The 122,718-nt window shown below is 51.8% G+C and overlaps 1 protein-coding gene across 1 annotated transcript; it reads right to left on the reverse strand.

Annotated features, from left to right (window-relative positions):
* Window positions 1–8,097: 8,097 nt before the first annotated feature.
* LOC133351806 (plexin-A1-like) lies at window positions 8,098–60,946 on the reverse strand. Its single transcript, XM_061567340.1, has 7 exons — window positions 60,707–60,946; window positions 38,500–38,777; window positions 34,632–35,028; window positions 33,989–34,373; window positions 30,124–30,404; window positions 26,944–27,129; window positions 8,098–8,199 (listed from the first exon to the last, which is right to left on the reverse strand). The coding sequence occupies exons 2-7, from the start codon at window positions 38,643–38,645 to the stop codon at window positions 8,098–8,100; spliced, it is 1,497 nt and encodes a 498-aa protein (XP_061423324.1). The 5' UTR covers window positions 38,646–38,777; window positions 60,707–60,946.
* Between the last annotated feature and the right edge of the window lie 61,772 nt (window positions 60,947–122,718).

A 122,718-nucleotide genomic window follows, 5' to 3' on the forward strand; every position in this document is an offset into this window, starting at 1 on the left:
GTGCGCTCACCTCGTGGGCTGTGGACTTTCTCACAACGTCTCGACCCACCGCCCATCGTCTTCACGAGCGACGCGTCCAGCCCAAGACGGCCAAGCGCCGTGCTGGGATCTCACTGCGGCCGCTGGGAACTCGTCCTTAGCATCAATCGTTTCACTCTCACGTAGTCCGCGGGCATTTCAATGAACTGTTGTGATTCATAAGTCGCGAATACATTTACGTGATGTCGTGTTTTTGTTTCGTATTCGTGTACCACCTCACCACCCCACCACCTCACCACTTCTCAAACCCACATCACCACCCTACCACCTGACTACCTCACCACATGACCACCCCGGGGGAAAGACAACAAACTAAACACGAAAAAATGAGTTCACAATCTTGATCAAACCCACATCACTACCCTAGCACCTTACCACCTGACTACCTAAATACCTTAACACCCCACCACCCCACCACCTCACCAATTCAATAACCCACCACCCCATCACCTCACTGCCTCACTACCTTGTAAGCTCACCACTTCACTCACCACTTCCCAAACCCAAACCACCACCCTACGACCACCTCACCAATCAATAACCCACCACCCCATCACCTCACTGCCTCACCATCTCGTAAGCTCACCACTTCACTCGCCACTCCTCAAACCCACCCGCTACTCGACCACACAACACCACCACCACCACCTCCATGTGAAATCCACCCCAGAAGAGTCACCCCAACGACACCACCACACGCTGTGGTGAGATGAGGGACCCCCACCCCTCCAAGTGCCTACGTGTTCCCTCTGACACCTATCGTCACCCACAGCCCCACAACGCAGCCGCGAACACGATGCACGATAGACACCGGCAAATAGCACACGTGCTCCACTTTGCTCTTCGTTTAACGTTTAAACTAAAACTAAACAAATATTTTTTAGATATTACCAGGTAAAGCCCACTGAGCTCTATAGCTATTTTTGTTCAGAAGCCACCTGGCACCAAATGGTAGCTGAATCGAGTGTCCTTATCGTGGGGAAATGTACAGCAGCCACACGCTCTAACACATCATGTTTCTAAATGTGGAGGGGAAAACCGGAGGACCTGGAGAAATAAACCCACTCGCCACACTGGGAGAAAGACAAAAAACTCCAAATACACGAGCGTCACGAGCGGGATCGAACCCACGACCTCCTGTATACAAAGCGAGGTAGTGAACGTCTCGCCACTGCGGCGAGACGTTCAAATGTGTTTATCATTGACCACGGGATCTTTATCTATCTCTGTTTGTGTGCCACTCTGAGTGGTGGTGGTGGCGGTGGTGGTGTTCGTGGTGATGGTGGTGGTGTTCGTGGTGGTGGTGGTGGGTGGTGTGTTTCGTGGTGGTGGTGTCGTGGTGGTGGTGTTCGTGGTGTGGTGGTGTTCGTGGCGGTAACGGCAGAGTCAAATAAAACGTGAGTGGGGACCCGAGTTACATTCCTGGCTGTGGCGAATAGCATTGCTGACAGCATCAGTGGCATCAACGTTTGTTGAACATCGATGGTGTCATGCCCCCATGAATACGCTGTTGTATGTTCCACCCCCCCCCCACTCCAGAATATCCGAGGCTTCTAACACCCCCACTCCCCTCCCACGCACACAAAAACCCGAGCAATCCTCGACAACTCACCCGCGCTCAGCTATACTTCAGCTCGCTAAAGCCACATGAAGCGCCGCCCGATCCAATGAAGGGGGTCATCGCTTTGTAAAGAGCAACGCGAACGATCCATCATCTCAAGCCACTTGCTGGCCCGGTGAGGGCTCGCTCCACACGTGCACGGGTCATGGGGGGCTGTGGTGTGATCGCGGCTCTACCTCTGCCGACGAGACGCTGAATGGAAGAAGAAAAAAAAACGTTCCGGAGTTTTCATCCGCTTGTGTTGAACCAACACTGCTGAAAATCGGTTTAACACGTAGGCTGTCGCGACGAATATTATTCATAATTATGGTTTTAAATATATATGCGTGTCGTGAACCACCACCACCCAATTAGTTACGAGTTTAGCACAATGTTGTGTGTTAGCGGGAATACCCACGACATTCACAAATGTAAATTGCAATTGTGTGCTCTCCAACACACCGGTGTGCTAAAGTAATAACGAATCGGCACGTTTTGTTGACGTGACAAATATACAGTTGTGTTGCCACCAAGGACCTACCCTTACTAATTGGCCGTGTCTGATGGTGTTGGGTTAACGACGCATTTATGTTTACGCGATCTAACCCATGCAACCTTTTATTATGAACTGCTGAAAACCACTGTTCTCCCCGAAGCCCGTGTGAATCTTGAGATGTGTGCCAAAATGACTCAAATTATTACATTTTTTTTGTTCGTTTACGTGGAGACACAATTTCGCGTCGGGAGGTGTATTGTCTTCTCATGATCGTGCAATTCGTATTCTCCAACACGACGATGCTACTGATAATGTCACGCCGCTAACTGCGGGATGGTAAATGTACCCATTCATTCTGGAGGGTCATAGTACATTGGGGTTTCATTTTAAGATGTTTTCAGGCAATCGATGAGTTGTTCATACAAGTGGGGAGGAAACCAGAGCACCCGGGAAGAGACCGACACGCGCGAGGGCGCAACACGCGAACCCGTACGGATAAAAACAGATGGCGATAAATTTAGATTTAAAGCTTTCGTGACTGCAGGGATTCATCTTCTTGGTTCTTTCGGTAAAGTCACATAGAACGGAAATAATAAAAATAAAACATAATAAAATAATTCTCACGACGTTTCGGCCACAACGCAAGTAGCCGTCCTCAGGTGGAGAACAGGTCTGTCGAGGAGACAGAGTCTGAATGTCTCCTCGACAGACCTGTTCTCCACCTAAGGACGGCTACTTGCGTTGTGGTCGTAACGTGGTGAGAATTATTTTATTATGTTTTATTATTATTATTTTATCATTTCCATTCTACGTGACTTTTCAGAAAGAACCAAGAAGAGATGGCGATTAGTCCGCTTGCTGTACTGCCTTCCCCTGGTGAGCCAGTGCATGGCACCACCACGGCGCCCACGGGAAGGAAGTTTTACGACATCTGTGCGGTGATCCACCAACTGTCACCTCCATCGTGATGGACTCGAGGCCACGTGCACCGCCACCGCCACCAACACAACCCGAATGGTGAAGGTAGAAGTGGGGTGCATGGAAAGACCAGTACCGCTCTTGATCTCCCTGCATTGCACTCTGCTGACAACACAGAGCCTGTAGCTGCCTATAAGCAGGCGTCCATGCGCGTACCTGCTGAGCTTCCGAGATCCGACGAGATCGGACGCATTACTGGTGCTTTGGTAATATAACTGCGTGATACTATACTCGTGCACAACGGAAATCCTATTAAATCCGATATGATGTAAGGGGTCTCTCTGAGTGGCATCCTATTCTCCGCGTCCATCCGCGGATTTCACTCATCCTCAAATGAGTACCCAGTGCGGTGTGTAAACATCGCCACTGGGGAGACGAAGGCGGCCGGGCGTGGCGTTGGCCACCTTTCCCATAGTATGCTGTGCTGGCCTTCATAGGTGCTGGCTAACAGCACTTGCCCCTACAGTCTGTTAAGGCTACAGCAAGGCGTGGTGTTGGCCACCCACCACCTTCAGAGAGGTGCCCGCTAACACACAATTCATAATTCCGCAAAAATTATAAATTATTGATTCGCCTTCACTTCCTCTTATCCGCACCAGTGCTGCGAGGGACGATGGCAAGAATGTGTTGACTCATGGCTCGGACCCGAGAAAGAAAGTCATCATCACCAGTCACGATCTGTCCACTGCTGGGCGAAGGCCTCCCCCACGCCGTCGACATCCGGCACGGTGGCACGACGCAGCGTTCCCGTGATTTCATCGTTCCATCTCCCCTCGGTTAAGACGCCCTCTCTCAGCCGTGTGCCCGTCGTTTGGCTGCCAATCCCCCGTTAGTCTCGGCCATCACGATCATTTCTACGAGGCCCGAAAGTGTCCTGCCCAACCATGCCCGTCTCGTAGATCGCCTCCAATGCGACGTAGCTAACCCGCGTTTGCTCCCGAATTGCTTTCCGTTTGTTGTTGTTGTTGTTGCGTAATTCCGAGCGTGCGGCTCTTGGCGCATTTTCATGTTTTATATTTGTTCCAATGTGAATCCGTCAGCCGTGGGAGGACGTCGCGCGAGGATTAGGCGCTGCAGTTGCGCCGTGGCTTGCTTTGGGGTGCGTGTATAATTAATCGGCTTAGCAGTTAAGTCGATTTTGCCTGCAGATATTGTTTGTTTTACTTCATTTACCCAGGAACATCCCCACTGCTTCTCCAGGACTCAGGCGCGTACCTGACGGACCCACACACGCTCACACATACAAAGACAAAGATCCCCCATATAGCTTTAATATACTGTAAGGGGCAAGTGCTGTCAGCGAGCACCTATGAAGGCCGGAACGGTACACGAGGGGGTGGGTGGCCAGCACCACGCCCGACCGCCTTTGTCTCCCTAGTGGCAATGTTTATACACCGCACCACATACGCACCCCCACACGCACACACACGTGCGTGCGAGCGTTTGGAAGGAATTACTTTGAGACACGCCCGTGCGTTTGCCGTCGAGCTGATATTCGTCTAATTTTATTACTTTACCTTTGTTTGTATAATCATTGTATGTATAAAAAAATGTCTCGATGAAGGAACTCATCCCTTTTGAAACAAAATCCCGTGGGAGAGGTGCGGGGCGGAGCGGAGCGGGAGCGGTGGCGCAGCGGTTAGTGCACTGCGCGATGATCAACCTCGGGGGGTCCGGGTTTGCCACTTCACCAACCCGCAATGATCCAGCGGTGGTGAAGTATGGTCAAACAACTGCCCACAACCGATCCAGGGTGGGCAGGTCTTCATCCAGCAGTGGATGCGCTTAATATATATAGTACTTTAAATATGTTGATGCTGTACAGGTAAATGCGCAGCCCCTGCAAGTGCTCGCTCACAACAACTGCTGGCCAAAAGGGCCTCCGCTGGAGGGAGCTCTAGAGCGCGCCACCTTTTTGGCCTACTCTTCCATCGCTGGCCAGATTTCTTGGAGGAGGTTTAAAGTTATTGTTCTCTCCCCCAACCCCACCGCACCTCCGATTCGCACGGTCGGCTACGTACGGTGCAAAGAAGAAGTTTCGACATACGTACGTACGAAAAAACGAACGTTGCGATCCCCACCGCACACGCGCGACCCTACCGATCGACGTTTCAGAAACGTGCCTCGCTGTTGTCGGCCGCCGCGCCGTGAGATCGAATCGAACCGGCGAACCGGCGGCCTCGTGGATCGCAGGTTCCATTGTCACGAATCGGTCGTGAAAAGTCTTCAGCCAAAAGCAGGCGAACGCGATGAGCGGCGGTGCAGCAGTTAGCGCGCTGCGCTACGAAACCCGGTGACCCGAGTTCCATTCCCAATTCACGGTCAACACCGGTGACGATTATGTGAACCGGTCGTGTGCCTCCCCTGTAGGTCGACTCAGCCTAAAATGAGTACCTCTTGCGATGTGTTAACATCGACACTAGGGAGACAAAGGCGGCCTGGCGTGGTGCTGGCCACCCACCCCCTCGTGTGCCGTGCCAGTCTTCATAGGTGCTCGCTAACCGCACTTGCCCTGAAAGTCTGTTCAAGGATCTTTGTCTTGTTTGTCTGTGCGCAGTTGTGGCGCTGCGGTTAGCACACAGCGAACCCGGCCGGCAAACCCGAGTTCGATTTTTGCTCACGGTCACCAACACCCGGTGACGATTCTCTGAACCGGTCCCGGGACTCCCCTCGGTCGACCCAGCCTCAAATGAGCACCTGGTGCGGTGCGTGAACGTCGCCACTAGGGAGACGGGCTGGTGCTAGCCACCCACGCCCTCTTTGTGCCGTGCCAGCGTGTGGGTGGTTCATGCCCACGTGCGTGTCTCTGTGTGTGTGTTCGTGGCGTATAGGTGCTCGCTAACAGCACTTGCCCCAGAAGTCTGTTAAGGCTATACAGGGGGATTTGTCTTTGCACAGCGGATCTCGCCATGAGGCGCCACGTGCCGAGCCCGAGGTTCACAGCCGCGAGGCACGAGCCACGCGGAGACAGCTGGGGGATTGTTGTCCCCCGTGTGTGTGTCAGCGTGTGGATGTGTGTGCGTGTCTTTGTGTGCACGTGTGTGTCAGCGTGTGGATGTGTATGTGTCATTGTGTATATGTGTGTGTGTCATTGTGTGCACGTGTGTGTCAGCGTGTGGATGTGTGTGTGTGGATGTGTGTGTCATTGTGTGCACGTGTGTGTCAGCGTGTGGATGTGTGTGTTAGCGTGTGGATGTGTGTGTGTGTGGATGTGTGTCAGTGTGTGGATGTGTGTGTGTGTGTGGATGTGTGTGTCATTGTGTGCACGTGTGTGTCAGCGTGTGGATGTGTGTGTTAGCGTGTGGATGTGTGTGTGTGTGGATGTGTGTCAGTGTGTGGATGTGTGTCAGCGTGTGGATGTGCGTGTCAGTGTGTGGATGTGCGTGTCAGCGTGTGGATGCGCGTGTCAGTGTGTGCACGTGTGTGTAAGTGTGTGCACGTGTGTGTCAGTGTGTGGATGTGGGTGTCAGTGTGTGGATCTCTTTTGTCAGTTGGAGCTGCAGTGTAATGGTAAGCGCGCGGCGCTAAGAAGCCGGCAACCAAAGTTGGGTGGGAATGCAGTGAGAATAGAGAGAGGGGAACAATGAGTGTGGTGGTGGTGGTGTAGTGAGGAGGGAGAGGAGAACAGTTCGTGTGGTGATGGTTGGTGCTGGTGGTGAAAGACGAGGCTGAGCACGTTGCCCCACATTGTGCAGATGTCTTGTGAATTTGTCCACTCGCAGCTGGCTTTGGCTGCGAGTCAAGTCTACCGGGCCCGGAGTAAGAGGAGTTGATGACTCAAGTCTGATTTAAGATGCTGCCTCAGATTCACCACGATGCCAATGCTTTGGGTGATGATTATGATGATGTTGATGATGTTGATGTTATCTTCGTCATTGTCACGGTGGCTTTTTTGCTTAGTGTACTGCAGCTTTGAACCCGGCTACCTGAGTTCGAATCCCGGTCTAACAGCCACCACGAACATCGGGTGCGCTTATTGGAGGCCTTCATCCATCAGTTGATTAGCCCATGCCTGATAAGGATTAATTTATCACCATAACTGCTGTTGACCGCTGATCGTTGTAGTTACGATTACGTATCATCGCGCTGATCAACTGTACTGTGAGCCGTCGTTAATCGACTGAATTTATAACTAATAACACTCATCGTTGAGCGTGCATTCGTCATCCTCATCACAATCAACCTCGAAGTCAGTGGTTCTTAATCTGGGAGCACGCACCTGCTGGGCGCGCGAGATGCCCCTTCTTGAGGTGCCAGACGTGGCCAGATCTTTCTTTAGAAGGAAACACAAATTAAGCACTGCACGTGAGTACGATTACTTTGTTTAAATCACACACAATGCATTTATTAACATTGTTAAAATTTGTAACGATTGAGAATCAAAGGGGTGCAAGGTTGCAGTGAAGGTTAAGAAGCACTGTTCTCGAGTCTTCATAAAAATATCACAATCGCATTGCCAGCACTCTCCTCGCAGTTCACAGCGACATCTTAACGTTGTGCGAAATATTCCCCACCAATACTCTTAGTTCTTTCGGTAAAGTCACGTAGGTAAAAAATGAAATAAAAATTTATAAAAATAAAACAATAAAATCACGACGTTTCGGAGGCAACACAAGTCTCCGTCCTACGTGACTTTACCGAAAGAACTAAGAGTATGAATCCTTGCAGTCACGAAAGCTTCAAATCTAGAATTCCCCATCAATGTTCACGGTGTTCGCTCGCAGCGACGCAACTTGGCACGAAAAAGTTTCGCTCGTCTGGGCATCGTTACATGCACGCTGTTGGCCCTGAGGTGGAGCGCGTTAAACACACGGGGCCTAAACAGGGGCGGATTAAGATTTCGTAGGTCCCCTGGGTTACAGGTACAGCGAGGCACCCCCAGTAATCTTCTCAAAAGGAAAAAACAAAGTTGAAGAAAAATTAAATGTAGTTTTTGCAAGGCTAACGACAAATGAAATTCAGCATTCGCAAGTTAAATAACTTTTCACTTAAATCTCTGGAAGTCATCCAGCTGGCGGAGGCCCGTGAGCTGCAGCCCCAAAAGCCCCCGTGCCTTAATCCGGCCCTGGGCCTGAAATCCAAAAGCCTCTACCCAGTCGGCACATCGACACCCAGTGTGCACGCATGCACGCATGCACGTATACACACAGACAACAACAACAACAGCAATCCCCCGTACAGCCTTTAACAGACTTTTGGGGCGAGTGCTGTTCGCGAGTAGCAACCTATCAAGATCGGCACCGTGGCACACGAGACGAGGGCAGCCTCACGCCCGGCCGCCTTTGTCTCCCCCGAGTAGCGACGTTTTACTATCAACCGCACCAGGCACCCCCAGTTGAGGCTGAGTCGACCCACAAACCCGGTTCAGAATCACTCGTCTCCGATGTTTGGGGCCGTGAGCGAAAATCTCACGCCACCGCTGCCCCATACGCGCGCGGAGAGAGACACGCGAACGGACGAACTGACGGACAGACGTGGGACACCATCTCAACGGAAATCAATCGGGACCTGGCTTCGAGACAAGGCGAGGTGGGGGGGGAAGAGAAGCTGACCTATCTGAGCTGTCTCCAAAAGTTTAGGGCGAGACTTCAAAACGCCGGCGCTTTGTTGATGCGAGCGAGGGTGGTCGCGACAGCGTGCGTTGTACAGAGGGGAGCGGCGGTGGGGCGCGGGGCGATCGTTTAGGTGGGATAGAATCAGCGGTCCCCAACCTTTTTGGCACCAGGGACTGCTTTCGTGGAAGACAATTGTTTCACGGATGGGGGGGAAGGGGGGGTTTCATCATTGGGTCTTTCCCCCTTTTCACAGACGCTCTCCAGCGGCGTTTGTTTTTTTACTCATGTTGGCTACTAGGGGTAAGCAGCTTGTGGGCTTACCAACACTGTGACTGATACAAGTGCACAGTGCGGGAAAGAGGCGCGGACGGAAGTGGTAAATAAAATAACGGGCTGGCCACGCTCGGTCTCACTGCTCACCTCCTGTTGTGCGGCCCGGTTCCTAACAGGCCACGGACCGGTACCGGTCCGCGACCCGGGGGTTGGCGACCCCTGGATAGATGATCTGGGGAGGGGAGCGGTGGTGTAGCGGTTAGCGCGCTGTCCTATGAACTCAACGGACCGGGTTCGAAACCGGTGACGATTGTCTGATCCGGTTCTAGGCCTACCCTAGGTCGACTCAGCGTTAAATGTGTACTTGGTGCGGTGTGCAAACGTCGCCACTAGGGGAGACAAAAGCGGCCGTGCGTGTTGCTCGCCACACACCCCCACGTGTGCCGTGCAGGCCTTCATAGGTGCTCGCTGACAGCACTTGCCCCAACAGTCTGTTGAGTCTACAAGGGGGAGCTTGGTCCGTGTGGGTGGGGAAGAGCGGGGAGTGTGCGCAGGCTGTTCCCCTCGCCAAAGTGAAACGCGTGCGCTCGCAGTTGATGCCCCTGCGTCTCAAGCGGCTTCCCAACGCAGTCTCCCCTGCGTCTGGTTCTCTTCCCGTGTATCTCCCCCTTTGGGTGTCTCCGCGTGTCTCCCTCTGCCGCGTGCCTCTTCATTAATAAGTATCTCTCTCTCTCTGCGCGCGCGTTCCTCTCTCTCCACGTGCACCTTCACTACGCCGGTCTCTGGCTTGCGCTCCCAAATATCTGTCTCCTACACTACTGTATCCCTAGCCTGCCCCCCCCCCCCCTGCTTACCCCACCTCTCCACCTCCCCCGCAGTTCGCGCGTTAAACCACGCTGCAGGAACACGCGACAATCGATGTGCGTCCCGCCGTCGCACGATCGCGATTTGCATGCAAAGTGCAGCGAGCGGCGGGAGAATTGGATCGTTGGTCTCATTGAAGGCGGGGGCTGATGGCCGGGGGCGATCGGGAGGGGGCAGGAGGTGGGGGAGATACAATTGACTGATCCATCGGGTGCTGAAGATTAGGGTGCGTTGGGTTTGGTGGGCATAGGGGGAGCGGGGGGGGGGGGTCTGGGATTTGGGTGCAAGGTGGATTACGGATTGTGCCTCCCCCCCCTAAATCCCACTGATAACTACGACGCAGCGAGGTGGTGCGCCCCAGAACCTCCCGGCCGTGACTTGCACGGTGCGCGCGCACACGCACGGGCAACGGCAAAGATCCAACGTCGCGAGCCTGAGCAGAATGGTGGGGGTGAGCGCTGTTAGCCCACGAGGTGATTGCAATGCCTCACCTACGCGGCGGACGTCCTCTTGAATGCATCTTACTCCGTTGGCTGCCACTCCGCCCTTAGTCTCAACCACTGGACAATATCATCATCAGAGGGCGACACGGTGGCCAGATGTTATCTCCCTCGCCTGGTACGCAGGAGGTCGTGGGTTCGATACTGACCTTGACGCCTGCTGCTGTATATTTGTAGTTTGCGGTGTTTTATCTCCCCCTGGTCGCATGGATTTTTTCTCCGGGTCCTCTTGGGTTTTCCCTCCACATTTAAAATCAACATCATGCGTTTAAAGTATTTGGCTGCTATAGATTTCCACAGTATACGCCACTTTGTTGTGCTATCATTTGTGGCCGGGTTGCTTCTGAAAATAACTATATAGCTTAGCGGGCCTTACCTGGTAAAATAAAAAGATAGTTAATTTGAGGTATTTAACCCGCGTCTGTCCTCTAATCCACGTGTTCATCTCTCCGTCTCTCAAACGTAATACAGTGCACGCATCAAATCCGCGCGTGCGTAAGAATGGATGATGTGAAAAAGAGAATGTACGAATTCGTTTTTTTGTTGTTGTCGTGGATGTCCTCGAATGGCTTCCCCGTGACCTGTCTTCCAGCCACGAGCGGCCGCTATATCCCACGCAGTGTAGTGAGAGAAAACAAACTAAAACGTTTTACCGATGGAATCGATTCATTTAAATCGAATCACGACACGGCAATCTAACGGAGTCACACAGAGGACGTCAGTCACTCGAGATCGGGCATCGTGATGGGCTCCCCGTCGTGATTTTAAGTAACGGACAAATCAATGGTTGTGGGTTGTTTTTTTTTATCAGCCGAGCCAGAGACACGGCCGATCAAGGTGACTAAAGGTTGAACAAAGACACTGACCACATCACCTGCCCTCCAACAACAACAGCAACAACAACCGACATTCGCCACTAAGTGGCGGTGACGTCACCACGACGCTTGTGCCAGGCTATGTCCACCTTGAGGTCACCATCATGAAGGTCCTTCATGATCATGAGCAAAGGGCCATGGACTCCGAAAGCACCTGCCCTCCACGTCATACACCACGAACACTTTTCCTTCCGATGTTAGGAAGCCACTGGAAGCTACACAACTTTGACATCATCTCGATTGAAAACTAATTTTTTGAGAACTGCTTTTTGCGCGTTTGTTTGCGGTCCTTCCTCCCGCACACGTCCGATTAGCACGGCTGGCTACGTACGATGCGAAAGAGGTTCAACAGCCATACATACAGGACTAGCGGAGTGGTGCAGCATCGCTGTGACAGTGGTGACGGTGGTGGTGGTGGTGGTGATGCCTCCTCCCTTCGTATTTGTGAATCGAGGCACCGAGTCTGCGTTACGCGCCCCGTGGTTCACTTCGCGGTGTTGATCACAGTCACCGCACACTGCCGGAGAGAGTTTTTAATTTTCCAATTTGCGCATCATCACCATCATCACCACCACCACCAAGCAAATTTTGTTCACGTTTAAAACAAAGGTGAATAGTAAACAATACATAAATACGCAATGCCATTTCAGAATAATTTACAGCCCTTTGTCAATCCACTGCTGGATGATGGTGTTCTGACACCGTGCGGGAAGTTGGGGAATTATATGACCATACTTCACCATTCTTGTCAGTGCAGGATGGGGAAAGGGTGAGAAGCACCAGGACCGGTTCAGATAGCACTCGCCACTTAATTCCGATGTAACATTCTGTATATATTTTTATATATATATATAATAATTCCTTGCAACCACCACAACAACAAAACATCCTCAACGCATTCGTCAATAACACTGTGGCCGTGAGAGGGAAAATATCTAATTGGCAACGTTTTAGGCAACGGCCCTTCTTCAGAGCACTTACATAGAGATGCCAGTGAGACAGAGTGGGCGATGAGAGTTGCATTGCACTTTTCGATTTAAAGCTTTCGTGACTGCAGGGATTCATTTTCTTGGTTCTTTCGGTAAAGTCACGTAGAAGGGAAATAATAAAGTAATAAAAATAAAACATTATAAAATAATATAAAAAAATAATATAATAATATATTTTTTTATGTTTGTATTATTATTTTATTATTTTCCTTCTACGTGACTTTACCGAAAGAACCAAGAAGATGCATTGCACTTGTTTGCAGCATGTGGGCCTGACGAGTATTAAAGATATTATTTTTTCTAAACGTCTGCTGATGAACACTTTGTTTTATAGCCAGTGAGTAGCTGACAAACATTTCAAGAATCCCAAACATGTGTTACTTCAAAATAAACAACATTTTTAAATAAATATTTTTTAAATAATGCCGGCGCGTTTTTTTTTTGGGTTTGACTAAATTTTCCAGTGAGATGCATTCCATCCGCAATGCATCACGCGTCGTCTGGGGGAAGAAGTGGACTCCACACTCAGCTACCACTCCAGGATGCTTCTTTTGACCACCATACCAAAAGGAAACTCCGAAAAAAAAGTCCTCGCTTAATGCGCACTGTTCACACTGGAGCGCGCGTTTTCGCTACGACTTGGCTGCTTCCATTCGGAAAGATTGTTCACGCAACGTGGAACGCGCACCCCGCTATAGCTTGGAACGTGCCTGTTACAACGCGCTTTCTGAACGGTCGGCGACGAACTACTTTCTTGAGCTGCGCGGCTGAGCAGTGCATGGATACAGAACGCGGAATGATACAGCAACGCGCCGGAGTACCCAAATAAAATCTGTCCCGCCATCTCACTGCGCGGTGTGTGTAGTACATCGTATCTTGCCAGGCTTTATCGTTACGTTATTTATGGGGACATCTACCGCGTTAAACGAGGACTTACTTTGCAGATGAATGGCGAGCTCAATTAAGATGAATGAGGCCCAAAGACCGAAGCTATTTTTTTTTTAAATTACAACTTACCAACCTGCCAAGCAACCGAAAAGCGATAATGGTTTTAGAATTTTCAGCTCAAAAAAGATCATCATTGTATTTCCACGCTCTAACTGCATTGAAGTCACATCTTTTATAGGGCGGGGTTGGGGGTTGGGGGGTGTGGGGGTAAAGATTGTGAGTCGTTAAGGCAGCGGTGGTGAGAATTTTGCACCTTCAGACGGCTAGAAACCAGCGCCAGGCAGGCGAAACGTTATTTTCGTTTCTACTTAGCGGTCGTGGCCGCATTTTGCTTCTGCAGTTTAACGCGAATTGGCGGCACGTGCAATTAGGCAGCGCTGTGTTCTTGAAAATACGACGCAAGCCCTAGTGTGGAAATTGTTATCGCGGGTTTTAAAACATATATTTATGTATTTATTTTCGCAGCCACATTTTGCAATAAATGTCCTGTCAACCATGTCAATGGTCTATGGCTAGCAAAAAAAAATGCTGTATTTTTAATGGGTTTTTTTGGGGGCCAGTGGGATTTCTTATAGACCCCAATACCATTCCCTGCAGACTTGAGATGACAGCTCGCCTTCACGCAGTCAGAGATGGATTAAATTATTTTGAAAAATGGAAAATATTTGTCCCATCATCATTCGAAATGTTTTTAGCCTTCTGCATTGTAAAGTACGATGAATCGTGAACAAAGAACAACACCGTACTATGTTCAAAATTACAATCTCTGATATTTTTTCGGGGAGTATTTTAGTTTATAGCCGATGTTCGTATTTGTCATCCACTTTGGCATCGGCCTGCACGTAAATTCAAAATTGTTACCGTGTGGTCGGTGTAGGCCGCGATCTGACTACCGCTGGATGGAGGCCTCCCCACGCGACCTCTCGTGCTGCCGCAATGTAACATTCCACCCGGGGCCTACGCGCGAGCCGATTTCCCCCTCTCCACATCCGCGACGGATGTCCCCTCGGGCGCATTTTACTCAATCGCCTGCCGGTCCGGCGTTTGGTCTCAAACCACGGGGTCATCATCCCTCCTCTGCGATGTCACAATTTAGTTCGGTAAATTAACGCGTATCTGTATTTAATATTCCATTTACAGGAATGCTTATTTTGTTTTTCTGGTCAATGAGAATGACGGCTGTTTTAAACACGCTCGTCACTTCTGTAATAGCCGTGAAAATCATACTGCGTAAGAAAAAAGTTTTGCTGGCTGGCTGGCAGAACGTCCGTCCGGTGGGAGGGTGGGACGGACGGTTACACCAGAAGGACGTGTGGGCCGTTGGCTTTAACGTGAAAGCAAAATTTTGTCAAAATAAAAATTATCAACAAATTTCTCTCCCGATTGCTGGCATCAGCGTCGTGTCACGAGATAAAGAATCCGTTCTGATGTCTCGCAGAGCGGTGCGAGATCCGATCACAGCAATTTAAATATTCGTTAGGAATATTACTTTTTTAAAATTATGATTATTAATTCTCGAGCGAAGCGTCAACACAGGTCTGCAAACAAGAACGGCAAATGAATATCGACCGTGGCATTTCTAGAGAAAAAAACAATAATGCCTCCAAACTTGACAGAGGGAAATGACGGCAATTCAAATTGCCCACCAATTTATGAGCTAAATGAGACACAGCGGTGACAGCTGCTGCTACGAACACCCCGGCCACAAGAAGACAGCCCAATGTACTCTCGCAAAGATCCCCATGTAGCCTTTAACAGGCTGTTGGGGCACGTGCTAACTAGTTAACTATTAACTATTTTTTTTTATTTTAGCAGGTAAGGCGCACTGAGCTATGTATCTATTTTTCAGAAGCGACCTGGCCACAACTGATCGCTCAACCAAGTGGCTTTTAATCACGTGGAAATGTATAGCAGCCAAATACTCTCAACACATGATTCTAAATGCGGAATGAAAAACCGGAGGAGCCGGAGAAAAATCCATTCGACCAGGGTTAGGGTCGAACCCACGATCTCCTGTATACCAGGCGATGAAGATAACATCTCGCCACCGTGACGCCCCAGTGCTGTTAGCGAGCACCTATTAAGGCCGGAACAGCACACGAAGGACGCGGCGGGTAGCCAAGCACCACGCCCGGCCGCCTTTGTCTCACCAGTGGTGATGTTGATACACACCGCACCTTGTACTAATTTGAGGCTGAGCCGATCGAGGGTAGACCCGGAACCGGCTCAGATGTTTGCCACCGATACTGGCCGGTCATGGGCTGGCTTCATAGTACAAGCAGTCTGCTAACCACACGCTCACCAATATGCAAAGACAGAGACAACATTCCCCCGCCGTAGCCTTTCCCAGGCTGTTTTAAGTGCCGTTAGCGAGCACCTATTAAGACCTATACACACACACACACCAACACATGAACACCGATGCAGACACACACACGAGTGCACCCGAATTAGATATAACATTTCTCCCCCCCCCCCAACGCCCCCGGCCCCCCCCCCCCCCGCTCCTCACCCCCCGCCCCCACCCCTGAACCAGCCTTTATCTGTCAGCCGGGGTGGCCGAGGCAATGAAGAATTTTGCCGCGCGGCCAATTCATGACGGCGAATGACTTGCGGGCAAATTCTATTCGGCGCCTATTGATGGAGCGGCGATCCTCCCGATGTGACGGGGGTGACGCGGGTGATTGAGACTGATTCAGGCACCCTGATGACGACCCGCGGCCTCGTTTGTCAATCTATTCACAACTCGGCCGCGCGGCTGCTGCTGCTGCTGTTGTTGGTGTTGCTGCGGTCGTTGTTGATGATGCGGTTGATGATGCTGTTGCCTCCGTGCTTCTGTGCTCTGTTCAAACCGTTGCGTCTCTCACCATCGTTGCAAGTCTAGGGTGGGAGCGCGATGGGTGTGGGTGATGGGTGTGGGTGATGGGTGTGGGTGATGGGTGTGGGTGTGGGTGATGGGTGTGGGGATGGGTGTGGGTGATGGGTGATGGGTGTGGGTGATGGGTGTGGGTGATGGGTGTGGGTGTGGGTGATGGGTGTGGGTGATGGGTGTGGGTGATGGGTGTGGGTGATGGGTGTGGGTGATGGGTGTGGGTGATGGGTGATGGGTGTGGGTGATGGGTGATGGGTGAGGGGTGTGGGTGTGGGTGATGGGTGTGGGTGATGGGTGTGGGTGATGGGTGATGGGTGTGGGTGATGGGTGATGGGTGTGGGTGTGGGTGATGGGTGTGGGTGATGGGTGTGGGTGATGGGTGTGGGTGATGGGTGTGGGTGTGGGTGATGGGTGATGGGTGATGGGTGATGGGTGTGGGTGATGGGTGATGGGTGATGGGTGTGGGTGATGGGTGATGGGTGTGGGTGTGGGTGATGGGTGTGGGTGATGGGTGTGGGTGATGGGTGATGGGTGTGGGTGATGGATGTGGGTGATGGGTGTTGGTGATGGGTGTGGGTGTGGTGATGGGTGATGGGTTGGGTGATGGGTGTGGGTGATGGGTGTGGGTGATGGGTGTGGGTGATGGGTGTGGGTGATGGGTGTGGGTGTGGGTGATGGGGGTGATGGGTGTGGGTGATGGGTGTGGGTGTGGGTGATGGAGGTGGGTGATGGGTGATGGGTGTGGGTGATGGTGTGGGTGATGGGTGAGGGTGTGGGTGATGGGTGTGGGTGATGGGTGTGGGTAATGGGTGTGGGTGATGGGTGTGGGTGATGGGTGTGGGTGATGGGTGTGGGTGATGGGTGATGGGTGATGGGTGTGGGTGATGGGTGGTGGGTGATGGGTGATGGGTGATGGGTGGTGGGTGATGGGTGTGGGTGATGGGTGTGGGTGATGGGTGTGGGTGATGGGTGTGGGTGATGGGTGATGGGTGTGGGTGATGGGTGATGGGTGATGGGTGTGGGTGATGGGTGTGGGTGATGGGTGATGGGTGTGGGTGATGGGTGATGGGTGATGGGTGTGGTGATGGGTGTGGGTGAGGGTGATGGGTGTGGGTGATGGGTGATGGAGGGGTGTGGGTGATGGGTGATGGGTGTGGGTGATGGATGTGGGTGATGGGTGATGGGTGTGGGTGATGGGTGTGGGTGCTGGCTGTGGGGTGATGGGTGTGGTGATGGGTGTGGGTGATGGGTGATGGGTGTGGGTGATGGGTGATGGGTGATGGGTGGGGTGATGGGTGATGGGTGATGGGTGTGGGTGATGGGTGATGGGTGATGGGTGTGGGTGATGGGTGATGGGTGTGGGTGATGGTGTGGGTGATGGGGTGATGGGTGATGGGTGTGGGTGATGGGTGATGGGTGTGGGTGTGGGTGATGGGTGATGGGTGATGGGTGTGGGTGATGGGTGTGGGTGATGAGTGATGGGTGTGGGTGATGGGTGATGGGTGATGGATGATGGGTGGTGATGGGTGATGGGTGTGGGTGATGGGTGTGGGTGATGGGTGTGGGTGATGGGTGATGGGTGTGGGTGATGGGTGATGGGTGATGGATGATGGGTGTGGGTGATGGGTGTGGGTGATGGGTGATGGGTGATGGGTGTGGGTGATGGATGATGGGTGTGGGTGATGGGTGTGGGTGATGGGTGTGGGTGATGGGTGATGGGTGATGGATGATGGGTGTGGGTGATGGGTGTGGGTGATGGGTGTGGGTGATGGGTGATGGATGATGGGTGTGGGTGATGGGTGTGGGTGATGGGTGTGGGTGATGGGTGTGGGTGATGGGTGATGGGTGTGGGTGATGGGTGATGGATGATGGGTGTGGGTGATGGGTGTGGGTGATGGGTGTGGGTGATGGGTGTGGGTGATGGGTGTGGGTGATGGGTGTTGGTGATGGGTGTTGGTGATGGGTGATGGGTGTGGGTGATGGGTGTGGGTGATGGGTGTGGGTGATGGGTGATGGGTGATGGGTGTGGGTGATGGGTGTGGGTGTGGGTGATGGGTGATGGGTGTAAGTGATGGGTGTGGGTGATGGGTGATGGGTGATGGGTGTGGGTGATGGGTGTGGGTGATGGGTGATGGGTGTGGGTCATGGGTGATGGGTGATGAGTGTGGGTGTAGGGTGATGGGTGTGGGTGATGGGTGTGGGTGATGGGTGATGGGTGTGGGTGATGGGTGATGGGTGTGGGTGATGGATGTGGGTGATGGGTGATTGGTGATGGGTGTGGGTGATGGGTGATGGGTGTGGGTGATGGGTGTGGGTGATGGGTGATGGGTGATGGGTGTGGGTGTGGGTGATGGGTGATGGGTGTGGGTGATGGATGTGGGTGATGGGTGATGGGTGTGGGTGATGGGTGTGGGTGATGGGTGATGGGTGATGGGTGTGGGTGATGGGTGTGGGTGATGGGTGATGGGTGATGGGTGTGGGTGATGGGTGATGGGTGTGGGTGATGGATGTGGGTGATGGGTGATGGGTGTGGGTGATGGGTGTGGGTGATGGGTGTGGGTGATAGGTGATGGGTGTGGGTGATGGGTGTGGGTGATGGGTGTGGGTGGTGGGTGCGGGTGATGGGTGTGGGTGATGGGTGTGGGTGATGGGTGTGGGTGATGGGTGATGGGTGATGGTGATGGGTGTGGGTGATGGGTGTGGGTGTGGGTGATGGGTGTGGGTGATGGGTGATGGGTGATGGGTGTGGGTGATGGGGGTGGGTGATGGGTGTGGGTGATGGGTGTGGGTGATGGGTGTGGGTGATGGATGTGGGTGATGGGTGTGGGTGATGGGTGTGGGTGATGGGTGTGGGTGATGGGTGATGGGTGTGGGTGATGGGTGATGGGTGATGGGTGTGGGTGATGGGTGATGGGTGTGGGTGATGGGTGTGGGTGATGGGTGTGGCTGATGGGTGTGGGTGATGGGTGTGGGTGATGGGTGTGGGTGATTGGTGTGGGTGATAGGTGTGGGTGATGGGTGTGGGTGATGGGTGATGGGTGTGGGTGATGGGTGATGGGTGATGGGTGATGGGTGTGGGTGATGGGGGTGGGTGATGGGTGTGGGTGATGGGTGATGGGTGATGGGTGTGGGTGATGGGGGTGGGTGATGGGTGTGGGTGATGGGTGTGGGTGATGGGTGATGGGTGTGGGTGATGGGTGATGGGTGTGGGTGATGGGTGTGGGTGATTGGTGTGGGTGATGGGTGTGGGTGATGGGTGTGGGTGATGGGTGATGGGTGATGGGTGTGGGTGATGGGGGTGGGTGATGGGTGTGGGTGATGGGTGATGGGTGATGGGTGTGGGTGATGGGGGTGGGTGATGGGTGTGGGTGATGGGTGTGGGTGATGGGTGTGGGTGATGGGTGATGGGTGTGGGTGATGGGTGTGGGTGATTGGTGTGGGTGATGGATGTGGGTGATGGGTGTGGGTGATGGGTGTGGGTGATGGGTGATGGGTGTGGCTGATGGGTGTGGGTGATGGGTGTGGGTGATGGGTGTGGGTGATGGGTGTGGGTGATGGGGGTGGGTGATGGGTGTGGGTGATGGGTGTGGGTGATGGGTGTGGGTGATGGGTGTGGTGATGGGTGTGGGTGATGGGTGTGGGTGATGGGTGTGGGTGATGGGTGTGGGTGATGGGTGTGGGTGATGGGTGATGGGTGTGGGTGATGGGTGTGGGTGTGGGTGATGGGTGTGGGTGTGGGTGATGGGTGTGGGTGATGGGTGATGGGTGTGGGTGATGGGTGTGGGTGATGGGTGATGGGTGTGGGTGATGGGTGTGGGTGTGGGTGATGGATGTGGGTGATGGGTGTGGGTGATGGGTGATGGGTGTGGGTGATGGGTGATGGGTGATGGGTGTGGGTGATGGGTGTGGGTGATTGGGGTGGGCGATTAGGAGTGTAGGATTGCCACTTCTGTTCTCGGGGAGAAGAAGCAACGGATGGAAATCTCAGCGGTATTTTTCTATAAATATGTTTATTCTTTGGGTCTTTCGGTAAAGCCACGTAGATAGAAAAAGAATAACAATATCACGACGTTTCGATCGCAACACAAGCAATCGTCATCACGTAAAATATAAAGGTATATTTTTTAACTACCGTATAAACTATGTAATTTATTCTACCAAGTAAGGCCCACTGAGCTATATAGCTCTTTTTCAGAAACGACCTGGCTATCACAAATGATAGCCCAACGGTAGTGGCTTATCATGTGGAAATATGCAGCGGCCAAATACTCTAAACGCACGTTGATTCTAAAGGTGGAGGGAAAACCGTAGGGTCCTATTAGAAAAATACACGCGACCACGGAAAGAACACGCGAACTCCAAATATACAGGTGTCAGGGTCGGGATCAAACCCGACGAAATCCTGTATATCAAGCAAAGGTAGTGAACATCTTCCCGGGAAGAGCGAAAGATTATCCCCAAAGCAGCAGCTGCATCCTCAAAAAAAGCGGAGAAGCTCCCGGAAAAACCAGGAGAGGTGGCATCCCCAGTTCCGAGCAGGTGACGAGTCCATCTGACGCACACCAGCCACAACTCTCAAACATGTGGTGGCGGATCGTCACACGATTCCATGTACGTATGTGTATTGAACGTCTTTCACACCGTACGTAGCCAACCGTGCACATCGGAGGTGCGTGCGGAAGGACGACACGGACACCTTTGTCTCCCCCATTGCTGCTGTTTACACAGCGCATACGGTACTCGTTTAAGGCTGAGTCGACTTAGAGTAGGCCCAGAACCGGTTAATGAATTCACCTCTGCGTACTGGCCGTGAAAGCGAATCGATCTCGGGTCAACAATGAGTTGGTAGGGCGGTGCACTAACCACTGCGCCACCGCTCCCCACACCGCCACCAAAAACAAAATCCCCCCGTAAAGCCTGAACAGACTTTTGGGGCAAGTGCTGTGAGCGAGCACGTATGAAGGCCGGCACAGCACAGGAAAGGGGCTGGGGTGGCCAACACCATGCCCAGGCCGCCTTTGTCTCCCCGGTGGCGATATTTCCACACCGCACACAACAAAGAACCCCCCCGTCTCTAACCCGACACCGTGGCCTTGTTTAAAGGGGGAGGGAGGGGGAGGGGCCACACATCAACTCTGGTGGTGGGGTGGGTGGAGGATGACAATTGAGTCAATGTAACCACGCCAATCCGCCGTCGTCTGTCGCGCATTCATTTCGGGCCGGCTATGAACGTTTGGAGCAAAGTCGCCACCGAACACTGGACCGACACTTGTTCAGACTCGACTTTGAGAAGCCAACCGGCCACGTGACCGCGCGGGGTAGAGTGAGCGGCTCGCAAATCCGAAGGTTGCGAGTTCGCATCCCGATTGGTGAGTCGTTGACTCCCTTCCTCCAGGGGTCGATAACAAAAGAATAAGCACCGTTGACACCATTGGAACCTCATTTGCCAGAAGAAAAAATATGATAATTGTTTTTTTACCCTTTTACCTGGCAATAAAACTGACACCTTTTTTTGCGAGGAGTCATGTTTGCATAGACCACAATACCTGCAGTCATAATGCAAACAAAAAACATAACCCCGAGCTCTCATACTCTGATGGTGCATTGTCTTTGAGTTGTGCGCCTTTTGGCGTCATCTGGTCCAACACCATGTGAGACTAGGCTCTAAGGAAAGCTGTCTCGGGTGTGGACCAATCAACTTCAAGGACAGTGCATACATTATCAGAGTTATGTTATTTGTTTGCATTACGACTGCAGGTATTGTGGTCTATGCAAACATGACTCCTTGTAAAAAAGGTGTCAGTTTTGTTGCCAGATAAAAGGGTAAAAAAACAATTATAATAAGCACCGTTGTGTGAGAAAACCAACAGCGGTTGTATTATTGGGGGGGGGGGGGGCGGGGGGGTAGGAGACCCATCCCTGCCACGGGGACGCGTAATTCCCCACACTGGCTCAGGCCTGCAAACAGGAGATGACCACCAATGCTCCAACACCCATCTGGGAGCAGGACATCATTATCTGGGTTTTTTTTCTTTTCGCACGATGTGTGCCGGTGTTGGTATCTCTGGTTCGCACACCACTCGCGCCACGCATGACCGTCCACCCGACACTTGAAATGTTGAGATGCGTGCAGCTTTTCTTTTACCAACAACAACAACATAAACAAAGACAAAGCGCATAGCAACTGTCTAAACTGCAGCAAAGTTTGAGAATATATTGAGCAAAAAAACTCTTCTATTATAATGTATAAAGGGAGGGACGGGCACGGGTGGGGGGACGGGCACGGGGGCGGGGGGCGGGGGGTTTACAGAGCCACGAGAAGGAAGCGAGGTTCCGTGCCTTCCAGCACCATCCAGACGCTCCGGGGGCTGCCCGTCTGACCACACACCCTCCCATCCACCCACTCGCCTGCCCACCCATCCACACGCACATCCACCTACCCATCCACCCGCCCATCCACACATCTATCCACACGCCTGCCCACACACCCACCCATCCACCCGCCTGCCCACCCACAAACCCATCCACCCGCCTACCCACACACCCACCCATCCACCCGCCTACCCACACACCCACCCATCCACACGCCTGCCCACACACCCACCCATCCACCCGCCTGCCCACCCACATACCCATCCACCCGCCTGCCCACCCACACACCCATCCACCCGCCTGCCCACCCACACACCCATCCACCCGCCTGCCCACCCACACACCCATCCACCGGCCTGCCCACACACCCACCCATCCACACACCCATCCACCCGCCTGCCCATCCACCCACCCATCCACACACCCATCCACCCGCCTGCCCATCCACACATCCATCCACCCGCCTGCCCACCCACACACCCATCCACCCGCCTGCCCATCCACACACCCATCCACCCGCCTGCCCATCCACCCGCCTGCCCACACACCCATCTGCCCTCCTACGCGGTCGGAACCGCCTCGTTCGAGCCCAGTAGCCCGTGGCTAAAGGCGGCGCACTCAATGCCACAGCAATTTAGCGCGGAGGAGCTGAGACAAGACGCTCCAGCGGTCCGGCTGGAAGGGTACTATCGACTTGTTCGCTCCTCGCGAGCGACAGGGAACAACGTGTAAATCAAGAAATAAACTGACACAGCGGAAAGGCCAGCGCCGTGCCAGCCTCGTGGTGATTTCAAAGCTCCCCGCGGCTGATTGCCTCGGGAAGTTTTCGTTTACGTCGTGAGCTCCGATGGGGGTTTTGTGGGGGGGATAGCACCATCAAAATAACGGCAACAACGACGATGGTGATGGACGAATGAGTGAACATGAAATGTAACGGGGCAGCCCTGTAATCGTTTACTCGCGGCACTGCCGGCGCAAGTGGAGTATTTGGCCTACTCTTCCACGCGCGGACGGACGTCTTGGAAGACGTGGAAGTTACCCACTCTTTACCCCACCGCACGCGACCCGCCGGGCCGGGAGAGGGCATCGAACCGGTAACCCTCTGGATTGCAAGCCCGCGCTGTGTGCTGCTCACCATTAGACCGCAGCAAAATCGCAATGAACAAGCAGATAATTTTAGATCGCTTCTCACATCCACGTCCCTTCGACAGCACCCATCGCAGATAACAATTCACAGCCCTTAATCAATCCGCCGCCGCTGTGAGTGCCTCTGCCGCTCCACGTCAATCGTGGGGGGCTTTATTGACCATACTTCACCGCGCTAGTCGATGGGGCTTTGGCGACGAGGGGCACCCGAACATAAACCGCCACTGGCGTTAGCCGTGGCAGGGAGACGAACCTCTGTGTTCGTAGGTAGCAGCGCAGCGCTAACCACCGCGCCACCACTCCACGGTCAAGCAGCCGTTGCGTGTTGGAGACGCGGCGGAAATGTGGACGCCTTCGCGAATCCAAGCCTCGCTGTCCGTCGCGGCTCGAGGAGGGAGGACAAACCGCGCGGTGTAACGAGCGAATCGGCGATGAACCCGGAGCGTGTAATTTCCCATTAGAGGTGGCACGTGTCTTGCGAGCTCATCCGAACGCCAAGCCCAGCAGATGCCGCGTGCCGTTCACATTTTACGAATTATGATGACGGGGAAACAGTGGCATGGATCGAGCAAAAAGCGCTTAACCAAAAGAATACAGCTGATGATGACGACGATGACAATGATGATGACGACGATGATGATGATGACGACGACGATGACGATGATGATGATGTTGATGACAATGACGATGGTGATGACGACGACGATAATGATGTTCAATCTTGATTTGAAGCTTTCGTGCCTGCAGGAATCCGTTCTCTTTGGTTCTTTCGGTAAAGTCACGTAGGTATAAAATAATATAAATCACGACGTTTCGGGCGCAACACCAGGTGGTCACCATGCTTTCCCACCTGATGACGGACGCTTGTGTTGCGCCCGAAACGTCGTGATTTATTTTATTTTATGCCTACGTAACTTTACCAAAAGATAATGATGTTGACAATGATGACGATGATAATGGTGATGACGACGACGACGACGATGATGATGATAGCCAATGCGTGCACACGGAACTGCGACGCGAAAGTTCCGAATTTGTATGTAGCCAGCTTAGAAAAGATAAAGGTTAAATATCTCATACTGCGGGGGGGTTGGGAGGGTTGTTTTCGTTATATGCTCGTTGAGAGCGTCAGCGGTCACCACGAGTCGTCGCGTTTCCCACGCACCTCTTACCCGCGCTCGAGTGGTTGACGGTGGCTACAAAGATTTCCTATCGATTTCCATTTTGCTTTTACATTTTTCGTAAATAATTGCAGCCAGCGCGGCAGATCAAAGGCTGCTCATAGCGATTCGCCACTTCGTACCTATTATACTATTTTTTTATTTTACTAATTAAGGCCCACAGAGCTAGTATAACTATTTTTTTCAGACGCGACCTGGTCACAAATAATAGCGCAAAGAAGTGGCTTATGTGGGAACATATCGCAGCCAAATGCATACTGATTCTAAATGTGAAATGAGAAAAACCCACGTGACCACGGGCAGAGAGACACGCAAACTCCAAATATCGAGGCGTCAGGGTCGGGATCGAACCCACGACCTCCTGTATACCGGGCGAGGTAGTTAACATCTCCTAGCCACCGTGTCGCCCCAGTGCAGTGGCAGGACCCTCTTGGAAAGAGTCTCATGACTCAGTGCCGCTCTCCTGGAGAAATAAAGAATTCACTTCTGGCGTAGGACAGATTTCAAGCCGGTCCGCCATCTCCTAGTCATCACTTTTACAGCCACGTCTGCAATAAGAATGTGTGTATGTTGAACTTCTTTCACACCGTACGTAGCCAACCGCGCTAATCGGGGGTGCAGGAGAAAGGACAAATAACTAAACACAAAAAGCCGCCCTAAAGAAATTCGTTTTCAATGGAGATGATTTAAAAATGCACAGTTCCAGTGGCTTCCTAATATCGGAAGGAAGAGAGCATTCCAGACGGCCGCAGAAGCGCATCTGAAAGCGCCGCGCGACGCTGCGCCCGTCTTTGTCCGATGGCTTGCCAAAGGCTGCTGCTGCTGCCTGCGAGGATGGTTCATGCTGCGTGACGAGATCAGCAAGATATTGTGGTTCATTTGTGGCAAGCACTTTGTGTGTCGTGAGTGTGACCTTATACCGTATTCGTTCAGCAACCGGAAGCCAATGCAGCTCAGCAAGCACTGGACCGACATGGTCGGATTTTGCAATGTCCATAACGACGCATAGTAATAATATTAGTGATTTAAAACGATGTAAAAAAAAGTTATCAGAGTCGCCTTTCATCCTTGAGGTTCTTTTTGAAGGCGCAAGGCAAAGAGTTAACCAGCGGCGCGAGGCCGTGTAAGAAATGAAGGCTGTGGCCTCGGCCACGTGGTTCGAACAAAACAACAGCAAAAAAAATCCCTTTCACGCATGCTTGGGATTTGAATTTGCTGTCTGCAGCCTCACTCCGACACAAATTGGCAGGTTTTAAGGGCAAGTCGGCGCAAATAGGTCACCCGCGAGCCTCAAAGCTGGTACGATGGTGTGAGAGCGAGAGTGTGCGTGCGCTCGTTTATTTTTGTTTTGCGGTTTTATTGCTTATTTTATTTCTTTATTATTTTCTCTCTCTCTCTCTCTCTTGCCCCTGTCTTGGCGGAACTTCGCCCATCGCTCCGAGCTGCTAATTCCGCCCGGTCGCTCCGCAGCACCAGCGACAGGGGAGGAGAGGCCGGCCGCCCGCCCGCGAGTGGCGGCGATTCGCGATGAAGAAGTTGCGCTCGCTTTTGCGGGACGCGCGGCGCTCGGTGATTTCGCCTTCGCGTTGAATACGGGAGGAGGAGCATTTGTGGTCAACCGTCTGTCGCTCGCTCGCTGGTTGGCTCGCAGCTGGTGGTGGTGTTTTGGTTTTGTGCTTTTTTTGATGGAACGGCTGCAATTGATTTGCCATCATTTGATTGTTTCTCACGGCCTATGGCGAAGTGGTAAAGTGGTGACGTGGCGATGCGGTGGCGCGGTGAAACAGTGGCACGGTGACGTGGTGAAGCGGTGACGTGGTGCCATGGTTACGTGGTGATCCAGTGATGTTGTGATCCAGTGACGTGGTGATCCAGTGACGTGGTAATGTGGTGAAACAGTGGCACGGTGACGTGGTGAAGCGGTGACGTGGTGCCATGGTTACGTGGTGATCCAGTGATGTTGTGATCCAGTGACGTGGTGATCCAGTGACGTGGTGATCCAGTGACGTGGTAATGTGGTGACGCAGTGGCACGGTGACGCGTGTGCCATGGTAACGTGATGACATGGTGCCGTGGTGCCACGGTAACGTGCTAACGTGGTCACGCGACGACGCGTCAACATGGTGACCGAGATATCGAGACGTGGTGACATCGTGCCACGGTTCCGGTGGCGACGTTGCCAACGAGGCCACGTTGCCAAGATGGCGACACAATGACGCGGTGTGTTCGGGTCGACGCGGGCACGAGTCGCTCACCTTCTTGAGGCTGCCCCCGGCCGTACCGGCGAACACCACCGTGTGGTTGCCGTGCACGTAGGAGATGACCGACGTCATGCCGTCGCCGGGCTCGGCCGCGAGGAGCGGGACCCCCTCGATGCGCGAGAGACCCCCAAGGGGCTGGTTCGTGTCCAGGCCACAGAAGTCCTCCTCGATCTTCACCGGCTGTGGATGAGCGTGGTTGGTGGTGGTGGTGGTGGTGGAGGTGTCAGAGATAGTGGTGGTGATGGTGGTTATGGTACAAATGGTGGTGATAGTTTTTGGGGTGAAGATGGTGCAAGTGGTGGTGGTGGTGGTTGTGGATGTACAGGTTGTGGAGATGTTGGTGGTGTTAGAGGTTACGATGTTGATGGTGAAATGGGTGGTGGAGGTGATGGGAAATTTTGTGGTGGTGGTGGTGGTGGTGGTGGTGGTGGAAATGATGTTGGCCATGTTGGTGGTAATGGTGGTGGTGGTCGTGGTAGTGGTCGCAGTGGTGGTTGTGATGATCACGGTGGAGATGTTAGTGTTAGTGGTGGTATTTGTGGCAGTGGTAGCAGTGGTAGGTAGTGGTGGTGGTATTGTGTTGGCAGTGGTGATGTTGGTCGTGGTGGTTGTCGTTGAGCGGACAAGGAACCAGGGAGCAGATTGGACAAGGGACACGGAGGATAAAACTTACAGAAATGTTTCAGCACGTGATAATCTACACTGTGAGTGGTCAACATTAATCACCAGCCAAGCTGCCTTTTGGCTCGTAATAGCAGCGAAGTAATTAATTCATAAAATTTGTATTTTTTTTATTTCGTTAAATTACACGTAAAGATAAATGAGTGCAGCATGCTAGATGGCGATTAATGTCCACGCATTTTTAATTAACATCCGTTAATTTATTCTTCCAGCTTTGAACAATTCTTCATTTCATTGCCTCGGAAATGGTAAACATTCTGCTGGCAGCGTACACAGTTTATTCATTTACACAGGGAAGCCTCACTGAGTTTCAGGATGACTTTTTGTCATAAGGGTCCCGCTACATTGGGATGCTCGCCTGGAGAAAATCCACCACACACACACAGGGAGATACACACGCCACTCGACAAACCCACTTGCTGTTAAGCCAAAACCTCGCGGCCCTGTGAAGATTAAAACATCTGCTCGTGACCCACCAACTCCCCACCGCTACCACCACCAGCACCACTGGAGCGCGTGCCTGAGTGGACCTCTCAGCTCGATTGTGCAACACACGGAGACCTCGCCCGGATCAGCTGCACCATTTCCTTGGACTCATCCCTCCCTCCACCCCTCCCCGTGTCATCAATTGATTGACTGAATTTAAATTAACAAAAACCGTCTCTTTACTTTTTAATTTGTATTTGTATTTACTACTTACCTTTTCTTACGCTGGAATGTGCACCGATGCACTATTTTATTGAGGGCGATATTGGAACCTAAAATAAAGATCGATCGATTGATTGATGCTTCCACCTGCCAACCTCTTACGACCAACGCTCAAGTCAGGGGAAATATTGATGGCAGCAGCTCGTGGCCTCGTTTTTCCTTTTTAAATCACGTTTGCTCGGCACAGTAGGCCCATTGGCTCAAAACGCAAAGCGGCCAGCAACAATCGCAACTCTTGATAGGAGTTTAATGTGTTTCTTGAATTGAGCAAGTCTGTAAGAGATGGAAAGGTAGCCACCCCTACTGCTCAGGTAACCCCTCCACTGCGAAGATAGCCCCGCCCACTAACCAGGTAGCCCCGCCCACTAACCAGGTAGCCCCGCCCACTGTCCAGGTACTAACCCCACCCACTATCCAGGTAGCCCCGCCCACTATTCAGGAACTAGCCCCGCCCACTGTCCAGGTAGCCCAGCCCACTACCCAGGTACTAGCCCAGCCCACTACCCAGGTAGCCCCGCCCACTACCCAGGTAGCCCCGCCCACTACCCAGGTACTAGCCCCGCCCACTACCCAGGTAGCCCCGCCCACTACCCAGGTAGCCCCGCCCACTACCCAGGTAGCCCCGCCCACTACCCAAGTAGCCCCGCCCACTATTCAGGTACTAGCTCCGCCCACTACCCAGGTACTAGCCCCGCCCTTCTATTCAGGTACTAGCCCCGCCCACTACCCAGGTAGCCCCGCCCACTACCCAGGAAGCTTCGCCGTTTGCCCGAGTTGATCTTGAAGCCAAATGGGCAATAATAATTCAAGTCTGTAAATGTCGAGGGTTCACAACAGAAATATTCCTAAACATTCGTACAGAATGTAAAACAAATACATTTAAATGTTTTGCATATACAATTAGCATATTTTCGCGTTGTTAAATCTCGCCAGATGGGCATTAGACTGCTAGTACGGGTAAGATGATACTCGAGCATGTGTTTCCCCCACATAATTAAGTAATTTGCGAGTCATTTTCATGAATAGGCAAATTGGGACCGTGTCCTTTACACTTTGCCTAATAACACCACCGGGTGCTTTAACATCCAGGAGAGTAAACGAGAGAAGTAGAAGCAGTAAAACATCACGCGATCTCTGCTCATCCTCGCAGCGGCTGTTTGGCTACCCATCGGACACTGCATCGTGCTTTCAAATGCGCTTCTGCGGCCGTCTGGAACGCTCTTCCTTCCAATATTAGGAAGCCACTGGAGCTAGGCACTTTTAAAATATCATCCAGATTGAAACTTATTTCTTTAGAACTGATTTGTGTGTTTAGTTTGTTGCCCTTCCCCCGCACAACTGATAAGCGCGGTTGGCCACATGGTGCGAAAGAAGTTCAACATATATTCGTACAGCGGTAACACCGCTAAAACTATAAACTATTTAAATATAGATTTTTTTTTATTTTACCAGGTAATTCCCACTGAGTTTTATAGTTCTATTTCAGAAGCGACCTGGTCACAAATGATGGTCGAAAGAAGTGGCTCATCACGTGGAAATGTATTGCAGCCAAATACTCTAAACGTGTGTTTCTAAATGTGGAGGGAAAAAACCGCAGGACCCGGAGAAAAATCTACGCGACCACGGGGAGAAAAACACTCCAAATATACAGCAGCAGGCGTCAAGGTCCGGATCGAACCCACGACCTCCTGCATACCAGTCGAGGCAGTTAATATCTCGCCACCGTGGCCAACAAAACACCACCACGGCAACCACCACCAGCGCGTGCCACGCGGCAAGACTTACCGCGTACCAGCAAGGTATGTCCTTCTTGATGTGCCAGCCCAGCTCGAGGCGACCCTGCCCCAGGTAGCAGTCCCGGATGCGCTCGCGGATCCTGCGGTTGACGTCGCGCAGCGGGAAGGCGCACAGCGCCGTGTCGCCCGGCGGACTCGAACGGTCTCGCCGGTCACGCGAGAACACGGCGAGCGTCACGTCCTCGGTCACGTCGAGGCCCAGCGACGCCGCCAGGCCGGCCCCCTGCGGTGCGGTGAAGGCCGCCTCCAGCAAGGTGTACTCCACACCGTCTGTGCAAGGGGGGAGGGGGGGGTATGCAGGGGAGGGGAATTGTGGAAGGGCAGCACGTGGTTGAGTGAGGGTGGCAGCGGCGGTAAGTAGGAAGCAGCAGCAGCGGTAGTGGCAGCGAGAAGACGTGGCATGAGTAGTAGCAGCAGTAGTAGCACGAGCAGTAGCAGGCTCAGTATTAGCCGTAGTAGGAAAAGTAGCAGTCGTGGCAGCAAGAAGTCGTGGCATGAGTAGTTGCAGTAGTAGTAGCACGAGCAGTAGCAGGGTCAGTAGTAGCAGTAGTAGGAGCAGTAGCAGCAGTGGCAGCGAGGAGTCGTGACATGAGTAGTTGCAGCAGTAGTAGCACGAGCAGTAGCAGGCTCAGTAGTAGGAGCAGTAGCAGTCGTGGCAGCGAGAACTCGTGGCATGAGTAGTTGCAGCAGCAGTAGCACGAGCAGTAGCAGGGTCAGTAGTAGCCGTAGTAGGAGCAGTAGCAGTCGTGGCAGCAAGAAGTCGTGGCATGAGTAGTTGCAGTAGTAGTAGCACGAGCAGTTGCAGGGTCAGTAGTAGCAGTAGTAGGAGCAGTAGCAGTCGTGGCAGCAAGAAGTCGTGGCATGAGTAGTTGCAGTAGTAGTAGCACGAGCAGTTGCAGGGTCAGTAGTAGCAGTAGTAGGAGCTGTAGCAGTCGTGGCAGCAAGAAGTCGTGGCATGAGTAGCAGTAGTAGTAGCACGAGCAGTTGCAGGGTCAGTAGTAGCAGTAGTAGGAGCAGTAGTGGCAGCAATAGTAGCAGCAGTAGTAGCACGAGCAGTAGCAGGCTCAGTAGTAGCAGTAGTAGGAGCAGTAGCAGCAGTGGCATTAAGGAGTTGTGGCAGCAGAAGTAGTAGCAGTAGTAGCAGGGTCAGTAGTAGCAGTTGTAGGAACAGTAGCAGTAGTAGCAGCAAGAATTCGAGGCGGCAGGAGTAACAGCAGCAGTAGCAGCAGCAATGGTAGCAGGAGCAGCAGTAGTGGCAGCAAGAAGTCGTGGCAGAAGCAGTAGCAGCAGTAGTAGGAGCAGTAGTGACAGCAGCAATAGTAGCAGCAGTATCAGGAGCCGTTGCAACAGTAGCTTAACACGTAGCAGCAAGTGATAGCAGCAGTAATAGTAGCAGCAGTAGTCGTAAGAGCAGCAGCAGTGACAGCAGCAGTGACAGCAGCAGTGACAGCAGGAGTATCTGCAGTAGTAGCACCAGTAGTAGCAGCAGCCATCGTATCACACATCGCACAGATGCTCAGCTCAGGAAAAAAAGAAACATCCCAGGGGGTCCCTAGATGTCAGGAAGTCCAGCCCGCGTCTGCTTCTAATTTAAATAACAAGTGGCCGTTGCTTTAAAAAAAAAACGAATGTCTGTCTCCGACAAGAGATTGCATGGCCTTGTTACTACAGGATTTGCCGTTCCGTTAAATCGTGAAATCTTAATTGCAAGGCACAGTGAAAGCCTCGGAAAACTGATGAGATCTGCGCATTCCGAGCGAGACTCCAGCATTTAGTATTTTTGAACAACAGATGAAGGCGCAGCCCTGCAATTGCTCGCTCTCGTCACTGTGCTTCCACTACAGAGGTCGGGGTGGGCAGAGGTCGGAGTGGGCAGAGACCTCGGGTGGGTGGAGGGGTGGATTCAAGAAAGTGGAGCCATTTCTTTAACTGCACATTGGTATGCCGATGCTAAATTATATATCTGACATGGGAGCATGTAATCGGGTAAAGCTGCCAGTCAGCTTGAGAACCAAAAGCAAGAATAAGAAAAAACGAATTCCCATCAAACTCAGGACACGGTGCAAAATCGCGATGCTGTGCCATCGAGTTCCATCTCTCTCTCAGGGTCCCCCGCCCAAAGCTCCCCTTCCCTTCTCGCTCCACCGACCACGGCACACCGCCACCGCGTCCTAAGGAGCTTCGTCTAACAACCTGCCCACCGCCCCACGAAGCGACACCGTGCTGGCCGAGCAGGCGTTTTTTCTCTGCAGCTGCACCGGCAGCAGCGCGTCTGGAACCCTCTAGCCCAGTGCACGCACACGCAGCGGTAGCAGTAGCAGCAGTAGCAGCAGCAGCAGTAGTAGCAGCAGCAGCAGCAGTAGTAGCAACAGCGGTAGCAGCAGCAGCAGTAGCAATAGCAGCAGCGGTAGCAGTAGCAGCAGCAGTAGCAGCAGCAGTAGCAGCAGCAGTTGCAGCAGCAGTTGCAATAGCAGCTGCCACCGAGAAAATTAATCTTCAAGTAGTAGTTCAATGCTGTCACCCGCCAAGGCTCTCGCCCGTTCAGGCCCTCATCTCTCCAGGCTGGGGAGGGGGACTTCAAAATCTGGCTCCGTGCGTCCGAGTCGTCGATGGAACATTGCGTCCGATTCGCGAAATATGCACGCATGCAGTGTAAATCGCGCTTCAAACGATGGAGCATATTGTAGACGACTGTGGTCCGCGCTCCTACGACGGAGGAGGAGAAGGAGGAATAGCAAGAAGACGTGAACTCTCTCTCTGCTGAAGCCCTCTCGTCGTTGCCAACAGCAGCAGTGGCAGCGGGGGCCTCGACATCGGCATCAACCTCCGGGTGCGTAAACTGAACTCGAACTAAACTGTTTTGCTTTATTTTACCAGCTATATATATATAGTTATTTTCAGAAGTGACCCGGCCAACAAATTATAGCTCAGCGAAGTGGCTTATCACGTGGAAATTTATAGCAGCCAAAGATTTTTTTAAAAAACGCACGTTGAAGAAATATCCACGCGACCATGGGGAGAGAACACGGAAACTACAAATATTTAGCAGGCGTCAGGGTCGGGATCAAACTCACGACCTCCTGCATACCAGGCCGAGGGAGAAAACCATCTCGCCATGGCGGCGCTCCTTGTAGTCATGTATTGCTGCCTTCGTTCGCAATGAGCAGGGGATGGGAATTGCGAACGCAGCGGTGGTGGGGTCTTGTCTCCCTCGCCTGTTCTGCGGGAGGTCGTGGGCTCGACCCCGACCCTGACGCCTGTATATGTGGAGTTTGCGTGTATCTCTCCCCAAGATCGCGTGGATTTTTCTCCGGGTCCTCCGGTTTTCCCCTCGACATTTAGAATCAACATCACGCGTTTGGAGTATTTGGCTGCTATACATTTTCACGTGATAAGGCACTTCGCTGAGCTATCATTTGGTGGCAGGTCGCTTCTGATAAAGACCTATATAGCCCAGTGGGCCTCACCTGGTAACATAAAAACAACGTTTTTTTTACGCAGAGTTACCCATCCACATGCGATCCCAAAGACGCCTTCTTTGGCGTCTGATTGTTCGACTTCGTCTGCGAGCGGTCTCCCAGCGAGCGGGAGCTCAGCTCTACGGAGACGGCCGTGTCACTCTTTTGGACGCGTCGCCCCCGTCTTTGATGCGCAAACTCCAGCAAGAAACCCGGCCACTTCAGTCGGCGTTCGACGTTCGAAGCAGACCGCGACCCTCAAACGGATCGACACTGCAGCATGACAGCAAGAGCAGTTTACGCGAACGCTGTCGCCGCGACGTTACACGTTTGTTCCACGGACTCACGCGTGGCGGACAAAATGAATGAATGAACGAACGAAGGAGGGAACGTTACCCTTGACGCAGGCGATGGGCAGCTCCACGTAGGAGTAGAAGTGAGTGTCGCCCTCGCACAGACGCACGATCTTGGAGGCGAAGTGCGACCTCCGCTCGGCGTCGCTCGACAGCTTCCTCGTGTCGGGCTGCACCGTGAGGAAGTAGACGAAGCCGCCGCTCTGGAAGCCGTAGACGTAGTAGATATCGAAGCCCGGGAACGACGACAACGTGTCCGACGGGATCTTGAGCTGCGACGACACGAACTCGTCGTGGTAGACGTAGCCGAACATGTCCGCGTCCTCCGCGTCCCTCTTCAGCGTGCGGCTCGACAGCGTCGGGAAGTAGTCCACCTTGCCGCCCACGGGGGTGCCCACGAACAGCACGCTCTCGCCGCTCGACTCGTCCTGCCGCGGCCGCCGCTCCGACCCCTCCTGCTGCTGCTGCTGCTGCTGGGTGATCGTCGTCGATCCGACGTTCGACGCGTCCGACGGAAACGGCGGCCGCGGCGTCGCGCGCGTCGAATCGTCCTCCGATGCCGCCGCCGCTGCCGCAGCCGCCGCGCGATCATCCGGCACCGCGCCACCACCGTCCTCGCCCACCGTCCGCCCCCCTCCTCCGCCTCCTCCTCCAGCACCGCCGCCACCGCCGCCGCGCCGCGGCACGACGAAGCCAAACATCGTGGCGCTGTCGTTGACGCTCGAGAGGTAGTGCTCGGAGCGGTGCATGGGCTCGCCGAGCTTGAAGAGGTCGTCGGGCTTGAGCAGCTGGCACACGCCCTGGTAGACGCTGCCGCACGCCAGCAGTCGGTCGCCCGCGTAGTCGAGGAGCAGCAGCTTGTTGACGTTGTCGGTGGGCGCCGGCTCGCGCCTGCACGCCTCCACCATCGGCGGCGGGTAGCAGTCGCGGTTGTCGCGCGCGGGGCCCGTCTCGTGCGCGCGTCCCAGCCGCAGGTCGCCCGCCAGGCGGTACACGCGGTTCACGCCGCCCACGTACACGGCGCCCGTGCGCTCGTGCACCGCGAGGTGGTTGAGAGGCCACGCGGGGTTTTCCGACGGGAATCTGTCGGGCGCGAGGCGAGAGAGTGAGTCAGCGTGGCAAGTGTGCGGATCGGTCATGGGCCCTACCTCCCCTAGGTCGACTCAGCTTCAAATGAATGGCTGGTGCTGCTGTGTGTGTGTGTAAACATCGCCACTGGGGGAGACAAAGGCGGCCGGGCGTGAGTGTTTGCCACCCACCCACCCCCTCGTTGTGCCGCGCCGACCTTCATAGGTTCTCGCAAACAGCACTTGCCCCAACGGTATGTTGAGGCTATACGGGGGATCTTTGTCTTTGGTTTGCGTGATTTGATCTTGGGGAGCCCCAGGACGAGTTCAGATAATCGTCACTGGTGTTGGTGGCTGTGAGTGGGGGTCGAAATCGGGTCACAGCGCGCTCAGCGCGACTCAACTGTTGCCGCTGGGGGCTGCTGCTAAAATGAGTACTCACTGCAGAGTGTTAACATCATCGCCACTGGGGTGACAAAGGCGTTCGGGCGTGGTGTTGGCCACACCACCCCACTCAGCCACCTTGTCGCCGTTCATAGCTGCTCGCTAAACAGAACTTGGCCCCAACAGCCTGTGTAGGCTCCACGGGGAATCTTTGTCTTTGGGTGGACGCAAAAACCAGGAACTCGGATCCTGGATCTCTGCTCCGCTGTGACCTCTGAGGCCCGCGGCCACTCTCCACTCACATTACGCGCTTGGAGAGAATAGTTTGCAATGTATGTTAATCGCATGCACAAGTTATGCAAATGTCACCTACCGGTTCACGTAGCACGAGAGACAGAACGAGATGGGGCACGTGAGGGGTTTACGCAGACGAACGGGTGCAACGACACGATAGACAAGACGACGTGATTTGAAGCTTACGTGACTGCAGGGATTACTCTTTGGTTCTTTCGGTAAAGTCACGTAGATAAAATAATAATAGAGTACGACGTTTCGATGGCAACACAAGCAACCGTCATCAGGTAGAACTAACTTTGAGAGAGAGAAAACCGAAGAGTAAGACGAAGTGATCATCGTATAGAACGGTGAGCGTTACTCAGCATCACGGAGCGGACTGCCACGCGACCACCCCCTTAATTCGATCCCCCTTAATTCGGTTAAAATGCCGCGGTGGGGGTTGGAGCGGTGGCGCAGCGGTTAGCGCGCTGCGCTTTGAACCCGGTGATGTCAATGAGCCGCCCGTGAACGACGCAGCGCAAGCCCTGACTCCGCCGACGCGCGCTGGACCCACGTGGTGAAGTATGGCCAGACAAAGCCCCGTGACCAACGCTGCGCGGTTGGACGGGGGCCTTCGTCCATTTCAGCGGATGAAACCGACGGTTGTACATTTCTCCGTCATTGTTTGCATCGTCATCCATGTCAGCAGCCATGGTCCATCTACTGCCGGACCGAGACCGCCCCCCCCCCGCCATGACCGCGTGCCACAGCGACGCTTGAAAACCAACAAAACAAATTTCGATCGTTGATCCGACACCGCAAAAACCGCGGGTCACGATCACATCGTTGAATCGGCCGACCGAGAGGAGTCGCAAGATCGCTCCGCGTCTCCGGCACACAATCACGCGCTCGAACGTTTACACATTCCAGGGGGGGGGGGGTGGGGGTGTGTAGACGACTCGTCACTGATCTACGCGACTCCGCTGTGTTCGCGACGCACGTTTGCGCGGTGTCGGATGTGTCGGCGACGTTTCAAAGCCCGGCGTTACTCGCGAGCTTCCGCGCGCACTTAACAGCGAGCAAAGCTGACGGTCTCCGCAGCGCGAGCGAGCAAGCTAGATTGGCAGATTTGTAAAAAAGAAAAGCTTTTGGGAAGTTGTGGAGTTTCGATTTAAAGCTTTCGTGACGGCAGGGATTCATCTTCTTGGTTCTTTCGGTAAAGTCACGTAGAAGGGAAGTAATAAAATAATAAAAATAAAACATAATAAAATAATTCTCACGACGTTTGAGGACGGCTGCTTGCGTTGTGGCGAGGACGGCTGCTTGCGTTGTGGCCGAAACGTCGTGAGAATTATTTTATTATGTTTAATTTTTATTATTTTATTACTTCCCTTCTACGTGACTTTACCGAAAGAACCAAGAAGATGAAGTTGTGGAGTTTTAACAGCGGTTGCTCCGACGTCAAGGGTCCATCTCTCGTCGCTCTCCCCTCGCTCCCTTCTCCAAGCGTCGCAATGTCTCTCGCCAATTCTCGCCGCACGGAGAGGCCGTGACAAAAATTCCCATCTCGGTTTAGCGTTCGTCCGTAATGACGCGGTTCTTTTTTTTCCCTCTTCGAGTTGACGCACGTGCAGTTATTTCTGCACTGGTGGAGCTGTGATGTGTGTGGGCGATTTGAGAGATTCGCTTTGAAACACGCGATAACAAAAAAAGCCGATGATTGATGATGATGATGATTGTGGTGGTGGTGGGAGTGGTAGTGTAGCGCTTAGTGCACTGCACTGCGAACTCGGCCACCCGAGTTCGATTTCCCGCTCATGGTCAACACGAGAAGCGATAATTTGAACCGGTTCTGGGCCTCCCCTAGGTCAACTCAGACTCAAATGAGTGCCTGGTGCAGTGTGTAAACAACGCCTCTGGGGAGACAAAGGCGGCCGGGCGTGGTGATGGCCATCCACCCCCACGTGTGCTGTGCCGGCCCTCATAGGCGCACGCTAACCGCACATGCCCCAACAGCCTGTGAAGGCTACACGGGGGGGGGATCTTTGTCTTTGGTGGTGGTGACACGAACGCACGGTGCACGACCGTCCACGCAATGCGGCGTTGCAATTTCGTGGCCAACGTCGCGGGGAGAGAGAGTACATTCGGTGCGGCGGTGACGCTGCGCCAGGACCGATCATCGCTTGTCCTGCAAAGGTCTGCGGTTCGAATTCCACTCACTCGGTTGGGTGGGTGGGTGGCTGGTTTGGTGGGTGGGTGGGTGGCTGGTTGGGTTGCTGGCTAGGTGGGTGGGTGGCTAGTTGGGTGGGTGGGTGGGTGGATGGATGGATGGTTGGGTGGGTGGGTGGGTGGATGATTGGGTGGGTGAGTGGGTGGCTGGGTGGCTGGTTAGGTGGGTGGTTGGGTGAGTGAGTGACTGGCTGGCTGGGTGGCTGGGTGGGTGAGTGGCTGGTTGGTTTGGTGGGTGGGTGGCTGGGTGGGTGGTTGGGTGGTTGGGTGGGTGGCTGATTGGGTGGGTGAGTGGCTGGGTGGGTGGGTGGCTGGGTGGCTGGTTGGGTGGCTGAGTGGGTGACTGGGTAGCTGGGTGGATGAGTGGTTGGCTGGGTGGCTGGGTGAGTGGCTGGGTGGTTTGGTGGGTGGCTGGGTGGGTGAGTGGCTAGTTGGGTGGGTGGCTGGGTGAGTGGGTGGCTGGGTGGGTGGGTGGCTAGTTGGGTGGGTGGCTGGGTGGCTGGGTGGCTGGGTGGCTGGGTGGCTGGGTGGCTGGGTGGCTGGGTGGCTGGGTGACTGGGTGGGTGGGTGGCTGGGTGGCTGGGTGAGGATCTCTCACCTGTGGATGTGTCGCTCGGCGTGCACGCTCACGAGACAAGCGAGCACGGCGAGGGCCGCTCCGGTGAGGCGACCTCCGCTCACTGCCGCCTTCGTTGTCCATCGGTGACGCTGCTGCTGCTGCTGTTGTCGCGTTCTCCACCGCATCCTGGAGCAGCTGATGCTCCACCTTGCTCCAGCTCTACCTTTGACCTTGCCCTGCCGCGTCCGCCTTGCCCCAGCCACAGCGCTGGGCTTGAGGTCAGTTGAGGTGTCCCTGTGGTTCAACTCTGATGGTGTCTGGGGAGATGGGAGAGAGAGAGAGGAGAGAGGGGCAGAGAGGGAAGGAAGCAGAATTAAGTGTTGGGCGGGGTTTCGGTTAGGGGATCGGTGGCACTGTGTCAATCCACTGCTGGATGAAAGGCTACCCTATGCCGTGTCGGTCATCGGTGTTGTTTAACCACACCTCGCCGCACTGATGAGTGCGGGTTGCTGAAGGGTGGGGAATACGCGGGGTCGGTTCGGACATCGCTCACCGCTGGTGTTACCCACGTCCCAAAATCTAACTCGGTCATAGGGCAGTGCTCTAACTACTGTACCACCGCTCCGCCCCCCCCCCCCCCCACGCGAATTTAAGTGAAAGCAAAACCGAAGCATGATGATAAAACTGTAGCACAAATCATCCGTAATGCACCCGGTCTCAGAAGCTAAGCAGCTCTTACACTTTAAAGGGGGTTTTTTTTGGGGTTAGATCGCGTCAATAGAAATGTGTCGTTAACCCACCACCACCCGACACAGCCAGCTAGTAAGGTTAGGTCCTTGGTGGCAACACAACTGTATATTAAAGTTTCAGTTATCTACAAGGACTATTGTGACCCCCTCCCACGTTACAGACACACGGACAAACGGACAGACAGATGAACAGAGGTAACAGTAAAGTGACATGGAATAAAAATGTGGTTTACGGAGTGGTTTTCACACGGCCATGCCACCCTCGAGTCCGGCTTTAACATCTTTTGTGGGCGACAGAAGAGAACCCCTGGCATCCGAGCTCTGCCTTATTCTGGTTGGGTGAGCCTCAGGCACTGACCAATACTGAATCCTGCAAATCCTATAAAGGAACCGTAAAATTTCGATCCATTTGTCAATCCACTGGCCCATTCACTCACTAGAGAGTAGAGATCAGCGGAGACGTAGAGCCAGTGGTAATAGGTGTGTAGGTGTGTGTACGTGTGTGTGTGTATGTAGGTGCGTGTGTGTGTATGTGTGTGGGGAGCGGTAGCGTAGTGGGGAGCGGTAGCGTAGTGGTTAGCGCGGCGATCCGAGTTCGATTCCAGCTCACGGCCACTAACACCGGTGATGATTATCTCAACCGGTCCTGGGCCTCCCCTAGGTCGACTCAGCCTCAAATGAACTCCTGGTGCGTTGCGTAAGCATCGCCACTGGGGAGACAAAGGCGGACCTTCATGAGTGCTCGCTGGCAGCACTTGTCGGCAAAAACCTACACAGGGGATCATTGGGGGATCTTTGGGAGATCTTTGGGGGAACGGTGGCACAACGGTCAGCGCACTGCTCTGCGAAGCCAGTGGGCGGGGCTCGATACGCGCTCACGCATATCGGATCGTGGGAATTGTTTTGACCATACTTCACCACGCCGGTCAGTGCAAGGTTCATAATAAAAGGCTAACCACTCCACTACCGATTTTTAATGTAGAAGATGCAGCTACAAGCCCCGTGCATATGACACGCGCGGATTATAGGTAGGGGGCGGGAGGAGGGGGGAGGGGTAAATAAATAATTATTATAAGAATATAAGAATAGTAGTTGTATTATAAATAAATACAAGGGATCGAATAAAGCTGCTGCGAACGAGAAAACGCGGTGGCGAGGATGCAAAAAAAAACCCCGAGCTCAGCTGATTAGGATTCAAGGAAGCACGGAGCGGCGGGGAAGAGAGCGCCGAACAATCCATCAGTGACACACGCACACACGCACACACGTTTAGACACACGCACAAGTGAACACACACACGTGAACACACACACGCACACACGTGTAGACACACGCACACGTGAACACACACACGTGAACACACACACGCACACACGTGTAGACACACGCACACGTGAACACACACACGTGAATACACACACGCTGGGCATGCGGGCTACATGACCCAGCCAACGCAGCCTTGCCTGCCGGAGGAGCTCACCGATGGGACTTTGCCCAGATCTTTCAAAGATTTGTGAGCTCCTAACACAATCCAGCCTGGTTAAACCCAGGATGGATCGTAGGCAGGCCAGCCTAAATGTTTCCAACCGGCGAAGATGCTCCATTAGGGGGGTCCACGTTTCCAAGCGTAGAGAAGGGATGGAATGACAGTAGCCGAGAAGACCTGAAGCTTCGTGCGGAGCGACAGACCAGGTAGCTTCCACACAACGTTACGCAACCGATGAAAAGATATTGCCGCTCGACTGATTCGGAGTGAGACCTCTGCTGTTAAACTGGAGCCGGTCATAAGCACACTGCCAAGGTATGGGAAACTCTCCACTCTCTCCACTACTGCCCCATCACCGATTGGGAGTTGTGGGGGTGGAGTGTCCGATGGGAGAAAATACCCAGGCAGGTGCTTAGTTTTGGTGGGGCTGATGGTAAGGCCCCACCTCTTAGTGGCACGCTCCAGTCTCAGCAGCAGCATCTCCAACTCCTCCTCTGAATGAGCAGCTATTACCAAATCATCAGCATACATAACGTGGTTGACCAATAGGGAGCCATCCCTTGATCGCACCCGGGCATCGATCAGCCTCCCATTATATCTGGACCAAATGGAAATTCCCCCGGTACAGCAATTGAAGGCTTCACGAACTACGCGGTCAAAATAGATGTTAAATAATGTGGGAGGTGGAGGACATCCCTGCCGCACCCCAAGGTGTACAGGGAAAGGCTCCGACTCCCGGCCACGTAGTTTTACCCGGGCCCGCTCACCATCATGAAGGTCCTTAATGATCGTGAGCAGAGGGTCAGGGACTCCAAAAGCACGAAGAACAACCCAGAGCCCAGGCTTACTGATGGTATCATAGGCCTTGACCAGGTCAATAAAGCAGAGACGTAGGTCTTGTTGGAATTCCCTACATCTCAGCTGTAGCAGACGGACAAAAAATATGGCATCTGTGCAGGACCGTCCTTTCCTGAAACCGCATTGGGGCTCCACAAGCCCCTCCTCAGCGTGCCTAGCAAGGCGATGTTGAATAATCCTTGCCAGGACCTTTCCCGGCACACTGAGGAGTGAGATGCCCCTGTAGTTGTTACAGTCTATGCGGTCCCCCTTCTTAAAGAGGGGGACCACCAGGGCATCCTTCCAATCCTGCGGAACCTGACCAGTGGTCCAGACTGTTGTTATGATGTCATGTAGGACAGTCTGTGCACAAACGCCACCCTCCCTGAGCATTTCGCTTGGGAGATCATCTCTGCCCGGTGCCTTTCCTAGTCTCAGACTCCGGATCGCCTTCAGTACTTCCTCAACAGATGGCACCTCAGCCAGCCACTCATAGGGGGTGACCTCCTCCAAAATTTGAGGAACCGCAGCCTCAGCAGGGTTATCCCCACTTTGTGCCATTATGTTTTCCTGGCTGAGGGATTTCCCCTCCCCCAGGACCTCACAGAAATGCTCAGCAAATCTGCAAACCTGTTCCTGGGGGTCTGAGATTGGATCACTGTTTTTTCCCCTAATGATGGTAATAGGTGTGGCGCTGCAGGTTACTTTTTTGATGGAATTAAATAGTGATTTGTGATCGCGGGCCACTGAGGCAGACTCCATCTCCTCAGCAACCCGCGACCACCACCCATCCTTGCAGCGCTCTCCGAACCTCCGAGCGAAGGCTGCGGTAAACCTCCTCATTCTCTGACGTGGGATGCTGTAGCCGATGAGAGTGGGCCTGTCGCTTTTTCTCAACTAACCTGAACACCTCCTCTGTCAGCCAGGGTTTCTGGGGAGGTCTGGACCGCGTACCAAAAGCAGCCATTGCAGCTGCATGAGTCACAGTCCTAAACCTCGCCCATTTACCCTCGACATCAGGAGGAGTGGGGTACGATGCCAACCCCAGCTGCAAGCTAACTGAGACCAGGCCACTTTTGGTTTGAATGGGGTCCTGGGTGTACACCCACCACCGAAGTGGAAGAATGGCAGGCGCATCTTACAGATGACTAGTAGATGGTCAGAGGGCAGATCAGCTCCACGGTAGGTCCTGGTGTCAAGGACATGGGCTCGCATCCGCTGGTCCGTCATTATGTAGTCCAGCAGATGTTCTTGCTTGGACCCGGCATGCATCCATGATGTTGTGTGGATGCGCCGATGCCGGAAGAGCGTGTTGGTAATTACAAGCCCATGGGGTGCACAAAAATCTAGCAGCCTCCTACCGTTGTTATTGAGCTGATCTGTCTCATGCCTTCCAATCACTCCAGACCAGGTGCCAGCATCATGACCAACTCGGGCATTGAAGTCACCCAACAAGATGACTCTGTCCCGAGTGGCCACTTTAGCCAGCACCTGTGACAGGAGGTCATAGAAGGCATCTGACTCATCGGCTTTGCCTGCATCCCTCCATGGATGTTCGTCTTCGGTGGGGGCATAAGTAACCACGACCACCACTCCTCGCCTCCGGTTGATGGGAAGGCGAGCCCAAAGAATCCTGGGGCTTTCAGCTTCCCACACCTCACCGCCACGTTCCCACGCCCCCTTCATTCTTTTGTTCAAAAGAAGAGCCACACCCTGTTGTTTGGCAGTCTCCTGCCCCGAGTAGAGGACTGTCCACCACTCATGGTGGCAGGAGCCAGAACCAGTCCACCGGACCTCCTGAATGCCACAGAGATCCAGGCGGTACCGGTCCAGCTCCCGACAAAGGAGTGGCAGCCTCTCCTCCGCAGTGAGCGTTCGAACATTCCACGTGGCTATCCGTAATGGCTTTTCGTTGTTTCTGGAGGAGCCCCGAGGGTGACGATTCAATCTCCTGGCTCCGCCAATTGGGATTTGGCCAGGAGACGTCATAGACGCCTGTCCCCCCGGGGCCTCCGGCACAAGCTTATTTGTTAAAGGTTTATGTTTAATTCGTAGTTTCGTGGTAATTAATTGAAGGTGGAGGGGTTACCAGCCCCTCGCACCCGTCCAGAGCCCCCGTTTAGCCACTGTGGTGGTCACAGATGCCATGAGGGGAGAGGCCAATGAGGCATTGCCCCCCCCCCCCGCCCCACAGCACTGTCCACGACAGTGTTGCCCGTCCGGCACCGCGAGGAGATAAGAGGTTGTTTTGCCACACACACACACGTATACACACACACACGTGAACACACACACACGTGAGCTCACACACACGCGTGCACAGGCACACACGTGCACACACACACACGCGTGCACACAAATACAGGCACGCATGTGTACTGTATGTATACACACAAGACAAACATCCGCCGTGTAGCCTTAACAGACTGCTGGGGCAAGTGCTGTTAGCGAGCACCTATGAAGGCCGGCACGGCACACGAGGCATTGCGTGGCCAGCACCACGCACGGCCGCCTTTGTCTCCCTAGTGGCGATGTTTCCACACCACCATCAGCACTGGGGACTCATTTGAGAACACGTCGAGCTAGGGGAAAGCCCAGGACCGCTTAAGATAATCGTCACCGGTGGCAGTGAGCGTGAATCTAATTCGGGTCACATGGTTCGTAGCGCAGGGTGCTAACCGATGTGTCCATGTTGAACTTATTTCGCACCGCACGTAGCCAAACATACTAACCACTACAATAAACGGGGTGTGCGCAGAAATGGACATGCACATTTTACCCTATGTGTGCACACACACGTATGAATCGTATTCATCCTAAAAGTGCCTTATTCTGGCTGGATGAGCCTCGGGCACTGACCAATATGAATCCTGCAAATCCTAAAAAGGAACCGTAAAATGTAGATCACGTTGAGAATATAGATCAATGGAGAACCATTGGGCAGAGGTGTGTGTGTGTGTGTGTACACGTGCATTTGTATACGGGGAGCGGTGGTGCAGATGTTAGTTGCACTACGCTACGAACACCACCAGCCGAGTTCAATTCCCGCTCACGACCAACACCAGTTGCGATTATCTGAACTAGTCCTGGTTCTCCCCTGGGTCGACTCAGCCTCAAATGAATAGCTTGTGCGATGTGTGAACATCGCCACTGGGGAGAGCAAGGCGGTCGGGCGTGGTGTTGGCCACCCATCACCTCGTGTGTCCTGTCGGCCTTCACAGATGCTCGCTAACAGCACTTGCCCCTACAGATTATTAAAGGCTACACGGGTAATCTTTGTTTTGTGTGTGGGGGGAGGGCTGTGATTCTGCGCGACAAAACCGGTCATCTGAGTTCAATTCCTGGCCACGGCTAACAATTAGCGTCGAGTGCTCTCTGAGCAGGCTGGAGTGTGTGTCATATGGTGAGTGTGGTGTGTGTGTTATGGTGAGTGTGGTGTGTTATGGTGAGTGTGGTGTGGGTATTATGGTGAGTGTGGTGTGTATGTTTTGGTGAGTGTGGTGTGTGTGTTATGGTGAGTTTGGTGTGTGTGTTATGGTGAGTGTGGTGTGTGTTATGGTGAGTGTGGTGTGTGTGTTATGGTGAGTGTGGTGTAGGTGTTATGGTGAGTTTGGTGTGTGTGTTATGGTGAGTGTGGTGTGTGTTATGGTGAGTGTGGTGTGTGTTATGGTGAGTGTGCTGTCTTAAATTTGAGCGTCCTGGCCCTGTCGCTACACTGGACAAGGTGTTTATTTGAGGCTGGGTCGACCTAGAGGAGACACAGGCTGTCGCTCTTAGGATCTACATCATGCACATGCAGCCCGTGGATAAAGTGTGAAGGTGCTAATGACATTCACACCGGGAGTTCGTGATGATGATGATGGTTAAAGATGGTTATGATGATGATATTGATGATCGCGACATCATTGATTTCGGTTCAGATGATAAGGATGATGATGAATTTAATCTTAATTGAATTGATGATAATAATGTTTACGTACGTGAAGTCTTATAATGAAAATGACATTGATAATTATTACATCGACGGTGGGTTTAGTGATTGATTCATTGATGATGATAAAAGTAATGATGATAATATTGATGGGATAATGATCCCGACAGTAACAACAATGGTGCTGCTGCTGATGATAATGACATCACCGATGGGGTTGCAGATTACAATACCGAGGACGATAATTTGGAACTGCGCCGAGTTAATTCATCATCATCATCTCACCCTTCCCAACGAGCGGAGGGCAGTAACCCACAGAGACGGTTACACAGCGCACAGCGAGACACACACACACAGAGAGAGAGAGGCCAAGAGCGAGAAGACTAGGACAAGAAGAACAGGCGACAGCTAGACGGAGAGAGCTAATAGAGAGAGTGGGACAGAATACCAGACGAGAGAGAGAAAGAGAACGGGGAGAGCCAGGGAGAGCAAGAAGAAGAGGCGAGAGAGACGGAGGGGAGGACGAAGAGAGGGATCGAATGAGGACAAACAGCAGCACACACCGTTCTTTTCACAGTCGGCGGGGTGGCTTGGGGCGGTGAGAAAATGGGAGGAGCATTGAATCCCATCTTCAAGACGTCCAACTTTTCACGTGAGATGTGCGATGTTGCACGCATACGCGAAGACAAAGATCCCCCGTGTAGCCTTAACAGGCTTTTGGGGCAAGTGCTGTGAGCGAACGCCTATGAAGGCCGGCACAGTACGCGAGAGGCTGGGTGACAGGCACCACGCACGACCACCTTTGTCTCCCTACTGGCGATGTTTATAGAACGCACCAGGTATTCATTTGAGGCTGAGTCGACCTAAGTGTGGGCCAACATCCGATTCGGATAATCGTGACTGGTGTTGGCCCTGAGCGGGAATCGAACTCGGGACTCCCGGTTCGTAGCGCAACTCGATAAAACGCTACGCCACCGCTCCCCCCGCACAGACACAAAGACAAAGATCCCCCGTATAGCCTTAACAGACTGTAGGGGCAAGTGCTGTTAGCGAGCACCTATGAAGGCCGGCACGGTACACGAGGGGGTGGGTGGCCAACACCACGCCCGATCGTCTTTGTCTCCCCAGTGGCGATGTTTTTACACACCGCACCAGGTACTCATTTGAGGCTGAGTCGACCTAGGGGAGGCCCAGGACCGGTTCAAATAATCGTCACTGGTGTTGGCCGTGAGCGGGAATCGAACCCGGGTCGCCGGGTTCGTAGCGCAGCGCGCTAACTGCTACACTACCGCTCCCCACACACACATACATACACACACACATGCACACATACGTACACACATGCATACGTGTGCAGCCCTCCTGTCAATCCACTGCTGGATGAACGCCATTCCTACGCCGTGCGAGTCGTGCGAGGTTTATTTGACCATACTTCACCGCGCCGGTCACCCACCTTTGCGAGCACTCCATCACTCGTTCGTCGCGCTGCGCACCGTGCCTCTCTCGCCGCGACGCCGCGCCGACGTTTCACCCAAGTTCATTCATTTAGTTCAAGTTCAAGTTCATTGAATCGGGTGCAACCGCAACATACAAAAAAACTAAAACATAAACAAGAAAACATCTTAAAGTGAATATGTACAAACAGAACCCCCCCCCCCTATCCCGCCCCCCCCCTCCTCTCCCGGGGCACATTCTGAACTTCTCTTGCACGGTGTCCATGCCGCAGCCTGCGCGCGAGCCACGGGGCTCTCGGCTGTGTGATCCGCGCGCGTTGCCCGTCGCGGTGTCTCGCGCGGCCGCAAGTCCCTTGCGGGACAAATCTCCGACTCGCCCGGACGAGGATTAATCCAATTAAGGGCTAACAGAGTGTTGTCGAGGCCTCCGTAGTTTTTTGACCTAGTTATCAACTTGTCAAGACTCATTCATAGCGGCGGGTTTGAGGGAAATTACTTTCTAATTGATTAAACGCGGACGGGAAAAACATGCGTGGGTGGGTGCGTGCGTGCGTGCGTCCGTGTGTGTAGTGTAGTGGGGAACGGTAGTGTAGCGGTTAGCGCGCTGCGCTATGAACCTGGCGACCCGGGTTCGATTCCCGCTCACGGCCAACACCAGTGACGATTATCTGAACCGGTCCTGGGCCTTTCCTAGGTCGACTCAGCCTTAAATGAGTACCTGGTGCGGTGTGTAAACATCGCCACTAGGGAGACAAAGGCGGTCGGGCGTGGTGCTGGCCACCGACCCCCTCGTGTACCGTTCCGGCCTTCATAGGTGCTCGCTAACAGCACTTGCCCCTACAGTCTGTTCAGGCTATACGGGGGATCTTTGTCTTTGTAGTGTAGTGTGTAGTGTAGTGTCGCGGTTAACGCTACGAAACCCGGCCACCCGATTTCGATTCCCGCTCACGGCCAACACCGGTGACGATTATCTGAACCGGTCCTAGGTCGACTCAGCCTCAAAATGAGTACCTGGTGCGGTGTGTAAACGTTGCCACTAGGGAGACAAAGGCGGCCGGGCGTGGTGTTGGCCACCCATCCCCTCGTGTGCCGTGCCCGTGCCGGCCTTCACAGGTGCTCGCTAACAGCACTTGCCCCAACAGTCTGCTAAGGCTATGCGGGGGATCTTTGTTTTATTTTTTCGGGTGGGGAGCGGTAGCGTCGTGGTTAGAACTGCGCTCTAACCAAAAGCGTTTGACTCCCACTCAGGGATAACAGCCGTCGTGGATATCCGAACCTGTTCCTGGACAACCCCCTAGGAGGTTGACGCAACCTCAAGTGACTTCCTGGCGCAGTGTGTAAACATCGCATCAACGCCGGGGAGACAAAGGCGGCCGGGTTTGACAGAGCACTTGCCCCCAATCAGTGGCACCCTCAACAGGCTAGACGGGGAATCTCCGCGCGCCCTTCACAGCACGCGCAGAGAGATGGGATATTGCCCGAAGAGTCGTCCGTTATTATGGAAATAAAACAATTCAGGCCAAAGTCTTCTTGATCATTGCGTTGAGTGCTGTTCTTGTTATTAGTTGTGCGTGTGCACCACTGCCAACGCAGCAAGTGCAGCGGCATTGCCTGTACATAATTTGCCTACTATGGTCATCTTCGTTTGCTCGCGTGGCTTTGCGTTTTTTGTTTTCTTTAAATCTGTGGGTTCAATTTCGTGGTGTAAGCATTGCATTACTTTTTAATGAGCAGTAAGTGTTGGGAAAAACGCTGAGGGACTGTCAGCGTGAAAGCGCGCGTGTGTGTGTGTGTGTGCCTACAGCCCATGCTCACGGCCAACACCAGTGACGATTATCTGATTCAGTACTGAGCCTCCCCTAGGTTGACTCAGCCTCAAATAAGTACCCGTGTAAACATCGCCACTGGGGAGACAAAGGCGATCGGGTGTGGTGCTGGCCACCCACCCGCTCATTTACCGTGTCGGTCTTCATAGGTGCTGCTCGCTAACAGCACTTGCCCGAACAGTCTGTTAAGGCTATACGGGGGGTCTTTGTCTTTGTCTGCCAACAGCCCAAATGATTTTCGCGCGCGCATTCAATCCATGGGGACAAAGGGGAGGTGAATTCACACGGCACGTGGGTGGAGTGATGATGGAGTGATGGTGGAGTGATGGTGGAGTGGTGGTGGAGTGGTGGAGTGATGGTGGAGTGGTGGTGGAGTGGTGGAGTGATGGTGGAGTGATGGTGGAGTGGTGGTGGAGTGGTGATGGAGTGGTGATGGAGTGGTGGTGGAGTGATGGTGGAGTGGTGGTGGAGTGGTGATGGAGTGGTGATGGAGTGGTTATGGAGTGGTGGTGGAGTAGTGGTGGAGTGGTGATGGAGTGGTGATGGAGTGATGTGGAGTGGTGATGGAGTGGTGGTGGAGTGGTGATGGAGTGGTGATGGAGTGGTTATGGAGTGGTGGTGGAGTGGTGGTGGAGTGGTGATGGAGTGATGTGGAGTGGTGGTGGAGTGGTGGTGGAGTGGTGATGGAGTGGTGATGGAGTGGTGGTGGAGTGGTGATGGAGTGATGGTGGAGTGGTGGTGGAGTGATGATGGAGTGATGGTGGAGTGATGGTGGAGTGGTGGTGGAGTGATGATGGAGTGGTGGTGGAGTGGTGGTGGAGTGATGGTGGAATGATGATGGAGTGGTGGTGGGGTGGTGATGGAGTGATGGTGGAGTGATGGTGGTGTGATAGTGGAGAGATGATGGAGTGATGGTAGAGTGATGATGGAGTGATGGTGGAGTGGTGGTGGAGTGATGGTGGAGTGGTGGTGGAGTGATGGTGGAGTGGTGGTGGAGTGATGGTGGAGTGATGGTGGAGTGGTGGTGGAGTGATAGTGGAGTGATGGTGGAGTGGTGGTGGAGTGGTGATGGAGTTATGGTGGAGTGATGGTGGTGTGATAGTGGAGTGATGATGGAGTGATGGTAGAGTGATGATGGAGTGATGGTGGAGTGGTGATGGAGTGGTGATGGAGTGATGGTGGAGTGATGGTGGAGTGGTGATGGAGTGGTGATGGAGTGATGGTGGAGTGATGGTGGAGTGGTGATGGAGTGGTGATGGAGTGATGGTGGAGTGATGGTGGAGTGGTGGTGGAGTGATGGTGGAGTGATGGTGGAGTGGTGGTGGAGTGATGGTGGAGTGGTGGTGGAGTGGTGGTGGAGTGATGGTGGAGTGATTGTTGAGTGGTGGTGGAGTGGTGATGGAGTGATGATTGAATGATGATGTAACGATGACGGAGCGATGCAACTTCATTGTGGATTTATAAAGCGCATGAGCCAACTTTACGTTACAGGACATGTAATGATTCAACGTTGATTCATGCTTTGTGCAATATTTCCTTTTTTCTCGCGCGATGCGGTTGTTTTTGCACAGATTTCTCTTCGCCTCCTTGCTGTGACTTTATTATTTCTTCGTCTGCGCTCTCATTGTTTCGGTCACCCAGGTCACACTCCTGAAAAAGCGACCCATCCAGTACAGAAGAGTTTTCTCTGATTCTCACGTGGATAAACTAGGTACGTAGATTGCTTGGGAAGGCATTTATCAAGCAGCCGATCGACCACAGCTGATGACGATGATGATGACCGATGCTACAGGCAAGAGCTGACTACAAAGGTGGCTCGGATTGCAAGTGCCGCTTATTGGACTGAAACTTTGTGATGTCGCAAGCATTGATGATGATTGCGAACGGATACATTTTTTAGTTATTAAAGATTGTGCACGTGTAACGAATTAAAACAAATCAAAGCCAATGATTCTATCGGTTCAAAGACTGCTCAGGAGACGGTGGGAAACGACTATTAACTCGATTAGCCACAAAAAACCTGGTAGCGGTAATTCCACATCACCATGGCAGGGACCAGTCTATCCTTGGGGGGCACGCTTTGGAAGCAATGGGTTGGTACAGTGGTTTGGTGACGATATTATCACCTAATTGTGGGGGGGGAGAGGGGGGGGTCGGCAATCGGCCAGGTCGGGCACCCCTAATATTTGATTTGCGCGATTTGCAGAAGCCGGAAGTTACCGCTCTAATTAAATCCAAACTGGGACGTGGTGCGTAAGTGAAAGCACTTTCGCAAAATTAAATGTTAACCGCGTTTTAAAGAAGCTTTTATTCTTTTTACACTGCCGCTGTTGAAAACATCTCATCGTGGTGACTGCTAAGAGGGGGGGGGGGTGGGCAACTCGTCGCTTTGGCCACCAGGGCAGAGAGGGGGGGGCAAGGCACCCCCTGCCCCCCCCCCTTTCCCTCCCAACCCCCGCGCTAGTTACGCGACTGGGTTGGTGGAACAGTGGAGATTTGTGAAACGATCCAAAACTCGGCTGGGTGACAAGGCAGTGGTCAGGAGATGGCAGTACAAGTCGGTGGGTTCGTGAACCCATCTGTGTGGATCTTTGGGCACTATCCCATTTGCTGTGCGTGGTGGGTGTTCTCAGGCTAGGGCGACCCCCCCCCCCCCCCAACACTAAACAACACCACTCTCTTAATTTTGGAGCTTTCGTGACTGCAGGAATTATTCTTTGGTTTTTTCAGTAAAGTCACGTATTATTTTATCTTTATAGTATGCTATTATTTAATTTATTATTTTATCTTTATGTATGCTATTATTTCATTTATTATTTTATCTTTATAGTATGCTATTATTTAATTTATTATTTTATCTTTATAGTATGCTATTATTTAATTTATTATTTTATCTTTATAGTATGCTATTATTTAATTTATTATTTTATCTTTATACGTGACTTTACCGAAAAAAACAAAGAATAACACCACTCTCATCTTCTTGGTTCTTTCGGTAAAGTCACGTAGAATGGAAATAATAAAATAATAAAAATAAAACATAATAAAATAATTCTCACGACGTTTCGGCCACAACGCAAGCAGCCGTCCTCAGGTGGAGAACAGGTCTGTCGAGAAGACAGAGTCTGACAGACCTGTTCTCCACCTGAGGACGGCTGCGTGCGTTGTGGCCGAAACGTCGTGAGAATTATTTTATTATGTTTTATTTTTATTATTTTATTATTTCCATTCTACGTGACTTTACCGAAATAACCAAGAAGATGAATCCCTGCAGTCACAAAAGCTTTAAATCGAAACCACTCTGATCATTATCTTAATTGAGAAATGTGCCGAACATCTCGATGCAAAACTCGCTTGAGTCAAATTCCAGTCATTCTACCTCCCTGATCACTCGCCTGCTCTGGCCTCTCTATGTGCTACGAAAAAGAGCCATTGCTCGAGCCGTCCAGCTATCATGTAACTTTCGGTGTCATTAACGAATGCGTTGATGTTCGTTCATATGTATGTTGAACTTCTTTCGCACCGTACGTAGCCAACCGCGGATAATCGGCGGTGCGTTGGGGAAGGACAACAAACTAAAGACAAAAGGCAGTTTGCAATCTGGATTTAAAAGTTCCATAGCTCCCAGTGGCTGCCTAACATCGGGAGGAAGAACGTTCCAGACGGCCGCAGAAGCGCATCTGAAAGCGCTGCGCGATGCGGTGACCACCGCCATCTTTGTTCGATGGCTAGCAGCCAAAAGCGGCCGCTGCTGTGAGGATAACCGCAGTTCGCGTGGCCGTTTACGCTCCTTGACGAGATCGGCGAGGTAAATTACGTGTAAAATGTATTCGAATATACTCTCTCGTATATAAATATAGCTGTTACAGAGCTGCGAATTACGTGACGAGACAGGAACACGCGCAAGGGGAGAACAAACGCACATAAGGGAACGTTACGGATGACTTAAATCACACACACACACGTGTTCTTGGGGAAGACACATCCATGAAGCCAGAAGGTTCCGTGAAGATGGCTCACTTCCCGAAACGTCGCCTATTGTGCAATCGTTCTATTGAAGGCCGCAGTGTTGTGATGAGAAGGAAACTGGCACTGTTTGGCCACATATGTAGGGTGGACAACAACAGGGACGTTAAAAGTGTGCTGGTAGAAACATAGACGGCTTCGGAAAGAGCGGACGACCTAACAGAGTTTGGCTTGGCGACGTCATCAGAGAGTGGTGCCAGAGAGAGATGTGGCACACGACTTGAGCGTATTGGCACAAGGCAGAGAGGGAAAGTGAAACACAAATGACGAAATGTGCAGTGGACACTTACGGGGGCTATCTGCTCGTGGATCGTGACGATGATGATCATTTCGATGTAAAGCTTTCGTGACTGCAGGGATTCATATTCTTGGTTCTTTCGGTAAAGTCACGTAGAAGGGAAAAAATAAAATAATAAAAATATTGTTTAATATTTTTATTATTTTATTTTATATATGATAATGATATTGTTGGCGGATGTGTTGAGTGTTGCTGCTATTGTTGTTGTTGTTATAGCTAGACGCAATGATGGCCGATGGTCGAGACTAAGCACGGAGTGGCAGGCAGGCAGCCAAAGGAGGGGAGAACACGGCCTGGAGAACGTCACACCGCGGAGATTGAGCTATAGAAATCGACTCCTGTACGAATAGGCCAGATTCCAAAGGCGCATTGCACGAGCGTGGGCGGTGGGTGAGGGTTTATGCGGAGAGCTTTGTCATCCAGCAAGTAGATAAATGGTGGATGCGATATATTCATAATCAACGTGTTTGGGTTAGATCGCGTTATTTATAAATGTGTCGTAACCCTCCACCACCCGACACGGCCAATCAGCAAAAAAGTGTCACGTTGACAAAAGACAAATAGTTCGCTGCTTTAGCCCACCGGTGTGTTGAAGCATGAAACCACAACATTTACAAAAAAAAATGTGTCAATGTAAATGTTGTGGTTTCACGCTTCAACACACCGGTGGGCTAAAGCAGTGAACTATTTGTCTTTTTTCAACGTGACACTGTTTTGCTGATTGGCCGTGTCGGGTGGTGGAGGATTACGACACATTTATAAACAACGCGATCTAAACCCAAAAACGTTGATTATGAATAACATTGGTCGCGAAAGCCTACTACGTGTTAAACAGATGCTATATATATTTACCTAAGTGTTTATCAAAGACCAGCCAGTTCGCTGCCCGAAGCAAGAGGACGCGTCTCATCGCGTCGATGCGTGACTGTCATTTACAGACTCAGCGAGTATTGATCCGCACCGGAGGAATCAGATGAGCTATTAAGCTCTTTCTACTTTATTTTTCCGCAGACGTTCCAGTAGTCGGGTTGGGCGCTGGCCGATGCCCAACACTGCATAGAAAGGCGTCCCGTGGCGCCAGATCCTCGCAAGCTAAGCGAGCGTTGAGCCTGCACGTGAGAGAGTGCTGGACCATGAGCGAGCGCCGTGCATAGCAAAGAGCTGACACGCGCAGCTGCGAAGGTTTTAGGTTGTGCAGAGTTTGGGGGCAGGGGCAAAGCAGCGTTAAACCTCGTCACTATGCCCCTACCTCGACACTTTCATCGCCTTCTTGGTTCTTTCGGTAAAGTCACGTAGAATGGAAATAATAAAATAATTAAAATAAAACACAATAAAATAATTCTCACGACGTTTCGGCCACAACGCAAGCAGCCGTCCTCAGGTGAAAAACAGGTGTGTCGAGAACAGGTCTGTCGAGAAGACAGGCTTGTTCTTCACCTGAGGACGGCTGCTTGCGTTGTGGCCGAAACGTCGTGAGAATTATTTTATAATGTTTAATTTGTATTATTTTATTACTTCCATTCTACGTGACTTTACCGAAAGAACCAAGAAGATGAATCCCTGCAGTCACGAAAGCTTTAAATCGAAACATAAAAATGTTTTATTTTTATTATTTTATTACTTCCATTCTACGTGACTTTACCGAAAGAACCAAGAAGATGAATCCCTGCAGTCACGAAAGCTTTAAATCGAAACATAAAAATGTTTAATTTTTATTATTTTATTACTTCCATTCTACGTGACTTTACCGAAAGAATCAAGAAGATGAATCCCTGCAGTCACGAAAGCTTTAAATCGAAACTTTCGTCGACGTCTATGTCTTCTCTCGTCCCCGTCGCCAACCGCAGTCCGTGCTGCCACCGAAAAGCATCGTTGTGGGGAAGTATGGTCGTCAAGACGCTGTGAAGGAGGTGAGAGCCACGCGCCGCCTGCCGATCATCTCCACCCACGGTGGACCGCCACTTGTGTTGGGTGGACAGAGGCGGAGGGGGGGGTATTTGAACCCCCCCCCCCCGGCACGCGACCCCTTAGGGGCGCCGCAGTGGCGAGATGTTAACTACCTCGCCCGGTATACAGGAGGTCGTGAGTTCGATCCAGACCCCGACGCCTGCTGCTGAATATTTGGAGTTTGCGTGTCTCTGTCATCATCATCACGGTGGCTAGGAGATGTTAACTACCTCGCCTGGTGTACGGGAGGTCGTGGGTTCGATCCCGACGCCTGCTGCTGTATATTTGGAGTTTGTGGTGTGTGTCTGTCATCATCATCACGGTGGCTAGGAGATGTTAACTACCTCGCCTGGTGTACAGGAGGTCGTGGGTTCGATCCAGACCCCGACGCCTGCTGCTGAATATTTGGAGTTTGCGGTGTCTCTCTGTCATCATCATCACGGTGGCTAGGAGATGTTAACTACCTCGCCTGGTGTACGGGAGGTCGTGGGTTCGATCCCGACCCCGACGCCTGCTGCTGTATATTTGGAGTTTGCGGTGTCTCTCTGTCATCATCATCACGGTGGCTAGGAGATGTTAACTAGCTCGCCTGGTATACGGTAGGTCGTGGGTTCGATCCCGACCCCGACGCCCGTGTAGTTGGAGTCTGCGTGTGTCTCCCCGTGGTCGCGTGGATATTTCTCCGGGGTCCTCCGTGTTTTTCCCCTCCACATTTCGAATCGACATCAAGCGATGAGAGCATTTGGCTGCTGCAAATTTCCACGCGATGATAATGTTGATGATCAGCCGCTTCGTTGAGCTATCATTTGTGGCCAGGTCGCTCCTGAAAAAGAGCTACACAGCTCATTGGGCCTTACCTGGTAAAATATAAAACGTATACAGTTTCAACTGCCGCGCCAGGAGATCGATCATGTTGGGCAGCGCTCGCAAGTGACATCGACGCAGTGAATGTCGAAATCGTCTCTGTGGTGAGCTGTGCCCGCGGGCCTTGAGTGAATGTGCTCGTGTCTTAAACATGCTTTATGACTGCTGCGCTTTTAATTAAATGCGTTACGACTGAGAGAGAAGAGAGAGGCGCGGGTGGGGGTGAAGAGAGAGAGAGAGACAGAGAATAGAGAGAGAGAAGAGACTATCTGAAGAGAAGAGAGGAACAAATAACTCTTTCACGCCTTTTACACAAATGAATAAGGCGACTGAGATTGTAGAAGAGCGACCACACACACAACAAAAGACAAAGATCCCCCGAATAGCCTCTCGCGGACTGATGGGGCAAGTGCTGTTCGCGAGCTCCTACGAATGCCTGCACTGCACATGATAGAAGGTGGTGTGGTCAACATCACGCCCGACCGACCGCCTTTGTCTCCCCGGCGCTGGATGTTTACTGCACGCACTGGGTATGCGTTTGAGGCTGAGTCGACCGAGGTTCAGGCCCCGGGACCGGTTCAAATATTAGTCACCGATGTTGGCCTTGAGCTGGAAATTGAACTCGGGGTCGCCGCGGTCGCACCCCCAGCGCGCTCACCACTACACCATCGCTCCCCACTACACCATCGCTCCCCGCTATCGGTATACGACAAGGTATCACACGCGCACCAAACCAAAGACAAAGATCCCCCGTGTAACCTTGAACAGACTGTCGGGTCAAGTTCCCTTAGCGAGCACTTATGAAGGCCAAAGCGGCAAACGAGGGGATGGGTGGCCAGCTCCGAGCGCCGGCAGCCTTTGTCTCCCCAGTGACGATGTTTACACACCACCATCAGCACCACATACACATTTGAGGTTGAGTCGACCTAGGAGAGGCCCAGGACCGGTTTTGGCCGTGAGCCGGTATCGAACTCGGATCGCCGGGTGCGCAGCGCGCTAACCGCTGCACCACCGCTCCTCACAACGCACACACGCACTAATCTCGTACCACACACACACACTGATCTCTCTCTCCCGTACACTAATCTCTCACACATACGCACGTGGGAAAGCTGACTTGGCAGAAAACTAACCCCCGTTGACTTTCCACTGATGTAACACCCTCCCCTCCCCACGCGCGTTATACTTCACGATCTGTCTCCAACAGACGTATGCCCCGCAAGTTTCTCGCAAGCGTGCCAATGCGATCCATGAGCTCGCTCGCAATGCTAAGCGATGGTCAGGAATATCATCCCACGACCGCCGTCCTGGCATGCTGTTCTGGCCTCAATAGGTGCTCGACTCACAACACTTGGCCGCCCACATCCTACCCGCGTTCGCACGCGTGTTGAACTTTTTTCGCACCCTACGTAGGCAAACCCGCGCTAATCGGGGGTGCCGGGGAAGGACAGCAAGCGTGTGGTACAGGAGTAGTTTTGGTACGCTGCTCATAAGAGGGAGTTATGGACAATCAAATATGAATTTATTTTAAAAAAGCATCGTTCAATCGGGGTGATAAACGTGAACAAATATTGCAATGATGTACGCACGCTTGCCATTGTCATCGAGAGAGATGTATAAAGAGGAACACGTGGAATTGCGAGTTAAGAATAACATCATCACCATCATCATTCAAATTGTTAAGAAGAGTCATTGGGGGATGGGGGAGGTGCATGGGCAAAAGAACTCGTCACGGCTAAGAGGAGTCGGGAACGAGAGCCGACGGTCGAGGCGCATAACAGAGTGGCAGCCAAAGGGAATGGGTGATACGTCCACCGAGGAGATGGAGCGATGGAACGAGTTCGCGTGCCTGTAACTGGGTGAAGCGTCAGAGGCTGGCGCAGCGGGGGCAGCTTTTGGAGAACGCTTCGGCGTTATCATCCAGCCGTGAAGAATTACACACTGCCCGCTCGCTATGAAGGCGCAGTTAACGGCGATTGATCTCGTGCGAGTCGTCGTCGCAATATCCGCTCGGCGTTGTCTCTCATCAATTCATAGCACGCATCATTGCTATTCACGCTCATCACGAAGAGCACACGCGCACGCAACGAAGGCAAATATTCCCCGTGTAGATGCGGGTTTTTTTTTTAAACGCGCTCTCTGGGCAAAGCGGTGTTAGCCAGCACCTATTAAAAGCCGGCACAGCGCACGAAGGCGATGGTGTAGTCAAGCAGCACCAAGACCGGCTACCCTTGTCTCTCCCCCCCTCCCCTCCCACCACCGAGGCCAGTAATCGAACTCGGGTCGCCGGGTTCGTAACGCAGCGCGCTAACCACTACACTACTGCTCTCCACATACGCTTCCATGTACACACGAACACGCGCGTATCACAGTCGAATGTGTTGTGTGGTGTGTAGGTGCTCGCTTATGAACTGTTTGTTCATGAGATAAAGAACATTATTGCGTGTCTTTGTCTTCGTCTGTGTTACTGGCGTGTAACAGATTAGCTGTATGTACCATACCGATGTGTGTGTGTGTGGACTGTTCTAAGTGTATTCGTGTGTGTACTAGTGTGTACTGATGTTCACACGGCGAATGATAGCTTCGTAAAAATACAAAGATCCCCCCCCCGTATAGCCTGAACAAACTGTTGGGGGAAATGCCTTGAGCGAGCACCTATGAAGGCCGGCACGGCACAAAAGGGGGGGGGGTGGATAACCAGCACTACGCCCGGCCGCCTTTGTCTCCCCAGTGGCGATGCTTTACACATCAAACCGAAAAAACTAATTTGAGGCTGGGTCGACCTAGGCGAGGCTCAGGATCGGTTCACGCGATCGGCACTGGCGTTGGTTGACCGTGAGCGGGAATCGAACTCGGGGTTTTCGTAGCCGAGCGCTCTCACCACTGCGCTACCGCTCCCCCAGGTATCCGCGTATGCGCTGCGCGGTCTGTGATTGGCGGCAGCGGTGCGTGCATGGGGGAGCGGTGGCGCGCTGGTTAGCGCGCTACGCTTCGAACCGGGCGACTCGAGTTCGATTCCCGCTCACGACCAATAAAAGTGACGATTATTTTAACTTTTGCCGGACCTCCCCTCGGTCGAGTCAGCTTTGAACGAGTGCCTGGTGCGATGCGTAAAGCATCGCCACTTGGGGGGGGGGGGGGGGGAGACAAAGGCGGCCGGGCGTGGTGTTAGCCACCCAACTCCTCGTGTGCCGTGCCAGGCATTCAGAGGTGATCGCTAACAGCGCTTGCCCCCAATAGTCTGGTAACAGTACCGCCCCAACAGTGCACACAGATGCTCCTCCACACGGACGACGATCTTTGTGCACGAGCCTGCCTGTTCTAGCGTGTGTGCACTCACGTGTACTCGTTTGTGTGTGTGTGCTAACGTATGTGTGTTTGCTACTTTGTGAATGTGCTAAATGTATGTGTCAGTGTGTGCATTCGTACGTGTATATGAGTATGTGCATGTGCTAGCGTATGCACTGGTTATCTGTGTATGGTACTACTACGTGCATGTGCGAGTGTATGTACTGGCGTATACACCAGTATGTGTGTGCACTAACGTATGCTGGCGTGTCTGCTAGTGTGGTTATACCAACCAGCATGTGTCGGTACTAATAGCACATGTACGAATACGCACACACAAGTCCGTCTGGGTATGCGTACGCGTGTGTGGAAGCACCCAGTGACCCAAGACAGCTGCCGCTACTAGCGACACGTACTTGCGAGAGAGACGCGACGGGAGGAGGAGGATGAGATGGAGATGACCGAGAAACCTTGGCAGCGAATAGCAGCGGCGGCGGCAGCAGCAGCAGCTCGTTGTGAGCTCGCACTTAGGGAGCGAAGCGTACAATGCCCGTGTCTGGCCCGCGTTATCACTTTCGTTCAGCCGCTTAGAATTTGACTCCAGAATTCACTCAACGGGAGCCATTCATCGCCCCCGGGATCAGATAATGTGTGAAAACGACAACCTACAAATTGCCCGGTGCAATTTCTCTCTTGGTGTCTGTCTCCCTGTCTCGCTTACTCTCTCTACATATATATTGTAACGCACACACACTCATAATACACACGTGTGTGTGTGCGTGTGCTGTTTTAGTGGGGAGCGGTAGTGTAGCAGTTAGCGCGCTGCGCTATGAACCCGGCGACCCGGGTTCTATTCCCGCTCACGGCCAACATCAGTGACGATTATCAGAACCGGTCCTGGGCCAGGTGCCTGGTGCGATGTGTAAACATCGCCACTGGGGAGACAAAGGCGGTCGGGCGTGGTGCTGGCCACCCACCCCCTCGTGTACCGTTCCGGCTTCCATAAGTGCTCGCTAACAACACTTGCCCCGACAGTCTGTAAAGGTTATACGGGGGATCTTTGTCTTTGTGCTGCTGTACGTGTATGTATATAACCGCGTGTGAGTATGTGTGTATGTTATGCGTGTCAAGCTGCTATACTTTCCCCTCTCGCTGTCAGCTATAGCCCCTACTCAATCACGCACCTATAAGGACGTAGGTGTGTGTGTGTGGGAATGAAAATGACTCAATTGAGATTATAACGCGCCAATCATCGCCCCTTACCGGCAGACTAATGCCTCGTGTCACCCGTGCAAATGAGACTCATCCTGATCCCTTGAGTTCTTACTTGGCTAAACAAACGAATACCCGCGCGTGCGTGTCAGTGTGTGTGCGTGCGTGCATGCGTCCATATGCACGCGTGCCAACATCCCATTCATACTGCCCCCTCTAAAATCACACGCAGTACAAATGAATGAATGGATATTCACCACGTGTGTGCGTGTACAGCGTGTGTATATGTCCGTATGTACGTGCGTACATACATACCCCGTGTACCCACCTCCTACGATATCCACAGCGCCGTCCCGCTCAGACACGCACACACGTGTGCCGCAAGAGAGAATGAATGAAGGCACCACGTGTGCGTCTTCGTGTGCGCGCGTTATCAGCGCTTTGTGTGTATGCCACCGCGCGTGTGTCGAGCTACCGCTACTATGCACGCCGACTGGCACACACGCACACACACACGTGCCTGGCACGCACCGGCAGCCTTCTGCCTCCTCCTCCTCCTTGTCGCCTTTGCCGTTTGACGCCGACAGCCCCAATGCACGGACAACGAAAGCGACGCGCGGCCAGGCAGCTGGGTGGAGCTTTCTTATCCGACGCCTCGCCATTGGCCGGAGAGGCGGTTTGGGTGGTGGTGGTGGTGGTGATGGAGGGAGGTGGTGGTGGTCATGGAGGGAGGTGGTGGTGGTGGTGGTCATGGAGGGAGTTGGTGGTGGTGATAGAGGGAGGTGGTGGTGATGGAGGAGGGAGGGAGGAGAGTGGAGGGAGGAGGGCAGTGGTGGTTGTGGAGGGAGGAGGGAGGCTGTAAAGGGAGGGAGGGTGGTGGTAGTGGTAGAGGGGGGAGGTGGTATTCGTTGCACGTGCTTAGTCAGACGAAACCAAAAATGCGATCAAAATGTGTCAAGACCGTATTCTGCAACGTAGTGAGACCGCTGCTGTTGCTGATAATAGTAAACCGCTGCGTCTGTGTACAACCGTCTATGTGAATCAACCGCTGGATGGATTAAGGTCTTTCAGTGATCAGGGTGGAGAGAGAGGGGGGGGGATGGTTTCTTGACTATATTTAACCACGCTGGTTAATGATAATAATAATACGGGTTGGTGAAGGGTGGCGACGGGGAAGGTGGAGTGGCAGAACTGGGTGTAATATTACTCGTCGCTGAACTTACAGCCGCGACCGGAAATCGCGCTCAGGAAGACGGAATTGGCATTGCGGTGCGCTAACCACTGCGCCACCGCTCCACTCTTGATCATAGCGGTGGTGGCGTTAGCTGCCGCGCTGCGGTGAGACAGTGTCGGGACTGTCGTAAGTGCACAAACAGAACACACGCTTGTGACGGTATTGTCTTTGTGGACTCAGCCTCAAATGATACGAACACACACACGGGACACACACAGGAACATTGCCACGAGGGAGACAAAATCGGACGGGCTTGGTGCTGGCCACCCACCCCCTCGTGTGCCGTGCCGGCCTTCATAGAGGCTCGCTAACAGCACTTGCCCCCAATGTCTTGTGTTGTTGTCTTGTGTGTCTGTGAGGAGCGGTGGCGCAGCGGTTAGCACACCGCGCGACGAAAACCGGCCGACGACACGAGTTCGATTCCCGGCTCACGGTAACCAACACCCGGTGACGATGATCTGAACCGGTCCCGGGCCGGTTCAGATAACCCATGTCGGTGTTTATAGCTTCAGCGCTGCCGCGTGCGGCGAGTGCAAACCACTGCGCCAACACGCTCCACTCAACGTACACACACAGGAGACACACACATGGGACAGGGGGGACACACAGGAGACACACACAGGAGACACACACGGGACACACACAGGACACACACAGGACACACACACAGGACACACACAGGACACACACACAGGAGACACACACAGGAGACACACACAGGAGACACACAGGGGACACACACAGTGGACACACACAGGAGACACACACAGGAGACACACAGGGGACACACAGGAGACACACAGGAGACACACACAGGGGACACACACAGGAGGCACACACATGAGACACACACACGGGACACACACACAGGAGACACACACAGGAGACACACACAGGAGACACACACAGGGGACACACACACGGGACACACACAGGAGACACACACAGGAGACACACACAGGGGACACACACAGGAGACACACACATGAGACACACAGGAGACACACACAGGAGACACACACAGGAGACACACACAGGAGACACACACAGGGGACACACACACGGGACACACACAGGAGACACACACAGGGGACACACACAGTAGACACACACACACGGGACACACACAGGAGACACACACACGGGACACACACAGGAGACACACACACGAGACACACACAGGAGACACACACACAGGGGACACACACAGGGATACACACACACAGGAGACACACACAGGCTGCGCGCGATTGTTCAACTGTCCAGGAACAGCTGAGGTCACCACAACCGCCGCGCTTGTGTTCAGAGTTGGCAAACGACGCCCCCCTGTGCGCCTATGGGTGGAGGGTTCAGGTGTGTGCGTCTCGTGTGTGTGTGTGTTGTGGGGAGCGGTAGTGTAGCGGTTAGCGCGCTGCGCTATGAACCTGGCGACTCGTGTTCGATTCCCGCTCACGGCTAACACCAGTGGCGATTATCTGAACCGGTCCTGGGCCTCCCCTAGGTCGACTCAGCCTTAAATGAGTACCTGGTGCGGTGTGTAAACATCGCCACTGGGGAGACAAAGGCGGTCGGGCGTGGTGCTGGCCACCCACCCCCTCGTGTGCCGTTCCGGCCTTCATAGGTGCTACTCGCTAACAGCACTTGCCCCTACAGTCTGTTAAGTCTATATGGGGGATCTTTGATCTTTGTCGCCGGGTTCGTAGCGTGCTGCGCACGATCGTGAAGGAATAGTTCGAGAGAAAGAGGGGGAGCGGTGGATTAGCCGCGACCCGGGTTCGATCCCCGCTCGTGAGCCTCCCCTAGGTCGACTCAGCCTCAAATGAGTAACTGATGCGGTGTGTAAGCATCGCCACCAGGGTGACAAAGGCGGCCAGGAGTGGTGTTGGCCACCCACCCCCTCGTGTGCCGTTCCGGCCTTCATAGGTGCTACTCGCTCACAGCACTTGCCCCAACAGTCTGTTAAAGGCTTCAACGGGGGTATATTTGTCTTTGGTGTTCAGGAAATAAGTACCTGGGGACCGGTATCAGCAATGGGGAGACAACGGCGATCACTTCATAGTTTCCTGCTAACAGCAGCTGCTCAGACGGCGGGGGGGGGGGGCTTTGTCTCTTTGTGTGTGGTGGTGTGGTGGTGTGATTGTGTGGTGGTGGTGTGTGGTGGTGGTGTGTGGTGGTGGTGTGTGGTGTGGTGTGGTGGTGTGGTGGTGGTGTGTGGTGGTGTGATGGCGTGGTGATGGCGTGGTGGTGGTGTGATGGTGTGTGGTGGTGTGGTGGTGTGGTGGTGGTGTGTGGTGTGGTGGTGTGATGGTGTGATGGTGTGTGGTGTGGTGTGGTGCTGTGTGCTGTGTGGTGTGGTGGTGTGTGGTGGGGTAGTGTGTGGTGTGGTGTGGTGGTGTGTGGTGGTGTGTGGTGGTGGGTGGTGTGGTGGTGTGTGGGGTGTGGTGTGGTGCTGTGTGGTGTGGTGCTGTGTGGTATGGTGGTGTGTGGGGTGTGGTGTGGTGCTGTGTGCTGTGTGGTGTGGTGGTGTGTGGTGGGGTAGTGTGTGGTGTGGTGGTGTGTGGTATGGTGGGGTGTGGGGTGTGGTGTGGTGGTGTATTGGTGTGTGGTGTGGTTCTGTGTGGTGCTGTGTGGTGTGGTGGTGTGTGTGGTGTGTGTGATGTGTGTGGTGTGCGGTGTGGTGGTGTGCGATGTGATGGTGTGTGGTCGTGTGGTGTGGGGGTATGTGGTGTGGTGATGTGTGATGTGGTGGTGTGTGATGTGGTGGTGTGTGGTGTGTGGTGGGGTGGTGTGTGGTGTGTGGTGTGGTGGTGTGTGGTGTGTGATGTGCTGGTGTGCTGGTGTGTGGTGGTTTGTGGTGTGGTGGTGTGTGGTGTAGTAGTGTGTGGTAATGTGGTGGTGTGTGGTGTGTGGTGTGGTGGTGTGTGGTGTAGTAGTGTGTGGTGATGTGGTGGTGTGTGATGTGGTGGTGTGTTGTGTGTGGTGTGCTGGTGTGTGGTGGTTTGTGGTGTGGTGGTGTGTGGTGTAGTAGTGTGTGGTAATGTGGTGGTGTGTGGTGTAGTAGTGTGTGGTGGTGTGTGGTGTGTGGTGTGGTGGTGTGTGATGTAGTAGTGTGTGGTGATGTGGTGGTGTGTGATGTGGTGGTGTGCTGGTGTGTGGTGGTTTGTGGTGTGGTGGTGTGTGGTGTAGTAGTCTGTGGTGGTGTGTGGTGTGGTGGTGTGTGATGTGGTGGTGTGCTGGTGTGTGGTGGTTTGTGGTGTGGTGGTGTGTGGTGTGCTGTGGTGGTGTGGTAGTGTGTGGTGTGGTGGTGTGTGGTGTGGTGGTGTGTGATGTGGTGGTGTGTGGTGGTGTGTGGTGTGGTAGTGTGTGGTGGTGTGTGGTGTGGTGGTGTGGTGGTGTGTGGTGTGGTAGTGTGTGGTAGTGTAGTGGTGTGGTGGTGGTGTGGTGTGTGGTTGTGGTGGTGTGTGGGGTGTGTAGTCTATGCGTGATCCGTGCCTCTGGTGGTCTGGTGTGTGTGGTGTAAGGCGTTGTTCTGGCCTTCATAGGTGTTCGCTAACAGCGCATGTTCCAAACAGGGTGCGTAGCCTATACGGGCGATGTTCGTTTTGTGTGCATGCATACAGAACATGAAACCTAATTGTGTATGTATACGCACGAATTTCGAGATGAAATAATGTCGACCTTGTAAGCGGCTGAGACGTCTTATAATGGGATCGTGCATAGGACGCGTATCTCTTAGCACGCGACAGAAATATTAAATCACAGACGCCTCTGAAACAAATGAGTGGTGCGTGTGTGTGCGCGCACTAACGCTCCCGTGTGTGATTTAATTATGCGTGTGTGCGTGTCTGTGAGAGGCCGAGTTCTGTTCCCGCTCACGGCCAACACCCAGTGATGATTTTCTGAACCCGTGCTGTGCCTCCCCTGGGTCGACTCAGCCTCAAATCAGTTTCATGGTGCGATGTGTATAAAACATCGGCACTGGGGAATACAAAGGTGGCCGAGCGTGGAGCTGGCCACCCACCCCCTCGTGTCCCGTGCCGGCCTTCATAGGTACTCGCCAACAACACTTGCCCCAAAATCATGTGAAGGTTATACGGGGGATCATTGTCTTTGTATCGGGGGAGCTGTGGCGCAGCTGTTAGCGCACTGCGCTACGAATACGGCGTCCAGGCTGCGGTTAACATGACCGGTAATTATCTGAACCGGTCTTGTACCTCCACTAGGTCGACTCGGTCTCAAATTATTACACGGTTCGGTGGCGAAAACCATCGGCACCAGGGAGACAAATACCTAAATAGGTGCTCGCTAACACAGACATGGACCACCACCGGCCTATACCGGCCACATGGAGGTATATTTCTGTCGTGTGTAATGTTTGTGTGAGAGAGAGAGAGAGAGCGAAAGAGAGTGAGGGGCATGTTTTATGTGAGTCTGTGTTGTTTATGAATTGCGTCTGGGTTGAAAGGACAAGGCGTGCGCTTAAGATAATAAAGACAGCGTCTTGTCCACATCGGCACTTGCACCTGCCCTTTACACCATAAAGCAATCTGGTGCGATGTAAATAATCCCACGTCACACATTGGGCATCTCAGTCATTCCTGGTCGGCCTACATCCTCGCTGGTTAGCCGTTGGGACATCATCACCATCGTCGCCATCGTCGTCATCACCAGAAGCAGAGCTGCTGCCATGTTCAATCTACTGCTGGGTCAATGCCTCCCTAAGCTGAAGCAGCATATCTCGCACAATCCCGCGACGAATGCTTCCGCCGAGCAGGCGCTACAACGCGGGCTGGGTTTGTTCTCAGATTGTAAATGTTGTGGCTTGGCTCTCCAACACACCGGTGTGTTGGAGAGCCAAGCCAAGTACTCAGATTGTAAATGTTGTGGCTTGGTTCTCCAACACAAGTACTCAGATAGTAAATGTTGTGGCTTGGCTCTCCAACACACCGGCGTGCTGTACCAGTGACGAATTGGCCACGTTCTGTTTACGTGGTTGGCTGTGTCGGGTGGTGGCGGGTTTAACGACACATTTATATATTTACGCGATCTAACCCCCCCCCCCCAAAAAAAAAAAAACCTCTATTATGGATGATATTGGTTCCGAAAGTCAACTACTGCTTGTTAAACTGGATTTGTCGCTCCGTCTCCCGCTCGGTGGTGGGGGGAGGCGTCCCATGGGATTGCGGTGAGTTCCTTTCCTTGGTCGCCACTGCGAGTATTAATCTTCATCATCCGGCCATCGGCGCCTTCTTAGCGACTCATCCTGCCCGTACCTAGCCAACTTAATCTTCTTCGGAGTCCAAATTATCTCTTTAATGGCACGCTAAGTTAACTAATGCATGCGTTCCTCGGCGTGTCTATCAATGACCAGTCATGCCGATTTAACACGCAGGCTTTCGCGAGCAATAGCCTCTGTAAAAAAGGTTTTTTTGTTGGGTTAGATCGCGTAAATATAAATGTGTCGTTTACCCGACGCCACCCGACGCAGCCAATTAGTAAGGTTTGTCACGTAAAACAAAACGTGGCATTTCGTGACAACTTCAGCACACCGGTGTGTTGGAGAGTAAACCCATAACGTTTACGGTTTAAGTGAAACGTTTCGCTGGTGATTACAACCAGCTTCATCAGGCGATTTGCAATAATTATAATGGCCAAGCGAAAGCACGCGTCTCTCCGCACTAGCCCTTGCTCACCTCTCAGTTGCTGCTTCCATTCTCGTGGGGTCTGTGCCGCGACCTCCTGCCAGCGAGCCATCTACACTTCACGTGGAATCGAAGTGCACGTAGCCTGGCACCAAGCGTCGCGGTGACGTCGCCGCCACTTAGTGGCGAATGGCGAGTGTTGTTGTTGTTGTGTGCGTCATGGCAGAGGTAGAACACGCTGATTGTAAACACTCGGTTTGGGTCACATCTTCTAAAAAAACGTACCAAGTATCGAATACCCAATTGTGAGAAAACTTTCATTTTATACGGCGTCATTCATGCCAACAGCATCTCACCATGCTGTATATGAGGACCAAATCCCCATATACACGGTTGGCTACGTACGGCTCGAAAGAAGCCCAACACACACACACCCACATACCAAGGTGTGCGTTTTTGGTGCCAGATAAAAGGGTTAAAACCTATTACTATATTTTGCTACTGGCAAAGGAGGTCTCGTAATGGTAATGCTTACTCCGAGCTCTCAATACTCTGACAGTGCGCTGTTTTTTAGTTGTACGCCTTTTGGCGTCATCTGGTCCAACACCAGTCGAGACTAGGCTCTAAGAAAAGCCGTCTCGGGTGTGCACCAATCAATTTCAAGGACAGTGCATATCATTATCAGAGTTGTCTCTTTTTGTTTGCATTTTGACTGCTTGTGTTGTGGTTATTGCAAACATGATCCCTTATATAAAGGTGTCAGTTTTTGGTGCCAGATAAAAGGGTAAAAACCTAATACTATATCTTGCTACTGGCAAAGGAGGTCTCATAATGAAAACCCTACTGCCGAGTAAAATCATAAATGAATAAACAAATTGCCCCAAAATGAAAGAACGCAAGCAACAACAGCACAGTGATCACAACAAAGCAAATGAGTCCGTGAGGTGTCTACACATCGCAGACCACAGTCCCAAGCCAGGAAATCTTCGCAGGAGATGGCAGAGTATTTCAATTGAGCGCCTTTCAAATCATCCAGATATATATTTTCCAAAATGTCACAGGGCTAGGTTCCAACAACAAAAAGTTGAACATATTAACCCCCCCCCCCACCCACTCGCCCCGCTATTCATATTTATTTTGGATTCAGCACCATATTAAACATTATATTATAATAATCTCCAGATGCCACATTTCGCATAATTTGGTTGGATGAAAAAAAGTGATCTTACAATTTTTGCTGCGGCCCAAATTCAGATGATGTTAGGTTATTGGATTAACTCACGTTGTCCGCATAGCCTGTATGATGCATACTCAATATATATACACACCACATTTCATCTCTCTAGTTCTCGAATAATATTAGAATTTGCATCCATTAGTCATGCTCACGACCGGCTATAAATATCAGATGAATAATAATGATATAAAAACATGGTACGTATGAAAACATCAGTGGCGAGGAGTGATATTTGAAGCCTTGTTGGGTAACATCCCTCCTTCTCCACCACCACCACCACCAACCGACAGTGAGTGAGAAGTGTGGTGAAGTATGGTCAAAACACCCCCCTCTCTCTCAACCGCCCTCTGCCTCCATGACCGGCAAGGCATTGATTGGAGTGATAAAATACGCTGACGATTGTAGAAAATGGTTGTTGTTGTTGTTGTTGTTGTTTTTACGTGATTAAGATTTTCAATGGGGTACGTAAACACAAGGAGTGCATTTTTACAGACGCAGCGTAATTTAGAGTGGGTTCGTCGTGTTCTTTTAATTAGCAGTTAGATTTCGTCTCGCGCTTTTCGTTCCCTGATGTAATTTTCGCAAAATGTTACCGTTTATTTAAAATAGTTTCGTCACGTGGGACGATGCGACGTTAAAAGGGTCGGTCAATGTTGAACAAGATTTTGGATTGTTATTTTAGTGTTTTTTTGGAGTGCAATTAGGTATACTTACGTAGAAATGAATGAGAAATGAATTGCATCCGTTCTCAATCCCACCAATGGACAAAAGCCCTCTCTCCCCCACGCCGTGTCGGGGAATTGTTTAGCCAGGCTCCACCACGGTGATCCGTGCGAGTTGATAAGGACGGGACTTGTTCTGGTATCACTTGTGATCGATGTTTATCAGTGTCCGGTCAATTGAACTCTGGTTGCCCGCGGGGTTCATCGTGCAGCGCGCTAACCACTGCGCCACCACTCCCCCACCCCCCCACACTTACTCAACAATCTCACATCGACAATTTGAATAAATTAAGTGGTGGCGCTGCTGCTGCTGCGTTGGCGGTGGCGCACGAAGCACAACTAACGACAACAACAAAACCAACACATTCGTCGTTAACACTGTTTCCTTAAAACGGGAAATATTTGGACAAGAAAAAGGTCCGTTGCCCGAAACGTCGCATTTTATATATATATTGATTTTTTTTTTCTTTTAAGGGCACAGCGTTATTAATAAGTCAATCAACAAGCAACAATTCCCCGGACGTGGCAAGTCTTGTCTTGCGGCAGTTTGGCCCCGAGAGAGTTTCGAAGCGTCCAATGTCGTAGATGACGCGAGAGAATGAGATGCGTCGAAGGAGCGTTAGAGGGTAGCGGCGACTGTGGCTTGGGAGAGGGTCTTCATCCAGCAGTGGATTGACCACGGCTGGTGACGACGACGATGATGAGGTGAGAGATCGTGGGGCAGTTACAAGGAATGACACTGACGATCCCTGGAGAACTCATTAAGTGAGGCTCTGTGATCACAAAAGTGAGAAGCGAACGAGGGATAAAATGTCACGATCCAGTCGAGGGAGGATGAACGTACGCGTGCATTCATGCGGCCTATAAACACACAGCACACACAACACACAGCACACACAGATCATAACAATGACCTGGCCAGTGTGAACGTCCAAAGAAGAACAACACAGCACAACTTTGTTCGCACTCTTGTTGTTGGTGTTATCATTATTCACCGGACTCTCTCCGATGTCAGGAGTTTTAAGTGTTTACTGTCGCCCTGCCTGGTTGGGAGGGTGTGTCTACGTCGCTTCTCTCTGGCTCGTGTGTTGTGTTCACATTCGCACCCGGGATCGTGGTCGCGTCGTGTATCTGTGGTGTGTTTTTGTGAGCATTGTCGATGTTAATGCGGGATGTGTTGTTGAGCGTTTTAAGACGCAAATTGCATGACTATATGAATCCAATTGGTGTTATTATAATTTTTGCAATTTTTTTGTCCTTTTGAACGATGTTCAATTTGCTCTGGAGAAGTGACGATAATAACGATGAGTGTGATTATTCTGATGATTACTGATGATGATTCATCATAATGGTCATTATCACGATTGGCAATCGTCATGACGATGGCGATTATGATAAATAAAAAATTATAATAAATGATGATGATGGACAAATATCACGATGATATGACTATTGATGATGATGATCATGATTCAAAATATGTGAATATAGTTGAGGGCGATGAAAAATAGTATTATCGTCATTGATCAACTATTATGATAACGACGATTGTTGACGATAATTCTGATTACCAATCAGTATGTTGATTCATGATGGGGATGATAATCATAATTATTATTGATTATTATTGAGTATCATTATGATTGACGATCGTAATGATGATCATTCAGGATCATCGAGGGCCGTCATGATTCAGGATGTTGATGCTATTCGTACACGATGATGACTCGTGATGAAGATAACAATTAGCAGAATCGACAGACATCCCCGACGGTGGTGTTGTGAGGGTGTTGTGAGGGTGTTGCGAGGGTGTTGTTGTGAGGGTGTTGTTGTGAGGGTGTTGTTGTGAGGGTGTTGTGAGGGTGTTGTTGTGAGGATGTTGTTGTGAGGGTGTTGTGAGGGTGTTGTTGTGAGGGTGTTGTGAGGGTGTTGTTGTGAGGGTGTTGTGAGGGTGTTGTTGTGAGGGTGTTGTGAGGGTGTTGTTGTGAGGGTGTTGTTGTGAGGGTGTTGTGAGGGTGTTGTTGTGAGGGTGTTGTTGTGAGGGTGTTGTGAGGGTGTTGTGAGGGTGTTGTTGTGAGGGTGTTGTGAGGGTGTTGTGAGGGTGTTGTTGTGAGGGTGTTGCGAGGGTGTTGTTGTGAGGGTGTTGTTGTGATGGTGTTGTCAGGGTGTTGTTAGGGTGTTGTTGGGAGGGTGTTGGGAGGGTGTTGTTGTGAGGGTGTTGTGAGGGTGTTGTGAGGGTGTTGCGAGGGTGTTGTTGTGAGGGTGTTGTGAGGGTGTTGTTGTGAGGCTGTTGTTGTGAGGGTGTTGTGAGGGTGTTGTTGTGAGGGTGTTGTGAGGGTATTGTGAGGGTGTTGTTGTGAGGGTGTTGTGAGGGTGGTGTTGTGAGGGTGTTGTTGTGAGGGTGTTGTGAGGGTGTTGTGAGGGTGTTGTTGTGAGGGTGTTGGGAGGGTGTTGTGAGGGTGTTGTTGTGAGGGTGTTGTGAGGGTGTTGCGAGGGTGTTGTTGTGAGGGTGTTGTGAGGGTGTTGTGAGGGTGTTGTGAGGGGGTTGTTGTGAGGGTGTTGTTGCGAGGGTGTTGTTGTGAGGGTGTTGTCAGGGTGTTGTGAGGGTGTTGTGAGGGTGTTGTGTTGAGGTTGTTGTGAGTGTGTTGTGAGGGTGTTGTTGTGAGTGTGTTGTGAGGGTGTTGTTGTGAGGGTGTTGTGAGGGTGTTGTGAGGGTGTTGTTGTGAGGGTGTTGTTGTGAGGGTGTGTCAGGGTGTTGTGAGGGTGTTGTGAGGGTGTTGTTGTGAGGTTGTTGTGAGTGTGTTGTGAGGGTGTTGTTGTGAGTGTGTTGTGAGGGTGTTGTTGTGAGGGTGTTGTGAGGGTGTTGTGAGGGTGTTGTTGTGAGGGTGTTGTTGTGAGGGTGTTGTCAGGGTGTTGTGAGGGTGTTGTGAGGGTGTTGTTGTGAGTGTGTTGTGAGGGTGTTGTGAGGGTGTTGTGAGGTGTTGTGAGTGTGTTGTGAGGGTGGTGTGACGGTGTTGTGAGGGTGTTGTTGTAAGGGTGTTGTGATGGTGTTGTGAGGGTGTTGTTGTGAGGGTGTTGTTGTGAGGGTGTTCTGAGTGTGTTGTGAGGGTGTTGTGAGGGTGTTGTTGTGAGGGTGTTCTGAGTGTGTTGTGAGGGTGTTGTGAGGGTGTTGTTAGGGTGTTGTGAGGGCTCGAGACGCCAGGGCACAGCTCAGCGAGCTGCCCACCGCCGGGGACCACACACGCAAGCCTGGCTCATTGGCAGACTCACGCCGGCATGCCTCGCTCACTCACCCGGCGATGCGTTATATTATTTAGCATCATTATTATTATTATTATGCACCACGCGGTGCGTTGAGTAGAGTTTCTCGTAGCTTCAAGCTGTAGCTAAGTCACTCGACTTGTCATTTCAATGTGCCACCACTCCGGGCCACACACCCGCACACTGCAACGCGTGCTAAAGATGGATGGATGGTCGTGCTTTATGTAGAAGTGATGGAGATGATGATGATATGATGGCGATGATAATAATGATGTAATGATGATGATAATCAACGATGATATGAAGATAGGATTAAGATAATGGTATAGTATGCAGATTATATCAAGGATATGACGAGACAGATATTATGATTATATGATGGAAATGATGATTACATGAAGGAGATGATGATATGATGATGATAGAGATGATAATGATGATAATATGATGATATGAGATGATTATAATAAAAGGATAGAGATGATGATGATATTATGGATATGATGATGAGATGGAAATGATGTTGGGCTGCAAAGTGACCAGGATATGGTACTACAGTACTGGATTCTTGAATCCATCTGTGCGGAGCTTTGCGTGTTACCCCCCGCCCCGCCTCGTATGCGTGGTGGGTTATCTCCATCTATGTTCTAGGGTGGTGAAGTATGGTCAAACAACAGGCGAAACTCCTCACACCGACAAGCACACGCAAACACCCCCACTCAGTCAGACGTACACATTGCAAATATCCCCCATATAGCCTTGGCAGACCGTTGGGGCAAGTGCTGTTAGCGAGCAGCACTTATGAAGGCCAGCGCGGCACACGAGTGGGTGGGTGGCCAGTACCACACCCAGCCGCCTTTGTCTCCCTCGTGGCGATGTTTACACATCGCACCAGGTACTCGTTGGAGGCTGAGTTGACCTAGAAGAGGCCCAGTATCGGTTGAGATAATCGTCACTGTGTCACGTTCCGCACACAATCCACGCACACCCCACACTGACACACACACTCACAATCCACTCACACACAACACTGACACAGACACTCACAATCCACTCACACCCACTCACAATCCACTCACACTGACACACACACACTCACAATCCACTCACACCCACTCACAATCCACTCACACTGACACACACACTCACAATCCACGCACACCCCACACTGACACATACACACACTTACAATCCACTCACACCCAACACTGACACACACACTCACAATCCACTCACACCCACACTCACAATCCACGCACACCCCACACTGAAACACACTCACAATCCACTCAGACCTACACTTACACACACACTCACAATCCACTCACACCTACACTGACACACACACTGACACTCACACTCCACACACACACAGAGACACACCCACTCCACACACACACACACTGACACACACTGACTCACACACTGACACACACTGATACACACACTGACACACACACACTGACACACACACACTGACACACACACACTGACACTCCACACTGACACTCCACACTGACACACACACTGACACACACTGACACACACACCCACACTGACACTCACACTGACACTCCACACTGACACACACACTGACACACACTCACACACACTCACACACACCCAACACACACCCAACACACAATGGAGGCGCTGAGAGGCGCCGTGATGGTGATGGAGTAATGGCGCCACACACTGGTGGGCTTTGATGGCCGCTCCTCCCCGTGTCCCACCGCTCCTCACCTCCTCGACATCTTTCACCGCTCACCCCCTCCTGCGTCTCCCACCCCTCATCCCTTCCGCGTCTCCCGTCTCTCACCCCCCCTGCATCTCCCACCACTCCACCTCCTCTACATTTCCCACCCCTCCGCGTCTCCCACCCCACAATGTATCGACCCGAGTTAATGGCACGGAGCCACCCTCCCCCCTCTGCCCCCCTCTGCCCCCCCTCTGCCCCCCTCTGCCCCCCCCCCTCTGCCCCCCCCCTCTGCCCCCCCCCCTCTGCCCCCCCCCTCTGCCCCCCCTCTGCCCCCCTCTGCCCCCCCTCTGCCCCCCCTCCTCATTCACTGCCCCCCCCCCCCCGCACGGCTCCCCCAGGCTGCCAGTAAGAAGCGCGGCTCTAGGATTAGGGGATCAGGGGTGTGACGCTGATCCCACCACCGCTCCCCCTGTACAAAGGCAAAGGTCCCCCGTCTAGGCTTTTTGTCGCGACTGCTGTGAACGAAGGGCGGCATGGCACGTGAAGCACCTTCCTCTGCCCGGTCGCCGATGTTTGACCCGCATCGCCCCGTGAAACAGATTTAAGGCTGAGTCGTCCTAGGTGAGGCCCAGCGCCGGTTTCAAATTGAATTCGATGGAGTCGCCGGGTTCGCAGCGCGACGCGCTAACCGCTGCACCACCGCTGCCCTCGTACACACACAGACAAAGATAACCCGTATAGCCTTAACAGACTGAAGGGGCAAGTGCTGCAGGCGAGCACCTATGAAAGCCGGCACGGTACACGAGGGGGTGGGTGGCCAACACTACGCCCTACCGCATTTGTCTCCCCAGTGGCGATGTTTACACACCGCACCAGCTACTCATTTGAGGCTGAGTCGACCTAGGGGAGGCCCAGGAACGGTTCAGATAATCGTTACTGGTGTTAGCCGTGAGCGAGAGTCGAACTCGGGTCGCCGGGTTCGTAGCGCAGCGCGCTAACCGCCACCCCCACCGCTCCCCTGATACACACCAGCGCACATACACACACACATACACACCCCAATCCGTACATCCACATATACAGCAACACAGTCACGCACACACGCACCATCCCCCGCCCCCGCCCCCACCTCATCATACCAGGCAGGGGTCACGCAGAGATAGTCACTGCAAATGTCACTCTGGGCCCGGTGACCCTTAGCGAGAGACGTGCGGTTTTATTTATTTTAATTTATTACGCGTCGGCACTTTCTCTCGCCCACCTCGATCTTTGCCCCTCCCCCTCTCCCTGTCTCTCTCTCTTTTTTTCTCTCTCCCTATCTTTCCCTATCCCCCCCCTCCTCTCTCCCTTCTCTTCCTGCCTCCCCCCATGCATCTCTCTCTACCCCTCCCTCTCTCCCTGCCTTTCTCCCCCCTTCTCTCTCCCTTCCCTCGGTTGTACAGAACGAGAAAAAAGATGCTGGAGGGTGACACTGACGGCTGCTCTGCGCTTCCAGTGTTCAGAGGCCTGCTCAAGGCGCGGCTCTGGCTGTAGCACGCGTACCACACACGTGTCGGTGATGTGCACGTCTTCTTCGAACGCTGGGGAGCCGGACAAGCCCCTCTCTGTACCAGCGTGGACGGCACCCTCGTGTTCATCTTCTGAAGCGCTCGCTCGTCATCGTGGCGTGCGCGATGACCACCACCACCACGTGACTTTTCTTTCGTGTTGTGCGCGGTGCTTTTAGCGCCACAGCGCGTGGATTTGTAGTGTTTATTTTCATTTGTTTGCTGGTGACTTTGTGTATTTCATATTGAAATCGCCTCCAGTGCTTTTGCTGTTGGCGGCAATAAAAGTTGTTTGAAAGTATCTCCCTGCCTCTCTCCCCATATCTCTTTTCTCTCTCTCTTTTTTTACGATCAGAGGAAGCAAGAAAATGCTCGGTGTAGTCGGCACTTTGCTTCGTTCATCATTTCGCTTTTCTTTGTTTTTTTCCCAATGCTTTGCTTTATGTGCCCCCCCCCCCCCTTTTTTAAATGAAAGATTTCACAAAAGATTTCACGCTCTGCTCTCCTCCTTCTTACCCCTTCCCTCTATATATTTTTTTCTCTCGCGCACCCCCCCCCCCTCCCCTAGTGACGGTTGAAAGGCAAACGCTTTCGCGATTTGCAAATCACCTCGGGGGAGAGAAACGTCGTTTCCAGAGCCTCAATTGAGTCTCACGGACTCAAGAGGAGGCGCCCTGCATCACAGCGGATGTCTTGAGAGAGGCAGGGGCACGGGCTACAAGCTGCCCGTACACCTCGTCACCGCGGAGTCAGAATCTCGATTTATCCTGGAGGAATCCGATGAGCTATGAAGCTCTTTCCTCACACACGCCCAGTAGAATCGGTCAGATTGTTGGAAGCTGAGCTGATTTTGAGCCTGCCTATTGCTACATGGGTGACCAGAATGCTATAGGTTGCACAGGAGACTGCGTGTGGCGGTAGGCAGCGGAGAGCAGTGAAATTAAATCAACTGTTGTACTGTACTTCGATGCACCCTCCCCCCACGCCACCGGCCACGTACACGCTGGAAATTGCAGCTAATCTCTGTACATGTGCTCACGCATACTCTCCAAACATCACATCATCGATGCAGCTTTACAATCAAGGTATTTGGGGGGGGGGGTGGTTGGGGGGGGTAGCGGTGGTGCAGTGGTTAGCGCGCTTCTCTGTGAATGATCCCGGCGATCTGAGTTCGAATACGCCCGGCCGTGGCTCACGTCCGCGGCGAGCGATATCCACAGCGGCTTGTGGTGTTCGTGGAATCTATGTTCTATGTACGTTGAACTTCCTTCGCACCGTACGTAGCCAACCGTGCTCAATCGGAAGCCCCCCCCCCGCCCCGCTCCACCTTCCCCCACCCCCTCCTTCCTCCTCACCTCACGGACCCGAATTCACGGGGGCATCCGTCTCAGAGCGCTAGCGCTTCCATTGACATTTAAGCAGTGAATTATACATCTCCGCAGCTTTGCAAATTGGTTATGGAGTCCGTCTGCCCTCCCTTGTGTCTCCCGCCCCACTCCCCACTTACCCCCCTTTGGCTCCCCTCTGATACCCCCCCAGCCCCCCCCCCCGTGCCGCCGCTTATCCTAACCCCTGGCCGCCTGCAGAGTCTGGAAATGTTAAGGTGGATACCCAGTGGCGCGCAGTGCAAACAAACGTTGGCCCACGTGCTAGTCACATTGGGTACAGAGAACGTAGCGCTCTGAAACGTGGATCTTCCTGCACCGCAGCTGCCTCATCTCGGCCTTCGTCAGCAGCTGCATCAGCCCCCCTCCCCCCCCCCCACATTCTAATCGGAGGGAACACTGTTTTGTCGTCTTGGTGTGGCATGGGATTTTTGTTGTTGTTTTTGTTGTTGTTTTGCTGCCTTTCCCAGGCTTGCACTCGGAATTTATGTACGAGTCCAATTTGTACTTACATGGTTTATTCACGCGGTATTAAATAATTTGGTTTTAGTGACTTGCTCAACGTGCATCAATCTCGCTCTTGCATCTTTTATAGCCTTGTGTGTTGCTGACTCGCCCCGACTGGACATCTGTGGGGGGGGGGGAGCTTCATAGCTCATCGGATTCCTCCTGCAGTTTAAACAAATATTCTAATTCTGATTGACATCGTTTCTGTTAACCCCAAAAACAAAGATCCCCCTATAGCCTACGCAGACTTTTGGGGCAAGTACTGTTAGCGAGCACCTATGAAGACCGACACGGCACACGAGGGGGTGGGTGGCCAGCACCACGCCCGGTCGTCTTTGTCTTCCCAATAACGATGTTTACACACCGCACCAGGTATTTTTTTACGGGTGAAATCGACCTTCAGCCAGCACACAGCCACGTGGGTTAGTCGCGTAGCGCGCTAGTCCCTACGTCGCCGCTTCTTGTCTTCCACACAAACACACACGCGTCTACAAAGACAGAGATATCCCATATAGCCTTAACAGACCGTAAGAGCAAGTGCTCTTTGCGAATAACACCCAAGAAGTCTGCTACGGCACACGAGGGAGCGGGTAGCCAGCAACACGCCGGGCCGCCTTTGTCTCCCTAGTGGCGACGTTGACACACCGCACCAGGTATTAATTTGAGGCTGAGTCGACCGATTTATTTACGGGTGAAATCGACCTACGCACACACGCGCACACGCGCGCGCACAGGTCTTGATTCGGAGATATGCAAAGATAATTCAGCACAACTCAGTTGCGGCTCATCCGGCCCCGCTCCCCTCCCTACTTTCACCCATCCGTCCCCATCCCCTCGATTAAATCCCCGTCTCAGTCAACACCTCCCCCCTATCCCTTCCTCACCCCCCCCCCTCTTTGTTCGCGTGGTTTGGGAGCAGAGATCCCCACGCCGCACCACGCGCGGCCTCTCCTCCGGGTTGACACAAGGACACGGCCACGGGACGCGCGCGTGTGATGTGTGATGTGTGTGTGCCTTTCATTTCTCGCCTTCTGTTTGCGCGCCCTTCTCCTGCCCGAGCGCACCTCCCTCCCCTCTGCTTCCCCAACACCACCACCCTCTCTGCTCGCCATACCGTCCCACCGTCTCCCAATGCTGCCGCTACCGTTACCACTACTCCCTACGCCTCCTGCTGTACACATCACCACCACCACTACTACTCCCTCCCCCTCCTCTTGCTCCCACCATCACCTCGATCAACTCCATACGAATCCCTCTGCATCCACCACCACAACCCACCACACAACCCACCACCACAATCCACCGCCACAACCCACCACAACGCACCACCACAACCCACCACCACAACCCAACACACAACCCACCACACAACCCACCACCACAACCCACCACACAACCCACCACCACAACCCACCACCACAACCCAACCACACAACCCACCACCACAACCCACCACCACAACCCACCACCACAACCCACCACCACAACCCACCACCACAACCCACCCCCCACCCACCACCACAACCCACCACCACAACCCACCACCACAACCCACCACCACAACCCACCACCACAACCCACCACCACAACCCACCACACAACCCACCACCACAACCCACCACCACAACCCACCACCACAACCCACCACCACAACCCACCACACAACCCACCACCACAACCCACCACCACAACCCACCACCACAACCCACCACCACAACCCACCACACAACCCACCACCACAACCCACAACAACCCACCACCACAACCCACCACCACAACCCACCACCACAACCCACCACCACAACCCAACACACAACCCAACACACAACCCACCACCACAACCCACCACCACAACCACAACCCACCACACAACCCACCACCACAACCCTCCACACAACCCACCACACAACCCACCACACAACCCACCACCACAACCTAACACACAACCCACCACCACAACCCACCACCACAACCCACCACCACAACCCACCACCACAACCCACCACCACACAACCCACCACCACAACCCACCACCACCACCACAACCCACCACCACAACCCACCACCACCACCACAACCCACCACCACAACCCACCACCACAACCCACCACTCCCTAGCTCAGCTCCCGTCGGCACATCTGCATAATCTCCATTATCTCCCCCCGCCACGTCCCACTGCCTCCATCTGTGCCCACCATCACAGCCCCCTTCCACCGCACCTCCGATTAGCACGGTTGGCTACGTACGGTGTGAAAGAAGTCCAACACGTATACATACACGTGCCTGTCACTGTGTCGCAATATGATAACCTCCTCCACCTTTAGTCTTTCCCCATCAACACTTGCTCTCCCATCATCACTCAATATCTCATTCCGCATCACCTGCACCATTACCACCCTCTCTCCATCCCTCTCTCCATCCCTCCAACAAAGCTCTATCAAAGAAGAGAAATGTGGCCCGGTGTGGCGCTTCGCTTTGTTTGCGTCTATACACACACTCAGCATGCCCACACACATACATAAAACACACACAGGCACGTACGAAGCGTCTTAATGTTTTATTAAAGGCGCTATAGAAGCTATAATAATTGTTCATCATATGCAGCGTAAAGACACCGTATATACACATGCCATATAAACAGAAAGATCCCATTATAGCCAAAGCCATTCCAGACCGTTGGGGCAAGAAGACAGATGAGGGCGCAAGGGCGGTGTGACCAGGACCACGCCCGACCGCCTTTGTCTTCCCAGTGGCAACGTTTACACACCGTACCAGGTACTCATTTGAGGCTGAGTGGACCTAGGGGAGGCCCAGGACCGGTTCAGATAATCGTCACCGTTGTTGGCCGTGAGCGGGAATCGAACCCGGGTCGCGGATTCGTAGCGCAACGCACTAACTGCTACACCACCGCTCCCCCATACAAAACAAAGACAAAGATCCCCCTATAGCCTGAACAGACTGTTGGGGCAAGAGCTGTTAGCGAGCACCTATGACGGCCAGCACGGCACACGAGGGGGTGGGTGGCCAGCACCACGCCCGGCCGCCTTTGTCTCATCCAGTGGCGATATTTACCACACCGCACCAGGTACTCATTTGAGGCTGAGTCGACCTAGGGAGGCCAAGGACCGGTTCAGATACACCCAAACACACACACGCACACACGCACACGCGCACACACCCCGACAATACATTAATGCGGGCGTGCACACGCAACGTGTGTGAAGGTTTAGACTATATAATTGTTTTTTTCCGATTAACTTTATTCTACACTTAGTGTGCAGTGCTTTCAATTTATCGCAGAGTGCTTCCCCTTGACTCTTAATTGATGATATCATATGGAGGCTATGGTTTAAATCATTGATTTGTTTCCGTCCCTGTGTGTTTGCATGCATCCACAATGTTTACAGGGCAATGCTGTCCGTCTGTTTGTGGGGTCAATATGTGTGTGTAGCGGTTAGTGTAGCGGTTAGCGCGCTGCGCTACGAACCCGGCGACCCGTGTTCGATTCCCGTTCACGGTTCCCAACACCAGTGACGATTATCTGAACCCGTCTTGCACCTCCCCGAGCTCGACTCAGCCTCAAAAGAGTGTCTGATCCGGTGTGTAAAAACAACACCACTGGGGAGACAAAGGCGGTCGGGCGTGGTGTTGGCCACCCAACCCCCTCGTGTACGGAGCTGGCCTCGCTAATGGCACTTGCCCCAAATGTCGGTGAAGGCTATACGGGCGACCGTTGTCATTGTGTGATGTATTTATATCGACTCAACATTAAAATGAGTACCTGGTGCGACGCGGAAAAATCGCCACAAGGGAGACAAAGGCGGCCGGGCGTGGTGTTGGCCATCCACTCCCTCGTGTGCCGTGCCGGCCTTCATAGATGCTCGCTAACAGCACTTGCCCCTACAGTCTGGTTATGGCTCTACGGGGGATCTTTGTCTTTATGCTGGGGGGGGGGGGGTGGAGCGGTCGTGTAGTAGTATATGCACGATATACGAAGGATATTTGTCTTTAGAGTTATGTTTAATGTTATCCTTAGACGGGAATCGAATTCTGGTAGTCGCCTGGTTCCTAGCTTAGTGCGTCAACCACTGCGCCACCGCTCCTCGTGCTGTTAACATGCAGGGTGGCTCAAAAGGCGGGACGCATGAGGGTTACTGTATTAAATTTATTCGTAACACTGCCATTGAAATATTTTCATTGCTAATTCTTTAGGTGAATATTTTGTTTATTATCATTATTAACATCTATTTATACTCTTCCTGTGGGGTCAACTCAATTTCCGTTGTTTACAAATCTCGACGAAGAACCCTGTGAATGAATTGTGACGAAACATATTTGATGAATGTAAAAACAAAGTACCAAATTTATTTCAAAATGAAATGCATGCACGCATGCGTGAATGTTAATGGAAGTCAGATTTTACATTTATTAAAATGTATCAAAATAACCTTGTGGTATGTTATTAAAATAAATATAATAACCTCATGTATCCTGACTTTTGGGCCACCCTGTATATTGACGCGATGGCGAGATGTTATTTCCCTTGCCTGGTATGCAGGAGGTCGTGGGTTCGATCCCGACCCTGACGCCTGCTGCTGTATATTTGTACTAGATTTGAAGCTTTCGTGACTGCAAGGATTCATATTCTTAGGTTTTTTCGGTAAAGTCACGTCCGTAAAAAAAAATTAAAATTTATAAAAGTAAAATAAAATAAAAATCACGACGTTTCGGAAGTTTGTGTTGCCTGCGAAACGTCGTGATTTTTATTTTATTTTACTTTTATGAATTTACAAAAGTTTTACCTACGTGACTTTACCGAAAAAACCTAAGAATATGTATATTTGTAGTTTGCGTGTTTTCCCTGAGGGTCGCGTAGATTTTTCTCCGGCTCCTCCGGTTTTTCCCTCCACATTTCGAAACATGCGTTTGGATTATTTGGCTGCTATAAATTTCCACGTGATGATAAGCCACTTGATCCATCATTTGTGGCCAGGTCGCTTCTAAATAACAGCGATATGGCTTCGTGGGCTTTACCTGGTTAAAATAAAACTAGTTTGTTCTTGTAGTTTAGTTTGATATTAATAGCTGGACCGACTGCTGAAATGACGCAGTGCAGGCCCAACTCTGCTTAGTTTAAATTTTGACTTAAAACTTTCGTGACTGCAGGAATTAATATTCTTTGCTTCTTTAGGTAAAGTCACGTAGATGGAAAAATTATAATAAAAAGAAAGTGAATAAAAATAAAATAAAAATTATAAAAATAAAAATTGGAGTAAGTGTACTGGCAGTCTATAATGTAGACTGTAGTCTGGTTATTAAGTTTGGTGAGTGTACTGGCAGTCTATAATCTAGACTGTAGCAATGGTTATTAAGCTGGGTGAGTGTACTGGCAGTCTACAATGGAGTCTGTAGCCTGGTTTATAAGCTGGTGAGTGTACTGGCAGTCTATGATGCATACTGGAGCAATGGTTATTAAACTGAGTGAGCGTACTGGCAGTCTGTAATGTAGACTGTAGCCTGGTTATTAATCTGAGTGAACGTGCTGGCAGTGTATAATGTAGACTTATTCTGGTTCTTTCAGTGATGAAAATAAACTAAAATAAAACGAAAACCACGACGTTTCAATTGCAACACAAGCGGTCGTCATCAGGAAAAGAGGGGTAAACCTCGAAAGGCAAAATGTGTATAAAGGTTTAGAGATGGGCGTAGCCCAAGTGTGTCAGCAGCATGGGCAGGGCAGCTAATGTTAATGTAGGAGGAAGCAGCGCCAACACAGCGGGTCTACACCAATCAAAGGGCCGCCAGGCAATCATTGCACCTCGCTCCACATACCCAAACTGCTGACGATGGAGGTTTAAAAAAAAATCAAGTCATGACCCAAAGTGGTTGATGACATCTTTCCAATGATTGCTGAGTTTAGAACCATCCTCACAGTTGAAATTGTGTCTGTGTCTGTATATATGGATGGCTTCATGAACTAATCTTTGTTGATAGACAGTGGGTTTGAAAAGTACTTGCGTCTTAGAGAAATCTATTTCGTGTGAGCCAGCCGCATTAAAATAATGATCTGCCACGGCAGAGGTATTGGTCCTACCGTGTTTCAAATCTGCCTAATGCTCACGAACACGGTCCGAGACATGTCGTTTAGTTTCCGCAATGTAACTGCTGCCGCAGATACAGCTTAGTTGCATGTCAGGAATCTTGTCCTTCACAGATGGGATCAGAGCACGAATTGTATGTACTGAGCTAAATCGGACCTGGATATTGTGTTTGTTCATGATTTGGAAAATATTTTTGGCTAGCCCTGCTATGTATGGCAAGGTGATGGCTTTTATTGGATCCTCAGATGGCTCCTTCCTCACGGTTGGGGTGATGGCTTTGCGGATTGTGTAGTCAGAATATCCATTCGCCTTGAGAGCTTGGTGTACGTGTTTGAGTTCACTGGTTAGGTGTTCATGGTCGGAGATACATTGAGCTCTATGGTGTAGCTTTTACGAGGGAATTCTTCTGGGATGGACGGTGGTGGGAATCAGGTTTTAGGTAGGCGTCAGTATGGGTTACTTTCCTGTAGACAGAATGGCTCATTGTGCCATCTGGTCTATTTTTGATTAGAATATCCAAGAAAGGTAGCATGCCATCCTTTTCTATCTCCATGGTGAATTTGATGGCTGGGTGTATGTAATTGATGTAGTTGAGGAATTGGTTCAGAGCCGGTCGGCCATGTGGCCAGATGAAAAACGTGTCATCCATGTACCTCTTCCACAAGAACGGGCGTAGAGTGGATACCTGGATGGCGTCTGTCTCAACATTTTCCGTGAAAATATTGGCTACAACCGGAGATAAGGGAGAACCCATTGGGGTGCCTTCAGTTTGTTTGTAGAATGTTCCATTCCAGGTGAAGTATGTATTGGTGAGGCACTGTCTTACCAGGGCCGGTACATCAGCATTCAATCCTTGTTGGACCAAATCTTCAATGATTCCAGTGGTATCGAGCAGGGGAACTTTGGTGAACAAAGGAAATACATCGAAACTAACGAGCAAATCACCTTGGGACAGTGAGATGTCTTTAATTTACGATACGAACCAGAATAAGTCTACATTATAGACTGCCAGTACACTCACTCAGGTTAATAACCAGGCTACAGTCTACATTATAGACTGCCAGTATGTTCACTCAGTTTAATAACCGTTGCTACAGTCTACATCATCGACTGCCAATACGCTCACCAGCTTAAAAACCAGGCTACAATCTACATTATAGACTGCCAGTACGCTCACCAAGGTTAAGAACCAGGCCACAGTCTACATTATAGACTGCCAGCACACTCACTAAAACTTAATAACCAGGCTACAGTCTACATTATAGACTGTCATTACACTCACTCCGTTTAAGAACCAGGCCACAGCCTACATTAGTGTTTTTTTTTATAATTTTTAGTATTTTTATTTTTATTCACTTTATTTGTATTATTATTCTATCTACGTGACTTTACCGAAAGAACCAAAGAATCTGCTTAGCTTCCCATCTCTGACAAGGTCGGGCTCGTTCCGAGTGATCAGTCATCGTTGCTTCAGAAATAGCACTCTCCCCTCACCTCCGTCACCCCCTGCTCAACCACCCCCCCACCCCCCCTCATGCTCAACTTCACCCTCTCTGTCAGTTTCATTTTTTTTATTTTCAAGGGACAAATCTTGCGGAGCTATAAATCCCAATTACTGCTGAGCCACTCCGCGTGGCCGCGAAAGGGTGAGTTGAGAGATGGTGGTGATTTGAGATTTTGACCGAGACCCATGCCCCCGAATCGGGCAATCTTAGAAATTCCTACAAATCGCTGCACACGTCCTGGTGTAGCCGGCGGTATGCAGGCTGTGCCGATACAGCAAGTGCATTAATCCCCCATCGCACACACGAATATGGAACGCGCGTAAAAATAACGAGATCGTCCCAACTCTTTGGAATAAAGTTTAGCGGGCCGTGGGCCCGATGCGTCATGGACGGACGGGATGATGGAAGACGGTGAGATAAATAATTAAGCGAACAAATAAATAGATAGCCCGCGCAGTGACAGCCAAAAGGAATGGAAACCGGCCGAGGGAGATGGAGCGATTACACTTTTTTAAGTGTTCAGGTGCTTGGCGAGATATTACGTCCATAGATTCTGAGAGATGGTGACGGTGGGGGGGGGGGGGTGAGTCGTAGGAGGCCTTCATCCAGCAGTGGATTAACCATGATGATGTAGATGATGATCCTGATTGACACACAGCCCACCCCCGAATATTTAACACGAGGTTCTCTGTTGCCTAATATTTACCGAGAGCGGCCAAACCAACGGGTGATGGTGATTGTCACAATCAGCACGAACAGCAGCCGGCGTGCGCCGGTGAATGCCAAAATTCAGAGCATGCTCAGCGAATGAATAAAAACTTGGCCCGCTCAGAAAGATCTATGGGCGAATGTAATTAAATTCCCGCGCATAACCTCTATTGAAGGATGTATCGATTTATGCTTTTTGTTTTCTTTGTTGCGACGCTGATTTTTACGTGAAAATGAGCGGTGGTTATTGGTGTCGTTGCGTGTCTTGTAAATGGTTGCTAAATTAGCCGACCTTGCAGCGTGTGTACCGGCTGTCTCTGGGGTTGATTGGTCGATGTGAGTGTCCGTCATAGGTACGGGCAAAGACAAAGATCCCCGGATAGCCTCAATGGACTGAGGCAAGGGCTTTCGATGATGGCCAATGTGGCACACGAGGAATGGTTTGGCTGAGAACCGCGCACGGGCCCGCCGCCTTAGCACCTCCATTGTTGATGTTTACACACCACGACAATTAATCATTTGTGGCTGAATCAACCTAGGGGGTGTCCAGGTCCGTTTCAAATATTCAACATAGGTGTTGGTCGTGAGCGGGAATCGAATCTGTGACGATTATCGGAAATAGTCCTGGACCTCCCCTAGGTCGACTCAGCCTGAAAGTGATAGGGGTAATGATAGGGGTTAGTGATAGGGGTAGTGATATGGATTGGTGGGTAGTGATAGGGGTTAGTGTATGCCTGGTCGTAGCTGGGGTCCAGGTCAGGGAGTATTAGTAGGCGTAGTCATTGGTGGTAGCGATAGGGGTAGTGATAGGGTTAGCAATAGTGATCGGGGTTGGGGTAGTGATAGGGGTTGGGGGTAGTGATTGGGGTTGGGGTAGTGATAGGGGTTGGGGTAAGTGATAGGGGTTGGGGTAGTGATAGGGGTTGTGGTAGTGATAAGGTAGTGTTAGAGGTAATGATAGGGGTTTGGGTAGTGATAGGGTAGTGATAGGGGTAGTGATAGGGGTAGTGATAGGGTAATGATAGGGGTTGGGGTAGTGATAGGGGTTAGGGTAGTGATAGGGGTAGTGATAGGGGTAGTGATAGGGGGTAGTGATAGGGGTAATAATAGGGGTTGGGGTAGTGATAGGGGTAGTGATAGGGGTAATGATAGGGGTAGTGATAGGGGTAATGATAGGGGTAGTGATAGGGTTGGGGTAGTGATAGGGGTTGGGGTAGTGATAGGGTTGGGGTAGTGATAGGATTTGGGGTAGTGATAGGGTTTGGGGTAGTGATAGGGGTTGGGGTAGTGATAGGGGTAGTGATAGTGATAGGGGTAGGTGTTAGGGGTAATGATAGGGGTTGGGGTAGTGATAGGGTTGGGGTAGTGATAGGGGTTGGGTTAGTGATAGGGGTAGTAATAGTGATAGGGGTAGTGTTAGGGGTAATGATAGGGGTTGGGGTAGTGATAGGGGTTGGGGTAGTGATAGGGGTTGGGGTAGTGATAGGGATAGTGTTAGGGGTAATGATAGGGGTCGGGGTAGTGATAGGGGTTGGGGTAGTGATAGGGGTTGGGGTAGTGATAGGGGTAGTGTTAGGGGTAATGATAGGGTCGGGGTAATGATAGGGGTTGGGGTAGTGACAGGGTTGGGGTTAGTGATAGGGGTCGGGGTAGTGATATGATTTGGGTAGTGATAGGGGTTGGGGTAGTGATAGAGGTTGGGGTAGTGATAGGGGTTGGAGTAGTGATAGGGGTTGGGGTAGTGTTAGGGGTAATGATAGGGGTTGGGGGTAGTGATAGGGGTTGGGGTAGTCCTGGTCGTAGCTGGGGTCGGGCGGCAGGGAGTCGCAGTAGCTTGACGATGCTGGGCTAGGGGAGAAGAGACGGGGGTTCTTTTAACGGAATCTGCAGGTTGGTGAAGAATGAAGAAGTTAATGTCTTACCTTTACTGGCGCGTGGCCGAACCTATCAAGAAACTTAAACAGCGATTGAGACATTGAGTGACAAAATTCATGGAGCCAACTGATGGGGTTGTGGAGGCGGTGCGTTCTTTGTTGGGCTTTCATCGAGGATCTCAAAGCAATGTACAAGACACAGCATGCAAACACTCCGCATAAAAGTAACTCATTAAAACAAATAATTAAAATAATAAATACATGCTAATAGTTGAAATAAAGAAATACGGAAGAGTATAAATACGTTTTAGAACGTGTTTGAAAAATGTGCACAGACCCAGTGAGATCCTGAGATTTCCTGGAAGAGAGAGTTCCAGAGTGTGGAGGGAGCGATGGGGGGGGGGGGGGGGGGCACGGTCAAAAGTTGAATCGCCCATCGAGCAAAGTCCCAATGGCCTGGGCTCGCAGAAAAGATTTACATCCACAGATGTAAGATACCGCGTGAGGACGGTCGTACGGGTGGTGCACGTCTCTGGGAGTCAGACTGAGGGGGGCAACGTGGTTCAGAGCTTTGAACACCTGTGTAAAAAAATTAACCCGTAAAAACAAAGTTTTTCACTATAAATCCTTTATATGCGTTGCGGCTAGAGTCCTCTCGTCCTATGGCTTGAGATGGCTGCCACCTATGGGTCAGATGATTGCCTGCCACCATTAAGCAATTGGTAATTAAATATAAAAACAAATTTCCCAAAAAGTGTAAAATTTTAGAAATTTTTTAACGAAAATACATTGTCACGCACAACGAGTCTGTGTGCAAAATGTCAGCTCGATTGGATCACGGGAAGTGGGTTAAAAAAGACCGAAAGATTTGCACGGTCGTAAGCGCGCAAGCAAGCAAGCAAGTGAACTTAATATAAAGGATTTTAAAAGAGCTTCTTCGTCGAGTCTGATCCTGAGGTTTAGCGGCGTGGCGTTGCGGCCTCTCGTTTGCGTACGCCACGTGTGCGTGAGATGTCGATGACACCGGGCCCGTGGGATGTCCTCGTGTGCTGTTCGTGTTTTGGTCCCAGTGTTTTGCCGATCAGATCAAAGCCAGGGCGATTCCCCTTTGCGGGGTCGGCAATGGTCGTGTCTGTTAGTTTACTGCATGGTGAACGATATGGTTAACAAAAGATGGTCATCAGAACGCATTTTACATTTCAATTCTCAGCAGCCCCGATGGTGATGTTAAGTGCATTCTCTAGCTATTATTATCCAACCAATCTCTCCGGACATTCTATGTATTATGTGCTCTCGAGAAGAGCCGTGACCCGAAACGTCGCCTATTAAATATGATTTTTGATCTAAGGCCACAGTTCTATTCTACTCTTGCGTATGATGGAAGCCATATGTTGCTCAGAAGCTAGATGCCACGACAAAGGGGCTTTAGGAGTTGGTGTAATTTCGCTTTTGCGTTGAAGGAGTGCAGACTGCAGTGGATGAATACGCGGGCGCATAGTTTTGGGTTGCATGGCCACACACAAAAAAGCCAACGGAGTGCAATTGACGAATGTGTTAGTGTTTTCTTCCAGCTGTAAGTGGTGAAGGAAATATTGCGCAGCGAAAAATATCACTACGAGAGATGGAGTGAGAGAGAGAGAGGGGAGAGGGAGGGGAGAGAACACGCGTCTATTCATCAATGTCTTCCGTGAACATTCCTTCATTAATATTGGCGAGCACGTATCGAGGCACCGTAATCCTCGCTTGCCAGGGGGTAATTGGCTGTTGGTAATTACAGTTGCGCTGGGAAAAAAAGTTTTTTGTTGCAGAATTACCGCCTGTGACTTCCTCGCAAGCGTAGAACGGGCAACACGGATGCAGTCTCGTGCCGACGTGACTGTTATGCGGACGAAAACTATTTAAACGAAACGGTTATTTATTGATTTATTTTACCAGGTTAAGGCCCGCTGAGCTATGCAGCTCTTGTTCAGACGCCACCTGCCCACAAATGATAGCTGAACGAAGTGGCTTATCACGTGGAAAACTGGCGGCCAAATATTCGAAACGCGTGATGTCGATTGTGAACTTTTTAGGGGGGAAACACTGGATGGCCCGGAGAAAAAATCCACGCGATCACGGGGAGAGAGACACACAAACTCCAAATATACAGCAAGCGTGAAGGTCGGGATCGAACCCGCGACCTCCTGTGCGTGGTAGTTAAAATCTCGCCACCGTACGCGTTGTTGTCACGTGCAGCACCCTCTGTGGTCCAATCCACTGCTGGATGAGGGCATCTCAGTTGCCCCTGTCTGCCAGGGTTGTCGTAAGTGGCGTGGTCAGGTGTTGTCAGCGTGACCCTCGCCTCGCGCCTCACTGCGCGCTCGGTCGTAATCTTTTATTTTCACCATACTTCACCACGATGATCAGACTGGCGGATTGGTCAAGACGTGGAAGCACAGACGCAGAGTGCAACAACGGAGGATGTCTGACGGGTACAACGGAGCCCTTGCAGGCGGCTCTCATAAACCCCGCAGTCAAAGGCGCAGCCCTGCAACGTCTTGCTCACGCCACTGCTGGGAGGAAGGGACCTCTGCTGCCATTGTACTTGGCCTACTCTTCCACGTTGACCAAACGTGTCGGGAAAAATTTTCGATTTAAGGCTTTCGTGACTGCAGGGATTCATCTTCTTGGTTCTTTCGGTAAAGTCACGTAGAATGGAAATAATAAAAATAAAACATAATAATCTTCTTGGTTATTTCGGTAAAGTCACGTAGAATGGAAATAATAAAATAATAAAAATAAACATTATAAAATTATATATTTTATTATTTCCATTCTACGTGACTTTACCGAAAGAACCAAGAAGGTGTCGGGAAGAGCTAAGCCCTACCCACACTTTACCCCCAACGTACGCGACCAGCCGGTAGGCTAGCTGGGTGGACAGAGGAGCTGGTGGAGGTGTACTAGAAATCTGCCCCGAGATCGAATCGTCGAATTGAACCGACGACCTCTAAACATTGCAAGCAGGGCCGTCCATAGGGCTTGGGGTGTGGGGGGGACGACGCCCGGGGCGATCGCCCCGATTCGCCATACCCCGAGGGACGGCTCTTACGGCGAGGTGAGTGCGCTGACCGTTACGCGACCGCTGTGATGGCTGCCAAGCACGTGGGCCTCGTGGGCAGGAAGATGGCACGGAGAGAGGTTTGTGACTTCGTGAGATCGTGAGAGATGGTGACGGCGTGGGCTGGGGGGGGGGGGGCTTTATCCAGCAGTGGATAGATCATGGCTGATTATATAGTAATAGGGTTTTACCCTTTCAACTGGTACAAAAACTGACACCTTTATACAAGGCATCGTGTTTGCAATAACCACAACACAAGCAGTCAAAATGCAAACAAAAAGAAACCACTCTGATGATGATAATGATATGCACCGTCCTTGAAGTTGATTGGTCCACACCCGAGACAGCTTTTCTTAGAGCCTAGTCTCCATTGGTGTTGGACCAGATGACGCCACAAGGCGTACAACTCAAATACAGCGCACTATCAGAGTATTGAGAGCTCGGGGTAAGCATTAACACTATGAGACCTCCTTTACCAGTGGCAAAAAATAGTAATAGGTTTTTACCCTTTCAACTGGTACAAAATAGATAGATAGGTCATGGCTGATGATGTTTGGATTATAGCTACGTGTAAAACAAAACGAAATACAAATCTGGAACACTGCCACCTGGGATGGAACTTTGAAGAATCGGGTATTCCGAACTCGACAGTCCCCGACCCCCCATCCCGAATGCACGTGGTCGGAAGCGTTTGATAACGTTATAACCACGGGACATGTTCTTGACAGGGTGTGATCAATATCCCGTGTAAAGTTACGTTATCGATTTTTGTTTCTCCCTCCCCCTGTATGACACACACGCACGCACGCGCACACACAAAAACCACATATCTCCCGTATAGCCTGAATAGACTTTTGGGGCAAGCGCTGTTAGCTGAGCGCTCATGAAGGCCGGCACGGCACTCGATGGCGTGGGTGGCCAGCATCACGCCCGGCCGATTTTGTCTATTAAGTGGCGACGTTTACACACCGCACCAGGCACTCATTTGAGGCTAGTGGGGAGATGATGGTGGGGGCTGGTGGTGTGGAGGTGGTGGTGGGGGGGTAGTGGGGGTGGTGGTGGATGCGGTAGTGGTGAGGAGGTGTTGGGGATGGGCAGTTGGTGGGGAGGTCGTGGTAGGGTGGTGGTGGGAGGTAGTGGTGGGGTGATGACGGTGGATTGGTGGTGGCGTGGTGGTGGGGAGATGGTCGAGGGGGAGGGTGGTGGATGGGGTAGTGGTGGGGAGGTGGTGGTGAGAGGGTGATGACGGTGGATTGGTGGTGGCGTGGTGGTGTGGAGATGGTCGGGGGGGGGGGGGGGGGGGGTGGTGTGGGAGGAGGTGGTAGGTAGGTGCGGGTGGTGGGGAATGGTGTGGGGTGGTGGTGATGGGGCAGTGGTGGTTTGATGATGGTGGGGTGATGGTGGGGAGATGTTCGGGTGGTGATGTGGTGAGGTGTGGTGGTGGGGGTGGGGTGGTGGTGGTGGGTGGTGTGGTGGGTGGGGTGGTGGGGGAGATGGTCTGGGGGGGTTCGGGCGGGCATTGTTCGCCGGTGGTCGAGAAGCGAAGAGCAGGGATGGGATTTGTCTCGCAGTGCGCTAACCGCCTGCTGGCGGTGCTCGCACGCATTGAGATTCAAGGGCTTTAATATTCCGCGTGGCGGCAACGGGCACTGCCTGCGGGGAGAAGTGGTAGTAGGGTGCCCGTAAATTCTTATTCACGAATTACGGCAATAAATTTAAAGATAAATAAAATAATAATACAAGCCTCTCCGGCGAAAGTCAGACATCGGGTAGAGAAAAAAATGTCTTTCTATATATATAAAACCGCGGGAATTACGGAGCAAGAGTTGTATCAGGATTAGTGGCTGTAATTTACGTGCAAAATTGTAGGTATCCAATACTGGATGAATACGTCCTTCCCACGCCACAGTGGCTGTCATGGGATTGTTTGACCATACTTCATCACGTTTGGTCAGTGCGGGTTATAAAAACGAATTATAAACTATAAATACATGTTTACCAGATAAGGCCCACTGAGCTATATAGTGGTCAGGTCGCTTTCAGAAGCGGCCTGGCCACAAACGATAGCTCAGCGAAGTGGCTTATCACGTGGAAATGTATAGCAGACAATACTCGCATGTTCTCTAAATGTGGAGGAAAAAAACCAGAGGACCCGGAGAAAATCCACGCGACCACGGTGAGAACACGCAAACTCCAAATATACAGCAGCAGGCGTCAGGTTCGAGTTCGAACCCACGACCTCCTGTATACCAGGTGAGGCAGTTAACATCTCCTAGCCACCGTTGATGATAATGAGAGAGAGAAAGACACCGCAAACTCCAAATATACAGCAGCAGGCGTTATACCTACGTGACTTTACCGAAAGAACCAAAGAGTACAGCAGGCGTCAGTTTCGGGATCGAACCCACGACCTCCTGTAGGTAGGTAACATCTTGCCACCGGGGCAAAGTGGGTCGCGAGGTTTAAAAGTCTCGGCACTGGGCCAAATGTCACTCGCCACTGATGTGAGCCGTGGCCGATGGCATTCGAGCCCAGACGGGCAGATTGATAACACGGTAGATGATACAGTAGATAACACGGTAGGTGGCACGGTAGATGGCACGGTAGATGGCACGGTAGATGGCACGGTAGGTGGCACGGTAGATAACACGGTAGATGACACGGTAGATAACACGGTAGGTGGCACGGTAGATGGCACGGTAGGTGGCACGGTAGATGGCACGGTAGATGGCACGATAGATGGCACGGTAGGTGGCACGGTAGATAACACGGTAGATGGCACGGTAGATGACACGGTAGATGGCACGGTAGATGACACGGTAGATGGCACGGTAGATAACACGGTAGATGACACGGTAGGTGGCACGGTAGATAACACGGTAGATGGCACAGTAGATAACACGGTAGATGGCACGGTAGATAACACGGTAGATGACACGGTAGGTGGCACGGTAGATAACACGGTAGGTGGCACAGTAAATAACACGGTAGATGACACGGTAGATGGCACGGTAGATAACACGGTAGATGGCACGGTAGATAACACGGTAGATGACACGGTAGGTGGCACGGTAGATAACACGGTAGGTGGCACGCTCGCGTTTTGGGGGCAATATTCACGAACGGGGCGGTGCAACAAATAAGACAATACAGACAAAGCAGAACAAACGCGAGACAGCGCTCATCAATTCGTTATCTTTAACTCATTCAATGAACATGATGGAGACGAACAGGCAAGGCTCCATCATATATCCGTCTGCCGCGAGGGTGGGTGGGTGTGCCTGGGCCGAAGTGCACGGTTGGCTACGTACGGTGCGAAATAAGTTCAACAACAACAACAACAACCGCCATTCGCCACTAAGTGGCGGTGACGTCACTACGACGCTTGTGCCAGGCCATGTGCACCTTAAGGTCCCCTGAAGTGTCGAACGCCCGCTGGCAGGAGGTCACGGGGCAGACCCAGGTGCCACGGGTCGACTGACTGAGATGACCGAGATGACTGGCTGATGCACCACCTGTGCCCCCTACTGTGCCAACTTGCTGTGCTTTAGCCACCCGGCGCTCCACTCGTTGTTGTGAGCGTCGCTCCTCCGCCCTCCGTTTTTGCTGGAGGGCGACTGCCTCTAACTGCCCAGTAGCGTCCTTCGCGAGCCTCCTCCACATTACCACGAAATTACGATTTAAACATAAATAAATTCAATACACATACACACACGCACACACATGCACACACATGCACACACGCACACACATGCACACACGCACACACATGCACACACGCACGTCTCTCTACACCATGCAAATAAAAAAGTATTCTTACACGCCACATCGTTCCCTCGTGGCATTGGGCGATTGGATAATTCCGGTAACGCAGCGTTGATTCAAATCCAAGAACAAACTCCGGACCGGTTTCGACGCGCGGTGTCTCATCGGCAGTCCCGCCTGCTTGAGGAATCAATGCTTGGTGACCTGCCAGTTGTCGCATTGGCAATGACTCTCGCGCTCTGTTTAACATGCGGTCGCTGGTTCGATGCGAACGTGAATGCAAAACATTCTAATATAAGCACAAACGTGTGAATAATACAAGGGGCAAAATGAATAAATAAGCAGGCAATTTAAGTCGTTAAAACCGCGCGGGTGAATGAATCGTCATGGTCCGACGGAAAGTCCACAACCAATCGTGGAGGCGTATCGCCATCTAGCGATCGGGCAGAATATCTCAGAGGGTACGTTGAAGGAAGAATTGAACACGTGGTTAGTAGGGAGGTGTCGCGACCAAATGAGGTTGTATTTTGTATTATTATTACACGCTTTTATTTAACTCACTCTGTCTGTTGTTGGCGTTGTCGTATCTTCAAATCTTGTAACTCAATTTTAACCCACTTTCCAATGTGGTATCGACTGCAGACTTGGTATACTTGTGTCATACTGATGACAATACTATATTATATCAAATGTTTTTTTAAAAGTTTATTTGAACATAAATTTTTAAATGTTATGTTTCGGCTTAGGTCTAATTGTCGACGCTCAACTGACGTTGGCTGTAAATCACCACGGCCCCTTACGTTATGGCAAGCTTCGGGGCCACTTCCTGGAGTCGTGGAGTTCTGCTATTACGAGTAGGGTACATTTCATTAAAGCGTGTTTTTAAAAAAAGTTTTTTTTTATATTACTTATTCGGGGTGAGATCGTCTAACTATGAGTCCTACATTCACACGGGAGATCCGTGGTGCTGCGTGAGCACGGCGGGCGCAACAACAACAAAAACATTTCGATTTAAAGCTTTCGTGACTGCAGGGATTCATCTTCTTGGTTCTTTCGGTAAAGTCACGTAGAAGGGAAATAATAAAATAATAAAAATGAAACATAATAAAATAATTATCACGACGTTTCGGCCACAACAACCGGTCTGTCGGAAAGACAGCGTCATTCAGACGCTGTCTTTCCGACAGACCTGTTCTTAACCTGAGGACGGCTGCTTGCGTTGTGGCCGAAACGTCGTGAGAATTATTTTATTATGTTCTATTTTTATTATTTTATTATTTCCCTTCTACGTGACTTTACCGAAAGAACCAAGAAGAAGAAAAAAAAACAATAACAATTACAGGTAGTCCTCTACTTACGATGGAGATGCGTTACAACGACCCCATCGTAAGTCGAAAATATCGTAAGTCGAAGATGGCCTAGCCTACCCAAGATCGCAGGCGCCCACTGGCTTCTCAAATCGAGAGAGCCGTTCATCTCAACTTCTGGTCACCAAATGCCCATACCCTGGCTCGCCAGTAGACGGCGGCACAGCAAAGGGCTAACTCAATATCATCTGTCCCCCAATGTACGGGATAGAGTGTCGCATGCGTGGGGTTTTCTCCGCGTGCTCCGATTTCCTCCCACATGCATGCATGCAAGCACTCGTTGATATCCAGAGTTTCATACGTAGGCTTATTTTGGATGATATATAGAGGTCTGGAGAGCTTGGGCAATTGTTGGTAGTGCCCGCTCACCGCCCGGATGTTGCATTCTCGCTTGTCTGTGGTTCCTCGGCGATTGTGAGATGCATTTTGCGTGAAATAACGACGCTATATATGAAATTTAACATTTATACAGCGGCAATAGTTGGCGACTGACTGTGGAACTGCGCATGGCTCGGGTGCTCGGTTCCTGCCAGCAGTCGGCAGCGGAGTGAAATCTCGAGGTGAACATTTCAGCGTCGTCGTGTCGAGAGTATAAAGAGCACAATGGATATAACCGGGCACCATCCGCCTCCTTCGTGCATTCCCGTCTCTCCGGAGACCTTAAACAAGAAATAACTTTTTTCTTCCGCAACGCATCAGGCGCTCGGCCCTCTGGGAAGTGCGTAATATCGGCTTCTTTCGTTGATTCGTGACGAGCAAACAACAACAACAACAGCAGAAAACTCGGGATCGGTTTCGACGCACCGTGTCTCATAAGCAGCAGCAGAGTCAGCGCTGTGCTCGAATCAACGCTGGCGAACTGCTCGATATCTTGCAGGCAAAGGACTCTCTCTCCCCCCCCCCCCAACCATTACGATACCGGGCGTCCTAATTCGACGTAACATTGTAGAGCGACGCGCAGCTTGAATGTAGCGATGCGAAACTCGTTGGGGAGAATATCAATTAGAGGTACCTACAGGCAGACATTCTATATTGATAACTAATCTCTTGAAACTGCTCTTTTGTGTCTGGTTTGTTGTTCTTTCCCCGCACCTCCGATTAGCACGGTTGTCGACGTACGGTGCGAAAAAAGTTCAACACACATGCATCACTACATGCAAGCCATTTGCAGGAGTGTGCTCCTTACCATTAAGCTGCATACTCGCCGTCACCTTATCTCTCACCCCACCACTTACCCTTCCTCACCCCTTATCTCTCGACTTGACCCCTCACCTTTGTCCCTCAAGTTTTGTCTCGCCGTGTCTCTCCGTGTCTCCCCGTCTCTCTGCTGTCTCCCCGTGCGTCCCTGTGTCTCTCCGTGTCTCTCTGCTGTCTCCCCGTGTCTCCCCGTGTCTCTCTGTTGTCTCCCCGTGTCTCCCCGTGTCTCTCCGTATCTCTCTGCTGTCTCCCCGTGCGCCCCCGTGTATCTCTGTGTCTCCCCGTGTCTCCCCGTGTCTCTCCGTGTCTCCCCGTGTCTCCCCGTGTCTTTCCGTGTATCTCTGCTGTCTCCACGTGCGTCCCCGTGTCTCCCCGTGTCTCTCTGCTGTCTCTCCGTGTGTCCCCGTGTCTCTCCGTGTCTCTCTGCTGTCTCTCCGTGTCTCCCTGTGTCTCCCCGTGTCCCTCCGTGTCTCCCCGTGCATCCCCGTGTCTCTCTGTTGTCTCCCCGTGTGTCTCCCCGTGTCTCTCTGCTGTCTCTACGTGCGTCCCCGTGTCTCCCCGTGCGTTCCCGTGTCTCTCCGTGTCTCTCCGTGTCTCCCCGTGTGTCCCCGTGTCTCTCCATGTCTCCCCGTGTCTCCCCGTGTCTCTCCGTGTCTCCACGTGTCTCCCCGTGTCTCCACGTGTCTCCCCGTGTCTCCCCGTGTCTCTCTGCTGTCTCCCCGTGCGTCCCCGTGTCTCCCCGTGTCTCCCCGTGTCTCTCCGTGTCTCTCCGTATCTCTCTGCTGTCTCCCTGTGTGTCCCCGTGTCTCTCCGTGTCTCTCTGCTGTCTCCCCGTGCGTCCCCGTGTCTCTCTGTTGTCTCTCCGTGTCTCTCCGTGTCTCTCTGCTGTTTCCGTGTGTCCCCGTGTCTCTCCGTGTCACTCTGTTGTCTCCCCATGTGTCCCCGTGTCTCACTCATGAGAGTTATACTTTTTGTTGTTGCTACAGAAAGCTGTGTCAATCAATGTGACATCTGGAATTGCACGAACCCTGCTATATTATCCTAGGAACGCGGAATAAAATAAGTACGACAATAATCATGATTATGATAATAACAATAACACAGGGTCATGAAAAAATTTAAGGATAAATCATTTTTGGCAATAATACAGGAATCGTTAAGATGTTTAAACACCAAATAGACACACTTATTGCAAGGCATCAAGTCTGTATTAATCACACATGCAAACAAACATGCTCTGACGATAATGATGAAGTGTGCATTGTCTTTGAAACGGATTGGACTCCGCCAGAGCTACAGCCTCCTTAATGGCCTTGACTCTGCACCGGTGCTAGACCCGAGAACAGCGCCAGAAGGCGAGAAACGCGAATCCAATGCTCGTATCAAAATCATTCATAGCTCGGTTTGAGCAGCTACATCATTGGGTTCGTACGTTGCACAAAGTGAATGATGAGATAATCTGCAAGAAAACGACGCATTAGAAATTGCCTCCACAATAGTAAATGTAAATGCATTTAAACGTCGAGTCATCCCGCGTGCAAAGTGCATACGTCTCGTCATACGACCATGCTGACTCGGATGGCACAATTGGAACTACTTAAAAATAACAATTACCATCATTCGATTGGGAATAAGAAAAACACGCAAAAAAGTTGGGGAAGAAAGTAGAAACATCTCTTATTGGACTGCTAGAAACGTAAATGGAACATGTAATGCATTGGGGGGGGGGGGGGGGGAGGGGTTCACAAAATAATATAATACACATTATTATTATAAATATCAACACATGAATGCCACGATTAAGCTGTATCCTGCGTGACATTCATATTACTTCGCTACCAGTCGGGGGGAGGGGTGGGGGTGTGGGTTTGTGGGATGTTGGTGGCGCTGGGGGAGCGGTGATTGTGCGGAGCTGGGCGGGAGGGGGCCCAGGTGTGTCCGGCTTTGGAATCGCGGAGCTGCAGGGGACACACTGGGACAGCGGCCAGACCCGCGGCGCGCGAGAGGAAGCGTGTGAGTGCATGTGTGTGTGTGCGTGAGTGCATGTACGTGTGTGTGAGCGTGAGTGCATGTGCGTGTGTGTGCGTGAGTGCGTGTGTGTGCGTGAGTGCGTGTGTGTTTGCGTGAGTGCGTGTGCGTGTGTGTGTGCGTGAGTGTGTGTGCGTGTGTGCATGTGGGTGTGTGTGAGCGAGGGTGCATGTGTGTGCGTGTGTGTGTGCCTGAGTGCATGTGTGTGTGCGTGTGTGCGTGTGTGTGAGCGAGTGTGCGTGTGTGTGTGCGTGAGTATATGTGCGTGTGTGTGTGCGTGAGTGCATGTGCGTGTGTGTGTGTGTGAGTGCGTGTGTGTGTGCGTGAGTGCGTGTGTGTGTGTGCGTGAGTGCGTGTGTGTGTGCGTGAGTGTGTGTGTGTTTGCGTGAGTGCGTGTGCGTGTGTGTGAGTGCGTGTGTGTGTGCGTGAGTGCATATGCGTGTGTGTGAGCGAGGGTGTGTCTGTGTGTGCGTGAGTGCATGTGCGTGTGTGTGTGCGTGAGTGCGTGTGTGTGTGCGTGAATACATGTGCGTGTGTGTGTGCGTGAGTGCGCGTGTGTGTGTGTGCATGTGCGTGTGCGTGGGTGCATGTGCGTGTGTGTGAGCGTGAGTGCATGTGCGTGTGTGTGTTCGTGGGGGCATGTGCGTGTGTGTGAGCGTGAGTGCATGTGTGTGTGCGTGAGTGCGTGTGTGTGTGCGTGCGTGCGTGTGCGTGTATGTGTGCGTGCGTGCGTGTGTGTGTGCGTGAGTGCATGTGCGTGTGTGTGTGCGTGAGTGCATGTGCGTGTGTGTGAGCGAGGGTGCATGTGCGTGTGTGTGAGCGTGAGTGCATGTGCGTGTGTGCGTGAGTGCATGTGCGTGTGTGTGTGCGTGAGTGCATGTGCGTGTGTGTGTGTGCGTGAGTGCGTGTGTGTGTGTGGGTGCGTGTGTGCGTGTGTGTGAGCGAGGGTGAATGTGCGTGTGTGTGAGCGAGGGTGCATGTGTGTGTGTGCAGGTGCGTGTGCATGTGCGTGTGTGTGAGCGAGGGTGCATGTGCGTGTGTGTGTGTGCGTGAGTGCGTGTGTGTGTGCGTGAGTGCGTGTGTGTGTGTGCGTGAGTGCGTGTGTGTGTGCGTGAGTGCGTGTCTGTGTGCGTGAGTGCGTGTGTGTGAGTGCGTGTGCGTGTGTGTGCGTGAGTGCATGTGCATGTGTGAGCGAGGGTGCATGTGCGTGTGTGTGTGCGTGAGTGCATGTGTGAGTGAGCGGTCTGTGGGTGGGTGTGCGTGAGTGCATGTGCGTGTGTGTGTGCGTGAGTGCATGTGCGTGTGTGTGAGCGAGGGTGCATGTGCGTGTGTGTGTGCGTGAGTGCATGTGCGTGTGTGTGAGCGTGAGTGCATGTGCGTGTGTGTGTGAGCGAGGGTGTATGTGCGTGTGTGTGTGCGTGAGTGCATGTGCGTGTGTGTGTGTGCGTGAGTGAGTGAGTGAATGCATGTGCGTGTGTGTGAGCGTGAGTGCTGAAGCTACCTGGTCTGTCGCTCCGCACGAAGCTTCAGGTCTTCTCGGCCACGGTCATTCCCTCCCTTCTCTACGCTTGCGAAACGTGGACTCCCCTAATGGAGCATCTTCGCCGGTTGGAAACATTTAGGCTGGCCTGCCTACGATCCATCCTGGGTTTAACCAGGCTGGATTGTGTGAGGAGCTCACAAATCCTTGAAAAATCTGGGCAAAGTCCCATCGGTGAGCTCCTCCGGCAGGCAAGGCTACGTTGGCTGGGTCATGTAGCCCGCATGCCCAGCCACCGCATGCCTAAACAGCTTTTGTTCGGCCGGATCGAGGGGGCTAAACGGGCGCGGCACGGGCTAGAGAAGAGATGGAGTGATGTGGTACAGGAGGACGTGGAGCTGAGTGGACTTGCCGATGACTGGTACCAGCGGTGTCAAGATCGGCCTCAATGGAGGAGGCTCATGAAGGACGCTACTGGGCAGTTGGAGGCAGTCGCCCTACAACAACAACGGAGGGCGGAGGAGCGACGCTCACAACAACGAGCGGAGCGCCGGGTGGCTAAAGCACAGCAAGTTGGTACAGTAGGGGGCAAAGGTGGTGCATCAGCCAGTCATCTCGTTCATCTCGGTCAGTCGACCGGTGGCACCTGCTGGGTCTGCCCCGTGACCTCCTGCCAGCGGGCGTTCGACACTTCACGTGGCCTCAAGGTGCACTTGGCCTGGCACAAGCGTCGTGGTGACGTCACCGCCACTTAGTGGCGAATGGCGGTTGTTGTTGCGTGAGTGCGTGTGTGTGTGTGCGTGAGTGCATGTGCGTGTGTGTGTGCGTGAGTGCATGTGCGTGTGTGTGTGTGCGTGTGTGTGTGCGTGAGTGCATGTGCGTGTGTGTGAGCGTGAGTGCATGTGCGTGTGTGTGAGCGAGGGTGTATGTGCGTGTGTGTGAGCGAGGGTGCATGTGCGTGTGTGTGTGCGTGAGCGCATGTGCGTGTGTGTGTGCGTGAGTGTGTGTGTGTGTGCGTGCTGTGCGTGTGCGTGTGTGCATGTGCGTGTGTGTGTGCGTGAGTGCGTGCGTGTGAGCGTGAGTGCATGTGCGTGTGTGTGTGCGTGAGTATATGTGCGTGTGTGTGTGTGCATGTGCGTGTGTGTGAGCGTGAGTGCATGTGCGTGTGTGTGAGCGAGGGTGCATGTGCGTGTGTGTGTGAGCGAGTGCATGTGCGTGTGAGAGAGGGTGTATGTGCGTGTGTGTGTGCGTGAGTGCGTGTGCGTGTGTGTGAGCGTGAGTGCATGTGCGTGTGTGTGTGCGTGAGTATATGTGTGTGTGTGCGTGAGTGCATGTGCGTGTGTGTGAGCGAGGGTGCATGTGTGTGTGTGCGTGAGTGCATGTGCGTGTGTGTGAGCGAGGCTGTATGTGCGTGTGTGTGTGTGAGCGAGCGGTTTGTGGGTGGGTGTGCCTGTGTGCGCGTGGGCGCGGTAGAGTCGCGGTTAGCGCTACGCTGCGCCCACGATTCTGGGCCATGCCGGGTTCGATTCCCGCTCACGGCCAACACCGGTGACGATTTTCTGAACCGGACCTGGGTCTCCCCTAGGTCGACTCAGCCTCAAATGAGTACCTGGTACGGCGCGTAAAAACATCGCCAATAAGGAGACAAAGGCGGCCGGGCGTGGTGCTGACCACCCACCCCCTCGTGTGCCGTTATGGCCTTCATAGGTGCTCGCTAACAGCACTTGCCCCAAATAGTATGTAAAGGTTATACGGGGGATCGTTATCTTTGTCTTTGTGCGCGTGTGCGTCGGTGTATGTGCGTGGGTTTGTGCGTGGGTGTGAGTGTGTGGGTGAGTGAGTATGTCATTGAGCGTATGCGTGGGGGGGGTGTTTGTGTGTGAGCGAGAGTTTGGGTGGGTGTGCCTGGGTTTGTGTGCATGGTCGAGGGTGTGTGTGCGTGAAGGTGTACGTGTGTGGGTGTGTGTGTCTGGGAGGTAGTGCACGGTTGGCTACGTACGGTGCGAAAGAAGTTCAACGGACGTTAGCGCGCCGCGCTACGAACCCGGCGATCCGAGTTCGATTCCCGCTCATGGCCAACACCGGTGACGATTATCTGAACCGGTCCTGGGCCTCCCCTAGGTCGACTCAAATGAGTACCTGGTGCGATGTGTAAACATCGCCACAAGGGAGACAAAGACGGCCGGGCGTGGTCATGGCTCCCCCGCCCTCGTGTGCCGTGCCGGCCTTCATAGGCGCTCGCTAACAGCACTTGCCCCAACAGGCTCGTTAGGGTACTCTTTAAACCGTGTGTGCTGATGTATGTTCATGAGAGCGTGTGTTGTTCAATTATTCTACCATCTCAATAGTTAATTATTAAATTGTGTAAACATTTGTTATTTAATTAATTGTGCGCATCTAAAGTTGATTTAATTATTTGCTTACTATTTTTTGCTCAGCTATTTAATAATTGTTTGCTTCTAATTATTTAATTATTCTTATATTCTTATTTTAACTAGCCTCCCCCCCGCACCCACAGTTTTATTCCAATTGTGCTGTCAGTGGCGTGTCAAGAGACAAAGACATTTCCATTCGTAACTAATTCTGACCGCCACTTCAATCGACCCCTTGTCCACATGAGGGCCACGCCTTACATGTGCACATTTAAAAAATATATAATTTTTTCATAACCAGGATGTACCGAAATAATTCACTGGTGAACGGGCTGAGACCACCAACTCGTTACACTACAATCATCACTTCGCCTGTGTGAGTCAATGCATCGCTATGCGAGTCTGCGCATCTCAGTGGGAGTCTATGGGTCTCCGTGTGAGTCTATTAGCCTCTCTGGAAGGCGTTGGTGACCGCGCTAAAAGACCATCAACTTGCTGCACTTGAAAACCCGGTTGAATCACAGCTCAGTCTGTGTGAGTCGATGGGTCCCTATGTGAGTTTGTGCGTCTCTATGTGAGTCTGTGAGTCTCTGTGTAATGTATATCAGTAAATCTCTACGTGAGTCGATGGCTCTCTGTGTAAGTCAGTCGATATGTGTTAGAGTCTACGGGTCTTTGTTCAGGTCATACACCGGAAAATCTGGCTTTATTAGGGGTGGCTGAAACCTGGATACGAACCCAGTTTATCAGCGGTACCAGCTCAGTGTCACTGACATGGCCATTGTGAGCTCCCTGAAACACAGAGCCAATCCTCAAGTTGTATGTATTTTTTATTAGCCACTCCAAATGCGGTCATATGAAGAAAAAAAACTTTCCTTTCTCTAGCCCATCCGGAGCATGATTAGAACTGGCATCAGTCACACACCCTCAATCAGCTACTCATAAACCGAACTACCACCCTTTACAAGCCATTGAAGTCTTGGGACGCTGTATCACTCACCGACTCACTCACCGACTCACTCACCCACGCACTCAGACACCCACCCACTCAACCACCCAACAACACACTCATGAACTCACTGTCACCCATTTGTCCACTCACTCACACTCACTACTTACTCACTCACCTACCAACACATCCACCCACTCACCTACTCATGCATACACTCACTCACCCAATCACCCTCTCAGCCACCCACTCATTTACCGACTCACTCTCTCATCCCACTCACCCAACAACCCATAAGTCACTCACATACTCACCGACATACTCACTCACACGTACATCCACTCATCCACTCACCCACTCACCTCACCACTCACTCACCCACCCACACATCCACTCACCCACCCAATCACCCACCCAATCACCCACTAGCTTACCGACTCACCCACACACTCACCTATTAACCGAAAAAAGCCACACACATTCACCCACACATTAACTTACTCACCCACATATCCACTCACCAACCCACTCACTCAGTCACATACTCACCTCCTCATCCACCCACTCGCCCACACAACCCCCAACTCACGCACACATCCACTCACTCACTCACTCACCCACACATCCACTCACCCCCTCACCCACCCAATCACCTACTAGCTTACCGACTCACCCACACACTCACATATGAACCCAAAAAACTCACACACATTCACCCACACATGAACTTACTCACCGAAAACATCCACTCACCTACCCACTCACTCAGTCACATACTCACCTCCTCTCCCTTCCACTCACCCACACATCCACTCACTCACCCTGTAACCAATAAAAGCCACACACTCACCCACCCACTCATCCAACAACTCATAAAGTTACTCACTCATACGCTCACCCACCCCGTAATTGTTTCTGTCGCCTCTGCATGAACCCAGCCATCGCCCTTGCTATTCGCGTATGGCCCCGCGATGCTCTCTCTCTCTCTCCGTCTCGAGCCTCTGTAGCCTCGGAGCCGAGTTTTATTCTTTATTGTTTGCCGATGGTGGGGGGAAAACATAAAGATCAGGAAGGGAGAATAATAGAGCATCGTGTTTGGAGAACGACCTTCTACTAGGACAGGAAGCAATAAAATAACTCGCTTATGCGACCACGAAACGATTAAACAACATTAGAACGCCATTCTGTCTCCACTCGGCCATGGCTCTCGGATTTAAATACATTTAGATCATATTTTTTTTGGGAGGGGAAGATCTTTAAATACAATTTCGGATTGTACAATCACTTAGCATTACGCGTCGTCGTGTTAACACACCCTAGATCAGCGGATTCCGCGGGACACCAAAAGTAAACATCCCCCGTAGAGCCTTAATGGACTGTTGGGGCAAGTGCTGTTCGCGAGCACCTATGAAGGCAGGCACGGCACACGAGGGGGTAGGTGGCTATTTATAATTAATTATTTTGCATTCGATTCGCAAAAAAATTCATTCCCAACAGGATTAAATTGTCCCCAAATATCCCAATAAAGGAGCTTCAATAAAACAAATCTACACTTAGCGAGGCTTTTGTTCAATATTTTGAACAATGTGTAGACATTGTGATGAACTGCGTTTCGTCATCATCATCATCGTCGTCGTCATCCTCATCGTTAACCACCGTCTGTCCACTGGGTGATGATCATCGCCACGTGCTTGTCGCCATCTCTCGCAGTCAGTCCCGCAATGCCCCAATCCGCCTCCAACCTGCACGTGCATCGATCTCTCGTCACTCCACCTCCACGGACGACGGTCGTCTTTGTTTCGGCTGCCATTCCATCGCCAGTCTCGCCCGCACGCGCACGCCGCTGGTACTTGAGTCATCAGAAAGGTCAACTTATCCCCACATCCTCCCGTGCCTCATCAATGCATACATTTTGAGAACTTGTATCTCTGTTTGTCTAGAACACAAAACGGCCGCATTTGTCTTTCAAATTCGGACGTATGTACGTGTGTTGAACTTATTTCGCACCGTACGGAGCCAACCGTGTGCTAATCGAAGGTGAGGAGGGGGGGGGGGTTGGAAACAGCAAACTAAACACAAAAAGTTATTCTAAAGCAATGAGTTTCCAACCGAGATTTAAACGGTGCATAGCTCCAGTGGCTTCCTAACATCGGCAGGAAGAGCGTTCCGGACAGGCCGCAGAAGCGCATCTGAAAGCGAGCGACGCGGTGACCACCGCCTTTGTTCGATGGGCAGCCAAAAAAAAAGATAGCCGCTGATGATTTTTACACACCGCACCAGGTACTCACTCACAGGATGAGTCGACCGGGGGGGGGGGGGGGTGCAACGAATTGGCACGTTAACGTAACGAACATTACCGGCTGTGTCGGGTGGTGGAGGATTACGACACATTCATACGTACGCGACCAAACCCAACAACCTTTTGTCATAAATAACATTGGTGGCTAAAGCTGACGTCGTGTTAAACCGAGGGGTAGAGCCTACACAGGTGGTCAAACCGCCACTCGCTCACTGATGTAGGAGTTCGCGCAAGACTGTTGGGGCGAGCCCTGTTAGCGAGCACCTATTAAGGCTGCCACGTGCTCATGCGGGAGTGGGTGTCTGCCTACTACCGCACCTATGTCCCCTCTCCATCGCTGATGTTTAAAAACAAAACCGCGCCACAGGTACTCGTTTAAGGCTGAGTCGACCCACGGTGAGACCAATGGACAGGTTCACTTTTCCACTCTCCACTGACAAGGCTCTCACGCACGGAGACCATTTTCAAAGGGACCCAGTTCGTCTCCGTCTTGGGCCACTGGACAGGAAGGGTCACGAACTGTGAGCGAGGGTTATGAGCCTCCCTCGAGTTGAGGTAGGGGGAGGGCGAGGGTGATTGGGGGGGGGTGGAAGGGTGGTGATGGGGAGGAAGGGTGGGGGGGTGGCAGTGGCGGGGTGAGGGAGGAGGGGATGCGTTAAGGAAAATAACATTTTTGCCGAGGGAGGTGTCAGAAGGCGGTGGGTAGGAGCACGTGTTTATATGAGGGAGTAGACGCGTGTCTGAGCGGGCCAACGATTGAAAGATGGTGCAAGCCTCAGATTTAATTAAGGCCCGAGGCTTCTGCTGCTGCTGCCGCTGAAGTCACGTATGTTGAACTTCTTTCGCACCGTACGTCGCCAACCGAGGCGAGAGAGGCCGTGTAACGTGCCCCGCCGTCTCCAACAAGCCCACAGACAGCAGTCCCCTCATACCTCAAGTCCTCACCTCGAAACCCTCAAACCATAAACCAACCGGCCCATAACCCCTGAAACTCGGAACAGTGTTGGGAGCGCTCGTTGATGCACCATCGCGGTCAAAATCTTTATTTATAACAAGAGCGAATTTCAAATGAGACGGGCCAAAACGAGGCCCAAGATATATGCACGGATCAAGTTGCAACCGTGGAATCTCGGGGCTTGTGGCCGTATCGCACGCCGCCAAGCTCTCAGGCCGTCTTCTTTTATCAGAAGAATGTCGGGCATTCGAAACTTATCGGAGAGATAAGGACAGGGCGGGGGGGGGGGGGCATTTTTGCAAGGTCCGACGTTGTCAGGGATTCCCAATACGATTGCTACAAAGTGGAATCGGACCGTACCGAGAATGTGCAACACGCAGTCAGAAGGACTTTATTGAAACAATTTACATCTTAATCTTGATTTGAAGTTTTCGTGACTGCAGGAATCCATACTCTTTGGTCCTTTCGGTGAAGTCACGTAGGTAGACAAAATACCACTGGTCAACACACTTTTTTTGGCATAAGGTATTCCAACGGTTTTAAAGTAATTTTGGGGTGCTGATTCCAAATCTGGCATCAGTTTTTGTCTATCACATCAGGTTTTTGAGATATCAAATATTGCATTTTCAATAAAAACTGCAGAAAAAAATATTAAATAAATGTGGATATCTACATAAAATGATATTATAAACACACTATCCTAAAAATACAGCACCATATTTTAACACTAAAGCAGTCACTGACTCGCAAAAACTTGCAATCATAAGTGACAGAGTTAATTTCGAGTAAAATCAATGAAAATGGGGTATGCCGATAGCATAAAATGAGATGTGATAGAGCAAATCTGAGATCAGATTTGGAATCAGCACCCTGAAATTAGTCTAAAACAGCTGCAAAAGTCCAGGCCAGAAAAAAATGCTTTTTTTTGTTGACCAGTGTAATAGATCACGACGTTTCGATCGCAACACAAGCAACCTTCATCAGGTGAGACAAACGCGGCGGGAGTACTGCTGTTGCTGCAGCTGCGTTTGCAGTGGCAAAGAAGCACAATTAACAGCAACAGATCTCAAAGCCTGCTCTGATCAATCCCGATTTGCCTTGTATCGTCGATGCCCCTTAGAAAATGCCGTCTCGAGCGTCAGGATGTTGCAATGTATGACGTGAGGGAGGATGTGGAATGAAAAATATATTTTATTTAAAAAAATAAACAGCAACAGATTTCAACACTTCCGTCAACAGGCGTTTAAGTTTATTTTAATTGTTACACGGATGATCCCCTTTTAGTAAGTTGCCCGGCTACTTTTTTTTTACACGGGACATCCGTGGTGCGTGAGCAGAGCAAAAACAAATCAAAGGGCAAAGTGTGGTCTTAAAAGAAAATAATATATAGAAACAGGCGACGTTTCGGGCGATGGCCCTTCGTCAAAATGAAATGATTCTACGTGCGATGGCTGACAGCGGATGATACACGTGCAATCACAGCAAGTGGCCGCTGTGTTCCTGTATGGAGACAACGTGCCCATAAGGGTTGTAACAGGTGGCAACCAGTTTAGAGGGGGCGACAAGGGATGACCACGTGACATCACAAATATCGAGAAGTATAGCACATACTCAACTAAATTTAGTTGTTTTTATTTTTATTTGATTTTCACCTACGTGACTACCGATAGAACCAAAGAGTATGGATCCTTGCATACACAAAAACTTCAAATCTAGATAGTATAGCACAACCGACGAAAGTCATTTTGAACGTGAATTCCACGCTTGCGTATGGAGTTGTTCAAAAAGCTCGATGCCCGATGTCGAGGTCTGCCGTCCACGACGAGAAGGCTTTAGCAGAGAGAGAGAGTTCGTGTCGTTTTACTGATCCTCCTCCCTCCTCCGTTGATGGACCTCAGACTGTAGTAGGTTTACGATATGGGCCCATATATTGCGTTGCATAACGACAGTCGCACTGCTGTGGCTTGTATCTCTCTGGGTCTCTGTGTATCTCTGTGTACGTCCGTCTGGAACTCTCTTCACCCCAGCCATCCGTGCTGTCGACTCGTTGCCACCCGGTTGAAGAACCAGGCTCGAGAATTTTCCTTTGTTTTCTATTTCCCTTGGCGGCCTTTGACTCACTTTCTCTCTCTCTTAATTAATTTGTTTCACTAGAAAACATCACATTGGATGTTACGGCGGTGGAATGGTTAGCACAGTGGACTCGTAACACGTAGGGCAACGGTGCGATCTCCTGTCGCGGCAGTTGAAACATCGGTACACGTTTCTTAAATCTCCCACTGCCACCCTTGTCCACTCAATGGTATCGACGGGTGCACCACCGTTAGCCGATCGCAGGTCGCGTTTGGTGGGGTCAAGTGTGGATACTCCCCCACTTTTTCCAAGGCGTCTTGCCAGCGTGAAAGAGTAGACCAAATATCCTCTCAGTCGAATTCGATAAAGAGGCTGCCATCACGTGGAGCGAAACTAAAATAAATAAAAAGCTCCACACACTCGGATCGGAACGTCGGACACGAACCTGAAAACGCATCGGAGAGCTACGCATCGGCATACTTTCGTTGTAAATTAAAACGCTCGTTTGTCAGTTTCCATTGCCAATCTTGTCCCATGACGACACAGGCAGCTGGGGGCATGGCGTTGGCAAAGCCGAGTTGGAGAATTCTGTAGCGCAGGGCTTCGGAATATTTTCATGAAAACAGGTGAAGTGTTGTCGGATGAATCATCGGACCGATGGACGGATGGACACACTGGACGGACACACGGATGGACACGCGAATGGACACGCCGATGGGCACACAGATGGACACACGTATGGACACACGGGTGAACACACGGGACGGACACACGGGACGAACACACGGGACATCCTCCAGAATGTCAATGCACAGCCCGATGGCTCTCTTCTGCACGAGGGCATTCTCGAGACAAGATGAAATATCCCAGATCCTGAACGCGGTGGGCTCCAGCGCCAGGCAATACCCGACACGGGATTTTCAAAACCTAAACTTCCCTCGCGTTGCTGTCTGCGATGGGCCGCATGAATCAGGTTCCCGAGACGGTGGCTTGAACGTTGCCCCCTCCCTACAAAGATAAGGACAAAGATCCCCCGTATAGCCTTGCCAGACTTTTGGGGCAAGTGCTGTTAGCGAGCACTAATGAAGGCCGACACGGCACACGAGTGGGTGGGTGGCCAGCACCACGCCCGCCAGACCGTCTTTGTCTCCCCAGTGGCGATGTTTACACACCGCACCAGGTACTCATTTGAGTCGACCGAAGCGAGACCCAGGACCGGTTCAGATAATCGTCACCGGTGTTGGCCGTAAGTGGAAATCGAACATGGGTCGCCGGGTTCGTAGCGCAGCGTGCTAACCGCTGCGCCACCGCTCTCTACACCTCCCCTATCACCACCACCCCCGCCTCACCCCTCCCCCCACGATCTAGCCACATTCCTGAAGAGATGAATGGGGAGTAGAGGAGATGTCAGGAGGATGAGGAGAGGATGGATGATTTAGGGCTGTGCTATGGAGATGTTTTACTGTAGGAACCTCCTGGTTACACCAGCCCACAGGGAATTATTGTGTCCGTCGTGCAGGAAGGGGCTGGGTGGGGAGGGAGGGGCTGGGTGGGGAGGGGAGGGTGGGGAAGGGCTGGGTGGGGAGGGTGGGGAGGGGAAGGTGGAGAGGGGCTCGGTCGGGAGGGTGGGGTGGGGAAGGTGGGGAGGGGCTGGGTCGGGAGGGTGGGGAGGGGCTGGGTGGGGAGGGTGGGGCTGGGTGGGGGGTGGGAGGGGTGGGGCTGGGTGGGGAGGGGCTGGTCACCTCGTTGTGCCCTATAAAACTCAACGTTTAACCTACTCACGCCGGCTTGTGCCTGCCCTCACAGTCGGCCATATTTGTGGAATACACCACGCCGCCGTTGACCCTGACCATTGACCGAGCAACCCGACGTTCCTACCAGCTCCCTCCGCAGGAATGTGTTTGACACGTCCCCTCCCTCCCTACATGTGCATGGACATTGGTAAGGGCGCTATGGGAAAGATGGAAGCGGATCTATTACCAGTGAAGGTACTCCTGTTGGATGGGCCCAAACTGCCACCGCCCTCATCGTTATCGAACCGCAAATAATAACAACCAGCTTCATCAGGCGAACTACCGGCGAAAGGTCGTAATCAAGTTGTAAATGTTGTAGGTTTGCTCTCCAACACACCGGTGTGCTGAAGTAGCAACTAATTGGCACATTTGGTTTACGTGACAAACCCTTACTCATTGGCTGTGCCGGGTAGCGGTGGTTTAACGACACATTTGTGCGATCTAATCCTAAAAAAAACTTGTATTATTGTCAATATAGTGTCTACAAACCTGAAAATACTCTTTGGTTCTTTCGGTAAAGTGACGTAGGTATAAAATAAAATATATCACGACGTTTCGATCGCAACACAAGCGGTCGTCGTGATTTATTTCATTTTATTTTCTACCCACGTGACCTTACCGAAAGAACCAGAAAGTATGGATTCCTGCAGTCACGAAAGCTTCAAATCTCGCTCAAACCTGAGTATGTTCTCTCATGCAACTCGTCTGTACGATATGTATCTGTTATTATTATTATTATCGCGTGAATATATTTCACATCACGCGTGACTATTTATCCAACAAAATCCCTCAATGAGTCCCAAGAGTCCAGACTCTCTTTCAAAGAGGGTGCTGCTTGAAGATGCGTGGCCAAATTTATTTTGAGAAGTCCCTTGCTTCGTTGGGCCTATGACCAATAAATCACATCGAACGTGCCCGATCTTGCCACGTATGAGCATCTATAACATGTTTTATAATAATATGTAGTTGCGTTTTTACATATACATAGTATCGTCGCTTGTGCAAAATGCATCTCACAATCGATACAAACCCACAGACGAGAGAGAAGGCAGCAAGACGGAGCGCTACCAAATAATTGCCCAAGAATCGACCTCCAGTGACACCAGCGAGACTAAGAACAGACTTCGCCTAACACCACCAAGAGTAAGAAAAGAAACGTCACCTTACACCAGCGAGAAAAATAACGTGAGATCGCCCAAGACGGTTGGGATGGAGCAGAGTCAACTGGACGAAACGCACGGATCGTGAGGAGGGACGGATGGGTGAAACCTCCATCCATGGCTGATGATGATGATGACGAGGACGAGACAGTTGTTGAAGATGCAGGTGAAGTGTTCGCTGGAGTTGAGGTTGCGATAGTGCGAGAGGAAAAGGCGGAAAAAGGGGGGGGGGTGGGGGAAGTGGTGGGGGGGGGCGCGGTGGGAGTGGAGAGGATGGAAAGAGGGCAGCGGGGAAAACGTGGAGCTTGGAGCGCGAAACCCGAAGCCATACTCCTGGATCGCAAGTACCAATGCGGTGTGTCGAAGATCGATTTTACATCAGTGCGATGCCACCTGCTACGACTTAACGGTGCAGGTAACGTGGTCATTGCCGGAACTAGATGATTGAAGCAAAAATATTTAGTCGTGAGCGGGTAAAACGTGGGGAGAGGAGTGCTTCGAGTGCACATTGAGAGGCCGAAGAAGGAGCACGTGGATTGATGCGCAGGTTAACGGCGTCATTCAACCTGTGAACAAAGGTGAGAATCAGAATCTGTATTTAGACAGGAAAAATCCGATGAGCAATGAAGCTCTTGTTTTTAACACGTGTCCAGTATGGGCGGGTGTTGGGCAAGGACGCTGTCGGAGAGTTGCAGCCAAGGAATGGAACGCGTCCGAGGAGACGTCGACAGAGGAGATGGAGCGATTGAGTCGGTGGTTGCATCGCGGAATCGTGAGTGTGGCAGACACCTTTGGGGAAGTATTCATCCAGCAGTGGATTGACCCTGGCTATTGATAATTATGAATCCTCAAATCCTGGATTTCAGCGTCTGGAATCGGCGAAGAGTCTAAAACCCTGAGCCAGGAGCTGTCTTCCAGAATCCAAATACGTAGTCGGCAGAGGCTCGTTAAAGGATTACATTCCTGAATTCAGGATCCTGGAGCCAGGATTTCCGCATAAAAACCACGACTCGCCCTTGGTCTCCACCACACGTGTCTCCCCTCTGCAACAGCAGCTGTAGCATCAGCAGCAGTAGCAGCAGCAGCAGTGGCATCAGTAGCAGAAGCAGCATCAGCAAAAGTAGCATCAGCAGTTGCGAAATCATTTCAAAGCAGGAAGCAAAGCGTCTCAGTCTTCAAGACCTCCACAGATGATAGCCTTCCATCGCCATCGATGTCATAAGTTGAACAATTCATTGGCCTTAATTAAATTAGCATAACTTTCCATTTTTTTTGTGAATACGTTAACGATAACGCCTGTAATTGGTGTTTTATGAAGTTCATTATTTTTTACTGATATTATACGAAGCCTTATTTAGGTTTCATTTTTAAGAGTGGATTCGAGTGCAGGTTACAGAAGACGGCCATGCGGTGGTTGGGGAGTTTCCTGCTGCTTACAGGTGAGTGACGCACGTATGTTGAACTTCTTTCGCACCGTACGTAGCCAACCGTGCCCATCGGAAAAGCAACGTGTGCGCGGCGTTCGTGTAATGTGCACCTAGCCTGGCACAAGCGTGCAGGGAAGTCGTCGCAACTTAGTAACGAATTGCTGCTGCTGCGTGTGTACGTCTATGTGTGTGTGTGTATGTGGGTGCGGTGGAGCAGTGGTTAGCGCGCTGCACTTCGAACCCTGCGATCCGAGTCAGATACCCGCTCACGGTCAACACCGGTGACGATTATCTGAACCGGTCCTGGGCCTCCCCTAGGTCGACTCAGCCTCAAATGAGTACCTGGTGTGTTGTGTATACATCGCCACTGGGGAGACAAAGGCGACCGGGCGTTGTTCTGTCCACGCATGGTGCTCAAGGACTAGTGCTCGCTCAAGACACTTGCCCCAAAAGTCGGTTATGGCTATACGGGGAATCTTTGTCTTTTCATGATTGTGTAGTGGGGAGCGGTAGTACGGTGATTAGCTCACTGCGCAACGTCAACCGGCAACCAAACATCGATGCGCTTACGTGAACGAGTGGCTGGCGCGGTGTGGTGTGAACATTACCACTGGGGAGACAAAGGCGGCCGGGCGTGGTGTCTGCCACACCGGTCTTAATAGGTGTTCGCTCACCGTGCATGCAAGCAGCGGTTAACGTAAGGCTTCACGGGTCTGTCTTTGTGTCTATTACAAAGCTGCGCGTTCATAACGGCGGATTCGCAACTGACCAAGTCCCTTGTTCGATGTTCGTCACCGCTACCCCTTGAGCTCATCGACGTCGTTATAATTCACAGGACCCCCCCTTAGTCAATGCGGGTCAGCCTCGTACCATTGTGACGCCAACGCACCTGTCAGTAGCAGATGAGCATCTCCGCGCGCACGCCCTGCGAACATCGGTAGAAGCGCGTCACATGTTTCCGTTCCGGAGAAAAAGTAATTACGGGGGGGTTGGGGGGGTTGGGGAGCGGTGGCGCAGCGGTTAGCGCACTCGCGCTATGAACCCGGTGAGCCCCACGGCGAACTCGTCGGCCACGGCTTGCGCGAGTGGTGGTGAGCGTGGTGTGAAGAATGGTCAAACAACACCCATGGCGTGGGAGAGGCCTTCACCCAGCAGTTGGATTGACGAAAGGCTGTACATTATTATTATGATTTTCATAATAAATAAATAAAATCGAATGTGTTTATCCAGAGAAGCTTAACTGAGTCTCGAGACAGTTTCTTTTTTTTTTCCAGGAGGTTTCTGCATCGCAATGTTTGGCCAATTGCATTCTTGTTGTGATCAACGATTTAGTGATGCTGCTGCGTTGGCAGCGGTGCACAAGCTCAAACAACCAACAACAACAACAAACACTCGACACACTCGTCAACAATACCGTGGCCTTAAATTGAAATACACGCATAATAGGCAACGTTAAAGGCAGTGTTCTTCACTAATTTTCAGAGGGGGCGGGGGGCACTTTCGCCGATAAGACATCGTGAGTGCGAGGGCCTCCACACATTTGAAACCGCTGGGGGTTTGACAGCAGCAGTACCACGATGATGATGATGGGGGGGGGGGGGTGTTTTCACATTTGTCTACTGGTCGGGAGTTCCGCACGTCAGGGCCGCACTGAAGGCCACCAAGGGCCGCCAGTGACCCGCGGCCCTTCCAATGAAAACCAATGGTCCCTTCGACAGATCCGTTCACACCCCCCTCTTTATTTTTCTATTAAAAACCAACACACAAGCGTTGACGTGCTACCTGTGCCCACCTATTTTCGTTCGCCTCTTGCTCCCACAAATTTGCACTTTGTCTTTTTCGATTCGGGTGCGCATTTCGTCACCGTCGTACCAAAATTTGAGATCTTACCTTCACCTCTAACGAACTTCTTCCGACGCCTTTTGCCCTCGTTATTATGTGTGCTTCGACGCGCGCGTGTGCCTCCCTTGTTAGTTAGTCTTTGAGCACCGTGCCGTGTTCTCCTTCTCTGCAATACCCACGTTTCTGTCTTTGCTGTGCTGCTGCTGTTGTGCTGACGCAGCACCAATAATCTCCCCGCGTGTAGAATAGCCGAGCAGCTGGCTAAACGGGGATCATTCTCCTTCGAACAAATCAGACACTCATACTCAATACAACGCCATTCATTATTAGGACGGGGGAGTTGTTTTTTTTGGTGTTCCAATGATGTTGAACTGGTGTGTACCGAGAGGAACCCCGCCACGCTTTCGAAATGGTAACGCTCAAAGTTACACACAGACGGGTTCACGAACCTACTTTCTGTACCGCGGTACAACTACCAGCCATCACCTGGCAGCCTCGTTGGCCTGGGAGAGTTTCGTCAATGTCCCCACCCCCCCACCATCACCCCGTCCCCTCGTGATTCACCAACCCTTTACCTCCATGGCGTTGGGGGCCCTAGGCGGGCATAGCCGCCACGCTTGCGTCGTTAGAGGAATGACCATCAGCAGGCCCGGGCTGGCCATGGGGCAGCAGACAAATGCCCGGTAGGGCCGGTCCGTTCGGAGGGTCGGTCTGTGTGGGGAAATTTCAAAGGTGGTCAGAGTAAAAAAAATATTGCTTATTTACGCTTTCAGTTGGCATTAAAGTTCCCATATTCGGCAGCACCCAAAGATTATTCATACTCTTTGGTTCTTTCGGTAAAGTCACGTAGGTATACAATATTTTATTTTACGTTAAAATATTTTATTTTATATTAAAATATTTTATTTTATGTTAAAATATTTTATTTTATGTTAAAATATCTTATTTTATTTTATGTTAAAATATTTTATTTTATGTTATACCTACGGGACTTTACTGAAAGAACCAACAAGTATGGATTCCTGCAGTCACGAAAGCTTCAAATCAAGATAAAAGATTCTTCCTCACCAGCCCATTTGTGGGTTGGTTGTTTTTTTTCTATATTTTTTGGACCCAGCCCAAAATAGACCAATGAGATCGCACGGCGATTTGTGCCCCGGTGTCTTTACAAAAATGCCTCCAGGCAGATTTGTCCGTCACAGACCATCAGATCGCTCCTCACCTGGGAGGGCCCGCGTGTCTTTAACCCGACGCGTGATTCGGTGACCTCTTGCGTTGGCAGTGGCGCACAGAACCGGCAGGTCCCCATGGTCTAGCCATGTGCAGTCTCCGACTCTTGTTATCCACCCCGTCTCTCTGGCTTCTCTACGCGTGTGCTATGCAGAAGGACCGTTGCCCGAAACGTCGTCTAGTCTATATTTGTCCCCCTTTTTAAGGCCACGCAGTGCTACTGACGAATGGGTGAGTCACGTCTTGTGTGTCTCTGCTGCGCGGCAACTGCAGCGTCTCGCACAAGGGCTGGAGGCGTTAGCCATGAATCTTGGTGGTGGTATCAACTTCGTTGACAATGACGACTTCTTTATCTTGACCTACAATTCTTTTGGTTGCGTTTTGGCTGCGGCTAAACTTTGTTTGACAGCACTCGACAGGCGAGGCTTGGTGGATCACATAGGCATCTGCGAAATTCCCAAGACACCCCCCCCCCCCGATCCAACCCCCCCCCCCCCCCCACACCTTGGCTACGAGGTGGTCATTTGGTGAAAGTTGACAATATTGCAAGTTGGTTCGAGAGAACTTTTGGAGTGTTTTCCTCTCGTGGGATGATTTTTTTTTGGTCCGGGCATAGTCATACATTACAGAATACACTCCTGTACACATATACAAAGACAAATATCTCCTGCATAGCCTTTAACAGACTGTTGGGGCACATAGTGTTAGTGAGTAGCACCTATGAAGGCCGGAATGTCTACACGAGAGGGTGGGTGCCCAGTGGCACGCCCCAGTGCTCATGTTTTACACACCTCACCAGGTATTCATTTGAGGCTGAACCGACCTAGGGAAGGTCCAGAAACGGTTCAAATATTCGCCACTGTTATTTTTGGTCGTGAGCAAGAATCGAAAATTGTGTCGGCAGGTTCGTGGCTAAGTGCGCTAACCACTGCACTACAACTCCCCAGTACACACATATCTATATAAAGACAAATATCCCCCGTATAGCCTTAACACGCTACTGAGTGAAGTGCTGTGAGCGAGCTCCTATGAAGCCCGGAACGCAACACGAGGGGGGTGGGTGGCCAGCACCACGCCCGGCCACCTTAATCCTCGAGCGGCGAAGTTTTGACACACCGCAACTAGGTCCTCATTTGAGGCTGAGTCGACCTAGGGGAGGACCAGGACCGGTTAAGATAATCGTCACTGGTGTCGCCCGTGAGCGGGAATCGAACACGGGTCGCCAGGTTCGTAGCTCTGCGCGCTAACCGTGATGCCACCGCACGCTATCGCATCACACACACCACACTCTGAACTTAACAGCAGATATCGGCACTGGCAAAACAGACTCAACGAGACTTTCCTGCGTAAAATAGGGGACAATTGTGATGAGTATCGTGTGAAGCAAGGTCCAATAACCCCCGCGACCTCCGGCACGCCGTGGGGAGGTCTTCCTCCAGCAGTGAATTGGCCAACGGAACTTTACAGAGACGTACATTGTGATTATTTTTTATTATATTTATTTTCATGATGACGCTCGTTTGACCAGAGGATCCTGCCACGTTTTTATTGTATTTGTTGCAGCTTGTGCTCTATGTATAATCCCGATTGAGTTATAAACGGGTATTATTGAACACGTGGCAAATTTCGACCGCGACGCCGGAACCGGTGACGCAATGGCTTACCACTTAAAAAATAATCACGTGACAGCATCGGTGTGCAGCAGACGACGCGCGTACATTGTCAAAGTGTTACGGTTAATACACGCGACGCAGGATTAACCGGGGAGGCAGCTTGATGCGAACCGTGACCACACCCCTGCTGGAACAAGCGGCGAAGGCGCTGCCGCAGGGCCGCGTCACTTCTAACGGGACACGGCAGGGGGTTCCACCCTTCGGCTCTTCCGTTCTTTCTCTGCTAACGCGAGCCGGAGTCTCTAAGAATGAGCGGATGTGAGTGAGACACGCATTCCGCTTAGCTCTCTCACCCCCCCCCCCCCTCCTGCCCCCCCCCCCACGTCTCTCTCTTAGTCGGCTGTATAAACTTTCTACCCAACGATTCTGACTCATCTGGCTGAGTCGACCTGAGTAAGGGAGGAGACGGGGGTCATGCTTGGTCGGCTGGGTGCCGCTTGCCACCGCCGACGTGGACGTCATCTCTCTTCATCCTCTCATCAATCCGGGAGTCGAACTCAGGTGGCAGGTTTTTTTCGTAGCGCGGCGCGCAAGCCACTGTGCCCACGTGCCACACACGCCACGAATGTGTCACGTGTGTGCATGGGGAGCGGTGGTGTGGCGGTTAGCGCTACGCTGCGCTACGAACCCGACGACCCGAGTTCGATTCCCGCTCACGGCTAACCCCAGTGACGATTATTTGAACCGGTCCTGGGCCTGCCCCTAGGTCGATTCGGCCTCAATGAGTACCTAATGCGGTGTGTAAACATCGCCACTAGGGAGACAAAGGCGGCCGGGTGTTGTGCTGGCCGCCCACCCCCTCGTGTGCCGTGCTGGCCTTCATAGGTGCACGCTAACAGCACTTGCCCCAACAGTCCTGTTAAGGCTATACGGGGGTGTTTGTCTTTTAATGTATGTATCTGCGTGCCTGTGTGTATGTATGGATATGCGTGCGTGACTCACCGGACAATCGCCCTCCAACAACGGGCGGAGGAGCGATGCTCACAACAACGAGCAAGGGCGCCGGGCGGCTACAACGCGAGAAGTTAGTCACAGTGGAGAGCGCAAGTGGCGCTTCTCCAAGACGTCTCAGTCATATTCTTGGTTCTTTCGGTAAAGTCACGTAGAAGGGAAATAATACAATAATAAAAAATAAAGCATAATAAAATAATTCTCACGACGTTCGGCCACAACGCAAGCAGCCGTCCTCAGGTGAAGAACAGGTCTGTCGGAAAGGCAGCGTCATTCAGACGTCATTCAGACGCTGTCTTTCCGACAAACCTGTTCTTCACCTGAGGATGGCTGCTTGCGTTGTGGCCGAAACGTCGTGAGAATTATTTTATTATGCTTTATTTTTATTATTGTATTATTTCCCTTCTACGTGACTTTACCGAAAGAACCAAGAAGATGAATCCCTGCAGTCACGAAAGCTTTAAATCGACACGTCTCAGTCAGTCAACCATGGCCCCTGGGTCTGTCCCGTAACCTCCTGCACCTAGCCTGGCACATCAGTCAGCCCACAGCACCTGGGTCTTTCCCGTCACCCTCCTGGCGGCAGCAAGCTCTCGACTATTACCGTGGCCTCAACATGCACCTAGCCTGGCACATACGCTGTCGTGACGTCGTCGTAATCTGAAGGGCGGTGTCGTCGTGGTCAATGTGCGCGTGTACCATACATCTGACGCGCGGGGTTCGATTCCACGCCAACGGCTAACATCAGTGGCGAGTCACGAGACTGAACCGTTCCTGTTCAGGCTGTGTGTGTGTGTAAACGTCAGCGCCGGAGAGACAAAGGCGGTCGGGCGTCGCGTTGATCGCACTACGCGCATGTGTGCTGTGGTTGCCTTCATATGTACTCGCTTACAGCCCTTGTCCCAGAAAGATATAAAGCTTGCAGAGGTGATGGCAACGGGTGTTAAGATGTCAAATCGCCAAACAGACACCAATTAAACTAAACTATGAAACTATTTTTTTTTATTTTACCAGCTAAGGGCCCACTGAGCGTTGCAGCTCTTTTTCAGAAGCGACCTGGCCACAAATGATAGCTCAACGAAGTGGCCGATCATCATCACGTGGAAATAAACATCAGATGACTCGGGGAAAAAACCCACGCGACCACGGGGAGAGAGAGAGAGACATGCAAACTCCAAATATACAGCAGGCAGGCGTCAATGCCGCAATGGATCCCACAACCGAATGTAGACCAGGCGAAGTACTTAACAACTCGCCTCCATCTCACCACCGTCCCTCCTACCCCGCCACCTCGTGTAAGGCATTATTACGTCTGCATTAACCACACGTGCTTGTGGTAAAAAAAAAAATCATACAACCAAATATGCTTTGATCATGTTTGCATTGTTCTTGAAACTACATTGGCCTAGGCCAGAGAGAGCCTCCTCCATGGATTTGTCTCACGCATTGCTCAAGACCAGAGGCTGTCCAAAGGTGATCAACAACCCTCGCCTCCAAAGGAACCCGGATCGGAGGTGCGGCTCGCAAGCCAAACACGCACGCCGGCTGGTAATATCTTGATTTTGAAGCTTTCGTGACTGCAGGAAATCAACACTCTTGGTTCTGGGTTCGGAAAGTCACGTAGTTAGCAATCAAACGACAGAGCATTAATAGCTCGGGGTTAGGCATGGGGATTGCATTTAGGGGGCTGCTTTTTTTTGCCAGAAAGGTTCATCATCTTGAAACTGGTTAAAGGGGGTTCCATAGATACTTGGGTTAATCTTGTGCGTTTTTTTTTGTTCTTTTAAATTGTAACTCTAATCTGTCCTACGCGTTATCGGTTGCCTCAACAGGGTCTGCAATGCATCTCGCGTTTCTCGTGCTATGTCGGAAATGATTGGGCTAATCTTTGTTCAGTGTCCGTGTGTTCGCATTTTTTTCTCTGTCTTAAATGTTTTAACTCTTCGCCGGAGGGTCCCTTAAGGGGCCCCAGGAGATACGAAACCTGCAATCTAAATCTGCTCCTGTGTAAGCATTCTTGCATCTTACGAAATAAAACTCATATCGCAATGCTGCACTCCTTTTAGATTGTCCGAGGTTGCCAAGGAATTCCACTCATTGATATGTTAAGAAAAATACCGCTAGTTTTTTTTTTTACGCTTTCCGACTCAGCTTGAACGCGGTAAATGCATCAGCTTTGTCTGTTCGCCCGTCTGTCCGTGTGCACTGGGGAGTCACGATAGCCTTCATTAAGGCGGCCCGATGTGAATGAACCTGGAGTGTAAAGTAGCGTTGCTAGTAGGGACTCATCCTAGAGCAGTGGTGTTTAACCTTTACTGCAGCCTGCAACCCCTTCGGTTCTCAGAAAGGGCATCCCAGGTTAAGAACCAGTGCCCGAGAGAAAACCTGACACGTTGCCCACAACTTGGGAGACACACGCACACACAGCAGAGCAAAAATGATAATTTGTCAATATTAAAACGCGTTTTTCTCTGACACGCTTTGTTTCAGCTGTCCGTGCTGCTGATTAAAACAACATACTGAACAGCGTTACGGAATCCATGCGTATGCAATATCCCCTCCTACCATTACTTACTTTCGTTGTCTCATTTATTGATTTATTTAGGACTGGGATATGGGTGTTTTACGTATCTATCTTGTTTGACGCTTAGTAAAAATGTGATGAAGTCATCGTGCCACGGGATGGTGAATCCATTCGAAAATCTTGCGCAGCAATTTCTGCCTCCCCCCGAGTGAGAGACCCATCCACCGCAATGGATGAATGGATCGCGATTGTGATTCAATAGCCAGATCATGCTTAACGGTGGTGGCTATATCGGCCTCTTGTGGCTACGGGCGTAGCGTGAACTGCTTACATACAACACGTAGAGTAAAACACGTATTCATTGCGACACATGCGAATCAATGAGTGTGCTCATGACCTTAACAACCGACATCTGTTCATCGATGTCCCCTTGCTGTGTACTCGATGTTTACGTTTCTTCGACTATGGTAATCGTCTTGTGCGGGGGCATCAGTGGCATTGACCATGATGACATCTCAGCCTTTATTGATCTGAATTATTTCACTGAATTCAGACGATAACCTCTCCATTGTCAACAAGGCAACGCTTTGTCCTTCCGATATGAGGCAGCCACTGGAGCTAAGCACTTGGGCCACACATTTCTTTCCAACTGCTTTTCGTTGTTTAACTTTGGTGTCCTTTCTCCGCACCTTCCATTCGCGGGGTGGCTACGTACGGTGCGAAAGAAGTTCAA

Source organism: Lethenteron reissneri, chromosome 38 (assembly GCF_015708825.2).
Source record: "Lethenteron reissneri isolate LAM-NWPU_2019-01 chromosome 38, ASM1570882v1, whole genome shotgun sequence".
In the NCBI taxonomy this organism is placed as follows: domain Eukaryota; kingdom Metazoa; phylum Chordata; class Hyperoartia; order Petromyzontiformes; family Petromyzontidae; genus Lethenteron; species Lethenteron reissneri.

Coding starts and splice junctions, on each gene's coding strand:
- LOC133351806 (XM_061567340.1), bottom strand. CDS start 38,645: ATGCGGTGGAGAACGCGACAACAGCAGCAGCAGCAGCGTCACCGATGG. Junction 27,130..30,123: donor ACATACCTTGCTGGTACGCG/GTAAGTCTTGCC, acceptor GCTCATCCACAG/CCGGTGAAGATCGAGGAGGA. Junction 8,200..26,943: donor CCGGGGGCAGCCTCAAGAAG/GTGAGCGACTCG, acceptor GACTGGGTAGAG/GCTTTTGGATTTCAGGCCCA.